Source organism: Schistocerca piceifrons, chromosome 6, assembly GCF_021461385.2.
Source record: "Schistocerca piceifrons isolate TAMUIC-IGC-003096 chromosome 6, iqSchPice1.1, whole genome shotgun sequence".
In the NCBI taxonomy this organism is placed as follows: domain Eukaryota; kingdom Metazoa; phylum Arthropoda; class Insecta; order Orthoptera; family Acrididae; genus Schistocerca; species Schistocerca piceifrons.
Genome location: NC_060143.1, coordinates 118,044,414 through 118,188,592, shown reverse-complemented (window position 1 = coordinate 118,188,592; position 144,179 = coordinate 118,044,414). Strand labels below are relative to the sequence as shown.

At 43.1% G+C, this 144,179-nt stretch overlaps 1 pseudogene; it reads left to right on the top strand.

The window, feature by feature from the left end:
- The first annotated feature begins 32,651 nt into the window (after window positions 1-32,651).
- Window positions 32,652-32,785, top strand: LOC124803771 (annotated as a pseudogene).
- Window positions 32,786-144,179: the final 111,394 nt, after the last annotated feature.

Sequence of the window (144,179 nt, the reverse complement as noted above, 5' to 3'; positions counted from 1 at the left end):
CTGCGTAGGATCCTACGGTCTTGGCGTGCATCCGTGCGTCGCTGCGGTCCGGTCCCAGGTCGACGGGCACGTGCACCTTCCGCCGACCACTGGCGACAACATCGATGTACTGTGGAGACCTCACGCCCCACGTGTTGAGCAATTCGGCGGTACGTTCACCCGGCCTCCCGCATGCCCACTATACGCCCTCTCTCAAAGTCCGTCAACTGCACATACGGTTCACGTCCACGCTGTCGCGGCATGCTACCAGTGTTAAAGACTGCGATGGAGCTCCGTATGCCACGGCCAACTGGCTGACACTGACGGCGGCGGTGCACAAATGCTGCGCAGCTAGCGCCATTCGACGGCCAACACCGCGGTTCCTGGTGTGTCCGCTGTGCCGTGCGTGTGATCATTGCTTGTACAGCCCTCTCGCAGTGTCCGGAGCAAGTATGGTGGGTCTGACACACCGGTGTCAATGTGTTCTTTTTTCCATTTCCAGGAGTGTATATGAAGATGGTACCTGTTCTTTCGGACATGTCCGTAAGAACAGATACCATCGGTGACTATGCAGCTCGTTAGAATGAAATTGCAATGAAATGATTACCTCTAGCTACATACAGGAGTTGACGTTAAGTCAACGGGAAAAGAAGACAATGTGTGCCCCGACCGAGACTCGAACCGAGGATCTCCTGCTTACATGGCAGATGCTCTATCCATCTGAGCCACCGAGGACACAGAGGATATTGCGATTGCAGGGACTTATCTCTGGCACGCCTCCCTTGAGACCCACATTCACAACTTGGTGTCCCTCACTATATTCACAGTGCCCCTGCCCAGTTGCTTACTACTCGCGGCTTTTTTGCCGATTCCCGTAGGAGTTTGTGCACTGTTTGTGCCGCGAGTAATGAGTATAATGGGCAGGGGTACTATGAATATTGTGCGGGACGCTAAGTTGCGAATGTGGGTCTCAAGGGAGGCGTGCCAGAGATAAGTCCCTGCAATCGCACTATCCTCTGTGTCCTCGGTGGCTGAGATGGATAGAGTGTCTGCCATGTAAGCAGGAAATCCCGGGTTCGAGTCTCTGTCAAGGAACACATTTTCAACTGTCCCCGTTGACCTGTGTCAACGCCTGCATGCAGCTAGGGGTAATCATTTCATTGTATTTACATGTTATGGAGCTTATAGTGGGGAAGACTTCGTGTTATTTGTTATGTAACAACCTATTGCAAACCAAAATTGTATCCACAACATTACCGCAATTCCCAGCAGCGCAACACTGATCTATATACGTTCACTTTTCATATTTCTGAATAACAGCCACTCATTCAGTTGTAGATGAAGGAAACGGCCGCAAAACACAGAACACATGCTGCAAATAACGGCAACAAACATAAAAATCTTGCTATGACTTAAAGTGGATAAGATATTATGAAACTTTAAAGAGAACACAATTTTTGTATCCAAACAGTACACATGTAATAATGCTTTATTATGTGGGTGATAACTTTGCGTGTTGTCGAACAAAGAAAACTCATTCATGATGGCGATATTGTCGTTGAAACTAGTTTGAACCAGAATGTAAATGAAACAAAAGTGTTTTACATCAAGGTGGATCTACAATCCCATATGAAACTTCCCCTTTGAACATTTCTACATGACTGTGCTTAACCTGACACACAATATTTTGTTAGCGCAACGCAATCTGACTTTCAATAATTCGTACAAAAGAATGGGCCCTGACTAACATTAACCTATACCTTTCACAAATCACTTACCTCACAAAAATCTTCGCTGCTCAAGCTACTGCAATACAGCGAGCGCCACTACTGCCAGCTAAATAAAAGATTCAAACTACTGAAGGCACTAACTACTGATAGGGATAGTTAGCAAATGAAAGATATTAATAGAGAACAAACAATGTATTTACCTTAATATCATCACAAGTCATAATATATATATCAGTTCATGACAAATTACAAATCTCCGCCATCTCTCTCCCCACATCCACCACTGCTGGCGGCTCACCTCCAACTGCGCAACGCTACGCGCTGTTCACAGCCAGCTGCCTAACACTACAATGGCGAGTATTACAACAATGCAAAGCAGACACAGACTGCCCACAGCACAGCCAGTGATTTTCATCTTGAGCGCTACGTAACGTTGCCAATAAGAAAACATAAACAGCCTACTTACATAGAGAAAACATAAACAGCCTGAGAAAACATAAACAGCCTACTTACATAGAGAAAACATAAACAGCCTGAGAAAACATAAACAGCCTACTTACATAGCCCCCATGCTCCCCACAAAAAATTTTTACAAATGGTGTTGGGCACTGGCCAATACAGATTTGACAAAAATTTTTCTTTTCATAATTACAATAACAAAGAAATCAAATGCACACACTTATTGATACAATCTTGGTCAAAAGCTAAAATTGTCTCACAGTCCATAAAGACAGTCCTAATCGTACATAACAGGAGAAAAGCAGTGTTTTTCTCAAAGTCTGAGCAGTAAAAGAAAATGCACACAGAAGTAGTGGATTTCCATGCAGTCTTGAAGAAGTAGTGTTGTCCTTCCAATGGAAAGACAGTGCTGACTCTCGACATGCATGCAGGTAATGGGCCACAACAGAACAAACCCACAGCAGAGTCAGTCGTAGTTTGGAAGAATATTGGTAGGTAGGTCATCACAGAGCAGACCCACTGTAGTCCTGGTAGAGATTGTGGTATTGGTGGGCCACCAGAGGTGCAGACCCACTGCAGTCCTTGTAGAAATGGCCAGCAGCCATCTGTTGCGATTGTGCAGGTGCACATTCACCATCGAAGAGTCTTGCGGAGAATATAGCAAGTCCATAAACCACCACTTGTGCACTCACAAAGTTTCTGGAATTGTCCTTAGATCCAGCAATGCTGTTATCCAGTCCCTTGCTGAGTTATTAACACACGTGCAAACACTCACAGTCCCAACTTCTCACATATTATCCATATACTATGACCAACAGAAACGTGTGCAGTGAAATGTAACTAACAAGTTAATAATATCATGAACTGGTGACAATTACAATTTTATAACATAAGAATACAATTACAAAGGTACAAAATACATCATTAAAAACATAATAATACAGATAACATTTGTAGTACAGGCTTTACAAAAGAATAGAAATAAACATATACATCAGTGTTACAAAAATAGTGACATAAGTACATACATAAAATAATGAGAATAGTTTTCGAAACATTAATTTCACACATGAACATTGAAACAGAACAGAATTGTAAACAACTTTACAAAGAAAATAACATATTATTAATGCAACTTATATTTGAGGATAACAGTATTCCTCCTCATAGTGAATATAGCTTAGTATTAGAAGAGAAAAAAATTCTATGAAACAGTACACAGAGACAGGAAGAAAACAAATACTCAAGGGTACACAAACACATAGTGGGATAACACCAATAGGAAAGGACAGGGTTCGTTTTCAGTGTAACATTTGGTACTGCAGTCCAACCCAAAACTTCATATATCTTTCCTCTTATTTCATCCTTTGTTTCCACCAAAAAAAATTCTATCTAAGCATGCTTTCTGTATTTATATGTTCACACATTTCTTACCTCAACATTTATTTCCAAGAAAATCCTACCTAAACCTGTTTTCTCAATGCATTTCTTCCAATTCATCGCAACTCATTCTCTTAGAGGCTACCCCCTCTTAAGCTAACTTAAATCTACTGAGCTCAGATGCTAAATTAAGGGACGAGGCAATGCAGCATCACATAACAAATCAACACAAACAGCAATGCAAAAAATGCAAATTGGCAAAGCTAGCAGCATAAATGAGCAAAAGTCAAATTCAATAACACTATGCCTGGCAAACAGCAGCAACTTATACCTAAACATGACATAGCGCAAGCAGAAAAAATAGTACACTAAACAACAATGCAGATAAGGGAAATGTATATTCACATCTTAATATCTATGTAATTAAAGTGGTGCACCACAACAACTTATTGTAAAAGAAATATTACCATGTACTTGAAAAGAATATTATGTATGCAGTTACTAGTTCCTTCTTATTGTTCTTTCCTTTCCAAGTGCTCCTTTTTTAAAGAATGTGGATCATAAAATAATTATTTAATAGATCTGTTGACAGAAAGTGTTCACATTAGCAAATGCATTTTATTTTATAAAAGCAATGCTGCAACACAGCTGGAAACCAGATATCAAGTGAAATAAGCAATTACGCAAACCAAAGCATAAAAATATCATTCAATAGTCATGTGACATTTCATAAGTTAGTAGCTCTCAACTCTCATAGAAAGACACTTGTCATAATCAGGTGTGCAGATGTACGAATATTTCCCATCAATTCATAAGCATTTCAGCAATTAGCACAAAGTGTGAGTAATCATATGTTTTCAAGTAACGAGGGTGTCGCATTAGCGATGAAAGGCACACCCTAATGGCTTGTTCTCCAGGTGTTTTCCTGTGCTCTGAAAGGCACGCGCTAATGGCTTTTTCTCCAGGCGTCTGACACAGCTGGGTGCCCACGACGCATTATGTGTAGGTGGTCCGTTAACTTTCTTACGGAAATATTTACGACAGCAGTTTCCGCTACAGAGACAGTCGCATATAAAAATATTTCACAGGTCAAGAATTTGCGTTACAAATCTGTAGAAACAAAATGCTATTGATATAACAGTGTCCAAAAAAAATTTTCGTCTGCATTGTAATACATTCACGAATATACACACACATTTCATAACTCGTAAAGTACGTTTCTTGGTTTCCAACATCCTTTTCATAAATCAGAGTCCCTAAACACTACTCATTATTCCTTACCTCATTATACATACACATATTCGTCGACACTTCTTCAATATTTCATCATGAGAAATACGTAGCATAATAAACATTCCTCAACAACATAATACACATCGTCGTCGTAATAATAACATCATAACACCTCAGTCAAATCTCAAAATCGTCGTAACTTCCTCCAATAATTTCTAAGCCTAAAAAAATTCTCTGCTCATGTCAAAAGTGTCAGCTGCCTCAAACGTACTTTAAAAATCATGATCTCATACCAAATACATCATTCAAAGCTCTCATAGTATCACAATGATTCCGAAAAAATATGAACAGTTTACAAAGTACAGACAAAATACAGTTTCATAAGTGTGAAGTTATCCAACTGTATACTTGCGTAAACATGTGTCACTGATGTAGTAAAATAAATGTTTGTCTCTCTCAGTTAAATAATCAGATAGCTGTGTAATTTGTGTGTTAGAGAAATATGGTACCGATGTGTAAAGTTGTATTAGCAAATACCATATTAGCTAGGGTTCCTTGTGGTTGCCACACACATGGTACACAAAGTAAGCGTGTACCCCCCTGAGGATTAATGTAATTATACCCTCAGGTGTTACAGATTACAGCAATGGAATGAAATGTATCACGGAAAACTTTCTTTGTAATTCAAAAATCTTTAAAAATAAATGTTTTAAGTATAAAATTGATCACTCAAATGCGTGTCCTGTAGCGCTAAATGCGCGTCTTGCTGTAAGATAATTCTGTGGAAGTGTCGTACTTATCGTCCTCCGAAAGCTAAGTTCTGCAGAAGTCAATGTACTTACCTCATGATAAACAAAAGTGAAATGCTTTGCGTATAGATATCTTAGTTATTACGCTTATTGTTGTGATGAAGAAATTACTGTGCTGTAACGTATTGTTGTGCTACGGAAAAGGCTGTCTCATTGTAGCTATACCACAAAAGTTACTATTAAAACATGTTTTACTTTCCAGAATAATACAGAAAAACTGTGCAGAAATAAAACAGAAACACTACAAAAGCAACATTGTAAATTGTCACACATTAGTAACGTCGTGATAAAAATCGTGTAGCTGTCACATAAACTAATCACTCTGTCGTCTGGTATCTCACAGAAAGTACTTTAAACCCAGAATGTATTTTCAAGTAAACCAAAATGTTGCATTAAAATCTCATTAGCAGTACCAATATAGTATGTGTCCTAAGTATGTAAGCCTGATAGTCGTTACGTAATCGTGCAACTAACAAGCAAGAATGTACACACACAATAACACTGTGACGTCTGTTTACTATAACAATGCATTCGTCATTTCTGTTTAAATAAGTTCTCTTGGTTCTTGATTGGATATTTAACTTCAAACATTGTTGCATGGTAACAGTTTCTAAAGCATACTAGTAACGTGAAGTGAAACGTTTTATGGCAAAGACAAAGTTAAAAGGCAGATTATCTGTCAATAAATGGTTTTACATGAGAAATGTGGTGTAAACCTTTACTCTTCCTAGTACGCAGAGTTTCAACTTCAACGCAATTATCATGTGGTATACGTCGGTAAAGAATACTGGAATTTTGCTCAAGGTTAGCGTCAATGTTATTTTTCCCTGAGCCAGCGGGCGCACGCGGCTGCCTGCGGTGTGAGTCATTGTCTGTTTCTTTGTTGGCGCGCGCCGTTACTGGGATTAGGAGGCCTAACTTCCACAAATTCGCCTTGCCCAGAGGGCCCAGCTCTGTTTGAATCCCGCCAGTTCTGATGCAATTCAGGTCTGTCGTTACGATCATATCGTCTGTCGTCATGTCGGTAGATTCCATAGTTTCTTTCTTGTCGGTCACATGGTGGAGAATTTCTCCCTGAATCGTAACTGCGCGCTGGTCCGTTGCGTCTAAAGTTATTCTGTCTCCCTTGATAGTATTTATTTTGGTTCCCATATTGTCTGTTTCTCTTATTGTCTCTGTGATAGTCATTACCACGGAGAGGTGATCTTTCCCTGTAGTTATTACTACTCTGCCAACGGTTGTCATACGGGTGGTGTCTGGTTTGGTCACGATTTGTGTTGTGAGAATAGCCTTGTCGTGTCAAGTTATTACTTCTTTCATCGCGGAATTGCGACGGATGTGACCTGTAATTGTTGTGTTCCTGGTTTCGCGTTCCGCGATTGTCAGTGTCAATTTCTAATTCTTGTAACAGTCCCTGAAATGCTTCAATGTCGTCTTTGCAACGCCCTGCCAAAATAATGTGTCGTAAATGTTCAGGTAATTTGATTAAGCAAATGCGGATGAGTTCTGAGGGGCTGTATGGGTTTGACAGGTACTGATTCTTGTGCAACATGTCTTCAAAATATTTCACAAGACTGGAAAATTCAGATTGTTCGAAATGTTTCATCATTATGATGCCCTGTTTTACGCGGTCTTGTGTGGCTTGAGACCAATATGCTGAGAGGAAGGCATGGTAAAATTCTCCTTCACTGTGGCAATCGTGAATGACCGATCGCATTCTTACAGCTGGTTCATTCTCTAAGTAGCCACACATAAATTCTAATCTGTGCTCCAATGACCAGTTGGGAGGAAAACAATGAGAGAATTGATGGAGCCATGCTTGTGGATGAATGTCGTTGCCAGAATTCTTAAATGTTTTGAATTTACGTGTAGTAATGAACAGCTTATAATCAAAATCATCATGTCGGCGAGTCGCATATCGGTCATTGTTAGGTCGTGTCGGCCGTTCCATCTCAAAATTCGGTGCACATTCCCAATTTCTTTCATTACTTCCGAAATGCCCTGTGTTATTATTTTGCAGCTTTTCCGTGTTTCTAAGTCCCTCTTCCCGTGTTGGAGCGCGAGTGTCCTCTGAAATACGTAATTCTTGTATTACCTGTGTCAGCTGATCTTGTACTTTCCGGATTTCTCTTTGGTGTTGTGTATTAATTTGATTCTGATTTTGTTTGAATTTTCTTATTTGTTCATACTCTTCTGTGTCAGTGAAGGCTACGGGTCTTGTGTCATTCAGATCATCATCTACCTTTGTAGATAAGTTAGTGAATTGATCCGAAAGTTCGGCTACTTTCTCCGATAGTGTACTTATTTCCTCAGCGTGTTTTTCTGAACCAAGTTTCAGAGTATCTACTTTGTCCTTTAAGTTTTCCTGAGCTTTTGCAAGTTGCGTAACCGAATCGGTAGATGCAACTGAGTCAAATTTAGCCCACAAGGTCTCATGATTTTCATGAACAATGGTTTGCAGCTCTTTTATGGCTGCTTCGTGATTCTGTAATGCATTTTCATGCCGCGAAAAAATAGGTTGAAAATGCTCACAAATTTGTGTTTTTACGTCATTACAGACTTTTTGACATTTCGATTCAATGTTATGTAACTCAGTAGTTAAATCTTCACGCGTTTGTTCAAGAGTTTGTTCCAATGAGTCTAACTTTTGAAGCTGTTGCTGTGTTTGTCTCTGGTGTTGTTCCATTGTGTCTAACTTTTTAAGATTTTGTTCCACTGTGTCTAACTTTTTAAGATTTTGTCCCATTTGTTTCTGATTTTGTTCAAGTGTTGTGTCTAACTTTTGTAGCTTTTGTCCCATTTGTTGCATTAACTGTAATAACAATGCACTGGTGTCTGAAACATGTTCCTCAGTGCTTTTCGGCAGTGAATTTGCACCGGCAACATTGACATTTTGACATGCAGAAAATGTGTCTTGACTTATTTGAGAAAACGGCGAGAACCCAAAACCTGAGTCTACAGTATTCGCAAAATTGTGTCCTGACATTCCCGATTCCTGAGGCAAGCTGTTGCCGACCGATCGATCGATAATGCGTCCCTCTTCACTAATTGTTTCACTGTCCACGCCATTGTTTGCCGCCTGCTCCATTTCCCTATGAACAGTTACCAAATTACTACTTTGAACATCAGCTAATTCATTACTCGGTGGCGGTAACACACTGCTTTCATTTTCACTGTCATTTCTCAGTTTACTTTGGAGCCTAGTATTACGTTTTTCACACGCCATTATTGTCACAGTATTTCACACGACAACACAGAAAAACACAATTTGAAGATCAAAAATAAGAGAACACATTAACATAGCACTGAAAATAATATCTAGTTAATTGCAAGCGCAGCTGCGAAATACTTGGTGCAAATCTACATGCATGCCACAACTGTTTTACTGTACAACAATGAAAAACTACAACTACAAAGGAAATTCTCTCTATGATTACGCGCTACCAATAAACAATAGCTACACCAATTACACAAACTACAAGAAAAAATCAGAAGATTCCAGTGAGGTATCGTCGGCTAAGGGTCGCCATATGAAACTTCCCCTTTGAACATTTCTACATGACTGTGCTTAACCTGACACACAATATTTTGTTAGCGCAATGCAATCTGACTTTCAATAATTCGTACAAAAGAATGGGCCCTGACTAACATTAACCTATACCTTTCACAAATCACTTACCTCACAAAAATCTTCGTTGCTCAAGCTACTGCAATACAGCGAGCGCCACTACTGCCAGCTAAATAAAAGATTCAAACTACTGAAGGCACTAACTACTGATAGGGATAGTTAGCAAATGAAAGATATTAATAGAGAACAAACAATGTATTTACCTTAATATCATCACAAGTCATAATATATATATCAGTTCATGACAAATTACAAATCTCCGCCATCTCTCTCCCCACATCCACCACTGCTGGCGGCTCACCTCCAACTGCGCAACGCTACGCGCTGTTCACAGCCAGCTGCCTAACACTACAATGACGAGTATTACAACAATGCAAAGCAGACACAGACTGCCCACAGCACAGCCAGTGATTTTCATATTGAGCGCTACGTAACGTTGCCAATAAGAAAACATAAACAGCCTACTTACATAGAGAAAACATAAACAGCCTGAGAAAACATAAACAGCCTACTTACATAGAGAAAACATAAACAGCCTGAGAAAACATAAACAGCCTACTTACACATATTATTGTTTTTATGCAAAGATGAACCATTAGAAGAGTTTCAGGATAGAATGGCCGTTTGTTTTATTCACTGACAAGGATCACAATTTGTCTAATACCAATCGTTCTTCACTTCTGTTAAAGTTGCGTTTTGTGTGTTTTTGAATTTCTATGGCCTTTCTGTATATCACAGCATAGTAATGGTTAGATCTCGATAAAACTATATAGTAATAGAGAAACGAGTTTTGTGGTTCCCTGGTGGCAGCGCAGGATCTCATACTCTCGATGTATCCGTGTTTCGAAGAGGATGTATACTCTTGTGTTCCTGGAAGCGGATGTTAATGTTTCTTTTTGTTGTTAGTATGTGCACATGACCGCAACTGCAAGACATTTTGTATACTGCTGCTGTGCCAAGAGGTGGGCGTAGAGGCATTGTAGTGTTCAAAAATTCGGGCACATTCGTTGTTCGTTTAAACACTGCATGAAAACCGCATCTCCTGACTGCTCCGCTAATGCTATCTGTGACAGTTTTTACGAATAGAAGTAAACTTTCCATTTACTTCACTCTTTTCATTAGTAGCTCCAAATCTTTCAGGGTGTAGTGCACTGTTTATCTCTTTGTTAGAGTATCTGTTTCTTCGGATTGCAAGTCTTAAATGGTCGAGCTCGTCCTCCATGTACTGTTGTTCACAGATTCTTTCAGTTCACTCCACCAACGTTTTGAGCACCCCTCTTTTCTGCTTGAGATGATGATTGATGTTTCTGTGAATGGGTCTGTCTGTGTGAGTGGGCCTTTGGTAGACTTTGTGCCTCAAAGTTTCACCGGGTTTCCTAAATACCTGTAGATTCAAAATTAAAGTTCGACCTCCTTTCCCCTCTTTTTAGTGATTTTTATACTTGAATTAACGTCATTCAGAAAATTTTACAATTCTGAGAGTTCTTTTCTCCTTGAGTAAATATAGTATAGTTTCACTGTTTAATGAGTTTGAAATACTACCAAACGCTCTGCATTTCTATCCATACAAAATCACCCACGTTCAGCAGATGCTTCCTGCTGACCTGCCAGTAAGACAATGTTCAGTCTGGAATTTCTTGCTCGCATGGAAATAGACAAAGAATGGCCATGGAACAATCTGTGGGCAGACGAACTTTATTTCTGTCTTCAAGGATATGCCAATAGTCGGAATTTCAGGATATGGGTAACGGAAAATCCGCACGTACATCAACCGCTACCACTTATATTTTCTCGAGGAGGCTAGTCCAGCGGGTCCTGTTATCTGTACCGTCAGTGGTAAACGCCGTGAGAGTTTTCTGTGCATCAACGTTGTTTCCGTCATTCAACAGCATGATGAGCAGGACCATTTTAATCAACATGGCGCTCCTCCGTACATTGCACAACCAGGGAAACGGCTGATGCAGCGGCATTTCGGAAATGATAAAATTGTTAGTCGTCATTTACCTACAGCCTGGCCACCCAGATCACGTGATCGTAATCCGTGTGATTTCTGGCTGAAGGATTTCTGAAGTATTTTGTGTTCAGTGCTCCAAATACGAACGTGGCTGAATTGAAGGGCTGGCCGGAGTGGCCGTGCGGTTCTAGGCGCTACAGTCTGGAACCGAGCGACCGCTACGGTCGCAGGTTCGAATCCTGCCTCGGCCATGGATGTGTGTGATGTCCTTAGGTTACTTAGGTTTAATTCGTTCTAAGTTCTAGGCGACTGATGACCTCAGAAGTTAAGTCGCATAGTGCTCAGAGCCATTTGAACCATTTTGAATTGAAGGTGCGCATTCTGATAGTGACCCTTGAGACGCTCCGACTTGTGGAATATGCTGTTTCTCGATTTCAGCTTGTGGCAAAAAACGATGGGGAGCCTATTGAACATGTCTTGCGCCAGTCTCACGGCAGCTGAAAGGCGATGTCATTTTGGTTTTTATGCAGTTATCGATCCGAGGACAATTGGAAACCAATTTTACGCGTCTGATGTGGTACTACCTTGCCGTGGTGTATGAGCTTACCTAACAGTGCCACAACTGTTGACTGCCGAAATTGTGTAGTCATTCACACTGCATGGAGTAATGTGCAACTAAAATCCTAACCGTCGTAGTGCGGTTCATCTGTCTTTCGTAAACGCCTCAGTTTTCGGTAAGACGCATACAACGCCATCTATTGGCAAGATTTTCGTAATTTTTTTCCTATAATGTTTCCTCCTACGTCAATTTGACACCATTCTGAGCAATAGTTGTCTTTCTACAGGCTTTTGAAACTGAAACTTTAATCATGGACACCTTCAACATGGCGCAAAAAATTATATTACGGACTATGTACACCAGGGTCCTTTGTATCAACACTGCCTTCCAGCGAATGCTTCGTATCGATGTCATGCGGCAGGGGTTGTTTTGTACCAGCGCTGCCTAGGAGAGGGTACTTCGTACCAATCTTGCGTGGTAGAGGGTGTTTTTTACTGATTTTGTGTCAGAGGGTGCTTCATACAGATGTTGTGTGGCAGGCGGCGCTTCTTATAGATGATGGATTGGAAGGGGTGCCTTGTATCAATGGTGCTTGGTGGAGGGTTCTTCTTACTACGCGGCAGAAAGTTTTTCTGAAACGTTCTTCTACTAGGGAATAGGGAAACTAATAGGAAGGACTTGACTCCTTTTGTTATCACTCGTTTTATTTAACAATCATATAAACAAATTCCTTTAAGACAACAAAATCTTAGACCTGATTTCTTTAGGTAATAAGAATAGTAAATTACAAGAATTTAGTGAACCTGCTACCAGTGTTTTTTTATAAAACAAGTCCATCTCATATATAAGAAAATTTTAAAACCACTGACAATTATGCTCCTGACAGCTTAAATTATGACACACAATATTTCTGACTAGTCTTCGGACACTGAGGACTGGTGTTCTCAAAAACATTTACCTAAATAACAACATGCCAGAGATGCACCCAATAAACAGCAGGATGAAGTTAATACAAAGGCACTTGGTCCACACTCAAGAGTCAATCAACATCACTAAGGATTACTAAGGTTTCAAACTTCGGCTCTATGGCCCAGTAACGCAATTAGTCAGCGCAAAGTCTTACTAACAGTAGGACAGCAACAACCTTTCACAATCGTATGTTGCTCTTGAGACAAGTTTTAATAAAAATAATAAATATAATAAATACCCAAGTAAATATAATCAGCGCCAGAATTAACTCGCTTGGAGCGACGCCAGGTCGCTCGAAGGCAGAACGAGAACTTAACTTGGAGAAGCCAAGGCGGAAGGTGGACGGCGGCAGTTCGTACAACACGCATTTCTCGAGGTTCGACCCGGAGTCACCTCGTGCTACCCAGGATTTCACAGCCCCGGTACCCATACGTGGAAAGGTAACGCTTACTCCAAAACACCAGCCAGCCAGCTGTGACATTTAACAAGCGCATAGATCAGGTCAGCAGGGACAATGTAAACAACGACCAAAAGATATTAAATAACAGGTTAAATTATTCACTAGTAAAACGGCACATTGCCTTTGTCAGATGTTCAGATGTGTGTGAAATCTTATGGGACTTAACTGCTAAGTTCATCAGTCCCTAAGTTTACACACTATTTAACCTAAATTATCCTAAGGACAAACACACACACCCATGCCCGAGGGAGGACTCGAACCTCCGCCGGGACCAGCCGCACAGGCCATGACTGCAGCGCCTTACCTGCCTTTGTCCCACTACGAATGAACTACACAGGTAAGGTACAACCAGCAGCACAAATCTTATCAATAACCTTAAGGAGAATTGCCAGGTATTAAGATATTAAAAAAAGTTACAATTACAAGCAAGGCCAGCGGGCACTCCAATCTTAGTCACAATTAAATTAAACTCTTATGCCTCACTGTTCAGTAACGAGCACAATTCTGAAAATTTCATTATAAGCTTTACTGGAGGTTCTGCGCTAAGGCTACCAAACACTCTTATGCAGTATGTTTGATAAACAGACTACGGCCTTGCAGCTGATTATGTGTTACATCAAACAACAATTTCTCACGAGCTGGAAGAGGCACGCTCGTGTATTATATTAATATTTAACACCTGTCTCAAACACCACGAACTCTTCATAGGCACAACTTTACTGCCGCGGTAACACCCATGTGCTTACAGTTACCAGAAGTGACGTAGCAGCCCTCAACACCTTCACACACATGTCCTAAGTGCAATCTCACTTAACTTTTCGCTGGACGTCCGATATGGCCTGCGTCGGGTTCAGCAGGCGTCAATAAGGCAGCGACCGAGCGAGGTGGCGCAGTGGTTAGCACACTGGACTCGCATTCGGGAGGACGACGGTTCAATCCTGTCTCCGGCCATCCTGATTTAGGTTTTCCGTGATTTCCCTAAATCGCTACAGGCAAATGCCGGGATGGTTCCTTTGAAAGGGCACGGCCGATTTCCTTCCCCATCCTTCCCTCACCCGAGCTTGCGCTCCGTCTCTAATGACCTCGTTGTCGACGGGACGTTAAACGCTAAGCTCCTCCAATAAGGCAGCGGACGACCGTAGACAGCCGTGTCCGGAACTAGCAGCACGCAACTCAAGGCAGCAACAAGGCTCCTCACAGGCGACAGGAAAGGCTCTCCACCAAGCTGCCCCATACGCGTGGTCGGTTCTCGCTCCACTACAAGCGCACTCCGGCCTCAGGTAACATCGAACGCCAACTGTCCCGTCCTTGACGAGAGCCTCCAGTTAACTCCTCCGGCAAGGATAAGGCAGCCAAAACTCAGTACGCGCTACGAGCAAAGATAAGAGCGCGAATGCGAGGTACTTGCAAATACGCTGGCGCGCCAGCAACGGCACGGCTCAGCTTCATAACAGAGATCTAACACAGCTTTGTCATTAGAAGACGGACACAGCTTTGCCCAGCCTTGCCCTGTCTGAAACATACTTAACATTGGAATACAGTTGCGCTTTCTGAAATGGAATATCCACCTCGGCAGAAGAGGTCGGTAAGGCACGATTGTGCAGTGGCACTCGACTCGGTGATACGCCTGTTCAAATCTTGGTGGTGGAAGACATTTTCACTGTCAGTATTTGGCTGGCGCAAGGAGGAGAGTTGATGTAAAATTCCGGATTACCAGCCCTTGGAACAATGTCCTGCATTGAATTCCAAGCCTCTTCGCATTGTTTCACGAAGTGAGGACACGTGACACTCTTGATGGTGATGGACATGTATTCCTATCGAATGCTAAGCTCGGCGGCTCCTCAGTGTTACTCATGAGGAATAGGTTGTGCGCTGGTATCGGGCTTCACACTCTCCCATCTCTTACCATCACCATAGAACACAAACATAACACCGCACTATACATGTAGTCATTATACTCACGCAAGGTCCACAAATACACAAACGAGACATATGTTTCCTATCAGCAAAGGAATGGACATGTGCGTGCGGAGAAAGAACAGCTGGTCCCGGAGCAGGTTCGAGTCCTCCCTCGGGCGTGGGTGTGTCTGTTTGTCCTTAGGATAGTTTAGGTTAAGTAGTGTGTAAGCTTAGGGTCTGATGACCTTAGCAGTTAAGTCCCATAAGATTTCACACACACTTGAACACTTGAAAGAACAGCTTTTCAGACAGACATCTGGGTGCATATCTCATCTCAATGACGCCATATTTAATTTAACGATTCTGGCTGTGCAGAATAGATATCCACATTCTTCATCACTCAATCGAACTCTCTACAATATTGTTGATGTCTTCCGAACGGAATCAGACAAGCGATGCATGTCACAACAATTCTGGGCCAATTCTGTGCCCCACCACACGAAAACAACGCATAACGACAGCACATGCTGAAACTGCAGTACACGCTACATCTAGCACACTAAACCATACTGTTCGGTTGTAACCCCGGTTTCTAACAAGCGTTTTACTCCTTATGGAGTCTCGTATCATATACCATACTTCGTGTTGATGGAAAAATGGGCAGTATTAGCCTGCATTCTGATCTTTACTGATCCCTGTAGTCTTCCAGTATTATTTTTAGGTAAACGCTGCCTCTCGTTATAATAATAGGACCCACTGCAAAAATGGACATGTAACTCCTCTCCAACAGTATCAGTTCTAAGGCGGAAGTTTATCGTTCAAAATCTCTTTGACGGTCACATCATTAGAGATGGAACACCAGCTCAGTTAAACAAGCACAGCGAAGAAAAGAAATGGACTTTCTATAGAGACAATACCGAGCATTCACCTGACCTGGTTTATGGAACCACAGAAAAAGTGACCCTCCGCTGATGACCTACACTGACTGGCAAGAAAAGTGAAGCAGCTAGGAGAGGAGGAAACGAGAGGAATCTTTACAGGTTGAGCGGATAGGTCATGTCGTTACAGAGACTACAAACTCGAGTCAAAGTTATAGAGAACTTGGCACTAGGAGCCCCCTTAATGATATCATAGTGCGGTCCCTCCGACCTGGATTTACGCACTGATTTGGTTGGAAGGGTGTCATAAAACCGCTGTATCTTCTCCTCACCGCAAGTGTTGTAATTGGTCCTTGATACATTGGATACTCCCTCTGGAATAGAGTTAAAGTCGAAACTGGTCACACATATGTTCCATCAGGCACAGATCTGGAAACCCTCCTGGCCATGGAAGTACCTCAACATCACGGAGACAGTTTTTTTTTTTTAATTTATACACTGTCGGAACGTGCCCATACAGTCATCTCAGCAAAGGAAATATAATTCTACAGTTTGGTTTGACAATGCAGAATATACATTAGGCAGAGTAAACATTAGGATGAACAATGGATAGATTTTGTCATAAAACATATTTTACGTCGTGTTATACCGAAACAAGTACACAAGACGAAAATGTAACACAGCATAAACAGAGGTACTGGTAAACCAATAAAAAATTATAAAGCGCCGTTGGTACAGATTTGGTATATTCCTAATTCAATCCATATTAACGACTATGTATCTAAATTAACAGTAAAATGTAATTTCATGTGTCCTTGAATAGTTTCAAAAGCTGTGGACAGATAACTGAATATTTGGCCGGTCTATAAGTACTATCAAGACAAAACATGAGAACAATACACAATAGCCATACGAACAGATACACCAGTATTTAGACACATACATATAGGAGGAACGCAGCGACATACTTTTTAGTTTGACCGTTCCACGTACTGCTGAGTAGTACGTGGCTATGCAGTCAGTTAATTGTGCTTTGAGCTTCCTGTGGAATTTTAATTACCAAAAGCGTTAGATTAGCAGTGCAGGTAGCTACATCTGGATGTCAAGGCTGTTAATGAACTTGTAGAGCGTTTTATATGTTGCTGTATAAGTGGATGCTAACAAGGTTTGGTTGCTGCTTGGGAACTGATGATCAGGCACTCGAAGATTATTTGTAAAGACGTTGATGTGATACACTGTAGGAACGAAGGGTTTGGGTCTTTTCCCTCTCCGTAAGCATATAGAGGAGTGGCGCTTAGGTTGAGCCGATGAAGGTGTTTCCTGAACTGCCAATTATTAAATTTCAACAGCACTATAACTGTCGTGAAGCTCCTCAATGTTTGTGTCTTACTATACCATGCTTCTCTGGGAATCGTGGGATGAATTAGAGCGTGGTGTCTGCCTTTCATTGTTGAGGCCTTTGTCCATTCCTCTACCCAGTCCGATGTCAACCGCTTCCTGAGAATGGTTATCGTATCAGGGAGTGGAAGTTGATCATTCTTAATAGACGCGCGTAGAGATGTTTGCTTTGCTAAGACATCTACTTGTTCATTTACATGAAGCCCAAAGTGCCCTTTCATCCATACAATCACGATGTGGCGACAGTTCCGCTGCACCCAAAACACAACGTCGACAATTTCTGCAACTGTAGGGTTGGCGCAACACGTAGACATTATTTCATAGAGACGTGTGCTATGTGTAGACGAGCACTGTCCTCTTGGAGAATGAGACCAGGATACTGTCACATGACAATCAAAACATGGCCAGGAGGATTTATATGACTTACCATTGTGTTGTCAAGAGTTTCCTCAGTCACTACCGGCTGAGGATTGAAGTCGTGCCCGATGGATTGCCGCACACTAGATGCCTTCAGTACACGGCTGTGCCTCTCCAAAGCATTGGAAGGATGAGACCTCTGCTGGCATACTCGCTGACGATGGTCATCCCGGGTAATGAATAACAATTCTTCATTGCTGAACGCTATGCGACGGCATTCGTCAGCAGTAAATGCTTCCCAGTCTCGGCACCATTGTCTGTGCTGTGGTATTTAAAGGCAGACAACGCAAGCGACAGTAATTTGCTTGTGCAGCTGCTACTTGCGTCTGATCAATGGTGCTGGGTGACACAGACCGTTGGAGGGAATCCATTCCTTGTCCTCAGATGGCAGGTGCTCATGTGAGTGGGTTAAAATGTGCTCTGCACACAATACGGCGATCTTTCACTCTGTTGGAAAAACACAGTCGAGCGGATCCTTGATGATGAGTATGCCAGCCATAACGTTCCCATGTAGTCTAACATTGGGTCACTGTCACATCTAAATGCCCCATAAATTTAGATATTGCTCGAGTCTTCCAGCCAGTCAAAGGCTATCCCAGAATTGGAACCTATCAAACACTGTCAGGTGGTGATAACGCTGTCTGAAGCGAATGCGCTGCATCTCTGTGACCCTGACTGGGATCATTCAACGTCTGACGTTGTTTCTTTGTGTTGTATGCCCAAGCCACTAAACACGAAAACCAGTGCTGCGCCGGCCGCTGTGGCCGAGCGGTTCTAGGCGCTCCAGTCCGGAACCGCGCTGCTGCTACGGTAGCAGGCTCGAATCCTGCCTCAGGCGTGGATGTGTGTGATGTCCTTAGGTTAGTTAGGTTTAAGCAGTTCTAAGTCTAGGGGACTGATGATCTCAGATGTTAAGTCGCATAGTGCTTAGATCCATTTGAACCATTTTGAACCAGTGTTGCACTTGTGGTGGCGTAAGCTGTCGCCAGCACACCAGGTGGCAAGGAGGTTGTGAGAAGATCGGTAGAGGCCAAAGACAAACTCGCAAGAAACGCGCTGCCAAAACCCTCTCGACCACTGCGGACCAGAGCGCCCAGTCAGTTCCACTCCCTGTGAGTCAACGAGTCGAAGTCGCAGTAACAGTTAGCTCAGCTTCTAACTCAGAGTCAGTTGGTAGCTAGGGACCAGAGGAGTGTACCAGAACGTAGCGGACTTGTACTGCACCAGCAGTGAGGCTGACATGGACTACTGCGGAGAGCTTGTACCATACCACCTGGACTATCTGAAGTTAAGTAGCATCCATTTTTTGTAAATAAAGAACCGTGTTAATACATGTATGCAGTTTGTGTTATAAAAGAGGATACCGACCACCAAACAACACCCACTCCTTGCTTCCCATGGTACAAGCCTACAGAGACAACGAGACGACGCCGCGCGGGATTAGCCGATCAGTCTAGGGCGTTGCAGCCATGGACTGTGCGGCTGGTCCCGGCGGAGGTTCGAGCCCTCCCTCGGGCATGGGTGTGTGTGTTTGTCCTTAGGATAATTTAGGTTAAGTAGTGTGTAAGCTTAGGAACTGATGACCTTAGCAGTTAAGTCTCATAAGATTTCACACACATTTGAACATTTTGAACAACGAGACGACACAAAAGCACTCTCGTGGCCATTCTACCAGCAACAGTGAATTCCAACTCTCATATTCGCGTAGCCACCGATGGTGAATAGGTGGACGAAGCTACACTGACATCCAGCCATGTCTTCTGGGTGCTTGACTTTTTGTCAGGCAGTGTGTTTGAACGCTGCTTCTCTGAAATACAACAGTTGTTAATCCAGAAGTCTCGGTAGGTACCATCGACATCCGACACTACTTGTCTTTCAGCTACCGCACAGTATAGTCTCCAATGCGGACGATTCTTTCCCATTGCGAGAGTCCTGAGATTCGTTACGAACAGAGAAAGAAGATCTCTCACAGGAAGCGCACGCCGTACGTTAATTGCGAATTCAGGAGGAGAGCCACAAGGGTTGGCCGGAGCTGCTCGCGAGGTGGCACGCAGACGCAGGGTGGATCCAGGTCAGCCCGTGGCGTGCCGCGCACTCGTAAAGAGTCGCCGCGGCGCGGCGCCTCTTAAATACATGCTCCGCAAACATTATTAGCCCGATAAAGCTCTCTTACAAGCTTGCGAAATTCGGTAACTGATAGTCCCTTAAGCTTAATATAGAGGTAGGGTGTGACACGTGTAGGGTTAATGCTGCCCTTCACACACAGACTAAAGCCGTCCTTCACCGAAGAGCTGTGGAGATTCTCTGGTCGAATTACGCTAAACTGCAGGGACTGTAGTTACCAGTGGCGGACAAATGGAACGCATGAAACACTACAGTTCAGTTGACGTTCAAACTCCTGTTTAAGAATCAACTGAGTGAAAGCCACTGTAAAGTAAAAATACAGGGAGAAATCTCCTGAGAAGCGGAAATGAAGAAGGAACTGAGACAGGGTGACAGTGCTTCCTCACTGATATTCAGCCTCTGCCTAGAAAAATTCCCAAGTCAGATAGAGTTGAATAGAGGGGGAAACATTTTTAATCTTTCACTGCAGTACCTAGCCTACGCAGAAGATGTGGCATTACTAGCAAGAAACACTGCCGTGCTGACCGAATTTTATCAATAAATGGGGTTAGGTAGAAGGTAATTTGGCCCAGTATTCAATGTCCTAAAGACCAAATGTGTGGCAATGACCAACCAACGACACCTACCAAATCTCAGGATAGCCTACAAGGAGTTTGAAATGGTGAGTACCTCGGATCGACTATCACAGAGACAAATGACATCAGCAGCTATGTGAAAGCTAGAATAGCAGCAGGCAATAATGCTACTTTGCCGCACTACCCGTCATTGGAGTTCGCTTCTTGCAGGAAAATCTAAAATCCTCATTCATAAAACTGTTATAAGGCCGGTTGTTATGTATGGTGCTAGACGTGGACCATGACTACAAGTGAAGAATGGATGTTTAGCATTTGGAAGAGAAAGGCTCTGCATAAAATATATGGCTCAATATAAGATCAAGAAGGTCGGTGCATCTGTACAAAAGCAGAAGTAGAACAACTTTTTGAAGGACCTGACATTGTCACTACCACTAAAACAAGAAGACTGTGGTGGGCAGGATACGTGGGCAGAATGGAGGAAGACAGAACTTGTAAGAGGCAAGGCTTGAGGAAAAGGACGGGAGGAACTTCCCAGAAAGAGATGGGAGGACGGAATTGAAGAAGACATGAAAAAGCTAGGTGTCAGAGGACGAACACGGAAAGCTATGGACCGGATAGAATGGCAGGATACTGTGATGCAGACCATGGCCCTTCAAGAGCCGTACAGCCGAGTAAGTAAATAAGTAAGAGTGTGAAACGTCTAGAGTTAATGCTGCCATCGATACACAGACTAAAGCGGTCCTTCGCTGAAGCGCTGTAGAGCTGCTCGTTACGCTACACTCAGAGGACAGTGGTCACCGAAAAGGACAAAAAAGGAGCACTTGACACACTGCAGTCCAGTTGACGTTCGAACTCCAGTGCAAGAATCAACACAATGCATCTTTCAGAAACATGGATCGTGTGTCAGTTCTGCTGTTGCACTGAATGAGTGAGTTCAGTTGAAACAGCCTCAACCATCAGTTCCCGAGGAAACCGTAACAAAAATATGAAGGTTCTTTGTTCGGATTATGAAGTTATCAAGCCTAACACATTATTTAAAAGTGCGTGTCGATCTCTCCACACAAATTTAAACAGATAATTGATGTAAATATCTATCTTCATATAACTGTGAACAACGATTTGATTGAATACATTTTCAACATTTGTGGAATGAAAATTAGCCAAGACATAAATACACTCCTGGAAATTGAAATAAGAACACCGTGAATTCATTGTCCCAGGAAGGGGAAACTTTATTGACACATTCCTGGGGTCAGATACATCACATGATCACACTGACAGAACCACAGGCACATAGACACAGGCCACAGAGCATCCACAATGTCGGCACTAGTACAGTGTATATCCACCTTTCGCAGCAATGCAGGCTGCTATTCTCCCATGGAGACGATCGTAGAGATGCTGGATGTAGTCCTGTGGAACGGCTTGCCATGCCATTTCCACCTGGCGCCTCAGTTGGACCAGCGTTCGTGCTGGACGTGCAGACCGCGTGAGACGACGCTTCATCCAGTCCCAAACATGCTCAATGGGGGACAGATCCGGAGATCTTGCTGGCCAGGGTAGTTGACTTACACCTTCTAGAGCACGTTGGGTGGCACGGGATACATGCGGACGTGCATGTGCTGTTGGAACAGCAAGTTCCCTTACCGGTCTAGGAATGGTAGAACGATGGGTTCGATGACGGTTTGGATGTACCGTGCACTATTCAGTGTCCCCTCGACGATCACCAGTGGTGTACGGCCAGTGTAGGAGATCGCTCCCCACACCATGATGCTGGGTGTTGGCCCTGTGTGCCTCGGTCGTATGCAGTCCTGATTGTGGCGCTCACCTGCACGGCGCCAAACACGCATACGACCATCGTTGGCACCAAGGCAGAAGCGACTCTCATCGCTGAAGACGACACGTCTCCATTCGTCCCTCCATTCACGCCTGTCGCGACACCACTGGAGGCGGGCTGCACGATGTTGGGGCGTGAGCGGAAGACGGCCTAACGGTGTGCGGGACCGTAGCCCAGCTTCATGGAGACGGTTGCGAATGGTCCTCGCCGATACCCCAGGAGCAACAGTGTCCCTAATTTGCTGGGAAGTGGCGGTGCAGTCCCATACGGCACTGCGAAGGATCCTACGGTCTTGGCGTGCATCCGTGCGTCGCTGCGGTCCGGTCCCAGGTCGACGGGCACGTGCACCTTCTGCCGACCACTGGCGACAACATCGATGTACTGTGGAGACCTCACGCCCCACGTGTTGAGCAATTCGGCGGTACGTCCACCCGGCCTCCCGCATGCCCACTATACGCCCTCGCTCAAAGTCCGTCAACTGCACATACGGTTCACGTCCACGCTGTCGCGGCATGCTACCAGTGTTAAAGACTGCGATGGAGCTCCGTATGCCACGGCAAACTGGCCGACACTGACGGCGGCGGTGCACAAATGCTGCGCAGCTAGCGCCATTCGACGGCCAACACCGCGGTTCCTGGTGTGTCCGCTGTGCCGTGCGTGTGATCATTGCTTGTACAGCCCTCTTGCAGTGTCCGGAGCGAGTATGGTGGGTCTGACACACCGGTGTCAATGTGTTCTTTTTTCCATTTCCAGGAGTGTATATCAATTTCGTACGATCATTTCCATAAATTTTTGCGCAAGCTTTTATAACATTTAAATGTCGATTTATGAGAAAACAATTTTAAGCATTTGTGAATCTATGAGTATAGACTCTAAAAAAAGACAATTGATTTATTAAAAAAAAGAGGGCTGTTAATCTGTATCTTGTGGAAAGAGGAAGTGTTGTTAGGCCGTCGCTCAGAACGTATTGTTACATTTAATGAAAATTACTATGTTAGTGATAAAACCGAGTAAAGTATGTGTAAGAGTTGCCAAACATTCATGTCTACAAATTATCTGGAAGTGAAGAATACAAATATCTTGTTTTTGGAAAAGGAGGTGAACTTCACTGTCGTCGCCGTATATCAATCGGCAGAATTGTAAGTGTACAAAGTTCACTACAATACAGGAAAGGAAATGCATTCTCTATAGTTTTCATTCAATGCGGAACAACCTCTCATAATTTCTTAATTACAGTAATTGGATTACGATCTTGTACAATAGTATGGTACTGAACTCCACTGACCAATTTTGATGTAGCAGGACGTGTAGTTTGAAGGAAGTTTCTGTGCCAAGCAATCTCCCTTTTTAACGAAAAGCAGATTGCTGTTTGGGCCTATTTACTTATAACAGTGGTCCCTTGGGTATGATAAGCTACGAAAACTTGGGCTCAAAGCTATCCGCAATACGGCCAAGTAACCAACAGAGTCGTACTTTAAATCTTAAAGAACAATGACTTCCTCCCAATTATAATACGTCACCAACTGGTGCAGAAGCTGATCATTTAAGGAGGCAGCAACCAAAATTCAGGTACCAGTTACGACTTAAATTTAAGTCTCAATCAAAATCACTCCCTCTCTCTCCAAACACATATAAAGAAAAGCTAGCGGGAAGAGTTATTCTATCAGGGAGTGTTAGAGAAAAAGCAGTAGAGGGTAGTTAAAGCGTATCTTATAAAATGTAGTGCTGTTCTTCATTTTTTATGAAGAAACTTTCAAGTTGTAAAAAACCCCTGTGTCACGAGTAATATATAAAATGTCAATGATTAATTAACATATATTAATGAAAAGTTCAAAACTGTATGTATGAAATATAAAAAGGAAACCTCTGTAAGGTAAACAACGATCATTTTTCTAGTGAAACAAATCATTTTGGAAGGAAGCGGAGACTTTCTCTTCTTATGGTCCGTTTCTACTTGATATTCGATGTATTAAGAGATGTTTTGTGTGGTGGTCTTCAGTCCTGAGACTGGTTTGATGCAGCTCTCCATGCTACTCTATCCTGTGCAAGCTTTTTCATCTCCCAGTACCTACTGCAACCTACATCCTTCTGAATCTGCTTAGTGTATTCATCTCTTGGTCTCCCTCTACGATTTTTACCCTCCACGCTGCCCTCAAATACTAAATTGGTGATCCCTTGATGCCTCAGAACATGTCCTACTAACCGATCCCTTCTTCTGGTCAAGTTGTGCCACAAACTTCTCTTCTCCCCAATCCTATTCAAAACTTCCTCATTACTTATGTGATCTACCCATCTAATCTTCAGCATTCTTCTGCAGCACCACATTTCGAAAGCTTCTATTCTCTTCTTGTCCAAACTATTTATCGTCCATGTCTCACTTCCATACATGGCTACACTCCATACAAATACTTTCAGAAACGACTTCCTGACACTTAAATCTATACTCGATGTTAACAAATTTCTCTTCTTCAGAAACGCTTTCCTTGCCATTGCCAGTCTACATTTTATATCCTTTCTACTTTGACCATCATCAGTTATTTTGCTCCCCAAATAGCAAAACTCCTTTACTACTTTAAGTGTCTCATTTCCTAATCTAATTCCCTCAGCATCATCCGACTTAATTAGACTACATTCCATTATCCTTGTTTTGCTTTTGTTGATGTTCATCTTATATCCTCCTTTCAAGACACTGTCCATTCCATTCAACTGCTCTTCCAAGTCCTTTGCTGTCTCTGACAGAATTTCAATGTCATCGGCAAACCTCAAAGTTTTTATTTCTTCTCCATGAATTTTAATACCTACTCCGAATTTTTCTTTTGTTTCCTTTACTGCTTGCTCAATATACAGATTGAACAACATCGGGGAGAGCCTACAACCCTGTCTTACTTCCTTCCCACCCACTGCTTCCCTTTCATGTCCCTCGACTCTTATAACTGCCATCTGGTTTCTGTACAAATTGTAAATAGCCTTTCGCTCCCTGTATTTTACCCCTGCCACCTTTAGAATTTGAAAGAGAGTATTCCAGTCAACATTGTCAAAAGCTTTCTCTAAGTCTACAAATGCTAGAAACGTAGGTTTGCCTTTCCTTAATCTTTCTTCTAAGGTAAGTCGTAAGGTCAGTATTGCCTCACGTGTTCCAGTGTTTCTACGGAATCCAAACTGATCTTCCCCGAGATTGGCTTCTACTAGTTTTTCCATTCGTCTGTAAAGAATTCGTGTTAGTATTTTGCAGCTGTGACTTATTAAACTGATAGTTCGGTAATTTTCACATCTGTCAACACCTGCTTTCTTTGGTATTGGAATTATAATATTCTTCTAGAAGTCTAAGAGTATTTCGCTTGTTTCATACATCTTGCTCACCAGATGGTAGAGTTTTGTCAGGACTGGCTCTCCCAAGGCCGTCAGTAGTTCCAATGGAATGTTGTCTACTCCGTGGGCCCTGTTTCGACTCAGGTCTTTCAGTGCTCTGTCAAACTCTGCACGCAGTATCATATCTCCCATTTCATCTTCATCTACATCCTCTTCCATTTCCATAATATTGCCCTCAAGTACATCGCCCCTGTATAGACCCTCTATATACTCCTTCCACCTTTCTGCTTTCTCTTCTTTGCTTAGAACTGGGTTTCCATCTGAGCTCTTGATATTCATACAAGTCGTTCTCTTATCTCCAAAGGTCTCTTTAATTTTCCTGTAGGCAGTATCTATCTTACCCCTAGTGAGATAGGCCTCTACATCCTTACATTTGTCCTCTAGCCATCCCTGCTTAGCCGTTTTGCACTTCCTGTCGATCTCATTTTTGAGACGTTTGTATTCCTTTTTGCCTGCTTCATTTACTGCATTTTTATATTTTCTCCTTTCATCAATTAAATTCAATATTTCTTCTGTTACCCAAGGATTTCTACTAACCCTCGTCATTTTACCTACTTGATCCTCTGCTGCCTTCGCTACTTCATCCCTCAAAGCTACCCATTCTTCTTCTACTGTATTTCTTTCCCCCATTCCTGTCAATTGTTCCCTTATGCTCTCCCTGAAACTCTGTACAATCTCTGGTTCTTTCAGTTTATCCAGGTCCCATCTCCTTAAATTCCCACCTTTTTGCAGTTTCTTCAGTTTTAATCTACAGGTCATAATCAATAGATTGTGGTCAGAGTCCACATCTGCCCCTGGAAATGTCTTACAATTTAAAACCTGGTTCCTAAATCTCTGTCTTACCATTATATAATCTATCTGATACATTTTAGTATCTCCAGGGTGCTTCCATGTATACAACCTTCTTTCATGATTCTTAAACCAAGTGTTAGCTATGATTATGTTGTGCTCTGTGCAAAATTCTACCAGGCGGCTTCCTCTTTCATTTCTTAGCCCCAATCCATATTCACCTACTATGTTTCCTTCTCTCCCTTTTCGTACACTCGAATTCCAGTCACCCATGACAATTAAATTTTCGTCTCCCTTCACAATCTGAATAATTTCTTTTATATGGTGTCGATATATCTGTGTTATAAATTTGTTATGGAATAATAATATTTTCAGTCATAAATATGGGCGTCTGCAGTCATTGTAGCGAATCTGTTAGTATCGCCACACTAAATTTCCTTAATGATTTATAATTTTCGGGTAAATCTATCTGGAAATTGCTCGCGTTGGTTGAAGGTAAGATAATCGACTTCTTATCACATCTCGTCGTTTAAGTATTTCGCTTTCCACAAGTCAGACCCACAGATCTGTGTCTGCGAAGTCCGATCGAATATTCATTTCCATTTTTTACGTCGAAGTTACAACAGCACCTTACGTCAACGAGCCTCAAAACAATGATGGTGCTCAACAACTATCATAATCAGATACATCGAAAAAGTACAACAGCGATGGCATAAAAATTTAAAGTAATAATGGTATAATATACTAAAATGATTAATTATGTTAATGCGTGTAAAATTCCTAAACACTCCTTGCCATAGCATTTATAATATATCATTACCGAAGCTAACTTCTAGTCACGCACAGCACATTTTTTATTAATTTAAATATGTATTTCACTTTTATATGCCAGCACGGAAACATACGCCATACAGTAAAGTTTAGTTTCTGAAAGAAGAGTACTGTAGAACCATTTGTGAAATATATTTTGTGAAGCAATCGTCAACGAAAATTACAGTACAGACTATTCAGCGAAGAAATGTTTTATTTGGTAGTTACCAAACCATCAACTCGACAGACCTAGAAATAACACCACTGGAAAGAAAACAACAAGGCCAGCTCGAAGACAAACACCTCAGTAAATATGCGTATTTTAGCGAAGAAACATGCTTTTCAGTTGTAGAGCGGGTGGACGAAAATATGGAAACACCAAAAAACAACACGTTACCACGCCTAATATAGTACATGACAACCTTTGACTTCGAAACACGTTTCAGCCGTCTACCAATGGATGAATGTGAGTATGTATGGTTTTCAAAGATATGCTATTTTCCCTGCAAAATCGTGGCAAGTCCAGGTATAGACGATGGAGGTGAATAGCGCTACGCACCCTTCTCTGCAAAGTTGACCAAAAACTCTCAAAAATATTTAGATCTCGTAACTGTTGTGGCGAGGGGAGATGCAGCAGTTGATTCTGGACCATAAGAGCTGTGTGGACAAGTGCCCTGTCGCCTTGGAACACAGCATTACCATTGCGTAACAAACGCTATACCGTCAGATGGATCTGATCAACCGAAATGCTCACATAAACCTTGGAAATAATGCGAACTTGCAGAGTAACCATCGGGTCCACGGAATATCACAAAATGGCTGCCCAAATCATTACCGAATCCACGCCACGTTTCATTCTTGGGACGTAACCTCGACCAGAAGTTGGAAACAATTTGAAACAAGACTCGTCCGACCAAATGACTTGCTGCATAGTTCAATTGTTATAGCTTCTGCACGTGTAAAGTAGTCAGATTGAGATGGATGTAGGTTGCAGAGCTACGCAGAGATGAAGACACTTGCTCAGGATAGACTAGCTACATCAAACCTGTATTCGGACTGAAGACTACAACAGCGTCGGCTCTCAGTCACTGTAATCGGTCAAAACCTTTTGTTATCTAGGAGTTACTGCCTGGAACGATTTATGACGGAAGGGCAAAATATATAAAGTGGTAAGGAAGGCAAACACCTGACATATAGTTACTGGAAGAATCTACCTGAAATATTATCTTCTATCTATACAATAGTTCCATGCTTGAGTTTCTGCCTGTATGTGTTTGGGCTAATCTCGGGAACTACTACAGGCATTCTGATATGGTTCTCGCGGATAAACTGATTCACAAAAAAGGTTTGTGTACATAGTTTATAAAAATTTCATGCAAATTGTCTGAACTAAAGAACCCCGCCATGTTGAAAATGATATCATAACCATCTAGCCGCGGGTGGCAGAACTCTTTGGAATTGTGAAAGCCACCGGACTCCAGCAGCAGCCTGGTGATAGATACATCCACCTAGAGAGCAGCATCTGCTACTACTAACAGGTGGCTGATGCGAGATTCCACTATTCCACGGACAAGATGGAACGAACGACTACCGTTGGGAGGCTGCGATGCAGGATATATCAGATTAACAAGAAGAGCTGTAATTTATGCTATGCCAGACAAGCCGTCAAGGTTGGTTCAAATGGCTCTGAGCACTATGGGACTCAACTGCTTTGGTCCCCCAGAACTTAGAACTACTTAAACCTAACTAACCTAAGGACATCACACACATCCATGCCCGAGGTAGAATTCGAACCTGCGACCGTAGCGGTCGTGCGGTTCCAGACTGTAGCGCCTTTAACCACTCGGCCACTCCGGCCAGCCAAGCAGTCAAGGTACAGGTACTTAGCGCAAGCCATGCAAAGCTTTGGTGGTTCACTTATAAGCCATTGACTACACCTTCAGTGTTTACTCGTTGACCTGGAACGATTACAAATTTGATTTGATGCAAGAAAACAGAAGTTCAAGAAGAGACACCAATTCCACACAGGTTTCTTTTGTCAAAGCAAGAGTATCACAGTGGTCTCCAGAAAATGTAGTGGGAGTCGGCAAAAGAAGGGCAAGTTATGTGTAAGAGATTTTAATGGATGTATCCATACATGGAGACTCTGAGGTGAATGAACGTTGTCAGATTTCTCATTGCCATAAGGGCCCAACTGTGCTGGCGTAAGTTGTCGCTAACACCCGTCGGCAAAGATGAACAATGAAGATCGATTAGTAGATGCTGGATCAAGTGTGCCTATCAAGAGGGAGGGCTGAGACACATCCACAAGCAACAGGCCGCCAACGCCCTCTCGACAGCATGTATTTAGGCCGCCGCCGCTGACCGGATGGCTCAAAAATGGCTCTGAGCACTATGGGACTTAACTTCTGTGGTCATCAGTCCCCTAGAAATTTAGAACTACTTAAAGCTAACTAACCTAAGGACATCACACACATCCATGCCCGTGGAAGGATTCGAACCTGCGATCGTAGCGGTGGCGCGGTTCCAGACTGTAGCGCCTAGAACCGCTCGGCCACCACGGCCGGCACTGACCGGATGGGTTCACTCTCTCACTCAGTCATCCAGTTTGGTATCTGACAGTTTACTCACAGAGCGGCTTTACTTCGTCACAGGGTACGACAGCACATAGCGACCAGATTAGTGACTTAACTCAACCAGAATTGTACTTTACATCAGTCAGCAAGAGGACTATTACTGATGAGTTTTTACCACAGAACATGGACCCTATCCAATTCAAGTAAGTGTTTCCAGTACATGTAAATAAAGAACCGTATTAATCCACTTGTGTTGTAGAAAGAGGATACCGGCCACCCATAACAACATCCTCTCCTTTGCTTCCTTGCGGTACAAGACTCTACACCAACAATGAGGTTGATTTTATCGGGTGCCATTGTGTGCACAATATGATGTCCTCTGCTTCACATAGGTGTCAATTTTGACAGCAGGCATTGCATTTCTGACGTGTTAAGGTCGATGGTTCTGTCCATATTCAAGACCTCGAAGACATTATCTTTTAACAAAGTAACGCAAGATCCTGCCAACTTGTGCCAAATCCACGTGGGCAATTGTTTTGTGGAAAGAGGTCGTCTTTGGTCTGGCAGCATGTTCTCCGTCCGCTCCCTGTAGCTGAGTGATCAGCGCGACAGTCTGTCAAGCCTAAGCGCCCGGGAGCGATTGCCGGCTGGTTCGGAGATTTTGTCCGCTCAGGGACTGAGTGTTGTGTTGTCCTAATCATCATCATTTCATCCCCATCGACGCGCAAGTCGCCGAAGTGGCGTCATATCGAAAGACTTGCACCCAGCGAACGGTCTACCCGACGGGAGGCCCTAGTCACACGGCATTTACATTTTACATTTACATTTTAGCATGTTCTCCAGATCTCTCTCGCATTTCAGAACCGTTGGCATTCAAAACATATTCCAGTCTTCTGGGAATGAATAAAACCGGGAATGAATAAAACCAATTTCTGTATGATTTCCAAGCGAATCTTACGCTGCTCTTCCTGCCACTGCCACTTCACATAACAATGGTGGGCGTGGTTAGAGATCACCCATCTTCTCTCGAAGGTAGATCACAAAAGCTCAATAATATTAAGATCTGGTGTCTAAGGTGGTCACAGGAGACGCGGCAGTTCTTCCACATGCTCACAAAACCAGTCCTGGACGACGCGAGCAGTGTGAACAGGTATTCTGTCGTCCTTGAACACAGCATCACCAATGGGGAACTAACATTGTACCATGGGATGCAACTGATAAACCAAAATGGTCAGATAATCCTTGGCAGTAATGCAGCCTTGCAGATTATACATGGCGCCCATGGAATACCATGATATGGCTGCCCAAATCATCACCGAATCGCTGTCAAGTTGTAATACCGGTCAGAAGGTGGAAACAGTCTGAGGCAAGACTCACCCTACCAAATGACTTTCTTCCATTGCTCCATAGGCCAGGTTTTATGGGTTCGGCACCACGTTCTCCTCTTACAGGCATTTGTAATTCCAGCTCTGTTTGCAGTTCCAAGCTTCTGGAGCTCCGCTCGAGTTATTTTGGTGGTGACAGGCTGCCCGAGTGCGACATTCTCTTCTGCAGTAACTTTCTCAGCTGACGTGCTCTTACTTTTCGTCACAGTCTTCTTCAATGGCGTTTGTTACGACCACTGGACACACACTTTCGTCTGCGTTGTGACTTATCAGATAATGTTTTTTCGCTTTTCCCTGATGAGGTATAAATCTTCGATACGATGCCTCCTAAGACACCAAACATTGCGCCTACCTTGGTTACGGAAACACCCACTATACGAGCAACAACTATTGCCCGCGTTCGAAGTCACTTAGCTCCGACATAATGCATGCACAACTACACAGGACACTGTTCTGACCACGAATGAGAGTTGAAAAGTATTGAGGACAAGCACAGACGTCGTTAGTGATCAAATAAACCAGCATCACCTGCAGGCTTGTCTAGCATCTCTATTTATGTTCAAACATGCATGTCTCGCGGTGTTTTCATATTTTGTCTAAACACTGTATCAGTAAGCCGTACTTTCAGGCGAAGCCTTACTGAGCCAGCAGGTGACTGGGTGGTTAAGATTAAAGTTAGCTTGGCTATGCGGGCAGTCAGAAGAAGCATTACTACTATACTATTGACTGCCGGTCCTAGTCGTATATCGGTTCTCGTGTTCGTATATATGGTGCGTGCGTCCAAAATGGTTCACTTTGTTAACTGCGGACGCCTTTGTCTTGTGTACTGCCCAGGTGGTCATTTCCTAGTTGCAACATTTCCGAATGTGTGGTGAGAGCGTCGCTTGCTTGTGTGCTTTGCCGTATTACCGTATTACATAATTTTCAGCTCTACAGATGAATGTTCTTTGTGACGAAGGCTATATCCATTTGTTCCATGTTCCAGGATTAGAATCTGTCTTTCATTGAATCATATGTGATGCAGATCATGGCTGAAGTTTCTTTCGCAGTTATTTAATATCATCACCAGCGTTAGAGGTTAAACAGGGTAGCTTGTTCCGTTTTTGATAATGTGGCACTGTGCGCTGAAGTGACATCGACCCGAGGGAACGATGTGGACATAAACAGGTGGAAGAGCTGTCATTTATACTCAGGTGATTCATGTGAAAAGGTGTAGGACATGATTATGGACGCACGACGCGAATTAACAGACTGAACGCATGGGACATTACACTTCGGAAATCGTTAGGGAATTCAGTTTTCCGAAATCCTCAGTGTAAAGAGTGTGCCGAGAATACCACATTTCAGGCATTACCTCTCACCACAGACAACAACCGAGAGCAGCAACGATTGCGTAGAGCTTTCAGTGCTAACAGACAAGCAACACTGCACGACATAGCCGCAGAAATCAATGTAGGACGTACGACTTTTAACTCATTTTTGGCTCATGATGGAGTGCTAGGGGCTTGCTCCACCTCTGTCGCGGATTGGCCCGACATTGCAGTACCGCCGGGATTGGCCCACCTAAAATTAATTAAAACACAGCCTGAAATGGGTTGATATTCTGCAGTGATCAGATATTCCGCTGGTAGCAAAACTTGTCTTAGTTGTCGATGTGCCCAGTAGTTAGCTGCTTACACACCACGATTTCTTTTAATTAATTTAAGATTATCTTAAGAATTTATTTATTTATTTATTTATTTATTTGTTTATTTTTGCGGTTAGCCGGACCGCTCTTGCAGCCGCATTACACTAGGCTGGTAATTTATGGGGGCACAGAACAGTGCCTTCGGATGCCTCGTTGGCGTCTCCTATGGTCCAGCCACAGATAATTTTAATTGAATTTTTCGGAGTTATATCCTTAGCTTGTGTCTTGAAAGGAGGATATAAGATGAACATCATCAAAAGCAAACCAAGGATAATGGAATGTAGTCTAATTAAGTCGGGTGATGCTGAGGGAACTAGATTAGGAAATGAGATACTTAAAGTAGTAAAGCAGTTTTGCTATTTGGGGAGCAAAATAACTGATGATGGTCGAAGTAGAAAGGATATAAAATGTAGACTGGCAATGGCAAGGAAAGCGTTTCTGAAGAAGAGAAATTTGTTAACATCGAGTATAGATTTAAGTGTCAGGAAGTCGTTTCTGAAAGTATTTGTATGGAGTGTAGCCATGTATGGAAGTGAGACATGGACGATAAATAGTTTGGACAAGAAGAGAATAGAAGCTTTCGAAATGTGGTGCTAAAGAAGAATGCTGAAGATTAGATGGGTAGATCACATAAGTAATGAGGAAGTTTTGAATAGGATTGGGGAGAAGAGAAGTTTGTGGCACAACTTGACCAGAAGAAGGGATCGGTTAGTAGGACATGTTCTAAGGCATCAAGGGATCACCAATTTAGTATTGGAGGGCAGCGTGGAGGGTAAAAATCGTAGAGGGAGACCAAGAGATGAATACACTAAGCAGATTCAGAAGGATGTAGGTTGCAGTAGGTACTGGGAGATGAAAAAGCTTGCACAGGATAGAGTAGCATAGAGAGCTGCATCAAACCAGTCTCAGGACTGAAGACCACAACAACAACAACAACAACAACCTTAGCTCCTCGCGAACGTCGTTGTCTTTGTCGCCGCACGCACGCAGAATACGTGTGTACACACGTATGCAGTAGGCGGTGGACGATGTAAGCACTCGGCTAGGTGTAGCTCGCGCCGGCCTGGCGCTGCTGTGAGGCAGCCTCACGGCTTCTCCACTGCCCTGGCAGCTAGCGGCGTTCAAATGGGAGTCGCAGTTTACTCTTCGACATGGAGGGTAGTACTGGGCTGTTGACGAGTGCTCTCGTGAATTGTCGTTCCTTCCGGCACTTGCTTTTGCGATGTTTTCGACGGTCGCCTGTTGCCACATCGGCCCGTACCACCGTGTGTCACTCCCACATGTGGAGCGCACGCGCTGCAAGGATTTAGGCCCTGACACTGCGGTTTTTCATTATCGCTTCGCGGCCTTTTGGCTAAGATCAAATAGGCATCTCATCCAGGAATTGCCTGAGTTTACCCCTGGATCTTTGTCACTCGGACTCTAAAAATACCCTTGAGTTCCCAATACCCAAGATTTGACATTGGCCTTCTGGGCATCACTAGAGTGGACTGTTCTATGATACTGATAATATGGCAATTGGTAACATGGGAATTGTGTGAACCTTGTATGAAAAATTATTGGAAAATTAGAAAACACGTAATCTATCTTAGAGGATTATTACTTCGTTAATTCTAAGGGCGATGGGATTATCACGCCAGTCGCGTTTTCATTTTTGTGTGCTGCCGTCCCTGTTTTTAATTTGCTTCATTTCCGTCTTTATTTATTTCTCCCTTTTTACTTTCTAAACTCATCACTTGCTTCACACCTGCAGAGAGAGGTGTATTTGTGAGTCGTGTGTCGTCGCCCCCGAGGCATAGCTGAGTATGCCTCCGCTTTTATTTTCGGTTTATGGCAATAAGTCTTGCTACTGACAGCACCCTGCTTTACGTGCTGCGTCGACCCTAGAGGATGGCGGCAATTTTGGAGAGGAAAAGGTAGGGCTATAGGGGAGGAAGGAGACCCAAAATATGTAAATTTTAAGTAATCTTAAAATTATTAAAAAAACGTACCCGTGAGGTGAAATTTGATATTAATGGGCTATGGCAGCAGATGATCGACGCAGTGCCTTTGCTAGCAGCACGACATTGCCTGCAACGTCACTCCTGGGAGCCGGACCCTGTTACATCCCAAGGACAGAAAACCCCAATTAACAAACTTTGTGGAAACTTAAAGTAGGGAAGTGAGTCATTTTGACAGCGACGGCAACTATTGACGATAAAATCCACACTGGTAATATTTTGATTAACACCAATATTATTGAAATACTGAGAATAGCATACAAAAAGGGGAGATGAAAGGAAAGGATTATGATAGATTCTTTATCAAACATCTATAGAATAAATTCAAAATCATATGAACGAAAGTTAAAGCCAAGAAAGTAATTCAATCAGAGATAATATTTACCATGGATGAGAGTTGTAGCCGCATCGAAGAGGAAATTCAATGCGACTACAACGCAACTCGAATATGGAAATGTTCCGTTAGTTAGCTGCCCTGGAGTCGCTCTAGAGTACATTTGCGATAGTTGTCTGGACGCAAACGCTATTAGATTGTTTCAGTTTTGGAAGTCTGATAATTCGTGAGCTAGAGACTGAAGTGTTGCTCAGTCATTCGACTGGTGAAAGTTAATCTTTGCCGTTCTCAACGCGTCGGTATAGGAAGACTTCAATTGAGTGATGTGAGTTTATAGAACTTAGTCTTCGTACTGATGAACAGTTACAAACTTTGAGAGCAATGGATCAACGACAGAAAAACAATTCCTAGTCTTGAGTAGGACACAATAAAACGAAGACACGAAGAAAGACAATTACGCCGATTAGTAAAAAGTTGTCGTCAGCGTCACGATTACTGAACTGAACAGATCTTGAATGACACATCGGTGTGCGTGTGTTGTAGGGAGAAACAATTAATTACACAAAGAACAACAAAATCTGAGTGAAAAGGTAAATCTTACGTGTCGCCTAACTCTTTAAACATTTTAAGTGACTAAGTGAGTAACCTACATTAATAATGGACAGTGAAGAGTGATTAGTTTAAACCAGTATTACGGTGTATAAAAAAATTTACTCCAACATAAGTTATGTCTGGAGTTACGTCAGACCGTTGTTAATAACTGGACGTAGCAACGGAATAGTAGACAGTAAATTTTCATCCTCGCTATGTGTGATGTAAAAAACGACCGTAATGATGAAATCAAGAATCAAGATTTTATTTCATCACGGAACTAATAGGGCATAAAAATAAAAATAAACGATCGCAGTTTACCAGTTCACTCAAACTGAGAAGACTGTTGCGGATGGATAACAGAATATTTCTAAACCACGCGAGGAGTTGTGTTCTTACGAGAGTAGCTATTCCACGTGATACCAACGGGGACGAAAATCGTTACGAGTCACGTCTCATCCCGGCGAGTGAAGAAGGAGGGAAGGGGCGTCACAACCCTACACGGCTGGAAAACCGTGTTCTGGTAAGATGACTCCCGATTTGAGTTGGTAAGAGCTGATGGTAGGATTCGAATGTGGCGCAGAGACCACGATAGCTATGGACCAAAGTGGTCAACAAAGCACTCTGCAAGCTGTTGGTGGCTCTATAATGGTGTGGGCTGTGTGTATATGGAATGTATTGGGTCCTCTGACCCATCTATACCGATCGTCGATTGGAAATATTTATGTTCGGCTATTGGAGACCCTTTGCAGCCATTCATGGAGCTCATGTTCCCAAACAACGGTGGAATTTTTATAGATAACCATGCGCCATGTCACTGGGCTATAGTTGTTTGTGAGTGGTTTGAAGAATTTTGCGGATAATTCTAGCGAATGACTTGGCCACCCAGACTTCCTCACATGAGTCGCATCGAACATTCATGGTACATAATCGAGAGGTCAATTCGTACACAACATCCTGCACCGGCAACACTTCCGCAATTATGGACTCTTACAGAAGCCGCATGGCTCGATATTTCTGCAAGGGACGCTCAACGCGTTGTTGAGTCCATGTCATGTTGTCACCTCAGTGTACTACAGAATGGTCCCCTTGAGGAGGTGTGTAGCCTTATTACTAAATTTTCGTTCTTATGTATTGAATACTAACCGGAAATTATTTCAAATATTCTTAATTATATTTCATTTACAAGTCACAAATTATTACTTATCCTCATCCAAGTTCATAATAAGTCCAAGGAAAATTAACTGATTACGTTTTGCTTTCAGCGGAATTGCTATAAAGTAACACCAGCAGATAAGATATTTATTTTCATGGGTGTTATTGCAAATGTAAGGTAGGTTGGAGCTGTTGAGAACTTCAGACACATGCTGTCATCTTGATTATGCTGAGAGTGGCTTTCGTGATGCTTGCTTTACCGCACGCGTTCTCTCTGCAAGGAAGAACACAGTCACACTTTTACGTTTTGTCAGAATGATGGAATGTCTGGTAACAGTTCTGCATTACTTAAACACCTGAGCAAGATCAACTTATATTTCCCGTTGCCCTATGGATGTCCTGTGCACTACCAAATATTTTGTTCAATAGAAGTCAGATCACATTATTGTTTATACATGGCTCAAAATTTTGTTAAGGAAGGGGAATATTTTTTGGCATAAATACTGAAATCATAGCAAGCACCACAGCAGTTTAAATTTAAATAGGACGTAGGAGACTTTACAGTGTCTGAGGTCAAAACTCAGTTCTGCTGGATGGCCAGGTGGGTTACAGCTGCTGTAGTGGCGACACTGTCCAGTAAGTTTCGCGCTCTGTATACCGCCAAATGTCACCCTAGTTATTCACGCATGCTTCCTGCCGCAATGTATACCTACAATAAGGAAAAAATTATTGAACGTTATAGTTTCTAATGTCGTAATCTTAGCAGCCAACCATGTAATATGTCCACGGCTTAATGACCACATAATTAGCGCCTTACATAGTGCAGACTTGGAGTATGATGTCAATAAAGCCCTATCAACGTCTCACCACTGCGTCAAGTTGCTGCCTCGTCGTTTTCCACTGCTTAATTTTACGAAATACTTTAATATTGGTCGTTACTTTGGGATCCGCACCAGATTGGATTGGCAGAGGAAGTAGAGAAGCTCCAAAGAAGAGGAGCGCGTTTCCTTATACGTTCATGTAGGAAGTGCGAAAGCTACACGGTGGCGCTCAATGGCAAGTGCTCCAAGAGGGGTGTTCTGTATCACGGAATGGTCTACTGTTAAAATTTCGACCGTTAAAATTCCTACTCCACTGAAGTATGTCTCGCGAGAAAACCATAAATATAAAGTTAGAGAGATTGGAGCCCACACCGAGGCTTAGGAACAATCGTTCTTCCCGCAAACCATACGCGACCGGGACAGGAAAGGAAGTACGTGACAGTGGTTTGTGAAGTGCCCTCCGTCACACACCGTACGGTAACTTAGGGAGTATAGATGCAGATGCAGATACGGAAACGAAAAACAGGGGTCGTACAGTACAGGGGAAAGGTGCATATACACTGGTGTCCAAAATTAAAGCAACAATCCGCTGTTTCCCCGTCCTGTGTCTAATTCACGACATAGCCATACAAACTGTCAACCAGATGTCGGTACGATCGTCTTCTGCACGGAAGATGGCATTCCGGTCAAATGACAACCATGCCAGCAATGACGTCATGGCACTTACGAAACGAGGTACTGTTTGCTGGGTAGTCCCACACCTACAATCGCTGTGGATACAGTCACAGACGGTGCAGCATGGCACAGAGAAGACGGCTACCAGACTCTCTGCGGCGGAGGGTCATAGAACTAATGGAAGCAGGACAGTCGCAAACTCATTTGGCCCGATGACTTAACGTTAATCGTGCTGTTGTTTCTCGGATGTGGCAACAATTTATACAGACGGAAACCGTTTCCCGAGGATCAGAGCAGGGTCGACCATTTGTGCCATCAGAAAGAGAAGACCGTTATATGGCTGTAAGGGCGGGTTGGTACAGCCTTAGTCCTGCACTGCAACTGGCATCTGACCTCGCCGCATCCCCTGGACGTGATGTATCGAGGCGAACTGTGTGCAGAAGGTTTCGGCAGAGTGGCCTCTATTGTCGGAAACCTGCTGTAGGTGTACCTCGGACGCCGCAGAAGGGATCGTTTAGAGGGGAGTCATCAACATGCCACCTGGGCGCTCGAACAGTAGCCCAATGTTGTTTTCACAGATGAGTCCCGATTTAGTCTGGAGAGTGGTTCTCGACGAATTCATATCTGTAGGGAACGTGGAACACGATTTCGGGACCGAAACACTGTGGAAAGAGACTAATATCGAGGGGGGTCACTAATGGTGTGGGCAGGGATTATGTTGACCACTGGATCCTCTCTTCATGAAATAGTACGGGTGAATCGGCGAGGTTTAATTGCTGTCAGGTATCGTGACGAGATATTGGGACCTCATCTACGGCTGTTGCGAGGTGCTGTGGGCCCAGACTTTGTTTTGATGCAAGATAATGCTCGACCTCATAGAGCACGGATGGTTGATATTTCCTTGGAAACGGAAGATGTTGCACGCATGGCGTGGCCGGCTCGCTCTCCCGATATGAATCCCATAGTGCATGTCTGGGATGCACTAGGGAGACAGCTTGTATTGCATCAGCATCCAGCATCCATTCTGCAAGACTTCTGAGCAGCTCTGCAGTAAGAATGGGTGTTACTGCCTCAACATGAGACTGATGACGTCATTCACAGCATGCTCCGTCATTGGCCTGTATTGCTGCCAGAGGTGGTCACACCACATAATGAGCACATTACGTAGTTGTCGAAACGTGTGTGCAAGTTGTTAAGTTGGAGAAAACAAAGAACATTTCTGTCTACCAGGTGTAGAGGTATGAAACTGGAATTTGGTTACAATAATTACGCGTCTGTTGTTTGAAACTGATAAACAATACTTTATTCGAAATAACCTCCATTTCTATTTATACAATCCACCCACCTCTCCGGCAGGCTATGTGAGCCACGCCCAAAAAAACAGTTCTTCTCTTGAAACGAACCATTTAGTGAGACATTTTCGTACATTTTCATACGAACTGAAGCGTTTTTCAGCGAGAGCATGTCTTAGTGATGCAAACAGATAATAATCGGACGGAGTAAAGTCTTGAGAATAAGCCGCATGCCCTAGTATTTCCGAACTGAACGCCTCGATCGTTTCCCTGACCCGTTTTGCTGTGGGTGATTGGGCGTTATCATGCTAGCCATCAGTGTTAACGGTTTCACCAGGATTTAGCAGTTCATAATGGACGAAATCCTTCTTATCCCACCGAACACAGAGCACTATCTTCTTTCCAAAGCGATTTGGTCTTGCAGTGGATGTCGATGGTTTGCCTGCATTCAATCATGATTTACGATGGTTAGGATTCTCAAAATATACCCATTTTTCATCACCTCTCACTATTCGATGGAGAAACGACTTTCTTTCGTATCTAGCAAAGAGTATTTCACAAGTGGGCTTTCGATTTTTCTTGCTGACCTTTATTCAGTTCATGTGGAATCCATTTTCCCACTTTCTGCACGTTTCCCATAGCTTTCAACCGAAGAGAAACGGCTTTCTGCGTCACATTCAATTGTTTCGCGAGTTCCTGTTGACTTTGAGTATCATCTTCATCCAATAAGGCCTGCAATTCGTTGTCTTCGAACTTTTTCAGTGGTTTCCCGCGCTCGTCGTCTCTCGCGTCAAAATCACCACTTTTGAGTTTTTTGAACCACTCGAGACACAATATTTTCCCAAGAGCATGTTCGCCAAAAGCTTCGACAAGCATTCGATGCGATTCTGTGCCAGTTTTCCTCAAATGATAACAGAAAAGCAATGGGTTCCGCAAATCGTGGTTCGTAGGAACAAAACGCGACATGTTTACGGGTTTGAAACAGATACCGACGTACAGAACTTGGATTACTGTGTGTTGACATTCGTCATCACCCGTTACATGAAGCAGATGGGGCCGAAGACGTGGTCTCAAGGGCCCTGCACTGACGGCTTCCACCACCTGTAAGGACATTCCAGTTTCATACTTCTACACCTGGTACAGTTATGGATGTTGCAGTTGTTTACATTCTGTGTTCTTTAGATTCAAAAATGGCTCAAATGGCTCTTAACATCTGAGATCATCAGTCCCCTAGAACGTAGAACTACTTAAACCTAACGAACCTAACACATCCATGCCCGAGGCAGGATTCGAACCTGCGACGGTAGCGGTCGCGCGGTTCTAGACTGAAGAGCCTAGAACCACCCGGCCATATCGGCCGGCTTCTTTAGATTGTTTCTACTTTAATGACATCTGTTTATACTGTTTTGTGGCAAAATAAACGCAACCTGCAAAATTGCCATTTGTTGCTTTAATTTTGTACACCAGTGTAGTTGAGAGCGAGGTGTAGAGAGGTTAGGGAAGCTCGGAAGAAGGCTGCGATCAGCGTGCGCAGTCGCGGTGTGGCGGAACCTTGCGAGATCCCGGATCGCGCCACCACACACGACACCTGGGCTGCGGTCCTGCCTCTGCGGCCAGCATCCTTGAACCTGGCACGGGACACGCACCGGCGCCGCGCTCGCCGTGTCGCATGAATGCATCCCAAAATGGGGACCTCCGCCCGCTGAATAATTCCGCAGCACTTAGGCCGTCTCGGCATTACCATGAGCCGTGTCCGACCGCGCCGCCCGCAATGTCACGCCGCCAGCCGGCGTAATACACGGGGCGCTCCAGCCGGTGTGTGTCAGGCACCGAGGAGTTGCCTCTCTCTCTGCTCGAGCACACTGTGCTGGCGGAGTCGCAGACCTACGGATTCCGGCAGCGGAAAGTGCGAAAAAAATGTCAGCAATCCGTAATTAGTCCAGAGGAGGATCTTTCGTCACACATACAGTGGGATGCACAATTGAAAAGACGAAAGAAGCTTTCCTATGATGTGTCACTCAAAGTAGCGAATCCCGATTAAACTTGGACCATACTGAGACGCCCTGCTGAACCCACAGGACAGGACAAGTAGTAGGAATTGTGGAAGGGGGCCAGAATGAGCGGCTGTCAGTTACATTCTTATTGTGTGAAATCTTATGGGAGTTAACTGCTAAGGTCATCAGTCCCTAAGCTTACACACTACTTAACCTAAATTATCCTACGGACAAACACACACACCCATGCCCGAGGGAGGGCTCGAACCTCCGCCGGGACCAGCCGCACAGTCCATGACTGCTGCGCACTAGACCACTCGGCTAATCCCTCGCAGCCATCATCCTCCCGAAAGCGAGTCCAGTGTGCTAACCGCTCTGTTCTTCAAGGGACTGCAGAGTTCCGTATGTGACATAAATTTCAGCTTGATACGACCAGCCGTTCCTGAGCAAAAGAATTTTTGACTGTCAGCAGACAGACACACGGCAACAAAGTAATCCTACAAGGTTTCCGGTTTTTACTGACTGAGGAAGGGAAACTTGAAAATTACCAAACTCAAATGTGTGTGAAATCTTATGGGACTTAACTGCTAAGGTCATCAGTCCCTAAGCTTACACACTACTTAACCTAAATTATTCTAAGAACAAACACACTCACTCATACCCGAGGGACGTCTCAAACCTACGCCGGGATCAGCCGCACAGTCCATGACTACAGCGCCTAAGACCGTTCGGCTAATCCCGCGCGGCTGTCAGTTACACTCCAAACGTAACACTTTATTTAGTTGTTCAAACATTGCATGGAGAGCTGCATCAAACCAGTCTCTGGACTGAAGACCACAACAACTACAAATACAACCAAACATTACATCGCAGCTTCTAAGCTTGACTATCGACAGAAAATTCCAAAAGCGGCTGGAGGGCCATACATTTAACACAACATAACTACAATAACCTATCAATAGGCAGAAGGCCCAAGCTTCGTGACCAATAAGATACCTTCCTTTAAAACGGCTGAGGGCCTTTGTCAAAAAGAAAAAAAAAAAAAGAACTGCAACCAATTTTTCAAGGCAGAAGGCCCAAAGCCTTTAACCTTAAATAGTATTTAAGCCCAAGTGACGTAAGACTTGATAAGTAAGAATCCAAAATTTTAAAGCGGCTGAAGTCCCGTCATTTTAAGAACAACACAACTACAATAAATTTTCAACAGGCAGAAAGCTCACAGCTTTATCTTCCAAAAGCTAATACTTGATAAGTAAAATCCTCAAAACTTAAAGCGGCTGAAGGCCGATGCTTTTAAAAACAATACAGTACAATAAATTTTCAACAGGCAGAAGGCCCACAGCTTTATCTTCCAAAACGTAAGACTTGCCGAATTTAGAAAACTTACTTTAAAAACGGCTGAAGGCCTTTGATTTTAAAAACACAATTACAAGCATACAAATCCCAACCATCGGCTAGGAACCATTAAAAATACACAATTAAACGCCAATAAGAAAGGCAGTATAGGCAACGGAGCTCAGAAGTTTCCGGGGGGCTTTGTCTGCCCCTTGAAATCTTAACTTTCGCTTAGGTGAGACAAGAAATCGACCCAACTATACTCGATCCGGTGGCAACACAACAAAGAGATAGTCACGGACCCACCGACGACTTTCTAACCACCGACCAGTTTACGACAGTTCCAAAGCCAAAACGTCACAAACATAGCTGCCCACAACCAAAAATCCATTAAGCTGTCAAAAACTACACACCATGTTGAACAGCGACAACAGGTGAGGAAAGGACACTGCCTGAATTTACGTCAGCGACCAGGGCAGGTAACAGCAACACTAACGGCCACAAGGCAGAAAATTCCGCTGGTGCACTTGAATTTCTAACCGACAAATATGGTTAATTCCACCACACGGCAGCTAAATCTTCACCAACTCGAATACTCGCTGTTGCTCCCAGGAATACCGCCAACAGCGAACCACCAACCAAGGGGACACCATGATCAGGCGTAGCTTCGGTAATAAAATCACCACCCAACTTTCACGTCCTGGGTCGGTGAGCCACGAACCTCGTAGCACTCGGAACAGCCCCCATACGCTCCGACACTGGGTAGAGACCGCCAGCGGGCCCGGCCGATTGCGCCGCGCAGAGACTTGCTTGCTGATCCGCTCTATCCGACCGACTGGCTGCACACCGCCAAGCCGGAACTGTAAGCACCAGACCAAAGACGGTACACGGTGCAAATATCGATACACACCGCTGCTACCACACGTAGAAAGAGGAAGACCACGGCATAACTGCAATAACCGCGGGAAACCAAACGAAGAGTAAGAGCCAAGTTTTAAAGCAACGCATAAGCCGGGATCATCACGGCTCACATACAAAAAACAACTGTTAATGTGTAGTACAGAAGGTAATTGAAGGAAATTCGCAGTCAAACGAGTGAGGTGGTGCAATGGTTCAAATGGTTCAAATGGCTCTGAGCACTATGGGACTTAACTGCTGTGGTCATCAGTCCCCTAGAACTTAGAACTACTTAAACCTATCTAACCTAAGGACATCACACACACCCATGCCCGAGGCAGGATTCGAACCTGCGACCGTAGCGGTCGCGCGGTTCCAGACTGAAGCGCCTAGAACCGCTCGGCCACTCCGGCCGGCGTGGTGCAATGGTTAACACACTTGACTCGCAAACGAGAGGAGGACGGTTGTAATCCGCGTCCAGTCATGCTGGTTCAGGTTTTCATTAACTTACCTAAATCGCTTCAAGCAAATGGCGGGGGTCGTTCCTTTGAAAGGGCACGGCCGATTTCCTACCCCATCTTTCCCTAATCCGTGTTTGTGCTAAGTCTATAATGACCTCATTGTCGAATGGACGACCTCTTTGCAATGAGACATACGGAAATGACACTTTTGTTCAGATACAATAAATACACTGATGTGTGTGATCACCATGGAAGGCAACACATGCTCCGCAACGTGCCACATGCTGGCGTGAGGATTCGTGAGGAGTTCTCGTGGTAAGGCGCTTCATTGCTCCACCAGCGTTGTTGACAATTGCTGGGTTGTCGTTGGTGTTATGTGCTGGTGCTGCAGTTCGTCCCCACACTGCTTCCCAGACATGCTCGATGGGATTCACCGAACATCCTCTCGTTCCAACAGGTGTTCCATCTCCGCTGTTCCATGACCTCACCTGCTGTCATCCACAAAAATGAAATCAGGACCGAAAGCAGCCCTGCAAAGACGCACATGGAGGAGTACAGTGTCGCAGTGACTCTGACCGATGACTGTACCACCTTTAAATATTTGTAGGTGAGTACGACCATGCAGCGTTACTCCTTCCGCTCTGCAACACTAGGAGCAGAAGAACGATCATGTCCGCTCACGATCCTAACTGCAATAACAGACAATGCGCTACAGATGGTGAAGTCAACCATCCGGCCGTGGCGTTTCTCCTGGCGGTTGCTCATGCGGGATGAGGTGACCCTCACACATCTTCGCATTGAGCACTGCCCTCTTACACCTGGCATTTTACTACAGCGCGAGGATACCCCGTTTTCTGATGCTTGTGGCGTGCAAATCTCTGTACGCATTTTAAAAGAGTGCGTTTAATACCGTGATGCAAGGGCAGAAGCAAATATCGGTGGGAATCTGTCCTCTATTTTAGCTGATGATGAGACGAATGTCACAGAAGTTTAAAGGTTTTATGATGTGTCTGGACTCTCGACTAAGCTATTAGACTGGGAGTTTTAGTTTGTTGCAGAGTGGCTGGTGCATCCATTTCTTATTCTTGAGGTGAGCCAGCTGTCCATCTGCTACATTGTTTTAACTCCTTCTAGCACTCTCTTCCTGATTACTTGATGTTTTAATATTGGCGTGAAACTTTGTTTTGTGCTTCTGTGTGCGTACTGTAACGGGACGTTCTCCTCTAGCATCCGGAAAGCACTTGACGCCCTTCCAAAGATAGTACTAGGGTACTAGATATCGATAACTGCTGCTGCTGCCTCTCGCGTACAGACAACGCTACCAAACGTAGTGGTGTCAGTAAACACGAGAAGAAAACGAGACGCTTCTATCCCTATTACACGAAACCAACCTACCAACGGCACCAACGCAAGCTGCAACACGACTCAAGTGTCTTCCCTGGTTTTTTTTTTTTTTAGGTTTCTGTTAATTGCTCTGCATACCTGACTGAATTTACGGAGCTTAATTTCAATATCTCTGCTGTAGCCATATGTCGTTTCACATTCGAGGTAACTGAAATGGCTTACTTGCTCTAAAACCTTCTGATCTATCACTATTTTGGTTCTGATAGGTTCTTTTCTCATGAAGGTCATTGTCTTAGTTTTTTTCTTTTGAAATTTCCATGTTAAATTTTGCACTTATTTATTTTAGCAAGTAGATTCCTTTCTGAAGGCCATCTTCCTTGTCTGCTAGAATCACTGCATCATCAGCATATAGCAAATTTCCTCAACAGTAGTTGTCGATACCAGTATTATTTTTCGAATTTTGGATAGATCAGTATTATCTCAGCTGCTTGTCTGAAAACTTTCATACAATTTTATACACAGTATGTTATATTTCAAGCTAAAATTTATGAAAAGGAATTACTTTATAAAATATTTCAGTTCCGATGTTATAATCTATAAGTACTAGTTCAGAGAGTACAGTTAAAATAACTTTTTTGTAGAAACATTTGAAATTACGAATTATTCGCAGACTTAAAATTTCTATTATTAATTGCGCAATCATGTACTGTGTACTATTCTTATTTCTGATTCATTTATGAAATAATAATCGAAATGAATAGTGTAACGAAAACTAGTGGGAATTCATTTGTTAAGACAAATTGTAAATCCTTTGGAATATTTCCGCAGAGTGAGAGAGCCGCAAGCTTGCCTCTTATGTCATCGGGCGTATTTTTGTATAATAGGTGCGAACAATCTAATTTCGGCTTTGGTAATGAGAAAAATTAAAATATCGTATGATGTACGAAATTGTGAGAAAATCAACGGAAAATATATTTAATTAAAAAATTCTGCAACATCAATCTTGCAGCTATTTAGTTCATCTCAGCGGTGAGGACCTCATGCTAGATTTTCAAAATCAAGACTCAGACCCCTAGACAAGAAAAACTAGAAACATCTCAACGTGACAAGCTAAGTTCACTTGAAAGTTTATTGCAGTCTTCGCTCCTTCATTAAAAAACACTTTGCTCATTAAATACTTGGACTGGGCATTGCTTAATGTGGACAATAGATGGATGAAGGAAGGATGGGGGGGGGGGGGGGGGGGACGGAGATTACAGTACACACACAATTTTCCTCATTTTGTTACTTGGCGTCTACTTGCTGTTTCATACTCCTGTTTAGTGCGTTTTACCGACGCTCGTCTCAAATAGTTTTCGCGCCGGCGCTGAGAAGCTCGCTGTCGGGTGCCCATACCAACATATCCATCCATCTCCGCTATATGTATTAGGTACTACGTTACGACGAGAGATGGGAACACACATTGCCCCAAGGAATGTTGTCGAGCATGATCGTTTTGGCGGTCCACGTGTTATGGCACGGGGAGGCATACAGTTGCACGGGCGTACTGACTTCCAAATCACTGAACACTACACACTATACAGACACCAGCCAAGTTACTGTGACATTCTACTTCTCCCCAAACTGCGTCTTTTCAGGGGTGCATTTGGCCCTTATTTCATTTTTATGAGTGACAACGCATGATCATGTCGAAGAACTCTTGGGAGGAAAGAATATTCGGCGAATGGACTGGCCTGCCCATTTCCTCGACGTAGATTCTATAGAGCACGTGCGTGATGCGTTTAGGGAAATTAATGCAGCACGTCCACACGAACCAGCAACCCTCCAGCAGTTGGCAAACGCTCTGGTGCAGCAATGGAACGCTCTGCCACAAGAAGTCCTTACCAGCATGGAAGCACGCTGCAGAACGTGCACTACCGTCTGTAGTGATTACATACCCTATCAAGAACCACGTCCCGTCTCGGCAATGTACGGGCGACCATCATTCAGTGAAATTACTGCATTTAAATAAAAGTGTTATTTCTTTCAGTCAGCTTCTGTGCTGTAGTGTACAATAATAAAGCATTTGTTTCCTAGTATGGTCCAAGTTGCATCGAGCTATGTTACTTGGCAGTGATGTATCACGTGAAAGTTATTTTCGTTGTTAATTCTTGCGGACCAGTGTGTATGCGATACACTAATCAGAACAATCAGGGGTCTTTCAACCGATCGTGATAGATACTGAGAACAACGCTGTCCGAAAGATGCTTTCAGTACAAGAACAATTTAATTACTACAATAATAGGTAAACGGTCACTTTCTGCATATGTCACTTAAAAAGGTGGTGTCACTGTGTGTGTGGGGGGGGGGCGGGGGGGGGGGAGGAGGAGGTTGTTTAAGTATTCGATATCTCCATGTGGCGCTCTAGCGAAGTCGGGCTATCAGATGGTTCCATATTGGAAGAGATCGAGCGAGGTGGCGCAGTGGCTGGCACACTGGACTCGGATTCAGGACGATGACGGTTCAAACTCGCGTCCTGTCATTCTGATTTAGCTTTTCCGTGATTTCCCTAAATGACTTAAGGCAAGTGCCACGATGGTTCCTTTGAAAGGGCACGGCCGATTTCCTTCCCCATCCTTCCCTATTCCCATGGGACCTACGACGTCGCTGTTTGGTGGCCTGCCCCAGATCAACCAACATTATTGCAAGAGAGCAAGAAGATGATCGTTACTGAACCATAATGCCGACTGGAGCTGAAGGTACTGTCATTTACAATCACATCTATCATTTCAAATACGTAATTACGATAATTATTTGACATTAGCGGCTGTATTGTAGGCAATCTCAAAATCTAGACATGGTTGTTCTTCTTATTACGAAACTTTATTCCCCAGATCGCATAAAAATACACAATGATTACTGGCTTCAGCGAAATGAAATCGACATCTTGTTTAGAATAAATTATTTCAGGGCCAATACATTTTGTCGTCTGTTCCCAATGATTCGACGTAACTGTAATGTACATAAAGGAACAGTTATGGAAAATTCTTACCTCAAACCAACATAACATACGTACAAATTCAAAGTGAACATACCTTATAAGGATGATATTCCATAGTACTGTCTCTCGTCATACAATAAAAGAATAGTTGTGCACACTGGTCACAAATAAAATACATAAGACGTGTATAAAATCTTTAATTTTGGGACTTGACATCTGATAGGAAACTGTTACAACACAATCAACGGAATACACTGTGTTTTGAGGTGCCAGCAGATGGCAACGGTCTTTTACAGTATGCGATTGTATTTTTTAAATAGAATGTAAAGAATTTTATATATTATTCTATTCTTTATACATCGCAAACTTCACAATGGTATTCCAAATCTATACATCAAAAAATTATTAAAAAAGTATTTTTACTGTTTCTTATTTCAGTTTTATGGTCTTTGTTACTAGATACATAGATTCACACGACATCAGTAAATTGTTGGTATACAGAGATTAAAAATATGAAAACGGTGTTGTGCGATTTTACTTCAGGCGAGTGTAGAGTCTCGTATAACAACGTGTCTTCAATGATCAGCTGATGTGCGCTGAGTAGCTCGAGGTCTATGTTATGGTCCAATATATTAACTCTGCTATCTGAGTCACGGTCTACGTGACGATATGTGTTAAATATTCTCTTATTATACAAAAGCTTCGAACCAAACTCAATCTTCAAACTTAATAAGAGAGAGAATTCTAGAGGTGACATGTCGTTATTACCAACAAAACACGCTGGTGCGCCCTATTTTAAACCATTGCATATGTATATATATATATATATATATATATATATATATATATATATATATATATATATATTTTACACAAATGATCTGAAGTTGACGATTTAATTTCTCTGAAATTAGTAATCATCGTATATTTTATGCGATATGGGCGAATAAACTTTTGTAATCAGAAGAACAACTGTGTTTAGATATGTTGGAATTGTAGACTGCAGTTCTTTATGCTGAACATCGAAAGTTCTCAGGCAAAGGAAGTAACAGAGTCAACATTTGGAATGTTTTACCTCCCTCAAAGGCTGTTGCTAACAGCGGCACATAAATCTGCACGCCTCAGTGACAAGAAAAAAGAGTCACAAAGTGGACACTGACTGACTGTAGCGTCGACAGACGAGTCATGATTTTGGCTCTTTTGAAATGATGAAATGGTTGCGACTGCATTGGCGAACCAGTGAGAGGCCCAACTGGTAGTGTGTAAAAGAAATACGGTGACGGGATGAAAGCCGCAACAAGAAGGGGAAGTTCTGCGACATAAACGAAAGCTGATAGGCATGCTTCGACGTCTGAAAGATGGTGTATATTTAAATTTCGTGCTATTCGCATAAGAGTGACGGTAGTAGTGCCACTGTGAGAATGCAAACCAGGTCTACTTCAAATACACGGTGTAACGGTCGTGACTGTTAGTTACCTTTGAGACTGGACGTGGTGGATTAATGTTAATCAGAAATGTCTCTAAGGCGACAAAGACGCTATTCTCAACATCTCACTGACAAATTTTGAGGTTGTGTAATAGGGCCACCAGAAGTTGGATGTTCCTTCTGCGTGACTGCACAAAGACTTGGCAGGAATTTAGCCACTCTACATGACTGCTGGCAGCGGTGGTCACAAAAATGTACAGTTTCAAAATGACTGGGCTCCATAGGCAAGACCATCGTGTTCGGCGTGTGGCTCTGACGCATCGTAGTGCATCTAGAGCAGCAATTTTAGCAGCAGTTGGAAGGACAGTGACACAACGAACAGCTACAAATCAGTTACTTCAAAGACAGCTCGAGGCTAGACGCACTGTAGCGTGCATTCGACTGATCCCGAAGCAAGGCCATTTGCAACTTCAGTGGTGTCAAGCAAGAGCTCCCTGGAGGGCAGGGAAGATGTCTGTTGTGTTATCTGATGAAAGCTGATTCTGCCTCGACGCCAGCGATGGCCGTGTGTTGGTTAGAGGAGGCCAGTTGAGGGCCTGCAACCAACCTGTCCGCATGTTAGACACGCCTGACCTCCACCTGGAGTTATAGTCTGGGGTGCGACTTCGGATGACAGCAGTAACACTCTCGTGGCTATCCCACGCACTCTGCCTGCAAATCTTAACATCAGTCTCCTGAATCGACCTATGGTCGCCTCTCCCCTTCTCCAGGTTCTGACGTACACCCACATTTTGCAATAAACCTCTTCGGGGCTTAGTTTTTACCAGTCAAATCTTTGTTCACGATTTAGACCACCTAAAATCCGGATGCCCGCTCCTTATCCAGTTGTGCCCACCTTGTACACTTCTACATCTTTATGATGAATACTTTGTGGACACTCCCGTCTCCCTTCTTCACTAGGTTCAAATGGTTCAAATGGCTCTGAGCACTATGGGACTTAACATCTGAGGTCACCAGTCCCCTAGAACTTAGAACTACTTAAACCTAACTAACCTAAGGACATCACACACATCCATGCCCGAGGAAGGATTCGAACCTGCGACAGTATCGGTCACACAGTTCCAAATTGTAGCGCCTAGAGCCACTCGGCCACCCCGGCCGGCCTCTTCACAAGGCTACAAGCATACATTCCTGTGCGCTCAGAAACCATCGCAGATTGATGATCCACAAAATGGCACAGACAGTGTCTCTAAATCTCCATCCGAACAGGCCTCGGAAGGTCCAACGGTACCGACCGACCATCGTGTCATCCTCGGGCAACAGGCGTCACTGGATACGGATATGGAGGGGCATGTGGTCAAACACCACTCTCCCGGCCGTTGTCAGTTATCGTGACCGGAGCCGCTCCTTCCCAATCAGGTATCTCCTCAATTAGCTTCACAAGGGCTGAGTGCGTTTGCCAAGACCACTCTGCAGACCCGGACGGTCACCCATCCAACTGCTAGCCAAGACCGACAAAGCTTAACCTCGATGATCTGTCGGTTTCCAGTGTTACTACTGTGGCAAGACCGATGGCCATAGTCAGTGTCTAAGCGGTTGTAATGTAGCAATCAACATCCTCGCAATCTGCGAGATCTAACCATCAATGAGTGGACTAGGAATAGCTAGAGCAACTTGTAGATCTTCATCCTCGCCGAACTGTGGCAGTTGCATGGGGGCTTAATTATACACTCCTGGAAATGGAAAAAAGAGCACATTGACACCGGTGTGTCAGACCCACCATACTTGCTCCGGACACTGCGAGAGGGCTGTACAAGCAATGACCACACGCACGGCACAGCGGACACACCAGGAACCGCGGTGTTGGCCGTCGAATGGCGCTAGCTGCGCAGCATTTGTGCACCGCCGCCGTCAGTGTCAGCCAGTTTGCCGTGGCATACGGAGCTCCATCGCAGTCTTTAACACTGGTAGCATGCCGCGACAGCGTGGACGTGAACCGTATGTGCAGTTGACGGACTTTGAGCGAGGGCGTATAGTGGGCATGCGGGAGGCCGGGTGGACGTACCGCCGAATTGCTCAACACGTGGGGCGTGAGGTCTCCACAGTACATCGATGTTGTCGCCAGTGGTCGGCGGAAGGTGCACGTGCCCGTCGACCTGGGACCGGACCGCAGCGACGCACGGATGCACGCCAAGACCGTAGGATCCTACGCAGTGCCGTAGGGGACCGCACCGCCACTTCCCAGCAAATTAGGGACACTGTAGCTCCTGGGGTATCGGCGAGGACCATTCGCAACCGTCTCCATGAAGCTGGGCTACAGTCCCGCACACCGTTAGGCCGTCTTCCGCTCACGCCGCAACATCGTGCAGCCCGCCTCCAGTGGTGTCGCGACAGGCGTGAATGGAGGGACGAATGGAGACGTGTCGTCTTCAGCGATGAGAGTCGCTTCTGCCTTCGTGCCAATGATGGTCGTATGCGTGTTTGGCGCCGTGCAGGTGAGCGCCACAATCAGGGCTGCATACGACCGAGGCACACAGGGCCAACACCCGGCATCATGGTGTGGGGAGCGATCTCCTACACTGGCCGTACACCACTGGTGATCGTCGAGGGGACACTGAATAGTGCACGGTACATCCAAACCGTCATCGAACCCATCGTTCTACCATTCCTAGACCGGCAAGGGAACTTGCTGTTCCAACAGGACAATGCACGTCCGCATGTATCCCGTGCCACCCAACGTGCTCTAGAAGGTGTAAGTCAACTACCCTGGCCAGCAAGATCTCTGGATCTGTCCCCCATTGAGCATGTTTGGGACTGGATGAAGCGTCGTCTCACGCGGTCTGCACGTCCAGCACGAACGCTGGTCCAACTGAGGCGCCAGGTGGAAATGGCATGGCAAGCCGTTCCACAGGACTACATCCAGCATCTCTACGATCGTCTCCATGGGAGAATAGCAGCCTGCATTGCTGCGAAAGGTGGATATACACTGTACTAGTGCCGACATTGTGCATGCTCTGTTGCCTGTGTCTATGTGCTTGTGGTTCTGTCAGTATGATCATGTGATGTATCTGACCCCAGGAATGTGTCAATAAAGTTTCCCCTTCCTGGGACAATGAATTCACGGTGTTCTTATTTCAATTTCCAGGAGTGTATAAATGAAAATAATTTTTATTTTTCGTAGCTGTATGTTCGATTACGAAGTCTCGTAAACGGTTGGCCCTGACTAGTTTTAGTATGCAATCTGACTGCATAGAATAACAACAAAGAATGAAAGAAAATTTCCGTTAACACAATTAATTAATCAAGTCCCCAGCAACTATAAAACCTACGAAACCAAAACACAAGTGTAATTGTTCTGTGTATGGAAGTGTGATTCAACGTACACATCTGGCACAGTTCTTCTTCAATAAGACAAGAAATTTTAAATACCATTTATACTGAAGTAATTAAAAAAAATAGAAATACTATATTGCGCAAGAAAACCAGAATTACACTCTAATACAAGAACACAAGCCAGACGCTTTGTTGACTGAACCTGTAATGACGCATTATTTAAGACATTGAAATAATAAAAAGAAAAGGGATTTTTTTTACCTTCATATATATTGACGAAAAGCACTCTGATCTTTACAATATCTCCATTCGAACAACATCTGCTGTCTAGCCCATCAAACAACTGCATACAACATGGCCACAAATAGCACAGCTATCAATATCCTCTCAGCAAGATCTGCACAAGCACTCACTACGACGACATCTCAACAACGACTTGACTCCTACTACTTCTCAACAAGCACTCACTACTGCCACATCTCGACAAGCACTGCCAGTGGAGGCGGCGGAATAAAACTCTTTGGCGCAATCTCTGGCGCCGTGGCTCAGTGTAGCCACCTTTCATATGCCCCTCCTCCACGGGCCAGAATTTAATGGTATTTTTGCCAGCATTGGTGGCGAAAGTACCACCAAATTCGTCCACAAAAATACAGACAAAAATAAAAGATAATATTAATACGTAAATATCACATAATTAGATAAAATTTTGGCTTTGCACTGACCTTTCAATAACCTAATATATAAAATACAGTAAGCAATACAAATTCCTTCATACATGTGACTTTACATAATAGTTTACACAATACACAAAAAATCAGTTTATACAAATGTTCACATAAAATGCTTTCAATGATTCAAAAAAACAAGTAGTTGATAGTTCCAGCAGTAGCACCCAGCAATGGTCCACAGGTGCAAACAGCAAGAAGTAACATCATTTCAGTAGAAACAGTTCCAACAGTGGCACCCAGCAATGTTGAGTATGTGCAGACACCGACAAGTGACATCATTTCAATAGAAGCAGTTCCATCAGTTGCATCCAGCAATGTTGAACAGGTGCAGACACCAACAAGTGACATTATGTCAGTAGAAGCAGTTCCATTAGTGACACCCAGCAATGTTGAACAGGTGCAGACACCAACAAGTGACATCATTCAGCAGAAGCAGTTCCATTAGTGGCATCCAGCAATGTTGAACAGGTGCAGACACCAACAAGTGACATTATCTCAGTAGAAACAATCCATCAGTGGCACCCAGTAATGTTAAGTAGGTGCAGACACCAATAAGTGACTTCATTTCAGTAGAAGCAGTTTCATCTGTGGCACCCAGTAATGTTGAACAGGTGCAGACAGCAGTCCATAATATTCACTATCACTAATCACACTGTTCATCAGAGTTTATCAGCAGAAATTAAACATGTCCTAGTGGCACCAATCATGTAGAAAACGTGCAAGTAACAGTCCTTAATATTCACTATCACTAATCACACAGTTCATCATCAGAAATTAAACATTTCTAAGTGTCACACATCAATGTTGAACAGGTGCAGGTGTGAACAACAGTTTGAATGCACACACAATTACTTTTACAAAATTATTATCAATGCTCTTACACTAAACATACAAATTATAATAAACACACAAATGATATCAGGTAATTGTCATATTAACTATTACAAATACACAAATATCAGTAAACCTATACTATTTATGGGTGTCAGAGCAAGCCACAACAAACAAGTAAAATAATATTTAGGAGATAGGTCGGTACCAATTATTTGGGATTAGGATGGAAAAACACACAAAACACACTCACTCATCTTTCATCCACATTAAGTACTACTGTGTAGTTGAATAGTGCTAACTGTGTAAATGCAATTCTGTCAAAATTTGATTTTCAACTTGTGTATCAAGTAGTAGTGGCACAGTGTATAACAGTCAATAATAGTTAGTCAACATCGTAGTCATCATGTCAAGACCAATGTTTGCCAAGCCAAATCAAATGTACAGTTGCTGAACAACTGTCAGTGAGCCAAGACATGCAAATGCTTCCTCTTTCAAAAAAAGTATATACTGCTTAGTGATTTAACAAAGTGTGTGTGTAGACAATCTTCCTTCTACTTGAGTGTTCTAGTCTGCGACCTTCATCCTCCTTGTTCCATATAGACCAACAAAAAAAAAAAAAAAAAAAAAAAAAATGCTCCTCACTTACTTCACCTCTTATCCACTAAAACTCCAATAATCATTACATAATCTTAATACTTCAATAATACCTCTTACGTTGATACATATAAACCTTATCATCAATATCATTTACCTTACCTCTTGTCCACCAAAACTCCAATAATCATTAACTTCACATAATCTCAATACCTCAATAATACCTCTTCAATACGTCGATACATATAAACCTTATTACCAATATCATTTCACTTCCATAACAACTCTTTCCTCTAGTCAGTCTCCTCGAACAAGTACAGATAAAATTCTAGTGCAAACTTCAATTCATCATCCCATGCAATCCGAAGACACAGTGTCCACACACAACCTCTGTGTAATCCATCTGACCCAAATCTTCTACTCATTATGAATTATAAAATACATTTTGGTTACCTTGTCCATCATTAAATAAAGGAAATGCATATATGACCTCTAAAAGACTTTAGTTCGAATAACTCTCAGTAATTAAGTACGATTACGGAGTGTGAATGATCATAATATTTCACAGTGTGTACACCACTTCAAGAATCATGGCAGAAGCAAACATGTGGAGTATTTTTGTGTCAAGTGTCACTTGCTATTTCAATTGCTCACGAAGAATGCAGTGTAATAATTGTTAATGTCTAAACCTAGTATTGGTATGTCATGTCGTTAGCTTCCTTCCTATTAGCATAAATTTATACAGCTTTCATAAAACCTCCAGCTCATGTGACTTCTATGAAGTTTCTTGTACTAATGTCGTTCGTCGAATTATACCAGTTCATTTTCTTATCTTAAAAATATAAGGCACTAAGCGTAACCAAAACATGCAACAGCGAGTAAATATACCAGTAGAGAACAGAATGTCAACAAGTGGATGCAGCACAATTCCTACAACGAGGCTCTGTCAAGCAAACAATCTATAATTAATACCATAGTGAGACCTAAACTCCATGTTCGTCCCCAGTATATCAGCATTTCTATATACCAAATTAAAGAGTAGTTATGACAACAAACAGAAATGTATAAATATACAATCCATACGCAAAACAGCAAATATGTATCTTACATAATAAACAGGTCATTCGCATCATATCAGCAAAAGCAAATAAATGTTCATATGTAATCTTAATAAGTAAACATGAAGGCGCAAGCAGATAAACTACAAAGTATAACTTACATACATATCAGCACAACTAATCAGGTGACAATTATAATTTAAATAAATAAGCACAGCAGGCACATAATTAAAAAATATGACATCAATGAAAAAGCATAGCAGTCAAGTGATGCATAATATACATAAGTAACAACCCTGTTCATTAATCAATCATTGTCAAAATCAGTAAACACAAAGTATAAATCACGTAATCGCGAGCAGCAAATTACGTCTAAAGTTCGTACCTAAGTGGAAATATGTTACCTGAAAAATAAGCTCAATTAATAGTTACCCTTTTTAGTTTATTAGTTTCTTCTTCGAAATGACATTCTTCGTGAAAATTTCTCGATAGAAAGTCCTCTTTAACGTCGGACACACACAGAATTTACCTCAAGTTCTTAAATATTTTATACAACCGTATCCTGAAAAATACTGAACGTTAATAACATAATTCATCAAGTCACTATAGCTTTATACTGAATTTAATCAGAGAAATTAAACTGTGTATTTGTTTACGGCTGTCAGTGCATTCGCACTGAGCGCTCGATCAGCTGTAGGCGCGTGACGTGGGAAGTGATTGTTTGCGGTCACCGACTGCCTTGTGCGGCGCGCAGACTTGACTGGTGCTTTGAGTATGTGCCGCCGCCAAAACACAGTGCGGTATCCTTGTATTCTCTGCATGTTTACATGTAGCTGTTAGTTTCTCTAAAGTATGTCATTCCACAAAAATTTTAACGTTCGATATATGATGTATTCCCTTAGAGCGTCGAGATTTAAGAGTTTCTACTTCGACAGTGTTATCATGAATAATTTTGCGAATTCTATATGGACCGTTATAAACCAGAAAAAATTTGCTACACAAGCCCTTTCCTTTGTGAGACAAACGGTGAGACTTAATTAACACCTTTTGACCAACTGACAAGGTTTTTAAACGACCAGGACGTTTAGCTGATCTCTCTCTTCTAGCAGCCGCAGATGCAATATTTTGCAGAGCCAGGTTCACAACTTCAGAATGCCGCGGTTTCCGTGTAGGTGGAAAAGGAACGATTTCAGAAATGCGATTTGTCGGTGCTTTATTTTTTAATATCAATATAGGCGGTAAAGAAGTTGAATCATTAGGGAGTTCATTCAGAATGCTTTAAAAAATATGAATATACTGATCCCATGTTCTGTGATTCTGATGACAATAAAGACGGCACAATTTATTGATTTCCTTCATCCATCTTTCTGTAGCGTTAGATTGAGGGTGAAAAAGCGAAATGAAAATTGGTTTAATCTTACGACGCCGTAGAGTACGAAGCCAAATTTTAGAGCGAAACTGTGATCCATTATCTGATATAACCTTATCAACATGACCCACTTCTTTAAGAAAATGTTTGATGAAAGCATTAGATACTGAACGAGCTGTTGCCTTGCGTAACGGTGTAAAACACACATATTTTGATGTCAATTCCACTGCTACGAAAATATACGCAAAACCATTAGTAGAACGAACCACTGGACCGAACAAATCGACTGCAGCCATCTCCTTTAATTTCGCTGGAATGATAGGAAACAACGGTGCTCTGTGAGAAATAGTTGGCGGCTTAGCCTTTTGACATAATTTACATTTGGCAGGAACAGATCGAATACGTTTTTCCATATTACTGAAGTAGCAATTTTCCCGTAATTTATGGAAGCATTTTCTGGGACCAAAGTGTGCATAACTGAAGTGTGTGTACCAAATCAATTTATTAAACCACTCATCAGGAATAGAAACTAACCAAACAGAGTTGTCGACCGATTTTCGTCTAAAAAGAATATCATTGCGAACTAGATAATACTGTCTAATCGCTACGCTTTCCTTTTTCCTCCACTTCTCCTTAATGTCCTTCCAGATTGGATCCTTATTTTGCTCCTTAGCGACGTCCTGGAGCGAAGACGAAATAAAATTCTCAAACGCAACACCTTGAATATACATCAAACAATAATTGTTCTCTTTGCAGTCCTCTTCAGCACTTTGTTTCAAACCTATAGGTGCATGTGATAAAGCATCAGCAATAATATTTGAAGAACCCTGTATGCAAACAATACTAAAATCAAATTCCTGTAGATACAACGCCCATCGTGACAATCTGCCATGAGTTAATTTTGTTGACATATGAAATTCCTGAGCTCGATGATTGGTGTAAACCTTAGTATGTCTCCCATACAAAAATATGCGAAATTTTGTGAAAGCCCAAACAACAGCCAAGGCTTCAAGTTCCGTAATCGAATAATTCTTTTCTGATTTAGAGAGAACACGACTTCCAAATGCAACAGTCTTCTGTACTACAACGCCGTTTTCTTCTATCTCTTGAAATAAATGTGCCCCTAGGCCTTTGTATGATGAGTCCGTCGCCAAACAAAAATCTTTAGCAGCAACTAAAGCATCACGAAGTTGTTCAAATTCTGACTGAGCTTCCTCATCCCAACACCAATTAGATTTCTTTCCAGATAGTTCACATAAACGAGGTGTGGCCAAATTGTCCAATCTAACAAAGCGTCTAAGAAAATTACAGACACCAAGGAAACTACATACATCACGTTTTGTGGTAGCAACAGCATAATTACGAATAGCGTCTAGTTTTTCTGGATCAGGAAGAATACCTTCTGTAGAAATAATGTGAGCGAGAAATTTCACCTGAGAACGACCAAATTCAGATTTTTCTGAGTTCACTGTAATGCCAACTCTTGCAAAGATACGTAATAATGAATTCAAAATTTTGTTGTCCTCACTCCAAGAATTAGCAATAAGAATATCGGCAACATATGAAGTAATATTGTCACGAAGATAAACAGGTAAAATTTTGTTTAAACTACGAATGAATGCTGCTGAAGATACAGTAAGTCCAAACGGTAATTTCCGAAATCACCTTTGGGTAAAATAGTCATATCCGGTTATTCTTTAACGACTCTCTAGATAGATTGACAGTTGAAGAGTTATTCTGATATATACAAAGGATAGTAAAAGAGTAGGCAGCGGTGTAGAAAACTACAAGGGAAATAGCACCACTACAGCTCGGGGCCCTGTGCGCGCTACGGCACATATTCACTTAGTGTAGTGAATCCCCTGAGGACTTTAATAGCCGCACATAATTTCCAGTTTGTGACTTAGTGGCCAATTTGGTGGAAGTGCGTACATAAATTGATCTAACCATGAACATGGATGTATGTCGTTCTTAGAATTGCGAAAGATCTTAAATTTCCGAACAGTTAAGAAGTGTTTATAAAGTTTTCGCCTCGTGGCGACAAAGACCTACCGCGTCTGTCCCAGTCCGAATGTCGATTATTGTCAAGTTCGCGCGCCTGGCGCTCTCTTGTTGCATCTCGGAAATGAAACAAATTATTTTCTTGAAACCCCTCTGCTATCTGTGATTCTAAATTTCTTTTGCTGTCTTTTCCTACGATTTCGCCTTCAATTTGTTCGACTTGCTTTCGTAATGCCTCAACTTCCCTTTTAACGCGTTCATTAAATTTTCCCTGATTTTCAACATGTTTATTTATGTTCTGATACTCTTCAGTTTCTGCAAATGATAATGGAGCTGTATCATCCAAATCTCTGTCCCCATTTAACCCGAGACTTGTCAATTTATCTGAAATCTCCTCAACTCTTTCCGATAAGTCACCTATTTTTTCTTTCTGTTTATTTACGTCTTCCGTAAGTGTCGCGACTCGGGTTTCAGTATTAACACATTTAGTAGTTAATTGTTCATACTGTTGTGTTAGGTTATTTATTCTGTCATTTGGTACGGATTCCTCGATTCTTTCAAATATTTCTTTCTTATCGTGTGCACATTGTAAATTTAACTCTGAAAATTTTTGTACTATCACGCGATCTCTTTCTTCCTGTTCTCTATCCTGTTCCTTTTGTCTGATTTCTATTGAAATTAATCTATTATTGTGAGCATTCAAAATCGGTTGTACTTCTTCTCTAATTTCCTTCTTTAATTCATCTTTCATATTTTTGAAACATGTCCCTATCCGTGAATCTAACCGTGTTTCCATTGTTTACATCTTTGTTTTAATTGTTCCTATTTGTGAGTCTAACCGTGTTGCCAAAGTTCCCATCTCTGTTTTTAATTCAGATCCTAACTGTGATCCCCGCGAGTCTAACCGTGTTTCCATTGTTCCCATATCAGTTTTAATTGTTCCTATTTGTGATCCCAAATTTAATATTGCACTCATTAACTGCTCCATATTAACTGGTTCGAAATTCTTTTCGCCCCTAACATTTCCCGCAAAACTAACTTCCTTCGGCATAGCCATAAAGCTATCTGTGTTCGATGCTATTCCAGAGTCTTCTGTCGTTAATCTCGTATTCTGAAAATTTTTTGATTGTGAAAAATTTTGAATTGGTTCCGGACTATTTTCCCGACTTATTAAATTGTTTTCAACTTCATTATTCATCATCCTGTTCTCCTGTGTAGGCGAGTTCGCCATGTTAACAATTTCGTTATTCTCACTATTCATCATTTTTGCCTTTTTCATCGATCGCGTAATCATTTACAAAACATGCAAAACTCGTCACTATATGAAAAACAAACACAATATCACACTTTATCACCAACAATACCATTCACACAAAGTACTTCCCTCAAACACGATTAACGAACAATTGAAATCTTCATAATTGCACAAAATTGTCAAACCCGTATACAAGACAACAAAAATTAAATTCTGCAAAAAATACCATTAGAAGAATGAAAATTGCCAAATTTAAACATGCAATATAGACTACAATTACTAAACTAAAAATTACTACAACAATACTACTGTCTTCTATTTTTACAATCAGAAGAATTCCAAGGAACGATCCGAAGCAGCGGTCGCCACGTGCATGAGGGCTTAATTATATAAATGAAAATAATTTTTACTTTTCGTAGCTGTATGTTCGATTACGAAGTCTCGTAAACGGTTAGCCCTGACTAGTTTTAGTACGCAATCTGACTGCATAGAATAACAACAAAGAATGAAAGAAAATTTCCGTTAACACAATTAATTAATTAAGTCCCCAGCAACTATAAAACCTACGAAACCAAAACACAAGTGTAATTGTTCTGTGTGTGGAAGTGTGATTCAACGTACACATCTGGCACGGTTCTTCTTCAATAAGACAAGAAATTTTAAATACCATTTATACTGAAGTAATTAAAAAAAATAGAAATACTATATTGCGCAAGAAAACCAGAATTACACTCTAATACAAGAACACAAGCCAGACGCTTTGTTGACTGAACCTGTAATGACGCATTATTTAAGACATTGAAATAATAAAAAGAAAAGGGATTTTTTTTACCTTCATATATATTGACGAAAAGCACTCTGATCTTTACAATATCTCCATTCGAACAACATCTGCTGTCTAGCCCATCAAACAACTGCATACAACATGGCCACAAATAGCACAGCTATCAATATCCTCTCAGCAAGATCTGCACAAGCACTCACTACGACGACATCTCAACAACGACTTGACTCCTACTACTTCTCAACAAGCACTCACTACTGCCACATCTCGACAAGCACTGCCAGTGGAGGCGGCGGAATAAAACTCTTTGGCGCAATCTCTGGCGCTGTGGCTCAGTGTAGCCACCTTTCACAGTTCAAGAAAGGATGTGCCCTGAGACTGATTAATTTTTGGTCCAGAGAGTCTTAGTAAACACGTTGTTCAGCAAAACATTTTCTTTTTCCTTTCTTTTTCAGTCATCAGTCTTCCGAGTGATTTGGCGCGGTATGCCGCGAATTCCTCTCCTGTGCCAATTTTTTCATCTGAGAGCAGCACTGGAAACCTACGTCCTAAGTTATTTACTGGTTGTATTCCAGTCTCTGTCTTCCTTTACGGCTTTTACACTCTACAGCATCCTCTACTACCACCGAGGTTATTCCCCGATGTCTTATACATGTGGCCTATAACTGAAATGCATAGGAGTGATCCTCGGAGAACATGGTGGCCACAGGACTGGTTCACCCTCGCAATCCAACGACTGGGGGAAACATCGTCTAAGTGTCATCTGACATCAACAGCGAAGTGTGGTGGGGTCCGATCATGCTGGAACCATAATCGTTGTCTGATGACCGGCAGTACATTCTCCAACATTTGCAGTAGTACCTCCCAGTGAAACGGCTATTTCCTCCGCCGAGCGTGTTAGACAGAAGATACTGTTCAGTTAAACGGTAGCGAAGAACAGCAACCCACAATTTTGTGGTAAATCACTGTTGATGGTGGAACAAGTGGGTTCCATTAAGATCCTCCAAATACCTGACGTGACTATTGTGGCTACTGAAAACACCTTCCCTTGCGATGCCAGCCACGCCAGTAAACAAAACACAACTTTGGCAAGTGAGGGATGCTTACAAGTTAGTGTACATACCATCGGCAGATTTCCACGTGCTAGGGCATGCCACCAGCTGACGGGTCATGTACCGCTGATACATGGATGGATGACCATCTCGTGCAGGACTTAATACACATTGGCGCTGGCGGTGTTTAGTTCCCTGGCTATGAAGTGTGCACTGGTGTTGACGTTGTCCTCCTGTCGATGTCGCTGTAATACGGCTTTCTCGAACAGAACAGCTGGCACACTGAGAGGTCCACCAGTTTTCCGCCGTTACGACCAAGGGATTGTGTTTCAAAAAGACGGCTGTGCGACTTGATTTACTAAACACCTCCGTAGAAATCGTTCAGCCTGAAATGAGTTAGAACATCGTATCTGACCGTGAACATATTTAGTGATATTAATACAGCCGCAGAGAACTTTTCATATTTCAGAGTCTGTGTAATTCCATACAATAAAACTCTCAGCTTCAACATCTGCCAAATTTACAGTAAAACGTACTAATAGTAAGCCTTCGCGACTGTCAAAGAATACCAACGAGAAAAAATTATATGTGAAATATTGTTTCCATGTGGATCTGATCATGCTGGAAATAAAGATACCACAATAAATACAAATCTGTTGAATGCTCATACGTTGACATACTACAGTAAGGTATGCACTGAGGTGAGAAAAGTCGTAGGATACCCCCAATATCGTTTCAGACCTCCTTTTGCAGTATGTAGTGCACCAGCTCGATTTGGTATGAGCTCAACATGTCGCTGGAAGTTCACTGCGGAAGTATAGAGCCATGCTGCCTCTATACTTGCCCACAGTTGCAATCTGGACGTCCAAATCATTCGCTCCAATTGTCCAGAATGTTCTTCAAACCGGTGTAACAAAAATTTAATCGTTGTTAGGGAATATGAACTACATGAAAGGCTGCAAATGATCTCCAGATAGCCGAACATAAACATTACATGTTAATGATCTGTTCAGCTGGACCAGAGGACTCAGTCCATTTCGTGTAAACACAGCCCACACCATTACGGAGCAACGACCAGCATGCACAGTGCCTCGTTGACAACTTGGATCCATGGCTTCGTGGGATCTGTGCCATACTCCAACCCTACCATCAGCTCTTTTCATCTGAAATCACGACTCATCTGACTAGACCACGATTATCCAGTCGCCTAGGGCCCAACCAATATTGTCACGAGTCCAAGAGAGACGCTTTAGATGATATCGTGCTGACAGCAAAGACACTCGCGTCGGTCGTCAGCTCTCATAGCCCATTAGCGCCCAACTTCGCCGCACTGTGCTAACGAATACGTTCGACGTACGTCCCACATTGATTTCTGCGGTCATTTCACACAGTGTTGCTTGGATGTTAGTACTGAAAACTCCACGTAAACTACTCTGCTCTCGGTCGTTAAGTGAAGGCCGTCGGCCACTGTCGTGTCCGTGGTGGGAGGTAATGCCAGAAATTTGATACTCTCGGCACACTATTGACATTTGGATCTCGGAATACTGAATTAGCCAACGATTCCCGATGTGGAATGTTCCATGCGTCTAGCTCCAATTACCATTCCACGTTCAAAGTCTGTTAATCCCTGTTGTGCGGACGTAATCACATCATCAGGAATTTTTTCACATCATTCATCTGAGTTAAAATGACAATTCTGGCAATGCACTAGCCTTTTATACCTTGTGTACCCGATACTTACGCCATCTGTATGTGTGTATATCGCTATCCTACGATCTCAGTGTAAACTACAACGGTGACATTTTTAAACGCAGATCGGAGCTACATCTAAGATGTTATGACATAAACAGTACCGTCCGCGCCGAGTTCATCCCAAATGCAAAACATAAATAGTTTCCATCTGGACCACACCTGCTTGCCACATTCAACGCACCCACTCAAAGTTTTGTTGTCTGCAGTAGGTACCCTTTGAATATTGACGAAGGCCGAAAAATGTCTACATCTACAAGGTTACCCTGCAAATCACATTTAAGTGCCTGACGGAGTCTTCATCTAACCACCTTCACAATAGTTCTTTATTATTCCAATCTCGAACAGCGCGCGGAAAAAATGGGCACCTATATCTTTCCGTGCGAGTTCAAATTTCCCTTATTTTATTATGACAATCGTTTCTTCCTATGTAGCTCACCGTCAAAAAAATATTTTCGCATTCGACACTCTCTCCTTTATTTCGCGATAATGTGAGAGGCGTTGCCCTTCTTTGAACTTTCTCGATGTACAACGTGAATCCTGTCAAGCAATAAATAAATAGCAGCTTTGGCGCAAAGTCTTAAAACTTTTTCTTCAATATTTGAGAATTCCGAGACGCAACGTATTGAAAATCTTTACATTAACTTGGGGTTTTCCCGTGGTTACTTTTACTAATCCGCGTCTAGCGCAACGTAAAATCAACGAAAGATATCATTATTTATAATTAATCGATTGAACATGATAGTAATTAACTCTTTAATGTTAACACAGACCACGTGGAAGTGAAACAGAGCATCAGACTAAGAGACTAAAGTTATTTCTGAACTGAAAGCTATGAAGATATGAAATACCTTAACTGTCTATATATTGATTTCATTTACATAATTATTAATTTGACGTTTACAAACCGTAATTTTATTTATCGTAAACGGAAAAAGTAATTACGTAATTCGAAGTGTCTTTTTAGGCAATTGAATAAAAACATTCCAAATAAGACGGCCGTATGCTAGTTGATACCACTAGAGGCTGAACTCTGAATTAACAATGAAAGGCACGGGTCACAATTAGTTACAGCAATAGCCAATGCTTCTCCCTTAGTTACATCATCATCAACATCTGCTTGAATACTGTGCAAGACCCACATAAGTGCTTGGCAGAGGACTCACCGAACCAACTTCAAACTCTCTCTCTACTATTCCACACCCGAATAGCGCGGGGGAAAAAGGAACATTCAAATCTTTCCGTGTGGGCTCTGATTTCTCTTACTTTATTACGATGATAATTACTCTCTTCGTGGGTGGACGTTAGCAAAATATTTCACATTCGTAAAGGAAACATGGTGAGTGAAATTTCGTGAAGAGATCTGGTTGCAACGAAATAATCCTTTGTTTTAATGATTGTCGTTGCAACTTGTCTATCACATTCGCGACACTCTCTCCCCTTTTTCGCGACAATAAAAATTGAGTTGCTCTTCCTTGATCTCTTTCGGTGTCCTTCGTCAATCCTGTCGGGTAAGGATCTCATACCGAGCAGCAGTAGTCCAGAAGAGGACGGACAAGCATAGTGCAAGTAGTTTCATTAGTAAATTTCTAGCATCTTCTAAGCGTTCTGGCAATAAGAGGCAGTCTTGAATCCCTTTCCGCTCATTTATATGTGATTATTCGTAATAGCAATCGCTTGGTATATAATTGAATCGACAACCTTTAAATTCGTGTGATTTATCGTGTAACCGAAATGTAACGGATTACATTTGGTACTCATACGTATCAGCTTACACTCCTTTTTGTTCAGAATCTATTGCCACTTATCGCACCATACAGACATCTTGCCTGCATAATTTTGTAATTGGTTTTGATCTTATGAGCACTTTACTAGAAGGTAAGGCACAGCATCATCTGCAAACAATCTAAGAGTGCTGCTCAGATTGTTTCTTTAATCTTTCATATAGATTAGGAACAGTAGAAAGCCTAAAACACTTGCCTGGGGAACAGCAGATAGCAGTCCTGATTTACTAAAACACTTTGTGGCAATTACTACGCACTGTGGCCTTTCAGACAGGAAATCACGAACCCAGTCATACAACTTAGATGATACTCCACAGGCACGCAGTGTTGTTCGAGGCCTCTTCTGAGGAACCGTATCAAAAGCCTTCTGGAAATACAGAAATATGTAATCAATATCTAATCTCCTGCCGATACCACTCGTTACATCGTATGAGTAAAGAGTCAGTTGTATTTCGCAAGAACGATATTTTCTAAATCCGTGGTTACTATGTTTCGATGGATCGTTTCCTTAACGATTACTCATAATTTTCGAACATAGTATATGTTTCATAATCCTATTGCAAATCAAAATCAGTGATATGGGTTTGTAATTCGAGATATTCCTTCTATTTCGCGGTTCAAAAATATTCCTTCTCTCCCCCCGTTCCTTCCCGCCCCTCGCCACAAATCATTCACATGCTTCTCAAGTACTGCACCAGTGTTGCTACACAGCATGTTCACGAAACGATTTGTTTAAGTTTAAATTTAAAAAATTATTCACATTGGTAACAAGTAACCTGTTGTTTTGCTAACATTGGAGAAAGAAATTTTGTCTTTAATACAGATGCTGTGATGTTTCAGTGGCTTCTTCATCGATATTGAAACATCTATTATCAAACACCTGACCAATATTTTGTAAATATCGATTATCACCGAGCATCCCTAGATCCCACGCAGCACTTGCAAAGCCACGATTGGAAAAGGGAAAGGGAAATAGAAAGAGATAACGAGATTCCATTAATACTCTCGTCCTCTCACCGTAGAGCTTTTTTTTCGGGTTATTCCTGTTACCAACCCCTGTTTTAGAAGGCATGTTAATGTTCCATACTTCATCATGAATCGTTGCTAATCACATTTAATGCTTCACTAACATAGGCCGAAGATGATCATGATAGACACGGTTGTGCAGATTAGGCACTGATAGCGTGCGATAATTACATTCCGCGATATGACGGGTTAAAGATGACACTCTTTACGTATCTGCGCCTTTGTGGAGCAGGTGCCTCGCAGTTTAATGTAAACATGAGGTGGCTCAGTTGAACTGCAGATATGCGCGAGTCTAGACGCATCAGTCCCGGTATATCGGATGAGCAGGAAAAAGAACCCGCTGAAAACTGTGAGTATTGCTCTTAGCTTAGGGCGCTGCACAGTTCGATATACAGTGTGGTTACAACGGAGATGGCGGAAGTATATTAAAGCGACTTACACTGAAAACACGACCGTTTTTTGTGAACTGGGATGTTCATTCATATTTCATGCTTCTTGTGATGGTGTCTGTCTGAAGATGGAAGCTCTTATTTCGAAACGCATTAGTTTTAATAGGATCAGGTTTTAACGCGATTAACATTGTAAGTACGAGTAGGCGAGTTATTCTATTAAACTGGATATTATCTGTCGTTGCTATTATGATACGTTATTTGGCTTTTTTTCTTTATTTGTAGATGTTCGTTTAGCAATAACGTAACCTTATTTTTCTAAATTTTCACGTATGATTTTAGTACTGTGGTTAGGCGTGGTAGTAAAAACTGTCCAGACAGTTTTGTGGTGGGTTTGTGATTAAGGTATCGCAGAGAAAGTATTGGTATCATGCATTGTAAATAAACTTGATGACAGGGTAACACTATATCTACATGGATACTGTGCAAATCATACTTGAGTGCCGGGCAGAGGGTTCATCGAAACACCTTCACAATAACGGTCTATTATTCCAATCTCGAAAAGCGCCCGGAGAAAACGAACACCTATATTTTTCCGTGCGAGCTCTGATTTCCCTTGATTTATTATGATGATCGTTTCTCCCTATGTAGGTCGCCTTCAAGAAAATATTTTCGCATTCGAAGCAGAAAGCTGGTGATTGAAATTTCGTGAGAAGATTCCGCCGCAACGATAAACGTCTTTTTTTGTGATGTCCACCCCAAACCCTGCATGGTGTCAGTCACACTCTCACCGCTAATTCGCGATAATACAAAACGTTCTGGTTTTCGATTAACTTTTTCGATGCACTCCGTTGATACTGTCTGTTGTGTGTCGCGAAAGGTTAGCAATGTATGTGTTGAAAACATCAGAAAATGGTCGAAAGAAAAGGAAAAGAACATGTCTTTCAATAATACAGACCGAGCAAGAAAACATTCTAGTGATTGGTACTTTTCTAGCCCTGGCTTTATTAACTGCAACTAATAAATTAAAAACCAAATTGGAGATAAAAAATTCCGGCAACCATTAGGCAAGTGGGTCATCGTCTAGATCTTCCTTTTCCTAAACCACACGAAGTTTTTGAAGAGATTACACAGGATATTTACAGTGACACCAAATTTGACGAAGATCAGCAAGTTCATGACGAGTTACATTGTACGTTGGACACTTTAGATCAAAATCTGTTTACACAAATCGAGTGAAATGATTTGGTCGTAAATGTGGATATAACGAAGGATGCTCAAACAAAAGAACTTGACCGCAGGAGGAACAAATATTTGGCGACGGAACAGTCACATACTGCTTTGAGATAGTAAATACTTTTGGCAGCTTAACTGTGCTGAAGGGAAATACTCAGCTAGTGGCTTCTGGAGTAAGATTTGTGAATTTCTCTTCCCTGAGGCAGGCCTGAGAGGGTGTGGGGAGAGACCTGTCGTGGTGTGAGCTCTTTCACCACCCGTTGGCCTGCCAGTTTGGAGAACTGAGGGCCCACAGAGCTACCGGAGGTCTCCTGCGCATTGCTGGCGTCACGCATACGAACATCCACTTGGCTTTTACAAACACTCAATAACTTTGCCGTTTTCAGTGTGGGAAAATTCCAAATGTAGTAGTCCGCATAACGCGAGCCTATCAGATGGGTCGTCAGCATAGGCGCTGTAGCGTTAGTGTCTGAACAAATGACTGGCGACACAGCAGATACAATGAACCAACCTCTGACCAGTTAATGGGTATACAGCAAGCGATAGCGGAGAGGTTTCGGGGTCGTCATTGTGGAAAAAGCTGTGAAGTCTGCCATCCAAAAAGTGAAACAGTGAGTGGGTTTCACACAGCGGGGGGTGAGAGGGGTGAAAGGAGGGATTGGGGGAAGGTCGAAAAGGCAGAGAGACGGTGTGTTGGCACGTGACAGTAAGGTCGTATCGAGAGACAGAGGCGCCATGTCGCATGCCGCAGCCTGGCGCAGTTTTGCTGAGCGCTCTAAGTGCCACCTAAAAAGGTGTTAGCTCTGCCTTTGCTCATAGCATCTCACAATTTCCGAGGTCAGTTTCGCAACTTGTGTTTTTACTTGTTTGGATCTATGGGCCTCTTTCAGTTTGCGTTTTCGAGCTGCACTGATTTGGGAAAGCCAAAAGTGACTCCATAACTGTATTCTGTTCCATTGGTGGTATCCATCACACGTTAGCAGGATAGTCTATCCCAAGCGAGTTCCATTCAAGCAATCGTTTATTGTACCTTTGTACCTTTGACGTGCATTCCACTGTGGAAAACAAATTAGACATTTTCTGAGATAACTTGTCTTTCGTCGAATTTCAAATAAGCGGTCGTTTTCATATTAATTATGACAAAACATTTGTCTAATTGTGAAAAAAATTTGCGAAAATAAATAAGATTGAAAGTACTGATTTGTTTCCCATTTTCTGTCCTAAAACATCTCAGATTAAGTGATCCAGATAAAATAATACGTAGACCGATTTCTTCCGCAACATTGAATTGTGCTCTCACTGTGATGGTACTCCTTTGTAAAGTGCCCATATATCCTGCTTTACAAAGGAATGCTGCCACAGTGAGAGCACAATTCAGTTATACAGAAGAAATCGATATATATACACTCCTGGAAATGGAAAAAAGAACACATTGACACCGGTGTGTCAGACCCACCATACTTGCTCCGGACACTGCGAGAGGGCTGTACAAGCAATGAACACACGCACGGCACAGCGGACACACCAGGAACCGCGGTGTTGGCCGTCGAATGGCGCTAGCTGCGCAGCATTTGTGCACCGCCGCCGTCAGTGTCAGCCAGTTTGCCGTGGCATACGGAGCTCCATCGCAGTCTTTAACACTGGTAGCATGCCGCGACAGCGTGGACGTGAACCGTATGTGCAGTTCACGGACTTTGAGCGAGGGCGTATAGTGGGCATGCGGGAGGCCGGGTGGACGTACCGCCGAATTGCTCAACACGTGGGGCGTGAGGTCTCCACAGTACATCGATGTTGTCGCCAGTGGTCGGCGGAAGGTGCACGTGCCCGTCGACCTGGGACCGGACCGCAGCGACGCACGGATGCACGCCAAGACCGTAGGATCCTACGCAGTGCCGTAGGGGACCGCACCGCCACTTCCCAGCAAATTAGGGACACTGTTGCTCCTGGGGTATCGGCGAGGACCATTCGCAACCGTCTCCATGAAGCTGGGCTACGGTCCCGCACACCGTTAGGCCGTCTTCCGCTCACGCCGCAACATCGTGCAGCCCGCCTCCAGTGGTGTCGCGACAGGCGTGAATGGAGGGACGAATGGAAACGTGTCGTCTTCAGCGATGAGAGTCGCTTCTGCCTTGGTGCCAATGATGGTCGTATGCGTGTTTGGCGCCGTGCAGGTGAGCGCCACAATCAGGACTGCATACGACCGAGGCACACAGGGCCAACACCCGGCATCATGGTGTGGGGAGCGATCTCCTACACTGGCCGTACACCACTGGTGATCGTCGAGGGGACACTGAATAGTGCACGGTACATCCAAACCGTCATCGAACCCATCGTTCTACCATTCCTAGACCGGCAAGGGAACTTGCTGTTCCAACAGGACAATGCACGTCCGCATGTATCCCGTGCCACCCAACGTGCTCTAGAAGGTGTAAGTCAACTACCCTGGCCAGCAAGATCTCCGGATCTGTCCCCCATTGAGCATGTTTGGGACTGGATGAAGCGTCGTCTCACGCGGTCTGCACGTCCAGCACGAACGCTGGTCCAACTGAGGCGCCAGGTGGAAATGGCATGGCAAGCCGTTCCACAGGACTACATCCAGCATCTCTACGGTCGTCTCCATGGGAGAATAGCAGCCTGCATTGCTGCGAAAGGTGGATATACACTGTGCTAGTGCCGACATTGTGCATGCTCTGTTGCCTGTGTCTATGTGCCTGTGGTTCTGTCAGTGTGATCATGTGATGTATCTGACCCCAGGAATGTGTCAATAAAGTTTCCCCTTCCTGGGACAATGAATTCACGGTGTTCTTATTTCAATTTCCAGGAGTGTATATATATATATATATATATATATATATATATATATATATATATATATATGTGTGTGTGTGTGTGTGTGTGTGTGTGTTTGTGGCAGGGAAGTTCATTAATTTGCATGACAAATGATTAATAAGAATTGCTCTCATATGCATTCAACACAGGTTTGGAATCAAAGAGAATTTTCGACTGCTGCAATCAGGAGTTTGCTGGGTTAAAGTAATATAAGGCATACACCAGTTTGCATAACGTTCATCTTGAGCACGTTAGTGTGGGAGGCACAAAGCACTCTCCAGTGCCTCAACACACACCAACACAGTACGCACACCCTTTATACAGGGTGTCCAGAAAAGGGCTCCCTGATTTCAAAATTAAATATCTCGAAAACAAAGATCGATAGAGGAATAAAGTAAACGGTATGTTTATTCTGAAAGCTGTAAGAAGTTTATACAGCAGTTTGAAATAATAGTTACAAAAGCTGCTAACAGATGGCGCTGTACGCTGTACAGCTCATATCAGCATACATAAGTGAAGTAATCGTATGAAAACAATCTTTACAAACAATCACATCACAATGTTTTCAAAATGTTCACCATTGGCACTACAGAGGTGGCGCAAACGAAGAATGAAATTCGCCATCACATTTCCTAGTGTCTCAACCGAAATGGATTCACATGCCACAGAGATCGCCGTTTCAAGCTCGTCCAGTGTGGCGGGATGCTTCGGGTAGACCATGTCTTTCACTGTGCCCCACAAAAAAAAAGTCACAGGGAGTCAAATCCGGCGAATATGGAGGCCAATCCATGCCTGCACCAGTAAATTTGGGATATTCCAAAGCAATGACTCGATTCCCGAAGTATTCCTCAAGAAAGCGAAACACTTGTTCGGTCCGATGTGGTCGGGCTCCATCTTGCATAAACCATTCAGTACCTGGTCGATCCTCTAACGCTTGTTGTGTGGCGACAAATTGTTCCAAAATTGCAACGTAACGTGCACCAGTGACCGTTTCTCAATTGAAAAAAGGGCCAATAATGCCTCTGCTGCATACTGCAGCTCACACAGTAACTTTAGGAGAATACAGGGGTTTCGCTTCACACCAATATGACTTTACGGAACCCCAAAATCGCCAGTTCTGCTTATTCACGTATCCATTCAGGTGTAAGTGTGCTTCATCTGTAAACCAGGTGCAGCCAACTTCAAATCCTTCACTATCAATCATTGTGAGAATCTGATTAGCAAAGACAACCCTTTGTTGCACAGCTCGTACGGGTATGGCCTGGTGCGTTTGAAGTTTGAATGGAAACATGTGTAGGCTCTTTCTCAGTATTTTCTGCGTGCTGGAACGCTTCAAACCAGTCTCAGATGCAATTTTACGGACGGATGACATTGGATTTCGCTGAATAATTCCAGAAACTGTGGCGATATTTTCAGGCGTAACTGCGGTTTGCTTGCAGCCAACATGCCCCACTAGATCATCAGTTACGCTGCCTGTTCGTTGAAATTTTGCGATGAGCGTACGAATGGTTTTCGCATCGGGTCCTCTTGGAACATTAAATCGTGCTTGAAAACTTTGCCTTGTTGCCGTAGGACTCTCTTCTAACCTAGAACCAGAAAAACGCATTGTTCAATGGAGTACATGGTTTTAATCTCTTCCTTCGGTACGCTAACCTCCTTTCACATTTCAATAGTGGAACAGATCGCTCTGGGCTTCGGATCACTATTTATACTAGCCATTACTTATGGCGATTACAGCGCCATCTGATAGCAGCTTTTGTAACTATTATTTCAAACTGCTGTATGAACGTCTTACAGCTTTCACAATAAACATACCGTTTACTGCATTCCTCTATCGATCTTTGTTTTCGAGATATTTAATTTTGAAATCAGGGAGTCCTTTTCTGGACACCCTGTACATAAACATTTCAATCTATGTGAGTAGAAGAAAGACACAATATTACCTTACTGTAGTGAATTGCTTATACACTGAAGAGCCAGAGAAAGCAACACGACGTGGCACCGATTCCACTAATGTCTGAAGTAGTGCTGGAGGTAACTGACACCATCAGTCCTGCAGGGCTGTCCATAAATCCGTAAGAGAGGGTGAAGCTCTCTTCTGAACAGCACATTGCAAGACATTCCAGTTATTCTCAATAATGTTCATGTCTGGGGAGTGTTTAAACTCAGAAGAGTGTTCCTGGAGCCACCCTGCAGCAATTCTGGACGTGTGAAATTGCCCAAGTCCGTTGGAATATACAATCGACATGAATGGATGCAGGTGGTCAGACAGGATGCTTATGTACGTATCACCTGTCTGATTCGTATCTAGACGAATCAGAGGTCCCATATCACTCCAACTGCACACGCACCACACTATTACATGGCCTCCACCAGCTTGAACAGTCCCCTACTGACGCGCAGGGTCCATGGATTAATGACGTTGTCTCCATACCAGTACACGTCCATCCGCTCGATATAATTTGATACGAGACTCGTCAGCCCAGGTAACATGTTTCCAGTCATCAATAATCCAGTGTCGCTGTTGACGGGCCCAGGCGCGGCGTAAAGCTTTGTGTCGTGCAATCGTCAAGGGTACACGAGTCGACCTTCGGCTCCGAAAGCCGATATCGATGATGTTTCCTTGAATGGTTCGCACACTGGTACATGTTAATGGCCCGGCATTGAAATCTGCAGCGATTTGCGGAAGGGTTGCACTTCGTCACGTTGAACGATTGTCTTCAGTCGTCCTTGACCCCGTTCTTGCAGGATCTTTTTTCCGTCCGCAGCGATGTCGGACATTTGATGTTCTACGGGATTCCGGATGTTCACGGTACGCTCGTGAGATTGTCGTACGGGAAAATCCCCACTTCGTAGCTACCTCGGAGATGCTGTGTCTCATCGCTCGAGCGCCGACTATAACACCACGTTCCAACTCACTTAAATCTTGATAAACTGACATTGTAGCAGCAGTAGCCGATCTAACAACTGCGCTAGACACTTGTTGTCTTATATAGGCGTTGCCGAACGCAGTGCCGTGTTCTGCCTGTTTACATATCTCTGTATTTGAATACGTATACCTATAACAGTTTCTTTAGAGCTTCATTGAATATTACTGGTTTCGTGAATGACGTCGGAACTGAAAATGAAAAGGAGAAATGGATACCGCTTGTAGGTTCTAATAAAAGTAGGTGGAAGGCTGTTTTATTACACGATGGCAACACCAGTGCTTCGTTCTCTGTTTACTATTTCGCACATACAAAATAAATTACGGAATCCATGATATAACTGAATGTAAAACGAACTACTCCACTAAAGGTTTAAATATATGAGGCAGTTTTAAAGTATCATGTACGTTTCTTGGCTACAAAATAGTTTTACCGAATACTCCTGTTTCATATGAATAGTAGGATCAAGCGTCCACAGTAGTAGAGCATAAGGCCCACATTGTCCACAATAAACAGGCTTGCAATTAAGTCTTTGAAGCCTGGAGAGAAGAATGTTTTGCTCAATAACGTAGTGTATCCAGAAGGATCTGTTACCTCACTACACATTCAGTTAAGCCTAATGAAAATGTTTATGAAAATGTTACCAAAGATGAAGAATGTTTGAAACACCTGTGAAAGAAGTTTCGTTACCTACGAGACGCGAAATCGAAAGATGGTGTGTCTGTTGGACTTTACATGTTCGATTCCCGCTTCTAATGGAAGTTATTGTGAATGGTAGAGAGGATTGTGTAGCACTCAATGACGTTGTTAGGAAATTCATAAACAGCATAAAGGACTCTATTAAATAACAAAAACTTCTTAATGTTCTGGAAAATTATATTTATTTGAGTATGAAATAGCTTTCGGTTTCGTACACCATCCTTAGGTGTCAACAGAATGTCACAAACATAGATACAATGACGTGTGACCTAGACACTTATTACTTATACTGAGGATGGAAACAATACGAAAACAATGATTTGTAGAGTGTTTGCATAGGAAGGTGTTATATTTTTGTTGTGTTTACTTTTTTAGTTAATGTAACTATTCCTGCATAACAAAAATGTACTACTTTTCTGTGTAAACACTCTAAATTCCATCATTTTTCTATAATTTCGGTTTGATATATAAATTATAACTGTGTAAGTTGCAGGTCGTTTCATCTACGTTTACGACACTCTGTTGTCACCTGAGGATGGCCTAATAAGCAGAAAGTTCGTGACCAAATAAATATAATTTTACGGCATTTTAGGAAATGCTTTCTGTTTAATACAGTTATAATGTGTACGCGAACTACCTGCTTGTAAGGCGTATGGACAGAATACATTAAAAGTCTTTATTGAAAACAGTAATTTCTGTGCCTTGCATTCTGGTGCTGTGGAAAGCGTTCGCAGCCCAGCCACCCCCTGAGGATAAGGTGGTGGCCTGTTGTTGTTCACACGATCGGGCCTGCTGATCGGGGAACGCCTTAAATGGACTTCGTTCACAATACCTGGCCAATAAGGCTGTGTGAAGGCATCACATGGTTCTCCAGATGCGGGCAGCTAAGGGATGAGGCATTAACGTTTCGCTCTCTTAGATGCTGGCTTCCGATCTGCTAATACGAACCTCTCCTGCATTCCCATGCTATCTTGGGGACTTACGCCTCCCAAACAGTTGGTTCCTTTCTCAGGTACCCCAGTTGTATCCCTTGATCATGAATCAAATCCTTCCGGGGTTTTTACCTAAATTCTCTGGTCATTCCGGACGCTCACGCCTCAACGCACACATGTTCCGCCAAGCACTGACGAAAAGTTCAATCAAGTTTAAAAAGGAGCCACATCACATTTCTGTTGTAGCTAACGTGTTGGTAAAGTTCAACAAGTGAGACTGTTTCATATACCTCATTACTCACTTTCTGAACAATTACAATGATTTTTGGCCTGAAAATGTGAGTTATGTAGCTGGGAAAAACGTCGAGCGAATTCATCAAGGAATCAACGCTGGAAAGACGTGTTTGGGGCCTCTGAAATACTGATATGATGGTCGACGTAGAATGTAAATAAGCACACAGGTCGAAGCATTGGTCAGCGCCAAGAGACATGATGCTTGCACCTCCTGCACAGCATCTGACCTTGACAATGGCGTCATTCAGCAAGAAAGAAGAGTCCACAAGTATTTTCAGGTGTGCCACATCAATATGAAGCGCATCTTCGATTATTAGATCACATAGAGCTACCAAATAGAGACGGCGTTGATCGCTATGTTTCAGCTGCTGTTCCAAACAGTCTCGATTATTTTCTGCGGGACTAAAATCGGTTGATTTAACGCACCAGTCGAAGTGCTCCAGGGTGCCTGTGTGTTTTTCAAACGAGGAACGTATACGATAGCCCTATAAATTAGGGTGTTGCGCCCTCTTGGAACAGGATAGTGTCCATAGCATACTCTAGTTCATAAAGACATGTAAGATAGGGCGCTACTTCGTCACCGAAAATGATGAAATAAACGTCCTAGTTTATGTTCATGGAAGCCGGAATGAGTGTGTCCAAGGTATGGTACGAAAAAACATTCTCAAAAAGTCACAGGATCAAGTCTGGCCTCAACTACACCCGCCACACAATTTAAGATAAACCCTCGCCATCAGCGCAGTAACCCAGCCTCCAGAAATCCAAACTATCCCTCCAGCTCCATCGCCATCAGTTCACCTCCTAGTGCAACCAGTAGCTCCCGAAAAGTCAACGCTACCTAAATTCATGCAATAATTATAGGCCAAACGACCCGCAGCTTCTGCCCCTATGACTTTTCCCTTACCATTTGCGATTGTCATATCCGGTAAAACTAAATCAGTAAAATACCTCAGACTCATTTGATCGCCGACTAACATGGAAGCCCCATCTACTAATCGTTCAACAGAAAGCCCGCAGTAGACTAAAATAAAGCCCGCAGTAGACTAAAATTACTGAAACTACTAACCAACCGAACTTGAGGATTGCACCCTTTGACAATCCCCCACACCTATTAGTCCTTGATCCGACTCGTCCTCTGCCATTTAAGTGGCTTAGACTTCCGCCCCCCACTCCTTGTATCAGGTCCTGCTGATCGCGAACGCCATGCACTCCGCCTGGCCTTTCGGAACCGCTTGCCCTTCCCCACCCGCATTCTCTACCAATTTATAAAATTCCCCTCCCTGCTCGCTCATTCTGAACACTTCCAAATATCCTACGGTACCTCTAAAAAAATGCCTACTGTTTTTCCCCCTGCTCACTGATCCTGGTATTCTGCCGCACCTCTACCACCATATTCCCCCAACACTGTAACTCCACACACTTTACTTCCCCTCCCAACGAAACTTTAACCGCCTTCCCTTACCCGACTATGAAATCCGCCATGATATACCCTCGTTTTATCTGATCTACGAGATCCCTACCACGCTCCATTTGTGAGGGCTCCCTTCCCCCTCCACTTCTGTCCACTAACATACTAAGTCTTGGTTTGGACCCACACCCCTCTCCACTCGTCCCAAATCATTCTTCCAAACATCCATGGTCCGCAGCTCTTGGTCTCGCAGTCGGGTTCTCGCTTCCCGAGCACGGGGTCCCAGTTTCGATTCCTGGCGGAGTCAGGGATTTTCACCTGCCTCGAGATGACTGTGTCTTTGTCTCATCATTTCATCATCATTCATGAAAGTGGCGAGTTTGGACTGCACAAAGTTGGAAATTCGTGCAGGCGCTGATAACCACGCAGTTGAGCGCCCCACAAACCAAGCATCCTCATCATCTCAAACATCCACGCACAGAGACACCCCCCTAACCACTGCCCTAAATGCTACATTCCCATTATACCCCTATCCCTAGCATTCTACATCCACTCATCACTTCACGCATCTATGCATCTATTTTAATCAGTAAGACATCGGCCTTTACCTTTCAACTTAGGCAGCTGTCTATCTCTTTTATATATCTGCGTGCTGCACTCATTTTCGATTCATCAGCATCTATGTTTTAATTAATCAACAAGTCGTCTTTCAATTGTGTAAAACATTCATTTTTGTCAACCGTCATGTTCACTCTTTATATTTAGTTTAAAAATTTTCACTCTCATGTGCCTGAGGAATAGCGAATTGTATCCGCTAACAGCCCCCTCCCCCCTCGTACAGGGCGAGGGGGGACGAAATAATCATAAAGAAAAAAATCAGTGCACTCGATGATCGCATCGTCCGAAAAGAACAAAAACTGCAGGACGACAGTTTACACATTTCTGCTACTGTACAGTTTCAAATGCTTCAGATTGCTCTGAGCACTATGAGACTTAACTTCTGAGGTCATCAGTCCCCTAGAACTTATAACTACCTAAACCTAAATAACATAAGGACGTCACACACATCCATGCCCGAGGCAGGATTCGAACCTGCAACCGTAGTGGTCGCGCGGTTCCAGACTGAAGCGCCTAGAACCGCTCGGCCACCTCGGCCGGCTTGCACAATTTCTGTATTATTCAGTCATTTGAAGACGAGCAACTTTACATGTCATTGTCAGCAGTAATCTTTTTCGAGGTACTCGACTGTAAATGTCCGTAGCTTGTCGTACCTTTCGTAACATTCGCTCGAAAGTAATTGAGACGATGCTGTTTTCACTGACGGCATCAATTATCCCTGTCGGGTTCGAAAAAAGCGTGATATTCGTCTCCAGTACCAGTCATTTAGGATCTTTTTAGCGACCACTGTTGTTACACCGTGTTACATGTCTGAGAGTGGTACATGGTTCCTTGTAGACACGTTCGACAGTCTGCGTCGATACACTATCAAATCGGGCACCATAATTCACGTGGCTGTCGTGGGCACGTCCAGACTACGCCTGTTGATAAAATACCGATATATCGATATTCAATAAAAATATCGATAAAAGTATTGGCAATACTCTTCCGCGGTATATCTCGAGGGCCGAAATAATATTTATTTTAAATATCGATAAATCTTATCCCACATATTTTTAAAAATGTCAGCAGTCCTAATCTAGACACGACAGCTCCCTTTTACCAGTCTGTCACGTCTCAATGCTGACCCAGCTTCTTGAAATGATCCCATACACTAGACTAACACATACACACCATCTCACCGCCATGACTTACGCCAGCGTTAGAGGCTCGCATGAGGGTCTGGAACAAGTTCTACGCCAACTACAATGATCCAAAGCGGCTAACGTGCATGTTTACGGGGTCGCTAATATTATGTCCGTTGAGATTATAAGTCAATGCACCCACATATCCTACGTAATGAAGAGTTGTTTTCATGTTTATACTTCAGTCAAACATTTGCTCATACTGAGAAATTAAACTGCTATACATTCCAGTCACATGTACTGAGCTAATTTGCCCACCAAGGACAACGTTATGGTCAGGAATGCCTCACTGAAGTGTGATAGGACCGCTATTGTTTTCTGTATACATAAATGCTTTGGCGGAGAAGCTGGGCAGTAATCTGCGGTTGTTTGCTGATAACGTTGTGGTGTGGGGGAAATTGCCGAAGATGCGCTAGAGAAGATAAAATTCTTTGCCAAGATCGCTGACAATAACTGAATTTAGGAATCATGTTACCATCTTCAGATCTCGACAGGCAGATTATTGCAAAAGTCTTAAAACAGCAGCACAGTAACATGTCTGTTGAAATCTGACGGTGGTACCACTGACTACCGAAAACAGTTATCGGGAATTAATGTTACTGTTAGCGATCCCGGAAAAGAAGTTTGTCTCCTCCAATATGTTATGTTGGTCTTAAGTTCGTAGCGTTTCTTTTTCGCATATTGGAATTCCTGTTGCTGAAAGTTTCTTTATCGATCGCCAGTTTTTATTAGTAGTTCGCTGTTGCTGTTTGAGTTTACATATTGTCATTTTGTCGTCTGAAGATAATGAATGGCGCTGTGGAGCTGTGAACGCTAGAAAATGGAGTTCCAATTGGGCAAAATGGGAATGTTTCTGACATATTTTTCTGTTTGAGTTCAGTAGAAGGGTGACTGCAGAGGACTCAACCAGAAACATCTGCGCCGTGTATGGTGACAATGCCATTGGACAGAGGAAGGCAAGAAAATGGTTTTCTCGTCTGATGGAGGATCGTTTGACATTAGTGACTTGACGTTCAGGAAGACCTTCGCCGTTTGATGACGACCGTTTAAAGGCATCAATCCAAGTCAGTGTACTCGAGAACTGGCAAATGTGAAGAACTAATCATTCCAACATCGTGCGACGTTAGCCTTCAATGGGACAGGTTCAAAAATCGGGTGTAAGTGTACCACATGCTCTAACCCAAAATCACAAATACCGGCGGGTGGCCATGGCTGAATCTCTGCCTGCTCGTCATCAGTTGTCTCGTGAACAACGCCGACTATTCCTATTCAGTGTCGTTACTGGTGACCAGGAATGGTGTCTTGATGTTAACATAAGGACAAGAAAGGAATGGTTGAACCCAAACATAGAATCAGATCCCCGAACAAAGACCTGCGCGCATTCAACAAAAGATGTGATACATCTGGTGGAACAGCGACGGGTGTGGTGAACTACGAATTGCTTCGCAGAGGTGTAACCAACACTGCTGACATTTATTGTCAACAACCGAGACGTCTTGCAGACGCAGTCCAACAACAACAACAACCAGGAAGACTGGGTTAAGTGATGCTACTCCATGATGACGCTCGCCCGCTTTCTGCTTGACAGACAAAACAAGCACTATACAGGAGTTGGGTTAATAACTCATTCCATCTCCACCTTATTCACCTGATCTTACACCCTCAGATTTTCACCTTTTCTGCTCTCTAACGAACAACCTTGAAACAACTTCCTTTTTAAATGAAAACGCGCTCCGAACGTGGCGGGTTCTTCGCGCCAAAACCATGTGATTTCTACAGTCGCGGAATCGGAAAACTGTCCCAGCGTTGGTTGACTGTTATAAATAGTGAAGGAGAATATATCATTAATGATTAAGTACTCCGTTATGTGTATGTGCTGTATTTATGAAACTTACGATAAAATGCCACGAATGTAAGCAACAACCCAAATTATTACCGATAGCCACTTACTTCTCAAAATACATAAAGTGTAATCGTTGAGGTACTGCAGGATGATACAAGATGACTTAGACAAAATTTATAGTTGGCGACATGAATGGCAGCTGGCTCTAAATGTAGAAAAATGTTATTTATTGCGGATGAGTAGGAAAAATAAATCCTTCAATATTAGGATACAGCATTATTAGTGCCCTGCCTGACACAGTCACGTCGTTAAAATATTTGAGCTTAACGTTGTAACGCGATTGAAATGGTACGATTATGTGAGTATTGTGGTAGGGAAGGTGATGGCTGACTTCCATTTGTTTGATAACGTTCTTCATGTGTAAAGGAGACCGCATGTAAGAAGCTAGTACTGAGTACTGCTCGACTGGTTAGGATCCTCACAGGTCGGATTAAAGGAAGATATCGAAGCAATTCAAGGGCGAGCAGCTATATTTGTTACCGGTATGTTCGAACAACACGCAAGTGCTACAGAGATGCTTCGTGACATCAAATGAGAATCCCTGAAGAGAAGGCACTGGAATATAAGAGACAAGAAATTACTTCTCATTACGGAGGCATGCAGAGAATCTCTTTCCCTCGCTCTGTTTTTGGGTAGAACATGATACACTCCGTCACGCACTATATCGTGGCTTGCGGAGTATGTATCTAGATCAAGACGTAGTTTATCATGAAGTCACATTGAGGCAGTTCTGTACATGATAGGAAAAAAATCTGGTACATATTTATTAAGTGTCTAAAAACCTTTGTTTGATGCCACTAGTGTAAGCTGCGGTTACATTGGTCCTTTGCGCGTAAATTTTACCAAAGTCCAGAACATGTTTTAATTTTTTCCCCGCTACTGTTATATCATTAGCATGGAGTCATAAGGCAGTACGCAATTACAGTATTTGGAGAATCATCTAGAAGGTTGTGAGTTCCAGAAGTAATACTGTGTTGACAGCATAAAACTCAATGTTGATCATAAATATTGTAACAGCTATTGCACTTCAGTATCTTGTGTCTATAAGGATCACATCAGTTAAGCTAAAAAAGTGTTGCGAGTAATTTTGCATTCTTGTAGTATTAGGTTTTAAGGTGAGAAACTGTCATTTGTGTTAAATTCGTTTTAGGTAATATATCTAAGACTTCTGGGAAATGATGCACGTTTTTGCAAAATATGTGGTTATTTTAATCCTGGCCAAAGTAAACCCAAATGTAAAATAAAATGGAGCTAGAGTCTGGAGGTGATTCTGAAAGTTTGTCTCATGTGCAAGATGATGTTCAACACCACAAAATGTTGAAAGATAAATTTGTAGCTGAGCAATATGCTACAGTTCTATATGTCAAGGAATATTATTCTGGAATTTGGACTCATGTGAGTGATGAGGATGCCAAAGTGAAGTGTATGGGAAAGACAAAGTGTTACTGCAAAGGGCCAAAACAAAAACATAAATATTTTATCCTTGGGAAGTTTGATAAGAATCATCACTCAGACGGAACTAACAAAAAGTGGCTGTTGAAACTACCAGAGCTTAAGTAATTTGTGTAAGGCTCGTATACGTACTGTACAGTATCCTCAACATGTGATACATTCTCTTTGCAATTAATTACCGTAGTGTAAAAGATAACTTGAAAATTAACTACTGAATCAATGAAATATACTACAGTTGTATATTTACTTTGTCACTATGTGAATAAAGTTCAATTTTCCCTCTCCTTACCTCCAAAATGTATTGTTTTATTTGTTCCTCATGTTCATTAAGTGTACTTTGTCGAAACATCGTATTACCATTTTTATGAGGAGGTGACTGGGTATGTCAAAGAAGCCCCGAGTGTGGTTAACATTGCTTTTTTTATGATAACCACAGTAAAGATTTCGTGTTTAATGTTTAATAACATAATCTTTGGTGATACTGTATTCTGTTCTGTTCTATTCTATTTGGAATTTTCTCTCTGCCGCTATCCTTTGTTTTCTTGTAAGATACAAAAAGACAGGAAAAACTCGGCCAAAGTAACCCCTGTTTACGGTACCTAACGAAAACTGATCAAAAGATATCTTTCGTTGATCTGTACAGGTATCATGACGAATGATCATTACTGAATAGCTTTAATGGAACGACACAAAAGGGGACATTTGCGTAAATGGCATTTAAGAACGCAGTTGCAATAAATTCTAATGAAGGTGCAACTAGAATTTGATGGAATAACAAGCGACAGACATTATATTGGTTTATAAATCTTAATTTTACGATACTAGTTGGCTTCACGAGCCACGTCGCAATAAACTGATGACGGTTGAAGTTCTTTTGCCTGTAGTAGCAACCAAGTGTGGAAGCCTTGGAATGATACCAATGTATATTCGTTCGCAATAAGTATCCACGTGTGTTACTTTTTTACTTCTTGTGGGGCTAAAACTGCCAACGCTTTTATTTTGCTGTTCGCACATTGCAGGTCATGGCATACGTCATGCAGCACTCTTTGCAACACCCTCCACAAAGTTGACTCAGAGCTTCCGCTTAAGCGACGGTGTAGAAAGTCTTTTTTTACCGAGTGGTAGACCAGAGATTTGGCTATCATTTGTCGTTTTAATTTTTTATTTGTTACATTCAGTAACACCAGCGCTAGAAAAGTAACAATCAGCATAATGGTGCCTTAGCTCGGTCTGTTTTATTGAACTGCATGTCTTTCTTTCGTTTCTTTTGACTACTTTCTGACGTCTTCAACACAAACAGTAGTTTTACAACACTATGGAAAGAACTTGAGAAATGTGTGCTTCAGCAGAAGTTCAGATGTTAGTCAAGCCTACAGGTTGCGCTGTTGTTATTGTGTCAGGAACGGCGCCTATGCAATGTCCTCAATACGTCGCAAGTGTTTGTCGGATGAATCTGAACGCCGGCAAATTGTTGCTGCTCGTAAGGTGTGTGCTTCCGAACTGTATGGTTCTCAAGAGGCACCTTATCAAAAGTTTGTACCTTATAAAGGGAAAGCGGAACGCACAACGCGCACGAAAGTGCGTACTGATCGATCGTGACAGACGGTCATTCTATTCATCTCAATAATGTGTCCCTCCTGCCGTAATTTACGCACCACGGACTTGATCAGCTCGGAGATTTTGGCTGTACATACCGTCAGCTTTACCCTCTGCACCGCCACTATATCCTCCTTTTCGTCGCCACTAAATAGAATTTTACTAATGGTAAGCTTCCACAGCCTGGTAGAAATGCATACTTCTTTAACTGGAGTGTGGCTGTCACGTAGCCAACTTAGTTTTCGCTACTGACAGGTCTACTATTCGAATTTTTGAATATTACAGGGCATCCGGCTTAAACATACAGTAGTACAAAATGTAAAAACTTGATACGTAATTCAGATTTTTATTGACAGTTTGCTTTTGCAAGTATGATTACTAAATACATTTTCTGTGCTTGGTTGTGGCAGCTGATACGCCATGCGAATCCGCATAACTGCTCTGTTCACGTAAGCGCAGATCAGTAGACATGTGGACACCACAGCAGAGGGTGCCGTGTGTGCTTTCTTTCGGAGACATATTAAAGCTGTGTGCTGTGCCACAACTTCCCCGTAACGCAATATTTCAACAAGATAGTACATAATGCCATTTTGCGAACACTGTGTGAGATTTCTTGGAGTTCGCACATCGCTGGAATGGGAGAGGTAGTTGGTAGTTCGTCGAATGCTCGGCCCCGTGCTGTGCAGTCAACATGCTCACATAGAGGTGGCATAGGTGTGAAAAAAATAAAAAAACTGAGTTACCGTATTTGTATAACCATACCGTCAATAAATATCTCAATTACTTCTAAATTTATTACATTTTATATTATTATATGTTTAACCCTCACATCCCCACACCCTGTACAATAAACTCAATGGTCAGAGCCACTAGTCCTTTTTTTAAAGATTTCTTGAATCCTTCAGCTGCTATTGTCTTTATTTCATGATTTAATGTACGATTGTACAGTTTCGGCCATAGACCATTTTCAAGTATTTTATGGATGATTTTTAGTAGTAGATTATGCCATGTACGTCGTTGCTCCTATGACATCATGTTATGCTCATATAATAAATTTATTTTACGAGCATAACATGATGTCATAGGAGGAACGACGTACATGGCATAATCTACTACTAAAATTCACCCATAAAATACTTGAAAATGGCCGAAACTGTACAATTGTACATGAAAAAAGAGAATCGCAGCTGAAGGCTTCAATAAATCTTTCAAAAAATTCGTCGGAGCTACGGGCCCATCGCATCGAAAATTATGGAACCAATAGTCATTATTTGTTTGTACTGCCATTGTTATGAAGAGGCTACTCGAACCGTGCCGATAGTGTAAGTGACTTTATAGGGATACTGATCGTTCCTATCGTAGTAGTTATTGTTGTCGTCATCAGTCGGAAAACTAGTTCAATGCACCTCTCCCACTGGTGTGTCTTGATCAAATCTTTTCTATCTGAATCTGCTTACTGTATTCAAGCCGGGTCGTCTGCACTTTTCTTACCCCTATACTTCACTTAATTAACACACTACTATTGCTTGATACATCAGGATGTTTCCTCTTAACGTATTTGTCAGTCATTCAAATTGTGCCATGAACTTCTTTTTTCCACGATGTGAAGGAGTAAATCCTCGTTAATTACTCGATCTACCCACCTAATCTTTAACATTCCTGTACAGAGCCGCGTGTCGGAAGCTCGTACTCTTTTGTGGCCTGAATTGATTATCGTCCACGTTACACTTCGGTATAATGCTCCACTCGAAGCTAATAGTTTTACAATAGTTTTTGTCTCACTTAAATTTATATTGGATACTGACAAACGACTCTTTCTCTCGAAAACTTTTCATGATTGCTAGTCAACATTTTACACTATATTATCACAAGCACCCGGATATCTATTAATGTTCATTAAAATGAAATGCGTCCACCCTCCAACTTTATGACGTCCTGTACTCTGCTGAGTACACTTACAAATGAGTTGTCTGAAAGTCTGTGAACGAATAGGGGCCCTTTCTTATTCAGGTCCCGAAACCAGGGAAGGTAGTGATGTTCAACACTGGAGTCTGAAGCAAAGTCGACGTTCTAACTCATCACAAAAGGTGTTTCGTTGGGTTCAGGGGGGGATTCTGGGCAGGCCAGTCCATTTCGGGTACGTCATTGTCCGCAGAAGATTGCTTCACAGATGCTACTTGATGCCAGAGTGCAATGTCATGTTGGTACATTCACCGTCTTCGAAATGTTCCTCTACTGCACGCAGTACGTAGTGCTGTGAAAGGTGCTCATATCCTTCTGCATTTGGTGTTTTCTTAAGCGCAATGACAGAGCCACATCTCAACCACTAAAAAGGTCCCCACATGGAAACACCACCTCCATTGTACTGTTGTCACAACATAACGATGTCAGGTAGCGTCATCCATGCATCCGCCAAACACAAACCCTTACATCGGATTGCCACAGGTTACAGCAAGTTTTACTACTCCAAATCACCAGTTTCCGGTCATCCACTGACCTGCAGCATCGCTCTTTACACCACCATGACCGTCGCTTAGCAGTGACTACAGAAGTGTGGGGCTTGCGATGAGGCGCTCAGTCACTGTACCCGTTCTTTCCAACTTCCTACGCACAGTCACCGCGCTAGATTGACTGCTGGTAGCACTTTGGACCTCACAAGTGATTGCTTCTGCAGATTTCATTCGATTCCTTACGACCCTTCCCCTCCATCCACCATCGCTACCTTCGCAATGCTCTACGGTCACTCTGCATCATGAAGTTGCCTGATTTTGGTTCAGCTGCGGTTGTTCCTTCGCATTTGCACCTCACAATCACGTCATAAAAGTCGACTTCAGTAGCTTTAGAGGAGCTGAAATGTCCCCTATGTCTTTGTTACTCAGGTGACATCCAGTGGCCAGTCGACGTTCGGAGCCACCGATCTCTCCTGATCGACTCATCCTGCCGTTGTTGATTCTCTACTGACAGCATATTACTCCACGACTCGTTGCATTCTGGCTGGTTCGTTCTCGTGACATCTATTGCTGAATTACGCATTACATTGAATTATTTGCATATCCTCTTCACTTCTTCTGGTGTTAGTTACTGCTGTCCGAGTAATACCGCTCATCATGTAGTTTCAGAATCTTACTTCCTAATCTAATTTCCTCAGAATCAACTCGCATAATTCGACTACACTTTATTACCTTTCCTTCATAGTTTTTATATTCTCCTTACAGTCTCCTATCGAGACACTATGTATTCCATTCACCTAAACTCCCAAGTCGTTTGCCGTTTCTAACAGAATTACAATGTCATCGGCAGCCTTAAAGCTTTTATGTGCTCTCTCTTAACTTAAATTCCCTCTCCAAATTTCTCATTAGTCTCCCTTGCATTTTACTCAATTACGTATTTAATAACATAAACAGCTTGTGACACTGTACAACCGAAACATTGAACTGATACAGCTTAAAATAAGAAATCACAACAAAATAAGTTCACAGCACTCTCAGAAGTTTCGATGGTAGATTTGGGCGTCTGTTTCCTACAGCACAGCGTCCGCCATCTGTGAAGGTGGTTCTGTGTTCTTCTGGTGCATCTGCGAGTGATAATGATGACACCTTGATGGCGATCGTACTGTTTCAATAATTTCAGTATCTCTCGCTATAGAATTTTGTATCGTTCAGTAAACATTGCATGTTCTACTAGGTTTATATTCTCCTCAAGGATGACACTAGCATGCAGTCCTCTCACAGTTTCTTCAGTTGTCTCTAAATGGATAAAATGTTTTTGTTGCAAAAATGTCTTATATTGAAGGCAAACGAGGATGCACGCACATCCACATCTCCAGTACAGAATTTTTATTTGGGAATAAACCGAACAGTGTTACTTTGTCAAAATCCTTTAAGTGTGCAATGTGAATCCAAGCGTCACACAAATAAACTTCTCACTGACTGAACCTATTCTTTTCTTTCTCACATAATTACAAATTTACGGCGATATCCTAGCGCTGACATTTGTTCACTCGTCTACTGCTGCAACTTTTAGAACGGATGTTCACAAAGAAAACAATCTTGCTTTTCTCTATGCCTTTTCCTTTTACCTCTCTGGAGAAGATATTAAACTGATATCGTCACGTCTAATCGTTCTGTGTTTTATGCATCGTTGTCTTGCAGCACTTTAATGTTCTCAAAGAACATTGCGTCACTTTGCGCTTCTCTCCATATGCTCGTCAACTAACTGTACGTAATTAACAGCACTAATCGGTGAAGGTTTATTCAGTGATTACTTTCTAAGGTCATATACTGCGAAATAGCAGCGCGGCAGCTGAAAGAATCTGTGCTTTGTCGCGTGACCAAGACCACCTTTTGCAAAGGCTCTTAAACGCAGCTCACTTTTCGTGGAAATAGTTGGGCAGCCGAAACAATTACGCGGGCTATCTTTTACATTTTTGTCAAATCAGTGACTGAAAATAGGTTTTGGTTCACACCGATATATTCTTCCTCAAAATATTCTCTTTGAATATTTATATCCTTTTGCATGCATTCGTACCAGTTCTGGAAACATATTTCTCGATGTGACGTTGATTCTCCAAAAACATCGCTTTGAAACGTTTCAACTGTTTTCTGTGTCATGAAAAGCCGCTCTCCATCAATTCTGTGTTTGACCTAATGGAACAAAAAGAAGTCGTTCGGTGAAAAAACGAATGAAAGCGGGAGATAAGACTATTAAGTCGACTTTTTCCTTCACCGAATAATAAATTTTTAACGCAGTGTGTTACAGCTTAAAAAAAAAGGAATCCTTCGGTTCGTTTCATGTACCTTGATTTATTTCCGTCGCATGTGTGTCATAGTTTTTGCATTTTTAGCGAGCCTGGCATACTAGTTTTCATCCCGGCAATACTGCACCAAACCTCTGGAAAAACGATAGGCCAAGCTATTTGTTTTATTTCGCTTGTTCCACTGGATACTATTTTTCCTTTATCCTGTGTTCCGTGAGCGAATGTCGTTGAACAATCACGTGGGTGTTTGTAAAAGAAAACGTAGAAGGTGATGGAGAATGGAACGGGTCCTGATAAGAATGGGAAAGCAAGGCACTAGTCGAAAGAGTTGGATGAACAGTTCAAAGTCAACGAATCTGTATCCGTCACGATGTGATCAAAAGTATCCGGACACCCCCAAAAACACACTTTTTTCATAGTAGGTGCATTGTGCTGCCACCTACTCCCAGGTACTCCGTATCAGCGACCTCAGTAGTCATTAGACATCGCGAGAAAGCAGAATGGGGCGCTCCGCGGAACTCACGGACTTCGAACATGGTGAAGTGATTGGATGTCACTTGTGTCATACGTTTGTACCCGAGATTTCCACACTCCTAAGCATTCCTAGGTCTACTGTTTCCGATGTGATAGTGAAGTGGAAATGTGGACACTTACAGCACAAAAGCGTACAGGCCGACCTTGTCTGTCAACTGACGGAGACCGCCGACAGTTGAAGAGGGTCGTAATGTGTAATAGGCAGACATCTATCCAGACCATCACACAGGAATTTCAAACTGCATCAGGATCCACTGACAGTTAAGCGGGAGGTGCGAAAACTTGGATTTCATGGTCAAGTGGCTGCTCATAAGCCACACATCACGCCGGTAAATGCCAAACGACGCCTCCCTTGGTGTAAGGAGCGTAAACATTGGACGACTGAACAGTGAAAAAACGTTATATGGAGTGACAAATCTCGGTACACAATGTGGCGATCAAATGGCAGGGTGTGGGTATGGCGAATGCCCTGTGAGAGTCATCTGCCAGCGCGTGTAGTGCCAACAATAAATTTCGTAGGCGGTGGTGCTATGGTGTGGTCGTGTTTTTCATGGAGGGAGCTTGCACCCGTTGTTGTTTTGCGTGGCACTATCACAGCATATGACTACGTGGATGTTTCAAGTACCCTCTTGCTTCCCACTGTTGAAGAACGATTCGGCGAAGGCGATAGCATCTTTCAACAACATCGAACACCTGTTCAAATGCACGGCCTGTGGCAGAGTCTTACACGGCAATGACGTCCCTGTAGTGGACTGGCCTGCACGGAGTCCTGGCCTGATTTCTAGAGAACACATCTGGGATGTTTTGGTACGCCGACTTCGTGCCAGGCTCCACTGACGGACATCGGTACCTCTTCTCAGTGCAGCACTCCGTGAAGAATGGGCTGCCATTCCCCAAGAAACCTTCCAGCACCAGATTGAACGTATGCCTGCGAGAGTGGAAGCTGTCATCAAGGCTAAGGGTGGGCCAACACCATACTGAACTCCAGCATTACCGATGGAGGGTGCCACGAACTTGTAAGTCATTTTCAGCCAGGTGTCCGGATACCTTTGATCACATAGTGTAGGAACCATTCTCTAGTTAGCTATGTTTTAGAGTCATCGGAGAACGGGTCAACCCATGATAAGGACGAAAAGGCTGCTCCTGAAGCGAGGATATTCCAGACTCAATCAGACTCTCCCCACCACATTTTTAAGCAGAAAACCCGTTTCGCTAGCTGGAGTGGTTTGCAGAAACTTCTTGACTGATTCGATACACAGTGAGTCGTGCATTTCCGGGTGGTTCTGTCTGATCTCGGGAGGAAGAATTAGAACGTGTTAACCTTATGATTTTTCGTTTTCAGTTCCTCTTACTTTAATTATGATAATGAATTGTTTGATGTAGCCTATTCCACTCTTGGCGGTATTTTGGCGAGCTTAGGAAGAAGTAGTGAATGAATTTTGATCATCGCATTGTCAGAAGTGGGCAACTATCTTGCAGCTGGTTACTGTCTCATTGCAGCTTCTGTCAAAATTAACCAATCTTGTGTGTGCAATGGCTAGGTTCATTTCCGTTCGATGGGTTCTCTGTTATTCTTTGCACCGAGTTTCTGTTTGGGCGTCAGAAACTGGTGCATGTTGTTGATTCTTATGCTACTAATTAATGTCACGATGCAGTGCATAGGGCTCATAACATAGAACAGAATGAGTACGTATATGCTGGAACGATTTCGATATAACACTGATTTTTGGAACTTTCAGTTCTAGGAACTCCAGATTTCACCCAGGCAGTGCTCATTCCCCACTGTATCGCCATTTTTGTAGCGTGAAGAACAGTAAACAGTAGTATAGCATGTTTTATATGTCTTTCTTAGATGAATGGAAGAGAATATGAGCCTCTCCTTTATCAAAAGTATTGCCTCAGTCTCTCAGCGATCAGTGCGCTTCCTGTCGTTTTAAATTACTGTCCTGCTAAATCTAAATCATGGTGTGCTACAGGACTACTTGATGTTTATTGTGAACGTTCTGATTCTAATGTAGATGCTTGTTGAACTGTTGTCTTTATTCCAAGGAAAGGAAACAAAACGTTGTAACTGAAAATTACAGAGGTATTTCAACGTTAAACTAACATATCCTGAGCATTCCCGAGATTTTTCCAATACCACCACTTGTCTTACAAGAAATAAGAGGGGTTACATAGCGATGTCCTTTTGGTCTCCAAACACGTCGAAACTGAATTATGTGGAATAGATCCTAATGTTGAATGTGTTCCGTTAGGTCATTTTTCCACACCCTGTTTCCGTGTAAGACGTTATTCCGTATCGGTAAATTAGATTAACAGTTCTTTTGGACATGTTGAGTTACTATTTCATCGTAATCGCTACTGGAAAACACAACCAGGTGTTGGCAAGGGACTAGAGCAAAGATAGTTCAATAAGAGAAGAGTAAGCTGTCAGCTAGCTGACTCTGCCAGGGAATATTATTCCATTAACATCGGAAGTCTTTTAAGCTAACATTGTCATGTTGTAGAATGATGTGACGTTTTCGGTTGTTTTGCCAGGTATCTTCAATCATGTAAAGCATTAGACGTGATATGGACAATGTAATCAAAGAAGTGAGGAACCATTTCAGTGAAGAACCATTTTGTTCGAAGCGCTTCACGAACGAAGCAGTGTTGTTAACTTCATGCACCGTGGAAGACCCAAAACGTTTGCTGCTTCTTAGTTTCCAGCCCATACGAATTTATCTAGTGCTCTTCTCGTCCTAAGACGCTGGGCACAGATTTTAAATTTCCTGTGTCGAATGTTTTCGAACATTTCCTTACTCCAGGTGACTACGTAAGCGAGACAACAGTCATTCGTTTTCGGAAAAAAAAAAAATTTCCTCCACTGGTGCTATTAGGTGCGTTCTGATTTCAGACAGCGGAGAATACTGCCTCCATTAATGAAAGAGGGTAGCGTTCGTCATCACAGATCGAACAAATAAAATGTCAATGTAGTATCGATTAACGGCAGGAGTGTCTATGAAAAGATCCCGGAATTATTCCCGGTCATAAACGGCAATAATGTCTACATTGCGGGAGAGAGCATTGCATCTGGAGGATAGAGTACCTAGGGACACATGATGTTTCACGGTCGGTGTTTCAATCTACTAACCAATTTTAGAATCACATGATGAAATACGCACTACAGACCGCCATAACCAGTTTCCGGCGTTTTCTACTGTTTTTGTTTTGTGAGACATGGGGTTGTGTTTTGTGCAGCGGTTGTAAATGTTAAGAGTTCTACAAATTTAGGTGGTGTATAATATATTAAAGAGCTATTTTGAGGATATTGTTAATTCTTCAGTTACAGAGTTTTAGGGTGAGTAAAACACTGTATATTTTTAAAATTACTTACATAAAGCGTGGACGGTTAAGCCGTGGTTTGCGGTAGTGCGCCATCTGGCACCTTTAAATGCGCGTTCTCTTTACCATGAAACACGTGAAATTTGCAAATGATTAGAGTTTGTTTAATGTATTAACAGTTGTCCCTGTCTTGAAAATGGAAATTTGTGCTAGTTGCCAATAGTTTGTACGTCAAAATGTTTTTAACTTGTAACTCTCTTTTGGATAAAACCTGTTAATTTGAGTTCACTTAGTGATTCACAGTATGTATTAGGGTAATAATGTAACAGATAGAGTATTAAACACAATACTGACAAGATTTTCTCGACTGCAGCTTTTCTAAATATGAATAGAATATTTCCTCCTACGTACATGGCCAGTTTTCCATATTTGGAAAAAACCCAACTTTTCTGAAGTAACTTTTGTAAATACAGGGAAAGAGTGCAGCATACGTAAGATAAATGCTATCACTTCAGAATGGAATAAGAAAATATATTAAACTTGTATTACAGGACTGACTAGAGCGGGAAGTCTGAAAACTGTTCCCAGGTATAATAGTCTCCTTTACTGCGAACAGAAACCTGCCTGAAATCAGGTGTTAATGGAAATGAAACTCTAAATTCAAATTCAAATGTATACTGCAAAGACAGATTGAAGCCGGTGGTGGAAGCTTGTTTATAGCGGTAAAAAATACTATAAATTCTAGTGCGGTCGGTACAGGCTCCGAATGTGAAATAATTTGGGTGAAGATAGATGTTAAGAATAGATCAAACATGATTATTAGATGTTTTTATAGACCCCTTGCCTGAGGACCAGAAACAAAAGAGAGTATCCAATGAACTGTGGATGAAGCCCGACCAACAGGAAATTACATGCATTGAGCGAAAATAATAGTGCATTGGGAACGGGTAGCTTCTAGCCGAAATCTAGATCTGCACAATAAAACTTTTAAAAAGGACGACTGATCGCCGCGATCTATAATTTACAAAACGAGAGAAAACGTGGACAATATTTAGCGTAAATTTCCTGGTCATGTTATAGTATTTGGCGGAGTTTCAACTTACCAGATATGAACTGTGACACTCAATTGATTACGGCGATCAGTAGAAACATTGGATCGTGCCAAATTGTCATAAATTCCTTATCCGAAAATTACCTTGAGCATTAATGAGAAAATCGACTCGTGAAGAACACCAGAGGACCTGAACATTTGGGCTCAATTAGCGTAGACCAGGGTACCAGTAAACATAAGGCCATTACAGCATCAGTCAACACGACTGTAAATAGGAATGTAGTGAAAGGCAGGAAGTTCTTTCTGCTTATCAAGAGCGATGAGAAACAGATTTCAGGTTCCCTAAGCGGCCAAAAAGAAGAATTAATCTCCATCCCTGATAATGTGGAGTGTCAATGGACAGAGTTCAAGAGCATTGTACGATATTCTTTAGACAGGTATGTGCCGAGCAAAGTAGTGAGGGATGGGAGGGACACACCGTGGCTCAGCATGAAGCATCCAACGTATTATATATGCTGACATCACAGAAAATAATGAGAAACATGGCCATATTTTAAAACAGTAAGCGGATCGAAGGCATCTGTTCAGACACTCTGCGACCATAGTGGCATCGATATGGAGGATGACACAGAGAAGGTCGAAATAGCAAATAGTGGAAAAGGAGAATGACACAGAGAAGGTCGAAATAGTAGACTTTTTCCAAAACTGTTTCACTGTGGAAGATCGCACTCCAGTGCCTCCTTTAAGTCATTGCAAGAACATCAGAATGACAGATATACAAATAACTGACAATGAGGTAGAAAAACAACTCAAATCGCTCACCAGAGGAAAGGCCACTAAGCCTGAGGAGATGCCAGTTCGATTCTATACAGAATATGCGAAAGAACTTGCCCCTTTTCCAACATTAGTTCCTCATAATTGGAAAAAAAGCGCTTCAAGAATGGTTGTAGAACAGGTTCACAAAGCTGAAGGCCTATATCTCTAACGTCTGTTTCCTGTAGAATTTTAGAAGATGTTTTGTGTTCGCTTATTATGACGTTTCTGAAGACGAAAAATCTCCTTTCCAAGAATCAACGTGTGCTCCCAAAACAACGCTCGTGTGAAACGTAGCTCGCTCCGTTCGCCCACGAGGCCCCGTAAGTAGTAGCTACAGCCCCCTGCCCCCCAAGCTGACTCCGTGTTTCTTGAATTCCTGAAGGTATTCCATACACTTCCGTACTGCCAAAAATGGTTCAAATGGCTCTAATCACTATGGGACTTAACATGTGAGGTCATCAGTCCCCTAGAACTCAGAACTACTTAAACCTAACTAACCTAAGGACATCACACATATCCATGCTCGAGGCAGGATTCGAACCTGCGACCGTAGCAGCAGTGCGGTTTCGAACTGACCACAGCAGCCGGCTCGGTACTGCCACCTAACGAAAAAAATAGGAGCGTTTGGAATGTGAGTGCAGCTGTAAGACTATATTGAAGAGTCTGTAGCAAACAGTCTGTAGCAAACAGCATGACATTCTCAATAGAAGAAAACTTCAGATGCAAAACTAAGTTCGGGCGTATCCAAACGGCTTTTATAGCACCATTACTTCTTGCAGTATATACACAAATGACATAGTACATAACGTCGAAAGTTCTATGAGGTTTTCGCGGTTAATGCTGTTGTATATAGAGAAATCGCCACACTAGAAAATTGCAGCGAAATACAGGAAGCCCTGAACATGATCGTCGCTTAGTGCAGGAAGTGGCACTTGGCCCTCAACATAATTAAAAGTAGCGTATTGCGGATAAATGGCCAGTAGTGGTGCAGAGTACCCTCCGCCACGCACTGTACGGTGGCTTGCGGCGTATCTTTGTAGATCTAGATGTAGATAAATGGGCAGAGAGACCGATTGTTGTATGATTACACGGCTGCAGAACAATCACTGGAAGAAGTCACGTCCATAAAATGCCACTTGAAACAGTTGGCTAGATATTCCAGCTACTTCTGTACATAGTCCCCGATCCAACATAGGCATTTCTCGTAGCGTTCTACTAACTTTCCAATACGTTCGTCATAGAAATGAAATGATGGCGTGGCATTGATGGCCGCGAGGCCCCATACGGGGAAATTCGGCCGCCGGGTTGCTAATCTTATTGCATTTGACGCCACATTGGACGACTTGGGCGTCGGTGATGACGAAATGATAAGAACTACACAATGCCCCGTCCACGAGCGGAGAAAAATATACAACCCGGCCGGGAATCGAACCCAGAGCCGCTGCTTGGTGGGCAAACAAGTTACTGCTCAGCTAAGCAGACGGACCTCTTCACAGAAAGCAGCCGCCTTTGCTTTCCGTCAATTCTCTACACTGATCTACAGTTCGTCGACTGTGACAGAGCTTTTGTGTTCACAGCTAGCGGGTAATGTGAGCGGAGATGAAACTCAGGGGCAGCCATTTACGGGCTGTATTGTAGGTGATCAAACACTTCCCATCGGAAACGCTGCAGGAGAATCTTCATTGCAGAGTGCTGCCGAGAACTGTCATGAAGAAGAAATCGCATGACAGTTGTGTTCTGTGGGTTGCATGAGATCGGGCGAAATCTCTCATCAGGCCCTCGTACTTGGCGGGAGACGCTGTTTCCTAGGCATGTTTACGTGCTCACTGTACATCTAGAACTGAGAAGAGCGACGTGACGCGATCGGTGGGCATACTGCAGACACCGCCCAACACACCTGTGCAAAGCTTGATCGGACTTCCAAAGTGGTTACCATTTCGCGACACATCGGAATTTACTTTCCGAATAGCCCTAGTATCTAGGAGTATGCTTACCGTTGTGATGGTTCTTGTTTAGATATATATTTATATATCATGTAAAGTTGGAGTATTATTCTGCCTGCTTCACAACTGAGAAATTATTTAGGTTATGGTACTGTGATGGTACTTCTCGCAGTTAGTTTTCCCGACAAGCTGTTTTTATAACAAAAGGCACTGTCAGCACGCAGCAATATCGAGCTGTATTGGTACTTTAAAGAAGTTGTGATGCTGACGAGATTATCGCCACCTTCGTTAAATGGGGATCCAAAAGCCCTATGGAATGCACGATATGTGAATGTGGTACGGTATTAGAAAAACGCTACTATTTCTGCTTGAAGTCAAGAACCGCAAATCATGAAATATCTCCTGCATTTACCTTTATTTTTAATTCCTTATCAACATTAGCAACTATTAAAATATTTATTACGACTCTGGGTCGTTATTATTTAGAACAATGGCGTAGACCTGTGAACCAGTGTTCCCTTATAAAATTTGCAAAAATTAATCAAGTAATGTTGTTGTTGTTGTGGTCTTCAGTCCTGAGACTGGTTTGATGCAGCTCTCCATGCGACTCTATCCTGTGCAAGCTTTTTCATCTCCCAGTACCTACTGCAACCTACATCCTTCTGAATCTGCTTAGTGTATTCATCTCTTGGTCTCCCTCTACGATTTTTACCCTCCACGCTGCCCTCCAATACTAAATTGGTGATCCCTTGATGCCTCAGAACATGTCCTACCAACTGGTCAAGTTGTGCCACAAACTTCTCTTCTCCCCAATTCTATTCAATACTTCCTCATTAGTTATGTGATCTACCCATCTAATCTTCAGCATTCTTCTGTAGCACCACATTTCAAAAGCTTCTATTCTCTTCTTGTCCAAACTATTTATCGTCCATGTTTCACTTCCATACATGGCTACACTCCATACGAATACTTTCAGAAATGACTTCCTGACACTTAAATCTATACTCGATGTTAACAAATTTCTCTTCTTCAGAAACGCTTTCCTTGCCATTGCCAGCCTACATTTTATATCCTCTCTACTTCGACCATCATCAGTTATTTTGCTCCCCAAATAGCAAAACTCCTTTACTACTTTAAGTGCCTCATTTCCTAATCTAATTCCCTCAGCATCACCCGACTTAATTAGACTACATTCCATTATCCTTGTTTTGCTTTTGTTGATGTTCATCTTATATCCTCCTTTCAAGACACTGTCCATTCCGTTCAACTGCTCTTCCAAGTCCTTTGCTGTCTCTGACAGAATTACAATGTCATCGGCGAACCTCAAAGTTTTTATTTCTTCTCCATGAATTCTAATACCTACTCCGAATTTTTCTTTTGTTTCCTTTACTGCTTGCTCAATATACAGATTGAACAACATCGGGGAGAGGCTACAACCCTGTCTTACTCCCTTCCCAACCACTGCTTCCCTTTCATGTCCCTCGACTCTTATAACTGCCATCTGGTTTCTGTACAAATTGTAAATAGTCTTTCGTTCCCTGTATTTTACCCCTGCCACCTTTAGAATTTGAAAGAGAGTATTCCAGTCAACATTGTCAAAAGCTTTCTCTAAGTCTACAAATGCTAGAAACGTAGGTTTGCCTTTCCTTAATCTTTCTTCTAAGATAAGTCGTAAGGTCAGTATTGCCTCACGTGTTCCAGTGTTTCTACGGAATCCAAACTGATCTTCCCCGAGGTTGGCTTCTACTAGTTTTTCCATTCGTCTGTAAAGAATTCATGTTAGTATTTTGCAGCTGTGACTTATTAAGCTGATAGTTCGGTAATTTTCACATCTGTCAACACCTGCTTTCTTTGGGATTGGAATTATTATATTCTTCTTGAAGTCTGAGGGTATTTCGCCTGTTTCATACATCTTGCTCACCAGATGGTAGAGTTTTGTCAGGACTGGCTCTCCCAAGGCCGTCAGTAGTTCCAATGGAATATTGTCTACTCCGGGGGCCTTGTTTCGACTCAGGCCTTTCAGCGCTCTGTCAAACTCTTCACGCAGTATCATATCTCCCATTTCATCTTCATCTACATCCTCTTCCATTTCCATAATATTGTCCTCAAGTACATCGCCCTTGTATAGACCCTCTATATACTCCTTCCACCTTTCTGCTTTCCCTTCTTTGCTTAGAACTGGGTTTCCATCTGAGCTCTTCATATTCATACAAGTGGTTCTCTTTTCTCTGAAGGTCTCTTTAATTTTCCTGTAGGCGGTATCTATCTTACCCCTAGTGAGATAGGCCTCTACATCCTTACATTTGTCCTCTAGCCATCCCTGCTTAGCCATTTTGCACTTCCTGTCGATCTCATTTTTGAGACGTTTGTATTCCTTTTTGCCTGTTTCACTTACTGCATTTTTATATTTTCTCCTTTCATCAATTAAATTCAGTATTTCTTCTGTTACCCAAGGATTTCTACTAGCCCTCGTCTTTTTACCTACTTGATCCTCTGCTGCCTTCACTACTTCATCCCTCAAAGCTACCCATTCTTCTTCTACTGTATTTATTTCCCCCATTCCTGTCAATTGCTCCCTTATGCTCTCCCTGAATCTCTGTACAACCTCTGGTTCTTTTAGTTTATCCAGGTCCCATCTCCTTAAATTCCCACCTTTTTGCAGTTTCTTCAGTTTTAATCTACAGGTCATAACCAATAGATTGTGGTCAGAGTCCACATCTGCCCCTGGAAATGTCTTACAATTTAAAACCTGGTTCCTAAATCTCTGTCTTACCATTATATAATCTATCTGATACCTTTTAGTATCTCCAGGGTTCTTCCATGTATACAACCTTCTTTCATGATTCTTAAACCAAGTGTTAGTTATGATTATGTTGTGCTCTGTGCAAAATTCTACAAGGCGGCTTCCTCTTTCATTTCTGTCCCCCAATCCATATTCACCTACTATGTTTCCTTCTCTCCCTTTTCCTACACTCGAATTCCAGTCACCCATGACTATTAAATTTTCGTCTCCCTTCACAATCTGAATAATTTCTTTTATTTCATCATACATTTCTTCAATTTCTTCGTCATCTGCAGAGCTAGTTGGCATATAAACTTGTACTACTGTAGTAGGTGTGGGCTTCGTATCTATCTTGGCCACAATAAGTAATACACTTCATGAATATAGGAGTTGTTACAGTAAAACATTAACGACACTTTTAAGTAATATCTAATCACATTTAGCCTAAATATTACATGAAACACACGTTTTCGTGCCTCGTCACAAAATGGCTTCTTACACAACCAAAAAACAAAAGGGAAGTGTCTGTGATCCTTTTGCAAAAGAAACGGAGATTACAATAAGAATCATATTTGTTGATTACATAGTCTTTTCTGCGATAATATTTATATCATTACGATGCCAGCTTTCTTATATTTGAGAATTTCACCGATATTATTTTTTCATGTCATTTGGTGTACCGTCACATCGTGCGGATTAAAGTGGAACGTTCATATAATGACAGGCAAGGCAGATGTCTGACAGTTTCGTTAGAAGCCTCAGCAAATGCAGTCCACCCACAAACGACAGCCTATAACAACTCGCGTTCGACAAGTACTTCAGTATTGCTCGTCAGTCTGAGATGTGTACTAGATAGAACTGGTAGAGGAAATAGGGAAGATCCAAAGAAGAGCAACGCGTTTCGTTACAGGTTCATTTAATAAGCGCGAAAGCGCCACGCAGATGCTTAGCAAACTCCGTTGACAGGCGCTGCAACAGAAGCCATCTGCATCGTTGCATGGTTTACTGTTAAATTTCCGGGAGCGTGCCGCACGGGGCAGCCGCTCCGTCTTGGGCGCCTTGTCACGGTCCGCGCGGCTACCCCCGTGAGAGGTTCGAGTCCTCCGTCGGGTATGGGAGTGTGTGTCGTCCTTAGCGTAAGTTAGGTTAAGTAGTGTGTAAGCTTAGGGACTGATGACCGCAGCGGTTTGTTCCCATAAGAACTTACCACAAATTTGCAATTTCCGGGAGCGTAACATCTAGAAGACTAGTAATATGTTGCTTCCTCCTACGTGTATCCAATGAGGAGGCCTTGAAAGTAAAGCTAGCAAGATTCTACGAGGGTGGGTCAAATGAAAGCCTTAAATTTGTAATAACAAATCGAAATTTCGCCCCGTTATCCTGTAAGTTGGTAAGCGTGCTACAAACAGCGTGCAGAATGGCCTGTAGGTGGCAACATAGTGCAGATGCACACATACCGTCGCAGTATCAGTATAAAGATGGCGGCCCCACTTGAGACTAGCACCAGGGAAGAACAGCGTTCTCTTATTCGGCTTTTGCGTAGTTAAAGTGTGAAAACTATTGAAATTCATCGACGAATGAAGGTTCAGTACGGTGATGCATGTTTGTCGCAACAGCAAGTCTACGAATCGAGTAGGAAGTTCCCAAATGGTGTGACTTCAGTGGAAGATGCTCCTCGTCCAGGTCAGGCACAACGAGTTGTGACTCCACAGAACATTGCAGCAGTTGAAGCCATAGTGAAGGAAAACCGTCGAGTGACAGTGAATGACATTGCAGCATGTTTACAGATTAGTCATGGATCAGAACACCACATTGTGCATGATGTGCTCCAGTTTCAAAAAGTGTCTGCCAGATGGGTGCCACGGCAGCTGACTCCTGAAATGAGAGAACGACGTGTTGATGCTTGTGAAGAACATATTCGGCGCTTTGAAAGAGAAGGTGATGGCTTCCTTGCAAGCGTCTTTACTGGGGACGAAACCTGGGTTCACTTCCACCAACCGGAAACGATGAGAGCGAGCAAGGAATGGCGCCAATTCTCATCACCAAAACCAAAGAAGTTTCGAACAGGACCATCAGCAGGGAAGGTTATGCAGACTCTCTTTTGGGACGAAAAAAGCGTCATTTTGGAGCATTACATGTCTAGTGGGACCACTGTCACCAGTGCATCATACACAGATATCCTAAAAAATCATCTACGGCCTGCAATCAAATCAAAGCGACGTGGATTGCTGTCAGCAGGTGACCTTTTGCAACATGATAATGCGAGGCCCCACACTGCCCCTACAACAGTTGCAACAATCACAGACCTGCATTTTGAGTGTCTTCCTCATCCACTATACTCACCAGACCTTGTCTCAAGTGATTTCCATGTGTTTGGACCACTCAAAGACGGAATGGGAGGACAGAAGTTCCGTTCTGATGGAGAGGTACGCCACGCGGTTCATCAGTGGTTGCGCGGACTACCAAAACAATTTTTTTCTAAAGGAATTCATGCACTTTGTAAGCGCTGGAGAACTTGCTTTGAGCGTGGGGTATACAGGGTGTTACAAAAAGGTACGGCCAAACTTTCAGGATATATTCCTCACACACAAATAAACAAAAGATGTTTTGTGGACATGTGTCCGGAAACACTTAATTTCCATGTTAGAGCTCATTTTAGTTTCTTCAGTATGTACTGTACTTCCTCGATTCAGCGCCAGTTGGCCCAATTGAAGGAAGGTAATGTTGACTTCGGTGCTTGTGTTGACATGCGACTCATTGCTCTACAGTACTAGCATCAAGCACATCAGTACGTAGCATCAACAGGCTAGTGTTCATCACGAACGTGGTTTTGCAGTCAGTGCAATGTTTACAAATGCGGAGTTGGCAGATGCTCATTTGATGTATGGAGCAGCACGGGGCAATAGCCGTGGCGCGGTACGTTTGTATCGAGACAGATTTCCAGAACGAAGGTGTCCTGACAGGAAGACGTTCGAAGCAATTGATCGGCGTCTTAGGGAGCACGGAACATTACAGCCTATGACTCGCGACTGGGGAAGACCTAGAACGACGAGGACACCTGCAATGGACGAGGCAATTCTTCGTGCAGTTGACGATAACCCTAATGTCAGCGTCAGAGAAGTTGCTGCTGTACAAGGTAACGTTGACCACGTCACTGTATGGAGAGTGCTACGGGAGAACCAGTTGTTTCCGTACCATATACAGCGTGTGCAGGCACTATGAGCAGCTGATTGGCCTCCACGGGTACACTTCTGCGAATGGTTCATCCAACAATGTGTCAATCCTCATTTCAGTGCAAATGTTCTCTTTACGGATGAGGCTTCATTCCAACGTGATCAAATTGTAAATTTTTACAATCAACATTTGTGGGCTGACGAGAATCCGCACGCATTTGTGCAATCACGTCATCAACACATATTTTCTGTGAACGTTTGGGCAGGCATTGTTGGTGATGTCTTGATTGGGCCCCATGTTCTTCCACCTTCGCTCAATGGATCACGTTATCATGATTTCATACGGGATACTCTACCTGTGCTGCTAGAACATGTGCCTTTACAAGTACGACACAACATGCGGTTCATACACGATGGAGCTCCTGCACATTTCAGTCGAAGTGTTCGTACGCTTCTCAACAACAGATTCGGTGACCGATGGATTGGTAGAGGCGGACCAATTCCATGGCCTCCACGCTCTCCTGACCTCAACCCTCTTGACTTTCATTTATGGGGGCATTTGAAAGCTCTTGTCTACGCAACCCCGGTACCAAATGTAGAGACTCTTCGTGCTCGTATTGTGGACGGCTGTGATACAATACGCCATTCTCCAGGGCTGTATCAGCGCATCAGGGATTCCATGCGACGGAGGGTGGATGCATGTATCCTCGCTAACGGAGGACATTTTGAACATTTCCTGTAACAAAGTGTTTGAAGTCACGCTGGTACGTTCTGTTGCTGTGTGTTTCCATTCCATGATTACTGTGGTTTGAAGAGAAGTAATAAAATGAGCTCCAACATGGAAAGTAAGCGTTTCCGGACACATGTCCACATAACATATTTTCTTTCTTTGTGTGTGAGAAATGTTTCCTGAAAGTTTGGCCGTACCTTTTCGTAACACCCTGTATTATGTTGAAAAGTGATACAGCTTTGTACCACTTCAGCACAATAAATAATATTTAAAAAATATTTAAGGTTTTCATTTGACTCACCCTCGTAGCTCAACAGAGACTCACCAGCAATCGGTCTTCCCGCGAACCATTCGGGACTGGAACAGGAAAAAGGGGCGCAGGGAACGTACAATGGTACACAAAGTAGCCACACCCACAGACCGTATGGTGGCTTGCGAACTATAGATGTAGATGTAGTAAGCGAGTATCTGAACGTCTTGACAGGGTACGCGTTTACGTCGGTTTAATCAGCCGGTGCTCGTGCGACAAGCCATGCGCAGCCAACCACGGCTACGCGGCCGCTGGCTGGTTCGCGCAGGTGGCGCCGGTGAATCGGTGCTAATGGCCGCCGGGGACTGCGTGTGGCGGCCTTCCCGGAATCCGGCCCGCGATGCTGCTGATGCTGTTGCTGATGCTGGTGATGGGGAGGGGACCGCCGCCTTTGTGCGTCCGACTGGCGCCACACGCGTCCACTTCTGCACACTCACTGTCCGTTACAAAGACTCCAGTCCTACTCCACTCCACTCGACAATCTGCTTACCAAGTAATGCAATTAACCTCTGCAATCCTCACGCATCTTATATGCTACATCCAACTCCAAATTTTTTTCTAGCTCAGGGAATAAATTAAACTCGTTGTATCCGATTCCTTACATTGCACAACGTGATTACTGAGCGAGGTTGCGCAGTGGTTAGCGCACTGGACTCGCATTCGGGAGGACGACGGTTCAAACACGCTTCTGGCCATTTAGGTTTTCCGTGATTTCCTTTGAAAGGACACGGCCGACTTCCTTCCCCATCCTTCCCTAACCCGATGGGACCGATGACCTCGCTGTTTGGTCCCCTCGCCCAGACCAACCAACCAACCAACAACGTGGTTCTAAAAGAAAGAAGAAATTCCTGTCGTTTATTACACTCATACTATGAAAGACAGAAACTCATTGCGCATTGCTTTGAACAGAGTAAGTTTCAAAGTTTTATGTTTGCACAGACACCATAACACACACTCAACATGAGCACCATCAGTTGCTCGAGAAACATTGAAACGGTAGTACATTTCACTCTACACACGAATCTACAGGTCCCTGTTTATTAGATCGACAGCGTCAACAATTCTATTTCTCAGCTCTTGAAGAGTATCTATCATAGGTCCGAGAAACACTGTCTTATGTACTCTCACAGAAAAAAATTATAAGTGTGGGGTCTGGCGATCTGGGAGACCAAAAGAAATAAACAAGATCGTTTTGTCCACTTCGAATCCAACGTTGTGGGATGGTGTTATTAAGATAACGCAGCACCACAAGGTGAAACTCAGGTGGGGCGCCGTCGCGCACGAAAATGAAATCATTGGAATCTTCATGAAGTTGAAGAAACAACCAGTTTTGCAGCATGTCCAGGTATGACATTCTTGTCACAGTTTCCCCTGCAAAAAAAGGGATGTCGATAAACTTTGTGAACAGAAACGCCACAAAACACGTTCAGTTTGGGTGAGTCTCTTTCGTAAGCCAGGATTTTGTGACCCCCAAATTGTTACATTATGGTGGTTTACTTTATCCGATAGATGACACGTCGATTCATCCGAATATATCAGTCGTTCGGAAACAGTGTCCTCTACCAAATCATGGAGAACCGTACGAGGGTTGCTCAGAAAGTAATGCACTGCATTTTTTTTCTCAGCCGAAAACAATGCTACGAAAGCGAAAAGTTAACGTATGTATTGCTTGATGTCTCCTGAGTGAGCGCGCCAAGTTTCCGTCACTTTCGACAGATAGCGTAGCAGCACGACAGTTTCAAAATGGCGTCTGTAGGTGACGTACGTTACAAGCAACGTGCCGTCATTGAATTTCTCAAGGAAAAAAAAGGGGTTCAAATGGCTCTAAGCACTGTGGGACTTAACATCTGAGGTCATTAGTCCTCTAGACTTAGAACTACTTAAACCTAACTAACCTAAGGACATCACACATCCATGCCCGAGACAGGATTCGAACGTGCGATCGTAGCAGCCGCGTGGTTCCCGACGGAAGCGCCTAGAACCGCTCGGAGACAGCGGCCGGTTGAATTTCTCACTGCAGAGAAAGAAACTGTGGAGAATATTCACAAACGCTTGTGCAAAGTCTATTGAACATCTGCTGTCGACAGTACAGTTAGTCGCTGAACACGGATGGTGAGGTTATCAGAAGGCGGTTTTCGGAGCTCCACGATTTGCAGACTTAGAACTACTTAATTTTTTTTTTTTTTTTTTTTTTGAGAAATTCAATGACGGCACGTTGCTTGTAACGTACGTCACCTACAGACGCCATTTTGAAACTGTTCTGCAGCTCCGCCACGAGGTCAAGGATTGGTACCGAAAGGGCATAGACACCCTTGTTTAGCGTTGGAGAAAGGTCATTGAATGGGATGGAGATTACGTGGAAAAACAGAGTGTGTGGACAAAATACCATTCTTTCGTATTTCTAATTTTCATTAAGTACAACAAAGAAATGTTGAAGAAAAAAATGCGGTGCATCACTTTCTGGACAACCCTCGTTATACAAAATTTCTACATTCTGTTATGGTCGTCGGGAAGTATTTGCTACAATAGCTGCAACTTGTAGGCTAAGGCTTCACATGCAGGCGTCGTTTAAGGCCACGTCGCACAGTTGAGTGGACTTCGGTGGGCTCCGTGTGAACGCATTTCTGATGCGCTCGACATTTTCATCAGACGTGCGTGGCCGACCAGTGATCTTCCCTCTGCATATGCAACCAGCTTCCGAGAACTTTCTATGCCTGTCATAAATCTGCTTGTGCAGAGGCGACTTCCTGCTCAATCGAAGGCGCAACGTCCACTGTACTTGAACAATGGATCGACTTCACCCAAATTCCAGCACATAAGATGATTTATCTTGTGGTGTAGGCGTCATGTTGCTACAAGCAAACAACATAACAGCTGTGTCAAAATATTGAGCTTTCCGATATTTTTACTTATGGATTCATCCGTTACCTCTCGGCGGAGCAAAGAGGAATTTCCTCTAACGATTCGCATGTGCAACGTGTTTCTATCGTTCACAGTTTGTCTGTAATAATCAACTGAAATCTGTGCTTTCTTTCTGAATCACCTGGTACTTTCCACCATGTGCTTTCTGGGTCTCGCTGTCTAGTTTTCGTTTCCACGTATTCCCCGTAGGTGCCAGCATCTGCCTGAAGAAAGCTGTTTGCCACTGTGTCAATATGGCTTCGAGGAATAAAGGTAATTTTCTCTTCTTTTTAGTAATTTTGAATCCGAAAGAGTTTGTAATAAGCTGCAATACGTTAATATAGCATAAGCTGCTGAATATAATATGGTTTGTTTCTTCAGAACAATACAGAGATGTATTTCCTTCGATGCAGCACTGGATCTACATTCGGCAACGATCTATAGTTTCACATTCCAGTGGTACCATTTTTATAATTTCTAGGTGTTCGACTTCTAGTTTTCTGAATATTCCTCATATTTCAGTTATTTTCTGACCTAAGTAGTACTCACTTTGAAGATGTCCTACAATTTTCGTGAATCACACAAATTATATAAATTTACTATTTTAGTTTTATTTTGTTCCTGATCAATGCATTCACCACCAATATTAACTTTTCGTTCATAAAAGCTCAAGACGACGGTAGTTGATGAATCCTGTTGTCAAATGTATTTATACGTAAAAAAAACTAATTGCTCCGTAAAAAACCACAGTTTAATGTAACATCTTACAGAATGCGTGTCGAAGCTTGACAGCTGGAAGTCTGCCATACATACTAGTTGCCAAGTTCTTTGGGAGACGAACGTTCGTTCGGAACTGTCGTGCTGACAAAGCGTGTATTTATCATTTCGACGGGCGTGACTTCTTGATAGTATAAAAATGCAAATGTAGTGTGACTAGGGCCTCCCGTCGGGTAAACCACTCGCCGGGTGCCAGTCTTTCGATTTGACGCTGCTTCGGCGACTTGCTCGTCGATGGGGATGAAATGATGCTGATTAGGACAACACCCAGTCCCAGAGCGGAGAAAAATCTCCGACCCAGCCGGGAATCGAAACCGGGACCTTAGGATTGACCTTTTTTGTTTTTTTTTTCTTTTTTTTTTTGTTAAATCTCATTTTGATTTTGTTCGTTGTATGTGCTCTTGGTGGACGTCGAAAGACACCCGTTTCAGTTCGTTGTTGATCCATTAACTCAGTTTTTTTATTACAGAGGGCAACTATCCCTCTGACCGAACACGCTGAGCTACCGTGCCGGTTGTCATTCTGTCGTGCTGATCACTCAGCTACCGGGGGCGGACTTTAATAGTATGGTGTCAACAGACTGAGCCAGTTCGTCGCATATTGAGTGAGTCTAGGCAGAATCTGTCATCGAAAAGAGCTACGTTGAGTGTTGGTGAAGATTAAAAATGAAACAAACGCCTAATACGATGGGTAAGAGGTAGAAATGTGATGAAAGCAAGGACAGTAATTGGAGAATTTTCAATAAAAGATGTGAATAAGAAGATATTAAAGAAGTCTCGTTTTAATTTAAGTGGCTTGTGAGTTGAACGCTACCAATCGTTTGTGCACGATAAGTAACAGTAATTGCACTAGACGATGTTTCATCTACACTTTTCTAATCTTAACTGGGAAATTTACAGAATGGCACTAATCAGAGTGAGAATAGTCTTATAAAAGTAGTGAAGAGAGAGTGAAGGGAAGCTTATTAGATCTGAAGTTTTTTGCTTGTTAAATTTAATAAAACTAAAGTAAACTCAGTCCTAACAGGCTATGAAGCCCCAACGGTACCGACAGGTCGCCGCGTCATCCTCAGCCCACAGACGTCACTGGATGCGGATATGGAGGGTCAGGTGGTCAGCACACCGCACTCCCGGCCGTATGTCAGTTTACGACACCGGGGCCGCTACATCTCAATCAAGTAGCTCCTTAGTTTGCCTCACAAGGGCTGAGTGCACCCCGCTTGCCAACAGCGCTCGGCAGAACGGATGGTTACCCATCCAAGTGCTAGCCCAGCTCGACAGCACTTAACTTCGGTGATCCGATGGAAACCGGTGTTACCACTGCGGCAAGGCCGTTCGCTTCTTAAACTTAATACCTTCTTCAAATTTTAGTTCCCGACTAACAACAAAAGACATTCCTCATATATTAACAGAGTATGATAAATACAGTAATCTATAAATAATTTAATTTTTTGTAATACGTTGGGTTTTATATTTTGTAGCACAATCAGACGAGTGTCCTGCTACTAGGGTTGTGTGACATAATTCTGCGCATGTTTGGTCATGTATTCACGGCTACCACAATATGTATACCAATCCTTGTGTAAGGCTTGGAAGTGTGGCCCCCTCTAAGCATAGCTCGATGCCTAAACCGAAGGTGCACACCAAAATTTCAACTCTTAGGACCTAAAGTTCTACCGAGCGAGGTGGCGCAGTGGTTAGGCACTGGACTCGCATTGGGGAGGATGACGGTTCAATCCCACGTCCGGCCATCCTGATTTAGGTTTTCCGTAATTTCCCTAAATCGCTCCAGGCAAATGCCGGTGTGGTTCCTTTCAAAGGTCACGGTCGACTTCCTTTCCCGTCCTGCCCTAATCCGATGAGACCGATGACCTCGCTGTTTGGTCTCCTTCCCCAAACAACCCAACCCAACCTAAAGTTCCTATACTATTTCTGAAAATGACTCAAAAAAAATGAATCGCGTCTATAACGCTTACGCTATTTTTGCAAACTAGACTGTTTTTTCCTACTGAAAACATATCGCGTTTGCTGCATCATGGCCATAGAGTGGAAGGACTTGTACAAACAAAATAAATAGAAGATTTTATCTGATAAACAGCGACTATAATTACAAGTGTGTTTGCCGAAACTATTTAATATAATCTATGTACATCCTAGCATCTATTTCATTGTAATAAACGTTTATTATATTAAAATTGGAACATGGACGCGGGATGGGTACCAGGCACTTGGACACTACTCTTAACCTGCTGTTAATCATTGGTGCGTAGGTTCTTCACCCCCGACGGCATAATTCCCGATTACCTTCTTTAAGTTTGCTGAGGAAAATATTTATAGAAATATAACGTGCCCACCTCTGGGGAGTGGTTATACTAAAGTAACACACACGACCAGAAGAAAATAGGAAAATTTAAGTCTGTGATACAAGGTACGCTTTGTGTCATTTCGAACATACATTGAAGAACCAAAGAAACTGTTACACCTGTCAAATATCGTGCGGGGCCCCCTCGAACACGCAGAAGTGCCGCAACGTGACGTGGCATGGTATCGACCAATGTCTGAAGTAGTGCTGGAGGGAACTGACACCATGAAACTTGGAGGGCTGTCCATAAATCCGTAAGAGTACAAGGGGATGGAGACCTCTTCTGAACAGCACGTTGATAGTCATCCCAGATATGCTCAATAATGTTCATGTCTGGGAAGATTGGTGGCCAACGGAAGTGTTTCAACTCAGAAGAGTTTTTCTGGCGCCTTTGTGCAGCAATTCTGGACGTTTGGGGTGTCGCAGTGTCCTGTTGGAATTGCCCACATCCGTCGCGATGCACAATGGACATGAACGGACGCAGGTGATCAGACAGGATGCTTAAGTAAGTGTCACCTGTCTTATCTTGATGTATCAGGGGTCCCATATCACTCCAATTGCACACGCCCCAAACCATTACAGAACCTGCACCAACTTGGACAGTCTCCTGCTGACATGCAAGGTCCATGGATTCAGAAGGTTGTTTCCATACCCGTACACGACCATCCGCTCGATACAATTTGAAACGAGACTCGACCGACCAGGCAACATGTTCCTAGTCATCAACGGTCAAATATCGATGTTGACGGGCCCAGGTGAGGCGTAAAGCTTTGTATCGTGGTGCACACGAGTGGGCCTTCGTCTCCGAGAGCGAATATCGATGACATTTCGTTGAATGGTTCGCACGCTGATCGCCCAGCATTGAAGTCTGCAGCAACTTGCGGTGTGGTTACACTTATGTCACGTTGTACTATTCTCTTCAGTCGTCGTTGGTCCCGTTCTTGCAGGATCTTTTTCCGGTTGCAGCGATGTTAGAGATTTGATGTTTCGCCGGATTCCTGATATTCACGGTACACTCGTGATATGGTCGTACGGGAAAATCCCCACTTTATCGCTACCTCGGAGATGTTTCCCATCGCTCGTGCGCCGACTGTAACACCACATTGAGACTCAGTTAAATCTTGATAACCTGTCACTGCAGCAGCAGTAACCGATGTAACAACTGCGCCAGACACTCGTGGTCTAATACAGGCGTTGCCGACCGCAACGCCGCCTTCTGCCTGTTTTCATATCTCTGTATTTGAATACGCATCCCTATACTAGTTTCTTCTGCGCTTTAGTGTATAACATGCGCTGCCTGACAAATAAGGCGAACCACACAGAATGTAAGGACGAAACGAAACATAAATACACAGAGTAGGAGGGTATCTGACGTTATTTTAGCGATTACAAAATCCAGACTTATTTACAAAGAATTTGGCAATACGCGCCCGCTTGTCAGACTGACGTTTCATCACCTCTGGCATCGATGCATGCACCGATTCGTTTCTGAAGGGTGTCATAAGGCCGATGAATCCTCTCCTGAGGCAAGGTGGACGACAGGTGTTGAATCTGTGCATTGAGACCACGGATACGGACAATGGGATGGACTTGACGTCCGATATGGTCACGAACACGTTCTATTGGGGACAGATCTAATAATGTTGCTGGCCACGGGAGTTGCTCGACATAACGCAGACGGTTCATAGAGACCGTGTGTGGGCGAGCATTAATGAATGGCATCATGCTGTTCTCACATGAAAGGTAACACTTGAGGACGGGGGATGTCCGCGATGTACTCTGCCTCTGCAAAACATGTATGTACTCCAGAATGAGATTTTCACTCTGCAGTGGAGTGTGCGCTGATATGAAACTTCCTGGCAGATTAAAACTGCGTGCCCGACCGAGACTTGAACTCGGGACCTTTGCCTTTCGCGGGCAAGTGCTGTACCATCTGAGCTACTGATGCACGACTCACGCCCAGTCCTCACAGCTTTACTTCTGCCAGTATCTCGTCTCATACCCTCCTGCGGGAGAGCTTCTGTTTGGAAGGTAGGAGACGAGATACTGGCAGAAGTAAAGCTGTGAGGACCGGGCATGAGTCGTGCTTCGGTAGCTCAGATGGTAGAGCACTTCCCCGCGAAAGGCAAAGGTCCCGAGTTCGAGTCTCGGTCGGGCACGCAGTTTTAATCTGCCAGGAAGTTTCATTTATGTACTCGTATGAGACCTCTCCATATGACACCACTGTACTCGCTGACAATAGTTCTCTGCGGTTGTGCAGAACCATATTCATCGCTGAACACGATAAGAAGTCATTCATGAGTAGTGCACCACTCCAAATGGATCTGTTTGTGTTGTGGTGTTAACGGCAGTCTGAGCATGGAGCGTTAATTCTGCAGTAAGGGTTCTGCCAGTCTCCAACCTATGGTGCAGGATGACACAGAACATTGCACGGAGTCCATTACCTGTTCTCGGAAGGCTGGCACGGATGTGAGAGGGTTACGGTGTGCTTGGTGCACAGTATGGTGACACTCCATTGTTGTGGTCAGGCGTTGGTGACCGATTCATCCCTTATTTTTGTTATTGTTTTAGGGTGCAGAACTGCTACGGTCATTAGCTCCAGTTCTGTGGCTTAGGGAAGGGTAAAAGAAATCCAGTTGGAAATCAGCAGCAATGGGAGCGAAATTCAAAAAGTGGGGAAACTAAAAAACAGAAGCAAAGCTTAGAAAACGACTATAGAAGGGGGGGGGGGGTTGTTTTCCCCAAAAAGAGCTTCAAATGACCGACGTCATCTCATGCAGGCCACTGTCACATCCGAAAGCACCACAAATCTGGATATTGCACTATTCGACCAGCCAGTCAGATGGAGACCAACAATGAATAACCTTTAAAAGTCTGCCTGGTGCTGATAACGCTGTCTTACACGAGTACACGACATCTCTGTGTCCTTTCGAGTGACCACTCAACATCTGACGCTCTTTACACCCCTTACATACCCTACCTTGTCTGGGAACAACATGAAACACGAACAACACTAATGCACTCTGAATGGCCGTTCTACATCACAGAGAATATTTGCAACTCTCATCATTCGCATACCTGCCAAAGGCGTGTATTTGTACGAAATTACATTGAAATCTGACCATGTATTCTGGGTGCTTAACTTTTTCTGTCAGGCAGTGTATATGGAAGAGGCAACGGCCTTGCCGCTGTGGTAAAATCGGTTTCTGTCAGATCACCAAAGTTAAACGCTGTCGAGCTAGGCTAGCACTTGAATGGGTGACCATCCGGTGTGCTGAGCGCTGTTGGCAAGCAGGGTGCATTCAGCCCTTGTGAGGCAAACTGTGGAGCTACTTGACTGAGAAGTAGGGGCTCCGGTCTCGTAAACTGACATACGGCAGGGAGAGCGGTGTGCTGGCCACATGCTCCTCCACATCCGCTAGACAGTGAGGCCAATGGGCTGAGGGTGACATGGTGGTCGGTCGGAACTGTTGGGCTTTCATGGCCTGTTCGGACGGAGTTTCGCTTAGTTTTAGTGCATGCGGAATGCAGTCGACAATTCGGAGCTATCGGATGATTTATTTAAAAACAATGAAAAATATAGTGTATCATCAAGTATCAGAAAATGCTTCTGAGACAGTCACCTGTGTCAGCTGTCTTATATGCGCATGTCATTGCGTGTTGTAGCACATGTTAACAACGTCATATACAACATCTGACCATACACCGAATAAAATGTAAAGATCACTTACATGGTACGTCAAACCAGTATCAGATTTCAATTCAACATCAGCCGAACTCGAAATGCAACTTCACTCTCACCTATATACATATTTTATGGCTAAAGTATGACTTCACTCTGTGTCACATAGGTTGCCATTAAGTCTTTCTGCAGGTAACAGCTCTTGTTTACCGAGCGAGGTGGCGCAGTTGTTAACACATTGGATTCGCATTCTTGAGGAAGACTGTTTAAATCCTCGTCCGGCTGTCCTGATTTAGGTTTTCTGTGACTTGCCTAAATCGCTTCCGGCAAGTGCTCGGATGGATCCTTTGAAAGGGCATGGTCAACTTCCTTACCCACCCTTCCCTAATTCTATGCGGCCTATGACCTCTCTGTCTGGTCCCGTCCCCCGAATCAACCAACCAACCAACCAGCTCTTATTGGACGATACATTTAAACCGCAAACGTACAACTACTAACATTAGCTATATGGGCGCAGTGCACATACCGTAACATCGAACTCAAAGAAAAATGTCAAAGAATCTGCTAATAGAAATGAGTTGCAGTATAGTTACAAAATGGTGGAACAGGAAAAACTTAAGTTTTCTTTGACAGAGAAATTATAAACTTTTGTGTTTCTTTTTTTATTGTTATTTCGTCCCCCTGTGCCATATGGGCTGCCAATGATACAATCAGCTCGCTCTTTAGCCAAAGGATATGTAACACACGAAAAGACGGAAAACAATAAATTAAAAGGTGAAATATCTACAAATAATTTTTAAATTTTGCAATGATGAATTTAATGAAGGTTTTATATAAAACTAAGATGATTTACTCTTTTTTAAAATTTGAAACAGGATAAATAAATCATCAAACGAAAAAATGAGGATACACATAAAACATTTAAAACATAACATAAAAACTGTAATTTTAATAACTAAGCACTGCATTGTCACTGACAGCTGAAGGAGCTACCCTGGGGAACACCGTCTGTTGTTGGAGAGAATAAACTTAGACGTTTAGTAGGGCATGAGGTGTGGGTGTAAGTATGGAGGACTGATGGGTAGACTCAATGCAGGCAGCCTGGGTGTTGGGTAGACAGGAAGGGAAGAGTTTGGGTATTGGTGAAGCCATAATACGAAATGGGAGAAGGGTAGGGAAAGATGGGGTGAAAAGGGAAAAGGGGATACGGAAATATGGGGAAGGAAAGGTGAAGAAGCACTGATGAGATGGGATGGTTGGGGTGGAATTCTGATTGCTAGCATGCTTAAATGTTGGGAGGGATTTCGTTGTTGGAAGAGTGAGGCGGTAGAAATTTAGTCGGAAGAGCACGTGGAGAGTGTGCACTTGTAGCATGTTTTGGTGCCACGCAAAGATGATGGCACTTTGGGACATGCATTATATCGGAAACCGGTCGGTATTGATTTATATTTACGTTCAAATAGCTTTGCAGACGATGAATGTTCTCGGAACTCTGGTACACAAAGCACACATCGTTACTGATGACAGCAGCCTGGGGGGCGAACTTCTACATCTGAGAATAGTTTTTTAAGCCAACAGGTACTCTCCACAGCAGATACCTAATACACTACGAATGAAACCAACAATGGGCAGAGGAAATACAGAACAGGACACTGCCATATGTGGGAAACCGATCGTCAAAAATAGGACAGATCCTAAGCAAACACAAAGTGAAAGTGATTTTTCGCTACCCACCAAAGACAGCAGCACTCCTGGGTTCCGTTAAAGACAATTTAGTGCTTCAGAGGCCTGGGGTTTACAAGATCTCCTGTGAGTGTGGCCTTTCATACATCGGACAAATGATACGTACGGTCCACGAGAGATATACAGAGCACCGTAGGTACACCCGGCTCTTAGAACCTAATATATCCACGGTGGCGGAGCACTATATTGACACTAGGCACTCTATGGTTTACGACAAAGTCGAAATTTTAGCCTTGACTGCATTATTTCTGGGACTCAGTTGTCAAAGAAGCAATAGAAATTCGGTTGGTGACGAATTTATGTAACAGAGGTAGCAGTGAAAAGTGTCGGTATGGTCGCAGCAGTGTACTAGGAATGGAAATTAGAGAGGAGGCAATAAAATTACTGGAGTGGGATGTTATAGGTAACCATTCTGCTGATGCAGGTATTACCAGCCTTTATGAAGGAGCGAATGTAGTCCAGCGGACGTAGCAGCTCTTTGGACGAAGGCGGATTCCCGGCGCGCAGCGACCGTTGCTGCATACCGCACAAAGCAGCGGAAATGACCAGCGTGACGGGCTTTGAGACGCGACGCGCTTTGCCGAGCGTTTTGTGGCGTTGTTCGCTTCTGAAGAACGGTGTGCCGTCTTCGGACATGGCGTTGTTCGCGGATCTAGCGACGGGCAGAGAACAGCACGCGACTGTTACGGCCACTTTCTCGATGCGTGTGTTGCGGAACATCTTTGGTAGCGTCCACGTCAACTAAAACGGACCACAAAGATTTGCTTAATGGTGACGGTCAAAGCCTCATTGCAATCATTCAGCAATCAACTATAGGTTTTAACTTAGCGTTAGTTCGAACTCCTCTTTCAGCTGCACACGAAACTGCTCGAAACAAATAGCTCTGTGGTTGACTGTTCAGGGAAGCGTGGTTCAGATTTCCACCCAGTTCGTGCTATTAAAATTTGTCAAGGTTTCCTTAAATTGTAAAGCTGTGAAGGTTTGTATGAATACCACATTGCTTTTTTAGGCATACTAGTACGCCCTTGCTTTCCTCTTACCTCTGAACTGACTTACCTTGGCCAGTTACATGGATTCGGAACAACGTGAAAAATGACCTCTGTTTCTTCCGAAATATTCTTGATTATCCTCCATTCGACATCCCCTGCTGGTTAAGGACCTGGAGATCACAGCTTTCAGGTGTTCGCATGTTTTATGACTTAAGAATTTTACTAACCATGTACCATATATTCACTTTACTAAATGTCCCACGATTTTCTATTTCATTTTCATTATGGTCATAATTATGTCTCTCACTTCAATTTTTCTCTGTAATATATCTGCCTGTTTTGCTGTATCGTCATCGAATTCCCAAAACGTTTTTCTCCATTGTTTGCTGGGCAACTGTTAGTTTCACTGTAGCAATTACTTCAGTACAGCTTCTCACGTTGGTTGAATGTAATGTATCTCAAGAATTTTTAGGGAATTGAATCTGATGTATTTTGTAAACGTTTTAGTGATAATTTTGGTATATATTAAGGAATGGAGGCTGATGTGTCTAAAGCTTTTTCACAATGTGTTTGCCACCGTTTTTGTGAAATAGAACAATTATGAAACGTCCTCTTTGAACAATTATACATGACTGTGCTTAAACTGACACACAATATTTTTAGCGCAACGCAATCTGACTTTCAAAAATCCCTACAAAAGAATGGCACTGACTAACATTAACATATACGTTTCACAAATCACTTACCTCACAAAAATCTTCGTTACTCGAGCTACTGCAATACAGCGAGCGCCACTACCGCCAGCTAAATATAAAATTCAAATTACTGAAGGCACTAACTACTGATAGGCATAGTATGCAAATGAAAGATTTTGATGGAGAACAAACAATGTATTTACCTTACTAGTGTTCAAAAGTCATAATACATATAGCAGTTCATGACATCCAGTCTTACAAATTTCAAAACTCCGCCATTTCTCTCCCCACATCCACCACTGCTGGCGGCCCACCTCTAACTGCACAACGCTACGCGCTGTTCACATCCAGCTGCCGCTGCCCAACACTACAATGGCAGACAACAATGCAAACTAGCCACAGACTGCACACAGCACAGGCGGTGATTTTCCTACAGAGCGCTACGTAACGTTGCCAATAAGAAAACATAAACAGTCTACACAGTGCGCTATGTAACGTTGCCAATAAGAAAACATTAACAGCCTACTTACACAATTATATCATTTTTCCTGCCTTCCTGAATTAACGTCTTTGGCAGACTTTTGAGAACAGTTTTCAAATTCCCTTTTCTCCAGCATTAACCATTTTTATTGTTCTCTGATAGGAGTTAAGCACGTAACAAGGGCAAACTACCAGAACCCGACCACGAGAAGATCAGTTTGGGTTGTGGTGAAACGTACATCTACACTCTGCAACATGAACAACTGAGGTGAAAGGAATGGAAAGGAAACGGTATATCGAAAGAGTCAGGGTGCCCGTAATGAGTTCCAGCCGCACAGGGCACTGCGGCAATGCAGCGGCCAGAGTTGAAAATTTGTGGCGGACTGGGACTCGAAGCCGCATGCTCTTCTTCTGTAGAACAGTTGCTTTAACCGCGTCGGTCATCTTGAGATGCTTTCCATCAGATCCAAATTCCCAAATTCCCCACGCTGCACCGCAACGACACTCGCCCATTGACCGATTACTCCCAGATTTCCGATTCCAATAGGACTTGGGACGTTGGCTGTGCATCCGCATTGAAACTTTTTCATCATACAGCCGTCGGGCCCATAGAATCATAGATGTTAGTGGTGCCTGTTCTGTCAGAAATGACCGACAGAACATACCCCACTCCCATCTATAATACACTCTACAAATCACCCTAAGGTGTGTGGCGGAGGCTATTTTGTGTACCGTCGTCACTTGCCCCTTTCCTGTTGCTTCGCGAATCCCCACAGCGATACGTTCACGGGTCTTTTGCAAGATATATGTACGGGGAACCAATACATTGGTTGACTATGGGGGGAGCGTACGCTCTGGGAAATAAAACAATACATCACACAGAGATACAGAACGTCTCTCTTGCTGCGTCTGCAATTGGAGTTGGTTGAACATCTCCTTGGCGCTTTCGCGCTTCCTAAATGAACATGTAACCAAACGCGCTGCTCTTCTTTGGATCGTTAGTTCCTCTGTCAATCCTAAACGGACACACAATATTCAAGCATCGTTCGAACGAGGGTTTTGTGTACCACCACCTTTGTGGGTAAACTTCATTTCCTGAGGACTCTTCCAATGAATCTGTCTAACTTCTGTCTCACTTGCGACTAGTTTTAAGTGGTCATTCCACTTTAAACCATTACGTGCACATACTCTTAGATAATTTAAGTGTCACTGCTTCCAGTGATTGTTCTGGAACATTTTAATCATAAAGTAATGTGTATTTCTCTCTAATTTATGCGCAATACTTTTTTGTTTCTGTTGAGCGTCAGTTGCCAATTCCTGCACCATGCGTCGACCCTCAGCAGGCCTCCATACTTTCGATACAATTTTCTACCGTTGCAACTTCTTTGTACACAATAACATCATCAACGAATTGCCTGATGGAACTTCAACCATTAACCATTAGGTCACTTATACATATTGTAAAATTTAATGCCCCTATAACACTCCCATTGCGTAATCCTCCAAGCTATTTTCAAACATGAAGATTTCTCTCCGTTAAGAGTGACATTTTGTTTTCTGTTTGCTAGAAATTTTTCAGTCCATTGACAAAGCTGGTCTGGTGCTTTGTTCATAAGGTGGTAGTATGGAATTGTACCGAACGCCTACCGGAAGTCAAGGAACACGAGATCAACCTTTACGTGGGTACTCACTGCTTTTTGGGCTCGTGGACGAACAGAACGAACTGGGTTTCGTACGATCATAGTTTCTGTAACCTATGCTGATTCCCACAGAGGCGATTTTAGGTCACCAAAGATGTCATAATAGACGAGTATAAAACATGCCGAACACTACAGTTTTGTGGGCCTGCTCTATCAACCTTGTTGGAAACGAAAATGTAGGAACACTGGACGCCATATTAACCATATGACCTACCTTAGAAGACGGACTGAAAACAGGCATACCTACTTTTATAACATTTCTTGATTTTTAGGAATTTTTTGATAGTATTGACTAGAATATCCTCTTTAAAAATCTGAAGACCGCAAGGATTTATTAAAATGTGTGAAAAGATATCAGAAACTTATACAGAAAACCGACTGCAATTGCGGGAGTTGGGAAAGGGCGTCTAAGGGTAACAGTGGTTGAGACAGGAGTGATACTAAAAAGTAGACGTGCTATTCGACGTGTACATTGAAGAAACAAAAGGGAATCTTGGCAAGGGAAATAAAGTTCAAAGTGAGGAAATGAAAACTACAAGGTCACTGAAATTCTGTCAGAGCTGGTAAGAGACTTGCAAGGTCAGGTGAACGGAACTGATAGTATCTTGACGAGAGCTCGTACAATTAAAATCAATAAAATCCAAGCAGTTGTAATGGAGTGAAACCAAATTAAATCACGTGATGCTGAGCGAATTACATTAGAATATGAGATACTAAAGTAGTAGATGAGGTTTGGTATTTCAACAGAAAAGTTACTAACGATGTAGAACTAGATGATATAAAATGTAGACTGGCATTCACAAGAAAAACTCTTCTAGAAAAGAGAAAGTTATTATCATCGAATAGCAATTCCAGTGCTTGCAAGTCTGTTCTGAAGTTATTTGCCTCCAGTGCAGTCTTATGCGGAAATGAAACGCGGACAAAAAACACTAAGGACAAGAAAAGAATAGGGGCTTTTCAAATGCGGTGCTGCGAAAGAATGCTGAGGATTCAATGGGTGTATCGCATAAATAATAAAGTGGCATAGAGCAGAATTGGGAAGAAAATAAATTTATGGTACAACTTGACTAGAAGGAAGGATCGATTCGTAGGCCACGTGCTGAGCTGTGAAGCAATTGTTAGCTTGGTAATGGACGGCAGTGTGTGGAGAAAAATGTTAGGGGAACAGTATGGAATGGTTGTGCGAAGATGAAGAGACTTGCACTTGATAAAATACGTCGAAGAGTTGCATAAAACCACTCTTGGGAGTGTATCACGACAATATGTTTTTGGAACCATTGAACCATTATGTATCTGCTCTTAGTTACTGTACCGCTTGCGACATAACGGACAAAATTTTGTGTAGTATTAGTAGTATTAGGTAGTATTAGGTAATTTTTCGTCCACTTTCACTGTTTTCATTCTCTTCTCTTACCAGATTTTCATTGTACAATTTCACCTGTAATCTAATAGCCAGCGTATGGAGTAAGACAGACAGGAGATGGTGTACCAGAATGATCTTCCAATTGCATTTGTGGATTGGACACCAAATGTAGGGCTATCACAGCTCTTCTGTGTAATCCCTAATTTATACATCTACATGTACATCTACATTTATACTCCGCAAGCCACCCAACGGTGTGTGGCGGAGGGCACTTTACGTGCCACTGTCATTACCTCCCTTTCCTGTTCCAGTGGCGTATGGTTCGCGGGAAGAAAGACTGCCTGAAAGCCTCCGTGCGCGCTCGAATCTCTCTAATTTTATATTCGTGACCTCCTCGGGAGGTATAAGTAGGGGGAAGCAATGTATTCGATACCTCATCCAGAAACGCACCCTCTCGAAACCTGGACAGCAAGCTACACCGCGATGCAGAGCGCCTCTCTTGCAGAGTCTGCCACTTGAGTTTGCTAAACATCTCCGTAACGCTATCACGCTTACCAAATAACTCTGTCACGAAACGCGCCGCTCTTCTTTGGATCTTCTCTATCTCCTCCGTCAACCCGACCTGGTACGGATCCCACACTGATGAGCAATACTCAAGTATAGGTCGAACGAGTGTTTTGTAAGCCACCTCCTTAGTTGATGGACTACATTTTCTAAGGACTCTCCCAATGAATCTCAACCTGGTACCCGCTTTACTAACAATTAATTTTACATGATCATTCCACTTCAAATCGTTCCGTAAGCATACTACCAGGTATTTTATAGAAGTAACTGCTACCAGTGTTTGTTCCGCTGTCATATAATCATACTATAAAGGAATCTTCTTTCTGCGTATTCGCAATACACTACATTTGTATATGTTAAGGATCAGTTGCCACTCCCTGCACCAAGTACCTATCCGCTGCAGATCTTCCTGCATTTCGCTGCAATTTTCTAATGCTGCAACTTCTCTGTATACTAGAGCATCATCCGCGAAAAGCTGCATGCAACTTCTGACACTATCTACTAGGTCATTTATAGATATTGTGAAAAGCAATGGTCCCATAACACTCCCCTGTGGCACGCCAGAGGTTACCTTAACGTCTGTAGACGTCTCTCCATTGATAACAACATGCTGTGTTCTGTTTGTTAAAAACTCTTCAATCCAGCCACACAGCTGGTCTGATATTCCGTAGGCTCTTACTTTATTTATCAGGCGACAGTGCGGAACTGTATCGAACGCCTTCCGGAAGTCAAGGAAAATGGCATCTACCTGGGAGCCTGTATCTAATATTTTCTGGGTCTCATGAACAAATAAAGCGAGTTGATTCCCACAGAGTAGATTCTAGGTTTCCGGAAACGACATGATACGCGAGCAAAAAACATGTTCTAAAATGCTACAACAGATCGATGTCAGAGATATAGGCCTATAGTTTTGCGCATCTGCTTGACGACCCTTCTTGAAAACTGGGACTACCTGTGCTCTTTTCCAATGATTTGGAACCTTCCGTTCCTCTAGAGACTTGCGATACACGGCTGTAACTTTCTTGGCGTTGTCAATATCAAATATGTGTGTTGGGGGAAGTAACATTTCTTGGTCCATTTTAAGTCGTGGGCTCTCGAATTTCGTGTGTCAAGCTCGTGATACATAACACCTTCGCTGATGTCCCTGCCACAGCAAATTCTTAAGCTTTTCTCGTGCTGACCAAACGAACCACTGACGAAGTGTGTAGCTTTCCTTTCAGTTAATGAGTGTTGCCTCTAGAACAAGATCTGACTCTGTGACCATGTGATTTTTGTGTCTTATTCATCAATACAAATCGCAACACATCAGGCAAGTGCTGAAGTGACATTTCCTTCCGCGGGCAAGTGGTAGAGCACTTGCCCGCGAAAGGCAAAGGTCCCTAGTTCGAGTCTCGGTCTGGCACACAGTTTTAATCTGCCAGGAAGTTTCATGTCAGCGCACACTCCGCTGCAGCGTGAAAATCTGGTTCTGGAAACAAGTGGGAAAGTCATTGATGTATATCAGGAATAGTATTGGTCCTAATATGCTACCTTGCGGAACCCCTATATTAGTGTATTTTCGTTCTGATAAGTATTTTTCTAAATGTTTGGATCTGTTTGAAGTATGTGTTATCTCTACTCTTTGTGCCCTATCTGCTAGGTATGTTGGAACCCAGTCATTAACTACCCCTCTTATTCCTAATGCTTATAATTTAATTAATAGAATCTTGTGGCCGACTGTATCAAACGCCTAAGAAAGATCGAAAAATATGCCTGTGACACACTCATCTTTATCAAGAGCGTTAAGTACAACTTTTGTGAATTCTACTATGGCTGAATCCGCATTTTTGCCACTTCGGAAACCAAACTGTGATTCGCTTAAAAGATTGTACTTATTCAGGTAATTCATTAATCTGTGTTTTATAATTGCTTCTATTACTTTTGAGAATGCTGACAGCAGGGAAATGGGCAGCATTACCTTGCTTAAGCAAAGGTAGAACTCTTGCCTGTTTTAACTGCTCTGGAAATGTCCCTGATACGAAAGACTCATTTATTATATTTGTTAAGGGGCCTTGTATAATCCCTATGCATTGTTTCAGTACGCACATTGGTACTTCATCTAAGCCTACTGACATTTTATTTTTTAGTTTTTGAACATTTTATTGATTTCATTCTCTGGGGTTGGAAGTAACATCATTGTATTTAGTGCAACATTATTGACAGGTGTTATATTTGTTTTGGGGAAGTTTTGCTGTGACTTCTCTGCAGTACTTGAAAAATGCTCGTTTACATAGTTTGCTAAGTGTTGTGGATCATTCATTACCTTATCCCCCTCCGTTAGCAGTATGTTATTCTGTGATTGTTTGCCTCTTCCCGTTTCTTTCTTTATAACATCCCAGACTGCTTTCCTTTTATTCTCTGCATTATATATTTTTTATTTGGCTCTGAGCACATGGGACTTAACATCGGAGGTCATCAGTCCCCTTATTTCTTGTCATTAAATGATTTTTTGCAGCAGTCAGCACCTTCCTATAGATCTTTTTGTATCCGTGATAGAAATTTAATAATTCTGGATCACGGTGAACCGTTTTCATGGAACTGAGGTGTTTAAGTTTTTGGGAGGCCTCCTTAATACCTGCTGTTACCCATCTGTTTTTGTGATATGTTGAAAGAGACATGCATACTTTTGGAAATGCCTTTTCAAAGTTGAATTTAAACAATGTGGAGAATTGAGAGACTGCTTTCATATTCACATTGGTTTCCTTATACACTTCATCCCACCTTTGTTTTTCTAGTTCTTTTGAAAAAACTGTAACAGTGACCCCAGTATCAGCCCCAGGCACGTGGAACACTAGCGTAGGGTCAGCCAGACGACCATGTGCAACGTACTCGACGTCAGCTGTCACTTTACGCATCACTTGCAACGTGTGCAGGCCTTATTACCTGCGGACTTGCTTCCACAGCGATGGTTTTGCCGCTGGCCTGTCATACAGGCAACCACACTGCTAGGAGTTTTCTCATCTACCAAATTCATAGAGGCGCTATCGTCAAACTTCACAACACCAGCCAGTGGACTGCAAAGAATTCCCATGGTATGATGGCATCAAACCATCAACACTGCTACTAGAATGAGATTTTCATTCTGCAGCGGAGTGTGCGCTGATATGAAACTTTCTGGCAGACTAAAACTGTGTGCCGGGCCGAGACTCTTTGTCTTTTACGGGCAAGTGTTCTAACACCTGAACTTCTGTGAAGTTCGGAAGGTAGGAGACGAGGCACTGGCCGAAGTAGAGCTGTGACGACTGTTCATGAGTCGTGCTTGGTCAGCTCAGTTGGTAGAACACTTGCCCGCGAAAGGGAAAGGTCCCGAGGTCGAATCTCGGTCCGGCACACAGTTTTAATCTGCCAGGAAGTTTCCACACTGCTACTGGTTCAGCCTCAACGTTTGGGGGGGGGGGGGGGCAGGAGTGGGGAGGGGGGGGGGGGTCATTTATTGGCAACTGCTTCGTAGGACAAGTCATTCTCCCACAGAGTCTCAAAGACGAGGACGAGGTATATCTACACTTGCTGCGGACGACTATTGTCTCCAGCAATGCTAGAAGATGTGCCTTTGGTGGTACGAAGGATAATGTGGCTGTTACATGATGACACTGCAGCTCCTTTTCACATTTCTGGGCGAACGCATTTTGGATTGGACGAGGCGGTGCAGTCGTATGTCATGTCCGGTCGCTGGATCTCAACCCTTTAGATATCTATCCCGGATGTGCAGACAGTGGAGCAACGCATTCACGTCGCCTGTGACACTATCCAGCTTGAGAGCGGTACGTCTGAATGTATGGATCAGTGGCTACTGCATCGTTTTCGTGGGGACACTTCGAACACTTTGTCCAATTGTGGTCTCATCGAAGCATGTCAAACGCTGCATTGTACTGTACCGGTATGATGAATTAATAAGCACCCTGCACCACAGGCACCGTGCATTTCCGGGCATTGTCCCCACATAGCAAAGTCGCTCTATAGACGCGTCTTGCATGCTCATGATTAGCAATGAAAGTCTTTCCAAGTGTTTCCTGTCTTTCCATGTCTGAATCGGATAAAGGTTGGTTGATATGGGGGAGGGGACCAAACAGCGAGGTCATCGGTCCCATCGGACTAAGGAAGGATGGGAAAGGAAGTCGACCGTGCCCTTTCGAGGGAACCATCGCAGCATCTGCCTGAAGCGATTTAGGGAAATCACGGAAAACCGAAATCAGGATGGCCGGAGTTGGGTTTGAGCCTCCGTCCTCCCGAATGCGAGTCCAGTGTGCTAACCACTGCTCCAGCTCTCTCGGTGCATCGTATAAACTGGAGTAACATCCGGACAGATGTCGTCCCACAGCAGGATACAGCTAGGAAAGCAGCGCTCGCCTCACAGGTAACAGGCAGCACGCTGGCTGTGACGGCGAACAGGCGTTCAGCTGTCTGGCCACTACCTGTTCGGGCACAGTGGGGCGCCGAAGGCATCGGCTGTTTCGGCCGCCTACGCGTCTTCATCTGTCTGCGTCCTGCCATATCCCCCAGCCGTATAGGCTATAAACACACATGCACACAGGCTTCTTGCTTCGACATTTTGTAGTGCACATCGCGTGAAGAGATTTTTGTGGAAATGAATTCGTTAAAGTACCCAATCATCTCTTCTTAGCTCTCAGCAACAAGAGGTGATTCAGGGTTGATGCATGAAGTTCGTAGAGTTTTTGCCTAAGTTTAATAAACACGGCACATACACATAACAGAGACTTTAAGCACCAGTAACATGTCCTTCACTATTTACAACCGTCTGCCAACGCTGGGGTTACTTTTTAATTAATTATTTTCTATTTTTAATTATTTACATGTCTAGTTACGTAGGATCAAATTGAGGAGCAAATCTCCGAGCTCACGGAACGCATCATTACATGAAATCACAACATAAAAGTAATAACAGATAAAATAAGATATTTATGAAACCAGAAAAGGTCAAGCCATAAGTTTAAGTAAACGAAATCAACAATATAACATAAGAATCAGCCTAATTTTTCAAGTAACTCCTCAACAGAATAGAAGAATTGAAGCATGAGGAAACTCTTCAGTTTCGATCTGAAAGCGAGCTGATTACTGTTAAGATTTTTGAATTCTTGTTGTACCTTATCGAAAACGGATGCAACAGTTTACTGCACACGTTTCTGCACAAGAGTCAAGGAAGTGCGATCCAAATGGAGAGCGTATTTCTGCCGAGTATTAACTGAGTCAAAGCTGCTAATTATTGGGAATAAGCTGATATTGTTAATAAGAAACGACAGTAAAGAATATATCTATTGAGAGGCCAATGTCGAAGTACCCAGACTCTTGAACAATGGTCGACAAGAAGTTCACGAACTTAAACCACTTATTGCCCGAACTGCCCGTTTGTGAGCCAAAAATACCCTTTGAGAATAGGAAGAGCTACCCCAAAATATAATACCATACGACATAAGCGAATAAAACTAAGCAAAGTAGACATTTCTGTCTTTATATATTGAAATTGTTTTACTATTTGTATATATATATATATATATATATATATATATATATATATATGCATTTATGTCGATGTATAATTGATTTGTTTTGTAAATATTATTTGTATTTTTACGCTGGGTCTTGCCTAGGGAAAACTATGCTATCGAACGATTACATCGATAGGTCGTGTGGAGGACCAAAGTGTTTAGGATCTTTGGTAGTGTTAACTCTGCCGCGTGGAGCGTGGGCAGAGGAAAGTTTGGCTGGAGTAGGGCGCTGGAGCAGGTGTGTTGAGTGGCGCTCCCGCGAGTTGCCGCGCTTCCGGTGTTGGCAGCATGTAATTGCGCTCGACTTGCTATGATTGTTGCTGGCACGGTGTCACGGACGGGAAACATTAGCAGGCACACATCAAGAGCCCGTTTCGCCTGGTGACCGTGTTGAGAAGAAGGCATGCCAACATCCAGCTTCTGCAACAGCTACGGCCGACAATGAGTGATTGTCGCCACCTCCTCGATCGACGACTTCAAACCTTCAATCAACCAACAAGGAAGACTGAAAGCACGTAAAGTTTTAGAACTGTATGGCAACCTCAGCTTTTAAAACTATTCCATTAGCATCACTAAAATACAGCAACTTAGCATGAACCTTTATTGCTCATTGTCCCAATTGCATTACCAAGCAGGGTCCCTTCCTTTTACGAAATGAACTCGAGTGTAGTTGAAATTCAAACGCCAGCATTAAAGTAATATCATTCCATTTCACTGCTTTAATTTCAGTTCAGTTAAGGTATTCATAGCTGGCTACACTATTTAGATTACACAAGCACAAATTAAGAGTGCAAGTTTTGTTACCGTATTTTAGCTTACCTGTGACTGCAGCTCAGCTTGGTACGTACTAAATTTTACTATTGTTAATTGTTCAGAATCATTTAATTCAAGTTCAAAGTTAAATCTCTAATTTCTAAATTGCGTAGATTCAAGTAGCTTTTGAAATGATTGTTGAGGTAGCCCAAGACTAACCTTATTTTATTGAATTTCGTAGTGCTTCAGAAACAAAGTTCACTATTAATTTCAGTCACTAAATTAACTTTCAATTTTCCGGTTTCATTAATTCTTTTGCTAAATTAAGTCAGAGTGTAGCGAAATTTATTATTTCTGACAAACATTCAGTTTTCACACAACACGTGTCAACCTTCAGTTGTCACGCGTTTAGTGCTAATTATATGTGCAATAACCTTTCTTACTCAGTTATTATAGTAGATGTCCATAGGACTGGCGACCGTAATTTTCCGCAAATCTCAAATATCTAATTAACGCCAGTTAATTGTTAACGTAACGACCGCACATTTACTTTCTTTATTAACTTTACTCCTTTTCTAAATTAATTTCCACCAGTTGCATTTGCATTTTTCCTTTCATTTAGATGTAACCCTTTCCTCCCTCTTTACCGACAGATTAACTTCGGTGACGATTGCTTTTCCCAAATTTCCATTAGGCACACGCTGTTTAATTTTTACTGTCATTGAGGTCGATAAGTGAGGGGCAGGTTACGTTCTGTCTTTCCGATAGGTAACCGCGTCGTCTGCCAACAGACCCATGGGGCTTCCGAGGGTGCCCACTAGATTGTTCAGTTGAGAACAACATGTTGAGTTGTATCTGCAAGATAGTCGTAAACCCAACCTTCAGTCCATTTCGCTGGCCGGAGTGACAAAGCGGTTCTAGGCCCTTCAGTCTGGAACCGCGCGACCGCTACGGTCGCAGGTTCGAATACTATCTCGGGCATGGATGTGTGTGATGTCCTTAGGTTAGTTAGGTTTAAGTAGTTCTAAGTTCTAGGGGACTGATGACCTCAGATTTTAAGTCCCATAGTGCTCAGAGCCATTTAAAGCAGCCCCGTTACATACTCGAAAAACTACTTGGGTCAATAGACGATGGCGTACGGCGTAGAAATATATCAAATGCATCAACCTGGGCGCCGACTGTGAGTACATCCGTATTTCCGGAATACGTGTTTTTCAAAGCGGAGATTTTTGTCCGTCACAGACGTAGCAATATCTGGGCACAGAACACGTTCCCATATTGTTACTACAGACTGGATCCAGTTATATAGGACCATAATAATTTCCACCTGTCCTACATCAGCTCTTGGAAACGGTAATGACCTACGCTTCTTTGCGGTCGCTATAAACCCTTCGTTCCTCTAGCATGCTGCGAAAAATTACTGATAGATATGGAGCAATATATATAGAATCTTACATGTATCTAATCCTGTTTTTCTATTACTGAGCCTCTATAATCTATTTTCTACTCCACAGACGCCAGTTCAGCGTTTGTGCAAAGATCGTTGTGTACAGCGAACTGTAGTAAAGTGACAACGTTTGGAGAACCAAGTGTAAGATGAATGACGGAGAACGAGCTGTGTGTTAAGAAGAAATGGGAAGAGCATCCGCCACTGACATACCACAAATCTGATTAATCAAGTAACTGTCAGATAGGGAGATAGGAGATTATGCACATTAGAATCCCCATGATGGAGGTAGTCTTCGAGGATTGCTGTATCAGTACAATCAATCCCTCTAAGTGATGGCAAAGGGAACACAGGTAGTGGAGTAGAAATTGAGCTTAGAATATATAGTGACGAGCGAAAGAAAGTGGTTCATCTACCAGAAGTGACGCAGCACGACGTGCCGTGGACTCGACTAATGTCTCAAGTAGTGCTGGAGGGAACTGACACTACGAATTCTGCAGGGCTCAAGGCTATCCATAAATCCGTCAGAATACGAGGGGGTGGAGATCTCTTCTGAACTGCACGTTGCAAAGCATCCTAGGTATGCTTAATAATGTCTGGGGAGTTTGGTGGCCAGTGGAAGCGTTTAAACTCAGAAGACTGTCCCTGGAGATACTTTGTAGCGATTCTGGACGTGTGGGGTGTGGCATTGTCCTGCTGGAATTGCCCAAGTCGGTCGGAATGCACAATGGACATCAATGGATGCAGGTAATCAGACAGGATGGTTACGTACGTGTCACCTGTCAGAGTCATATCTAGACATAGAGATCCCATATCACTCCAACTGCACACGCCCCACACCATTACAGAGCCACCATCAGCTTGAGCAGTCTCATGCTAACGTGCGGGATCCATGGATTCATGAGGTTGTCTTCATACCCGTACACGTCCATCCGCTCGATACAATTTGAAACGAGACTCGTCCGACCAGGTGTTGACGGGCCCAGGTGAAGCGTATAGCTTTGTGTCGTGAAGTCATCAAAGGTGTACGAGTGGGCCTTCGGCTTCGAAAGCCCATATTGACGATGTTTCGTTGAATGGTTCTCACGCTGACCCTTTTTGATGGCCCAGCAGAGACATCTATAGCAATTTTCAAAAGGTTTGCTCTTTTGTCGCGTTGAACGATTCTCTTCAGTCGTCGTTGGTCTTGTTCTTGCAGGATCTTTTTCCGGCCGCAGTTATGTCGGAGATTTGATGTTTTACCGGATTCCTGATATTCACGGTACACTTGTGAAACGGTCGTACGGAAAAATTTCCACTTCATCGGTACCTCGGAGATGCTGTGTCCCATCGGTGGTGCGCCAACTATAAGACCACGTTCAAACTTATGTAAATCTTGATAACCTGTCATTGTAGCAGCAGTAACCTATCTAACAACTGCGCCAGACACTTGTTGTCTTATATATGCGTTAACGTCAGCAGCGCCGTAATCTGCCTGTTTACATATCTCTGCCTATACCAGTTTCTTTGGCGCTTCAGTGTAGATTACCAGGTATAAGGTTTTCTTCAGAGGCGATACAGACTGCGGTATAGAACGACAATAGTTCTCGTATTTCAGAGATGTGGCAGTAGTGCTCATTACAATTTCAGTTTATAATCGCCCTGGGGTGGATAACCATAATCCATAGTCTTCACTCCTCACCTCATACGTGGGTGTAATGTCCATGTTATAGTAAGGAGATCAGGAGTCACTCTCTTCTTGGATTTCTTTATCCACATTTCTTTGGCACGGTTAAAGGTTTTCAACGTCTGTGAAGAATTCACCATCTTAAGACTGGGAACTGCAAAAAGCGGCGGGCAGCTCTATTAGCCAAAGCCTGTGGTTCCTTCAGCCGTAGAGTGATTCTGGGAGGAGGGTCCCTCAGATTGTGCTTCCTCCTACCAAAGCGCGCTGGAGAAGATCAACGTTTCTCAGGCTGAAGATGGTGGATCAGGGTTCCTGATCTTCGTAGAAGACTTGGTTTTCAAATGGTCGATGCCGCCTCAGATCGGGGCAGTATGACAAGTAGCTGATGTCTTTGGACATTTTCCGCGATTGTTGCAAATTTTTGTCATTACGATAACTGAGTGAGGACGTTTGTACTTTTTAGTATCAAAGCAAGCAAAACGATAATAGGTCTTGTACTCCTCCATTCGCTCTTGTAAATGGGACACATTGGTGAGTGGGAGGACTGCCAGTCCTGACAGCTGACTGAAGTTGTAGGAGAGTAAGTCCACGATTGTCACAGGTGGTCCACTCGGACATTCAGGAGACATATATATCAAATTTTTGGAAGTGTAGTCCCTCGAACGCTACGGCAATTGCTCCAATCTGAACCCTACTATTCTTCGGCCCCTCTTGCATATGGTGGACGATCTGCATCCTGCATGGTGCAGACTGGCACGCAGTTCTTCATCAGATTCTAATATAATGTTCAGATGGAAGATAATACCCTTTGCTTTGTTTAAACTTCATTGGTAAGTAAAAATACTGAAATGTCGCACACGAAAGTACTCGAAAGTAATGTTCGAGACTGACCTGAGTCCGCTGCCTTCTACATCTACATCTACATCCGCATACGCATAGATATTCTCTAAATCACACTTAAGTGCCTGGCAGAGGGTTCATCGAACCACTTTCACACTAATTCTCTATTATTCCACTCCAGAACAGCGCGAAGAAAAAAGAACCCCTATATCTTCCCGTGGGAGCTCTGATTTCCCTTATTTTATTATGATGATCATTTCTCCCTATGTAGATCAGCATCAACAAAATATTTTCGAATTCGGAGGAGAAAGGTGGTGATGGGAATTTCGTGAGAAGATCCCTCCGCAACGAGAGGCGCCTTTGTTGTAATGATGTCCACCCCAAATCCTGTGTCACGTATATGACACCCTCTCCCCTATTTTTCGATAATACAAAATATGTTGCCCTTCTTCGAACTTTCTCGATGTACCCCGTTAATGCTTTGTGGTAAGGATCCCACATCGCGCAGCAGTATTCTCAAAGACAAGCGTAGTATTTGTAGTTTCTTTAATACATCTGTGGCACCTTCTAAGGTTGCTGCCAATAAAATGCAGTCTTTGGTTCGCTTACCACGTAGCATTTTCTATGTGTTATTTCCAATTTAAGCCGTTCATAATTGTACTTTCTAGGTATTTAGTTGAATTTACGGTCTTCAGATTTGATAACCCAAGTTTAACGGATTCCTTCTCGCACCCGTGTGGCTGACCTCACACTTTCCATTAATTAGGGTCAATTGGCAATTTTCGCACGATACAAATATATTTTCTAAATAGTTTTGCAGTTTGTTTTGATCTTCTTATGAGTTTACTAGATGGTAAACGGCAGCATCATCTGCAAACAACCTAAGGCGGCTGCTCAGATTGTCTCCTGAGTCGTTTTCATAGATAAGAAATAGCGGAGGTCCCACGACGCTACCTTGGGGAACGCCAGAAGTCATTACCTTGATCAGAAGGGGCAACTACATGTCTTCTGCAATGTTCCTGCTTCTCCAAACCAAACACGAAGAACTGAAGTTTAGTAATTAAAAATGTCTCACCGTCTGTTCCAGTACAGACTAGATGCTGTGGGTGTTGGGTTCTCCAGGTCGACATCGTTTTCCCAACTCCCACGCCGTAGCCAAGGATGGGAGCTCCTTGGAATTGTACTGGCGAGCATCGTAAGGAGGGTTCCAGTCTATAAAGGCTAATTAGGTCTAGCGAGTACCGGAGGAGGAGGATATTAGTGTTGAACGTCCCGTCGACAACGAGGTCATTAGAGACGGAGCGCAAGCTCGGGTGAGGGAAGGATGGGGAAGGAAATCGGCCGTGCCCTTTCAAAGGAACCATCCCGGCATTTGCCTGAAGCGATTTAGGGAAATCACGGAAAACCTAAATCAGGATGGCCGGAGACGGGATGGAACCGTCGTCCTCCCGAATGCGAGTCCAGTGTGCTAACCACTGCGCCACCTCGCTCGGTGCCTTAGCGAGTACCGGCTTGAGTACGTTCTCAGTCACTTCATGGTACAGTGTCCACCCTTGCGTCACCCACTCCAGTCCACAAGGACCACCCTAGCACCGCAGTTGTCACCTGGAATGGATCGTGTTGCCCGTAGGGTCAGTGCCCCAGTGGTACTGGGTGCCCACTCCTTGCCGTGCATCTCGAGTTTACAGCACATACACCAGAAATACGATTCCTGCATTGTCAGGGGTCACAAGTTTGCAGGTACACGGCGAGCCCCTACAATGGACTGGATACTGCGTACGATTTTGAGCGTGGTGCGTAGTGTTCCAGGAACGAGGTGTCAGGATGGTTGCACCCATACACATACCCATGTACCGCATTGGGTACCAATCCTTGCATAGTTCACTCTACGGAGAAATTTGGAAAAGAATTCAAAAAGTTAGTGAGGATCAAAAGAATTTAAGGAAGATAGGAAGTCATGTACGGGACGAGAATAAGCCAAGTTAAGACCTAAATGAAAGCCATGTTATCACTAGGAGAGGCGACAAAGATAGACTTGTAAGCTTTCTACTCCTCTTAAAATTTAATGTGAGTACGTAACTGGCGTGACTTCAGTATCAATGCCCTGAAAATATTACCTATGTCAACATGCTTTTGATCCATAAACGAATATTGGCGCGATCTCACTTCTTTTTATGAGATATTCGGAAGTAGGAAAGACTTTTCACAGGGCAAACGGAAATATAGAGGTTGTTGAAAATGTATCTAAATAATGGGAAATTATACCATTGCATTCAAAATTTACTAACACAGTATGAAAGTATGCAGCATCCTCTTTTATAGCGAGAAGGCGTACAATGGAGTTACACATTCCACGTTGTATAAAGTAACACATACTCAGAAGAAACATTAATCGCAATAGCCTTTCTCATCATATTCAGGATCAGCATGTATCTCGAAGTTTTCTGCAGCTTAGGGCTGCCTTAGTCTTGCATGCAAAGATATACTGCATTATGTACTAAACCCAGCTTGTACAAACAACGACTACACGAATGGCAGAACGTTAAGTGTGCTTAAGTCGGTTGTGACTTTACACAAAGAGTCAATAAGGACATGGGAGCTGACCAAGGAAGCAAGGTAGATTATAAATGACTTCGTGACGAGAAATGCTTACAGAGAAATTGGAATAACAGTTGGTCTGTATTCAAGAAACTCAACTCGACAGCTCGGCAATGATATTACAGAATTCCTCCATAGGCCCATGTGGAGGACAATGATCACAAATCACCAAAATCAGGACAAAACGAACACCTCATAATTCCTAATCCCCGTAATAATACTAAATAAGTAGGATAGTAATGTGAGCCAAGATCTAACGCTGACGGATGAGTTAATGAGAAATTGATATTGATACTTGAACAGGGGTAAAATTATCGTGCTCGGAATAACGTATTTAATCCTGATCACAAAAAATTCCCTCTTATAGTACCGAAAAATAAGTGTAATTTTACGCCAAAGAGAGCGAGTAGACAACGTTCTCACAGCAAATTCTTATAGGTTGCCATCGATATGAATCATTAGACAAAGTAGTCGTATTTGAACCAACAGAAGCACGAAACTGCAGGCAGCGTCACGAGATGCATACAGCCTCACCGATCCGGGAAACAAGGGAAAACTAGGTCCTCACGTGCACGCTAGCTCAAATCTCAACCGCTCTGACACGGGAATGGTTAGTCAGTTAACGCCTCCAAAGTACAGTTCATAGATGTGCTTGTCCTATAGACGCAAAGACTGTCACACTCCCATCACACCGAACCCTGGCACATCGTGTCTTTGCATCTCGTCAGCGACTTATAACTCCTGTAAGATAAATGAAATGGAAGATGTTTTGTAACGAACAGCTTTCAGAGTGTGGAATAGAGTAGAATGAGGCGGGAAATTGCAGTACGCAAAACTAGCACTGTAATAGCATGGATCCTGTGTACGCCTCACAACTACCCATGATAGAGATTTCAGTCGCACTGGGGAAGCGATTAAGGGACGTGGCAGGGTGACAATAACGTATTACGTGCAAGTAATTGAGTGTTTGTTGTCCTGTTTAGTGTCTGGAGAGAAATTAATATCGCATGCAGGTCTCAGTCACTTTTCATCCATTGTAGGCAGATCAAACTGCCTATTTCTAGTGTAGTTATTGTCTCCAAATTTCTCAATATTTACTTTACCTTTATCAATTAAGCAAAAATCTCTTTTTCTAGCAGACATTGCGTTGTTGAGTGTATGTCCACAGAAAACCTTACATGCCTTCGACTTGAAAATTGGAATAAGAGGTTGGTTCGATTTCGGAATTATGTCTATAGTTTCTAAAGTTAAAAACTGCAGTAAAGTGCACGCTTTGTCACATAATTAACTTGCGCAATGTATTTTCAAAAATCTAGCTTCTTTTGCAACTAATATGTTGTACAGTACATGTGTTATACAGTGTCATGTAATATACCATTACATGCACCATTTCATTCATGCAGTGAAGCGGTACTGAAATACTGTACACTCAGAACAAAAAGCATATTGTTTATTTTGTGACTGAATTACGGTTGCTAGGCTATAATCACGGAAGTCTTTGGAAACTTTTCGATTTTCTGTTAAAGGCGTGTTAGGCATGTTTATGTTATTGTCCATTACAGAAGGCAAGAAAAAAAACAGTCTACGTTCCTAAAATGCTAGGATGGCTCGAGTCATTCACAACTGGAGTCATATTTTGCTGTTGGCAGCAGATTGGAAAGTTTTTAGAAAAATAGTCGTCTGACGATTCCAGACGATTTAAAAACACATCTATGAGCTGCAAGGGGGTCACATCCAGCTCTGAAGGCCGTAAAAGGCGATAAATGCGAGATTGAACGAAAACTGAACAGACAAAATTGTACAGGTGTTTATATCTCAACACAAGGAATACAATAAAGAAAAACATCGCTTTCGTAGATTATATAACGGCCTTCGATGTATAGGCAATAATTATGGGAGATATTAACAAGAGGATGCATACCAATACATCTTACACAGGTAATTTAGAATATCTGTAATAATACAAGAATCCAAATAATTGAAGCAATGAGAATAGAACAGAGTAAATTAACTTAGGAGCTCGAGAAAGTTGCAAACTTTCGCCACAGCTCTTTAATACATAAACTGAAGAAACTGTGTGGCTATTGAAAATGAAACTACAGAACTACACGTACGATTATCACAAACAAGATTATATAACGAGAATGCTATTCGTAGATGATAAAGTTTTAATCTTGAACAGTGAAGATGGACTATAGACATCTGCCTATGAACTACACAAAACATGTCTGATGTACAATATGTCAATGTCAGTACAAAAAACAGAAGCCATGACTTTCGATGGGTAAATCAATTAAGTACAAAAATGCTAATAGAAGACAAGTGCACAGAGCAAGCAGATGGATTTAAAGTTTTAGAGATGTAGATCAAAAAGACAAAATTAAGAAGTTCAGTTACCTAAACGGTACTATTAGAAGTTCTTCCAAAATAAGGTAAGAAGTTGTTTTTAACATCGTACAGTTATAACGGTAGTAACATTGCTGTATGGGAGTGAATCTTGGGTGACGAAAACCAAAGATAAAATGAGATTACACGGCAAACAAATGAAATCCCTTAGGAACATAGCGGGATACATCAAGTTAGACTATAAAGGAAATGTAGATATAAGGAAGGACTTGATGGTATTTGATATACACTCCTGGAAATTGAAATAAGAACACCGTGAATTCATTGTCCCAGGAAGGGGAAACTTTATTGACACATTCCTGGGGTCAGATACATCACATGATCACAATGACAGAACCACAGGCACATAGACACAGGCAACAGAGCATGCACAATGTCGGCACTAGTACAGTGTATATCCACCTTTCGCAGCAATGCAGGCTGCTATTCTCCCATGGAGACGATCGTAGAGATGCTGGATGTAGTCCTGTGGAACGGCTTGCCATGCCATTTCCACCTGGCGCCTCAGTTGGACCAGCGTTCGTGCTGGACGTGCAGACCGCGTGAGACGACGCTTCATCCAGTCCCAAACATGCTCAATGGGGGACAGATCCGGAGATCTTGCTGGCCAGGGTAGTTGACTTACACCTTCTAGAGCACGTTGGGTGGCACGGGATACATGCGGACGTGCATTGTCCTGTTGGAACAGCAAGTTCCCTTACCGGTCTAGGAATGGTAGAACGATGGGTTCGATGACGGTTTGGATGTACCGTGCACTATTCAGTGTCCCCTCGACGATCACCAGTGGTGTACGGCCAATGTAGGAGATCGCTCCCCACACGATGATGCCGGGTGTTGGCCCTGTGTGCCTCGGTCGTATGCAGTCCTGATTGTGGCGCTCACCTGCACGGCGCCAAACACGCATACGACCATCATTGGCACCAAGGCAGAAGCGACTCTCATCGCTGAAGACGACACGTCTCCATTCGTCCCTCCATTCATGCCTGTCGCGACACCACTGGAGGCGGGCTGCACGATGTTGGGGCGTGAGCGGAAGACGGCCTAACGGTGTGCGGGACCGTAGCCCAGCTTCATGGAGACGGTTGCGAATGGTCCTCGCCGATACCCCAGGAGCAACAGTGTCCCTAATTTGCTGGGAAGTGGCGGTGCGGTCCCCTACGGCACTGCGTAGGATCCTACGGTCTTGGCGTGCATCCGTGCGTCGCTGCGGTCCGGTCCCAGGTCGACGGGCACGTGCACCTTCCGCCGACCACTGGCGACAACATCGATGTACTGTGGAGACCTCACGCCCCACGTGTTGAGCAATTCGGCGGTACGTCCACCCGGCCTCCCGCATGCCCACTATACGCCCTCGCTCAAAGTCCGTCAACTGCACATACGGTTCACGTCCACGCTGTCGCGGCATGCTACCAGTGTTAAAGACTGCGATGGAGCTCCGTATGCCACGGCAAACTGGCTGACACTGACGGCGGCGGTGCACAAATGCTGCGCAGCTAGCGCCATTCGACGGCCAACACCGCGGTTCCTGGTGTGTCCGCTGTGCCGTGCGTGTGATCATTGCTTGTACAGCCCTCTCGCAGTGTCCGGAGCAAGTATGGTGGGTCTGACACACCGGTGTCAATGTGTTCTTTTTTCCATTTCCAGGAGTGTACACGAAAAGGTTGAAGGAAATACGCAAAAATGGATATCTCATCTGTAACGAATGGTGGAGTCAAAATTACTACTGCATTTTGGTAACATGTCCCACAGGATAAAAGATCCATATTAAGACCAGCAAAAAGATGAAAGAAGAAAAGTAGGTGCAGTGGAAGAGCAAGGTCTAGCGCACGAATGAAGGAGAACAAGAAGAAGGATGAAAATCCTATGTACAAGAAAAATATGGCCAAGGTTAATTTTGATTCGCCTTTACCAGTTTGAGAAATAACAGGAGCTTTCGAAGGAGAGATGTGGAGAGCGCTACACCTGAGTTCTCATGCCGGTACATCGCGGTTTCAACCACCCTCACCACTGCCTTCGCCGTTGCAGTTTAAGGCCGCAACAGGTGGCCACTTAGGAGTGCTCAGCTCTTGTAACTTCCGTAATCTGTATTCTTTTCATTCCTTTCTTATTCTGACAGTGCACTTGTTCCGAATTCCAAGCGGTTGGTCCCACGAAGTCCATCAGTTTTACTAATGTTTCCGCCGGTGACAGAGCCTGTGTACACGAGATATTAACGGACTCGATGATTCGGGAAAAAAACTGGATATACAGTCGTGTAGAAATGTTGCTCCATAGGCAGTCCACCATGGGTGTTTATGCTTCTTGTTTGAGTAATATAAACCATATTATACATTGACACGAAAGAGATCACATTGTAAATCTAAAATGGCTTCTTCCTCTGATATAAAATTAGAGCCATATGGCTTTCAAAGAGAGATTTGAATTTTATATGTCGAGTTCTGCTAAGAAAAGTATGATCCATGAAATCGAAGATATTGACTCTTGCAGAGATCGGCTACATCTCGTGTTTATCGTCGACTGCATGAAGGCCTCCACATTCGGTAGTTCCGCGGTATTCACTAGATGAGTTAGTGCAATGTGTGATGTCGTATACGATCAACTGAACGGACAATGTACATGAGGTGTACAATAACGACGATACGCGCTTAACAAGTGCAAGTGATATTGAAACAGGTGTTGAAGCATGCAGTTCATCATCTTTGTCGAACAGGGAGCCACAAATCCACTCTCAAGTGAAACATAAAAAGACAATCGTTGTTTAAGGAGTGGGTACTAAACGTAATTACGTACGTGGAAGATCATCCACAGTATATTAAGAAAATAATTACGAACAGATTTCTAGTAAGACTGCAGCTATATGACCGAGTAGTGCATCAGCAAAACTACAGATATTCAAGAAGCACTTATTACAAAAACTAGTATTTGCGCGTTTCGAGGATGCTCGATACGTTTTACAGGATGGGCGCATCAAATTGCGCGCGACATGCATTACAGTGATTTGAAAACAAGCAGTTGATGGTTGCATAACTTCAACATTGACACAGAGTTGGAAGGCGTTCAGTAATAAAACTTCAAACAAAGCGTCAACTGGACGATGCACAGCATACTGCGGTATTTTGAAAAGTTGTGGATGAGATACACAAACGTACCCCATCGTTCAATAAGCTATTTATTTTCAACTTCAACTAATTGGTATTTGAAGAGGAAGTGCATATGAAAGGAACCCTGGAAATTAGAGGTACCTACAGAGTTGTATAAAGAATAACTAACATCATTGTCTTAACGCATTCGTATACAAGCAACGCATTCGTATAAAATTAATCTTGATAGTAAATTGGCTGGAAGGTTATTTATTGTACTGCGAGAGTTGGATTTGCTCTGTCCCCTAAAATCTTTCTCACGTGCGTGATCTTGCAAGCGCAGTAGGAATATTTATGTCACAGTAAGCAAGAATGGGAAAACGGGCTTAAGAGAACTGCAAATTTGGTATGAGCACTGCTTTTGGCCAGTAGCTCGTCAAAGAAAATTGCTTTTGCTCGTTTCCTGGTCTGTGTATAAAAATCAAAATCGTTTAGAGGACAATACCCCTCCTGAAAAGTGCGTAACTTGGCAATTCATATCACCCGGAACCACTGGACAATTTCAGCCCCTGGGTGCTTGTTTTTTCCGCGCCTGTAAAACATATTATCTCACTGTTCTGCAGCTACGCATTAAAGGATAGCCAGTTTCACGAAAAGCTCCACGACAAACTGTTTCACATTAGGTTGAATACATCGCGTTCCATCAGTTCTTATCATCCCGTTACACCAATATGCATTGGGTAAGAGAAGACACCTAGCTCAAAGTCCTGCACGGTCACCTTCGATGTTGATGGTGCGAATCTTTGTGATCACCGTGCCGCAACGTTTTCCATTCGGAGCTCGTGGTGTAAGTTAATGCTCCCGACACTCATTTTTCTGTCTCTGTCATGATGCACATGGTGAATGTTTAGCAGCTAATATTTTTCCTGTCATAACTGTTAACACAAAACTATCTAATGAGCCTAACTGAAGACTGAACTTGCGACCTCGCAATCAGACAGTTCCCTGTCAGTGTGCAATGCGAGCAACGTTGTCGCACAGATGACAAAATGGTTGATATCGAAATAGACGACAGAGGGATATAGAAACAATTAAAATCGCTCAAAAGAGTAACGGCCGCTGGACCTGATGGGATACCAGTTCGACTTTACACAGAGTACGCGAAAGAACTTGCCCCCCTTCTTGCAGCGGTGTACCGTAGGTCTCTAGAAGAGCGTAGCGTTCCAAAGGATTGGAAAAGGGCACAGGTCATCCCCGTTTTCAAGAAGGGACATCGAACAGACGTGGAGAACTATAGACCTATATTTCTAACGTCGATCAGTTTTAGAATTTTGGAACACGTATTATGTTCGAGTATAATGACTCTTCTGGAGACTAGAAATCTACTCTGTAGGAATCAGCATGGGTTTCGAAAAAGACGATCGTGTGAAACCCAGCTCGCGCTATTCGTCCACGAGACTCAGAGGGCCATAGACACGGGTTCCCAGGTAGATGCCGTGTTTCTTGGCTTCCGCAAGGCGTTCGATACAGTTCCCCACAGTCGTTTAATGACCACAGTAAGAGCAATGGACTATCAGACCAATTGTGTGATTGGATTGAAGAGTTCCTAGATAACAGAACGCAGCATGTCATTCTCAATGGAGAGAAGTCTTCCGAAGTAAGAGTGATTTCAGGTGTGCCGCAGGGGAGTGTCGTAGGACCGTTGCTATTCACAAAATACATAAGTGACCTTGTGGATGACATCGGAAGTTCACTGAGGCTTTTTGCAGAGGATGCTGTGGTATATCGAGAGGTTGTAACAATGGAATATTGCACTGAAATGCAGGAGGATCTGCAACGAATTGACGCATGGTGCAGGGAATGGCAATTGAATCTCAATGTAGACAAGTGTAGTGTGCTGCGAATACATAGAAAGAAAGATCCTTTATTATTTAACTACAATATAACAGGTCAGCAACTGGAAGCAGTTAATTCCATAAAATATCTGGGAGTAGGCATTAGGAGTGATTTAAAATGGAATGATCATATAAAGTTGATCGTCGGTAAAGCAGATGCCAGACTGAGATTCATTGGAAGAATCTTAAGGAAATGCAATCCGAAAACAAAGGAAGTAGGTTACAGCACGCTTGTTCGCCCACTGCTTGAATACTGCACAGCAGTGTAGGATCCGTACCAGATAGGGTTGATAGAAGAGATAGAGGAGATCCAACGGAGAGCAGCGCGCTTAGTTATAGGATCATTTAGTAATCGCGAAAGCGTTACGGAGATGATAGATAAACTCAAGTGGAAGGCTCTGCAGGAGAGACGCTCAGTAGCTCGGTACGGGCTATTGTTAAAGTTTCGAGAACATACCTTCACCGAAGAGTCAAGCAGTATATTGCTCCCTCCTACGTATACCTCGCGAAGAGACCATGAGGATAAAATCAGAGAGATTAGAGCCCAGACAGAGGCATACCGACAATCCTTCTTTCCACGAACAATACGAGACTGGAATAGAAGGGAGAACCGATAGAGGTACTCAAGGTACCCTCCGCCACACACCGTCAGGTGGCTTGCGGAGTATGGATGTAGATGTAGACAGATGTAGATACGGTTCCTAGCGACTCCTCACGTCATTAAGAGGAGAAGGCTAGATTGAACACATGCTGGAAATTTCCGTGGTCCGGCTGGGATTAGATTCAGCGATCTCTAGCTATACAGGCTCGCTCTTTCCCTCTAGGGCACCAGGCCCCACTGTTTCTTGTGCTGAAGTCATCGTGGTCGAGCTGTAAAATGTCCTACACCACACAATTCCTTCCGTAATTATCAATACGGCCTCGCTAAAACAAAGCCAGACTGATTACTACTAGTATAGATAGTCACCAAATTTCTCAGAATTTACTTTACCTCCTTTCGTCCAGCGTAAACCTGTTTTCTTCATGTGCTTCACTTGCATTTGCTGCGCTTTATAGTGTATTTACGAACTAGCTTTAGTTGCCTTTGTCATTCCTAATTTGAATAAAATGTTGCAATCGATGTCGAACCAAGAACTATAGATTTTGGTACTGAAAACATAAGCTGAAAACACCGTTTCCAATGTATTCTGATATTTGAGTCCCTTTATAATTCTGTAGATTAACAAGTGTTGCTACTAGACGTATCTTTATATGCATTTGTGAATAATGAAGTGAAGCACATCTCCCTGAGCTTCCACCAGTTAATTAGCAGGTCGTACAATTTTCATTTGAGTTGCTAGTCGTGAAGAAAATACCGCTTCCGTGCTTTCCCAATAGCATAAACGGGAGGCAGGAAGAGTATGTTAGACGCCTTTCCGCTGTTACGACGAGCGCAGAATGGAAATGTGCTCTATTGACAATTTCTTATGACAGACTTCCTGGCAGGTTAAAGCTGTGTGCCGGACCGAGACCTCAACTAGGAACCTATGCCTTTCTACGGCTAGTGCACTCACAACTGAGCTACCCAAGCACGACTCACAACGTCTCCTCGAACCTTTACTTCCACCAGTTCCTCGTCTCCTACCTTCTGAACTTCACACAAGTTCTCCTGCGAAACTTGCAGGACTAGAGTCCTGGAAGAAATGCGGGGGACGTTTCCAGGATTTCATTCTTTGAACTTTTTAAGCTTCCTCATAGATGCTTTCCGGTTAAGCTGGTGTAAGGAAAAACAACGCTCTCCAGGGCCTTCTTGTCGAGGAAAACGATGCTGATCTAATAGATGTGTAATGTCTCTGTCACTGTGGCGTGCCGATACTGGAACAGAAAAAATCTGCCAGATACTCATTATGACATGAAAATTGTAATTACATATCACTAAGCCTTAAAACTGTAGATCAAAACTGAAGAAACTGCAAAAAGGTGGGAATTTAAGGAGATGGGACCTGGATAAACTGACTAAACCAGAGGTTGTACAGAGTTTCAGGGAGAGCATTA